This window comes from Xenopus tropicalis, chromosome 1 (assembly GCF_000004195.4).
Source record: "Xenopus tropicalis strain Nigerian chromosome 1, UCB_Xtro_10.0, whole genome shotgun sequence".
NCBI classification, from domain to species: Eukaryota; Metazoa; Chordata; class Amphibia; order Anura; family Pipidae; genus Xenopus; species Xenopus tropicalis.
The window spans coordinates 206563110-206675752 of record NC_030677.2 but is presented as its reverse complement, the minus strand read 5'-3'; the positions used below and the strand labels follow the sequence as shown (position 1 = coordinate 206675752).

General features: G+C 46.8%; 4 protein-coding genes across 6 annotated transcripts; 2 read left to right on the top strand and 2 right to left on the bottom strand.

Moving 5' to 3' along the window:
• Positions 1-8764: 8764 nt before the first annotated feature.
• Positions 8765-56788, top strand: epg5 (ectopic P-granules autophagy protein 5 homolog). The gene is made up of 44 exons (XM_031894932.1): positions 8765-8989; positions 22269-23159; positions 24801-25044; positions 26338-26474; positions 26691-26798; positions 27424-27497; positions 27708-27813; positions 27932-28046; positions 30941-31091; positions 32278-32433; positions 32744-32901; positions 34059-34213; positions 34440-34580; positions 35604-35768; positions 37003-37122; positions 37631-37869; positions 38051-38191; positions 39455-39599; positions 39840-40040; positions 41372-41482; positions 41790-41912; positions 42070-42236; positions 42670-42897; positions 43475-43598; positions 43696-43840; positions 43955-44126; positions 44863-45025; positions 45705-45847; positions 46138-46294; positions 46976-47170; positions 47303-47516; positions 48082-48242; positions 48365-48572; positions 48672-48747; positions 49100-49203; positions 49330-49505; positions 50227-50412; positions 50933-51142; positions 51769-51913; positions 52936-53178; positions 53448-53667; positions 53874-54089; positions 54553-54667; positions 56198-56788. The coding sequence occupies exons 1-44, from the start codon at positions 8936-8938 to the stop codon at positions 56378-56380; spliced, it is 7686 nt and encodes a 2561-aa protein (XP_031750792.1). The 5' UTR covers positions 8765-8935; the 3' UTR covers positions 56381-56788.
• A 3972-nt stretch (positions 56789-60760) lies between these two features.
• On the bottom strand, positions 60761-65427 carry siglec15 (sialic acid binding Ig like lectin 15). Its single transcript, XM_031895128.1, has 5 exons — positions 65316-65427; positions 64333-64719; positions 63143-63514; positions 62823-62853; positions 60761-60841 (listed from the first exon to the last, which is right to left on the bottom strand). The coding sequence occupies exons 1-5, from the start codon at positions 65365-65367 to the stop codon at positions 60793-60795; spliced, it is 891 nt and encodes a 296-aa protein (XP_031750988.1). The 5' UTR covers positions 65368-65427; the 3' UTR covers positions 60761-60792.
• Positions 65428-69991: 4564 nt separating this feature from the next.
• Positions 69992-85135, top strand: eef2.2 (eukaryotic translation elongation factor 2, gene 2). Its single transcript, NM_001015785.1, is given in 15 exon segments — positions 69992-70063; positions 72427-72641; positions 74717-74898; positions 76176-76387; positions 76597-76778; positions 76914-77019; positions 77300-77413; positions 80226-80364; positions 80960-81155; positions 81285-81543; positions 81634-81741; positions 81871-82224; positions 82311-82493; positions 84468-84600; positions 84688-85135. Coding segments are annotated over 15 exon segments (2580 nt in total). The 5' UTR covers positions 69992-70060; the 3' UTR covers positions 84882-85135.
• Positions 85136-86745: 1610 nt separating this feature from the next.
• Positions 86746-110043, bottom strand: pias2 (protein inhibitor of activated STAT 2). Of its 3 annotated transcripts, none has more exons than XM_031901684.1 (14): positions 109936-110043; positions 103323-103794; positions 98607-98691; positions 97563-97613; positions 97377-97467; positions 96140-96274; positions 93965-94070; positions 92869-92942; positions 92560-92720; positions 90979-91112; positions 90017-90188; positions 88768-88907; positions 88612-88649; positions 86746-87255 (listed from the first exon to the last, which is right to left on the bottom strand). In XM_031901684.1, exons 1-14 carry the CDS (start codon positions 109957-109959, stop codon positions 87073-87075), a joined length of 1866 nt encoding a protein of 621 aa, XP_031757544.1. In that variant the 5' UTR covers positions 109960-110043; the 3' UTR covers positions 86746-87072.
• Between the last annotated feature and the right edge of the window lie 2600 nt (positions 110044-112643).

Below are 112643 nucleotides of genomic sequence, written 5' to 3'. Positions count from 1 at the left end.
CAGGCTATGAGCAAACTTAGGGGGCTGTTCCTGCTGAATTGTGCTTAGTACAGGGGAATCCCTATGCTGCCATAGTTTTATGGTATCTCTCTGTACAGGCTATGAGCAAACTTAGGGGGCTGTTCCTGCTGAATTGTGCTTAGTACAGGGGAATCCCTATGCTGCCATAGTTTTATGGTATCTCTCTGTACAGGCTATGAGCAAACTTAGGGGGCTGTTCCTGCTGAATTGTGCTTAGTACAGGGGAATCCCTATGTGCCATAGTTTTATGGTATCTCTCTGTACAGGCTATGAGCAAACTTAGGGGGCTGTTCCTGCTGAATTGTGCTTAGTACAGGGGAATCCCTATGTGCCATAGTTTTATGGTATCTCTCTGTACAGGCTATGAGCAAACTTAGGGGGCTGTTCCTGCTGAATTGTGCTTAGTACAGGGGAATCCCTATGTGCCATAGTTTTATGGTATCTCTCTGTACAGGCTAGGAGCAAACTTAGGGGGCTGTTCCTGCTGAATTGTGCTTAGTACAGGGGAATCCCTATGCTGCTGAATTGGTACAAGGGAATATCTATGCTGCCATGGTGTCTCTCTGTACAGGGTATAAGAAGAGGGGATTGTTCCTGCTAATGCTCCTCCTGTAGTAGCCCATTTGGCTGACTCTATTCCCAGTAATATCAGACCCCATCCTGAGCCTAAAGGTGCCCATACACGTTAAGATTCGTTCACTTGGCGAAATTGACAAGCAAGCGGATCTTCACCTGATATCCCCACCTACGGGGGGCCAAACGATCTAACTATATTGGCGGCAATGGGGCAGTCGGTTCGGGAACCGCATCAACGAGCCGATGCAGTCCCCGATCCGACTAGATTTTCTAACCTGCCCAATCGAGATCTGGTAGCTTTCAGGCCAGATATCGGTCGGGCAGGCCCGTTGGTAGTGCCGATACACAGGCCAATTACCTGCCGAATCGGTCTAAGGGAACCATATCAGCAGCTAGAATTGGCCTGTGTATGGGGACCTTAAGCCTCTCCAGAAGTTGGGGATTATAACACAATAGAAGGGCTATGATAACTAGGCTTGGGGCCAGTCAACCTGAGCAAGTGGCTCTTTAGGCTAAACCTTCACTGTATCAAAAAAATCTGAGAATAATGAGAAATTCTTAATACAAACAGGAAAAATGAAGGTTATTCCACCTGTTTATACAGCAGAGCTGCGAGGCTGGGCGCCGCGGGGCAGTAACACTAGGCTGATGTGAATGTGGGAGGTTATTTGGGTTTGCTGGCAGGAATGGAATGAGGAACTGGTACAGACTCCCCCGGGGGCTAAATCAGTGGGGGAAGCAGTGCAACATGGGATGTTTGTGCAATGGTCAAAGGGCACATACCATGCATACAGGGGGCCGGCTGGGTTAGTCTGTGTGTCAATAGGGGAGATAGTGAGAGACTGTTATGCACATAACCCTCCATATTTAGAGATAACTGGGTATAAAACACAACCCTGAGAGCTCCCTTGACAAAGGCGTTTGAGCCGAAACGTTGGGGTATTCTCTCATCCAGAGTATGTGCCTTCATATCTCTTTTTCCAGTTTTTTAACTGGGTGGTTTGTATTGATTTGTATTTTGATGGATGTACAATGTTTAAAGTTTCTGCATCATGTTTTGATGAATAAAATGCCTTTTTAATTATAAATACCTCCCTGGGGAAGTTTTTTCTGGTGTGCAGGGCTTGTTTGGAGATTTTTATAAAACACAACCCTGTCATATTTCATGATTCTTTTTAGTTGGAGAAGCATAAAGGGCCACAGCAGCTTTGGCCCTTTGCCATATAGGTATATAAATGGAGACAAGATTATACCCTTCTGGCTTTATTTCCCTGAAGATCCTAACCAAGCTGTCAGTTTCAGCTTTGTGTGAGCTTCCATTGTCCTCAAACTGGTTGGCTCCAGCCTTCCTTATCTCCCCCCATAGCAGTAACCTAGAGCATCCAATCAGAGGTTTGCTTTTAGTATGATACCTGCAGTGGACTATTTATAGCTACTTGCTGATTGGGTGCTAGTAATTACTGGGCCCCAGTGTTCCCTTTGTATCTGTTATTTTAGCCACAAGTCACAAAGGCCACACGCTGATTTGCCAAAACCCTGCCCCTTTTCTAGTCCCATTTCCATCTAGCTTTATAGCACAAACTAAAATAAATGTTGCACCCAAATCTGAGTATTATTTAACTTATTATATTTAGGTACAAATCATTTTTGTAGACACTTGAAATGTCAGAATGTATATTTGGCAACAAGTATTTCACATTACTGCCATCTGGTGGTCAACATGATGTAATGCTACAGACTGCAATACAGCAGGAGAATCACCATTTCTTTATTCCATAATCATTCATTTTTTTAAATCATAATAATTAATACGCATTGTTTTTCTGTTATTCCTTTCTCTTTTGCATCATCTATCACTGCCACTGAGACCGGACAGTATCAGGAAGAGATTTTTCAGGCCCCTCTTTGTGACGCAGGGTTTGTTTAGCCCCTCTGCCCTAAATTATGATACTTAAATATAATTTTAATACTATGAAGTTGAGTGCATTGGCTTATTGTAGGTCTCATTCTGCCGAGTCACTGGGCTTTACTGACTCCTGGTTTCCTGTTTCTGTTTTACGATGAGTTGTTGCCTGCGTGACCCATGCCTGCCTAATGCTTCAGCAATTTCAAATCTATCTTCCAGCATCACTGACTAATAAACACACACACTTACTTACTTGTGCTAGGGACCTATAAAGAGGCAAAATTATGTTTTCATCTTTTACCAATACCCCTTTGTGTCCAAGATTTTATTGGCTTGACCGGGGCCGCCATCAGGGGGGACAATCATCCCGGGTCCAAGCGTTTTTAACTTTAAAGGGGGCCCAGCCGTGCTTGAGTTTTCTTAGCTCTGGCCCCCTTTAATCAAGTCTGGGCCCTGCTTCCTCCGGCTCTGGTGGTGTCCTCCGCTATGTGCCGCGGCTCCCCGCTACATCTGCACTTTTATAAGGTTGTGCCCGTGCGTACTGGCGTCACATGTACGGGGCGCAACCTTATAAAAGCGCAGATGTAGCGGGGAGCCGCGGCACATAGCGGAGGACACCACCAGAGCTGGAGGAAGCAGGAGGCCGCTGGGGGAGGGAAGGGGGGAACTGGAAGATGATTGGGGGCCCTGGGGGAAGCTGAAGGATGCTTGGGGGGGCCCTGGGGGAAGATAAAGGATGCTTGTGGGGGCCCTGGGGGAAGCTGAGGGATGCTTGGGGGGGGCCTGGGGGAAGCAGGAGGATGCTGGGGGTGGGGCAGGAGGATGCTTGAGGGGAGCCTGGGGGGAGCCGGAGGATGCTGGGGGTGCCCTGGGGAAGCAGGAGGATGCTGGGGGGGAGCTGGAGGATGCTTGGGGGGCCCTGGAGGAAGCAGCAGGAGGCTGCTTGGGGGGCTTGGAAGGAAGCAGGAGGATGCTGGGGGTGGGGAAGGATGATGCCTGAGGGGGGCCTGGGGGGAGCCGGAGGATGCTGGGGGTGCCCTGGGGAAGCAGGAGGATGCTGGGGGGGGGAGCTGGAGGATGCTTGAGGGGGCCCTGGAGGAAGCAGCAGGAGGATACTTGGGGGGGCCTGGGGGGAACCGGAGGATGCTTGGGGGGCCTGGGAGGAAGCAGGAGGATGCTGGGGGGGAAGCAGGAGGATGCTTGGGTGGCCTTGGAAGAAACAGGAGGATGCTGGGGGGGAGCCAAAGGATGCGGAAGGAAGCAGCGGGGAGCAGGCCATAGTATGAGTAATTTGGGGGAGGACCACCAATGTTTTAGGGGGCCCTGGGCTGGCTAGCAATGATTTAGGGGATACCTGCCCTGGCACCAATGCAAAACGTAACCCCTGGCCACCAATGTTTTAGGGGGGCCCTGGCTACCAAAGTTTTAAGGGGGCCCTGACTACCAATGTCTGTGTGTCCTTTGTATTGATGGGAGGGGTCACTGGAGGAGGGGCCATTGGGGGTGTGGGAGGAGGGGGGCCCAGAAAACTTTGTTGTGAGCATTTATGTAATTTTTGCCCAACTTAATAACATTGCATTTATCAGCGTTGAAGCTTATTTGCCATTTTTTCTGCCCAGCTCTCCAATTTATTTAAACCACCTGTAATGTGGAAATGTCCTGCATGGAACTTATAGTCCTGCCCAAGTTAGTATCATAAGCAAACAAAGAGAGGGCATTTACAATACCGACCCCAAGGTATCCTTGGGCATCCTTCCACCAGGGGGTCTTTCCTGGGTCCTTTGCTTTTTCAGTTGTTCACAATTAGAAAATAATCCATTTGTAAAGAAGATGGGGAGCAACTGGAGTCAGCGATCCATTAGGTTCAAATCATGATCCTACTTGGAAAGAAAGTCGTTTTGGAGTATCCTCATGTGGAACTGCCCCCATCTGAGACAATAGGGCTGATTCACTAAAGTGCGATAAATTTTATTGCACGTTTTTTTGCTTTAAAATAGACACGATAATTAGCGCGCGCTTCACTACAGTATTACCGCGTGCGTTAAGTCGCTATATATGTACAGTAAATGAGCTTTTGGCAATAAAATATGGACTTTGCAGTGTTATTTATTCAGTCTGTGTTTCCCCTAGAGTGACGCAGCCGCCAGTTTGCAGGGAAATGGTCATTTTTAATACAGTAATTTAACGCAAGTATTGGCATGTATGGCTAACATGGCGTGCGTTTATTCACATGACTATTTATATGCGGCTACAAGTGATGAAGTGTTTCGCCAGGCATGGATTCGCAGCAAATTTTTGGACGTGCGGCAAATTTTTCCGCGGCAAATTCTTTCATGTGTTTGGTAAAACGCATGAAAAAATTCACCACGCAAAAATTCACCGCATGTCCAAAAATTGACACAGGCGTCAAAGAATAATAGTCGCGGGCAACAATTTTTTTGCTACCATTTATATGCTACTATTTATATGCTACTATTTATATGCACTATTTATATGCTACTATTTATATGCTACTATTTATATGCTACCATTTATATGCTACTATTTATATGCTACTATTTATATGCTACCATTTATATGCTACTATTTATATGCACTATTTATATGCTACTATTTATATGCTACCATTTATATGCTACTATTTATATGCTACCATTTATATGCTACTATTTATATGCACTATTTATATGCTACTATTTATATGCTACTATTTATATGCTACTATTTATATGCACTATTTATATGCTACTATTTATATGCTACTATTTATATGCACTATTTATATGCTACCATTTATATGCTACCATTTATATCCTACCATTTATATGCACTATTTATATGCTACTATTTATATGCACTATTTATATGCTACTATTTATATGCACTATTTATATGCTACCATTTATATGCTACTATTTATATGCTACTATTTATATGCACTATTTATATGCTACTATTTATATGCACCATTTATATGCTACTATTTATTTGCACTATTTATATGCTACTATTTATATGCACTATTCATATGCACTATTTATATGCTACTATTCATATGTGGCTCCTATTTATATGCGGTGACAATTTATATGCACTATTTATATGCTACCATTTATATGCTACTATTTATATGCTACTATTTATATGCTATTTATATGCGGTGACAATTTATATGCACTATTTATATGCTATTTATATGCGGTGACAATTTATATGCACTATTTATATGCTACCATTTATATGCTACTATTTATATGCACTATTTATATGCTACTATTTATATGCTACCATTTATATGCTACTATTTATATGCTACCATTTATATGCTACTATTTATATGCTACCATTTATATGCTACTATTTATATGCTACCATTTATATCCTACCATTTATATGCTACTATTTATATGCACCATTTATATGCTACTATTTATATGCACTATTCATATGCACTATTTATATGCTACTATTTATATGCTACTATTCATATGTGGCTCCTATTTATATGCGGTGACAATTTATATGCACTATTTATATGCTACTATTTATATGCAGCGACTATACGCGAGCGTTATTTAGCGCATGTACCAGCAAATACCGCACAAAAATAGTCTTCGCGAGTTAAATAACGCATGCAATATCGCGTGTAAAATAGCGCAAGTATGAATCGTGCAATAAGTCGTGAAAATTTAGACGCAATAAAATTTTTAACGCACGCTATAAATAACGCACGTTATTTCGCACTTTAGTGAATCAGCCCTAATGTATTGTAGACACCAACTTACCTAGGACTTGTTGGCAATTCTTTAGTGAGGTCACTGGACGACTGATTATGGAAGTCACACAGGGTTTGACGTCCTGAATTCTCCTGGATGGCAGATTTAAGTTGGACTGGTTGGTGTTTATCATAACCCCCACAAACTCCATGTTTTGAGAAGGAAACTGTGATACTCTTTCTCCAATTGATGACCCAACTCAAATTTTGAAAGTAGGTTGAGACAACTGGGAGATGATCTACCAGAGAACCTCTTGGAGGGGCTTTGATTAGGATGTCATCGAAGTATGCAAACAATTGGATGCCATGGAGCTAGGACCTTCATAAGCACTCTGGGAGCCATCACCAGCCCAAAAGGAAGGGCTCTGTATTGGAAGTGTTGGTTGAGGATTTAGACTCTTAAGAACTTTCTGTGATTCCTACAAATGGTTAGGTAAAGGTAGGCATCCTTGAGGTCTAGTTTTGCAAAGCAATCTTATGGAAGAAGGTTCTAAGATATGAATCTGATAGTTTCCATTTGAACCTATGGAACTTTCAGTAACTGTTGAGAGTGAGAGTTTTTAGCCAAATAGGGGTTACAAGCGCATGCGTCGAAAACTCGCCATTACGACTAACAGTGTAGGCGGCACCATTTGGCCCAAGCTTTAGCAGCTTCTCTATGGACTCGCACAAGGCAAGCCTCAGTCCTAGAGCTCTAGCGGAGAAGAGGAGAATCCATTGGCACGATCGGGTGGGAGTTGACAGAAGAGAAAAAGATAGCGGCCAGGAGGGGCGGAAGAGAGCTTTTATTTGGTATTTCCTGTCCTTTCACATGGCGGGAGGGATTAACCCTTTGCTGCCCACTGCTATGCTGTTGGAGGAAAAGGAAAAATATCTCTGCTATCTCTCCTTGCTGCTTTATTTCTGATTTTTGCAGATCCTTACACGTGTGAACAGTGCAGGGGTTTAAATGTGTGAAGAATACAGGGACTAACAGGTGTGAATAATATAGGGGGATTACAGCCTGAATCTGTGGGGTGAGAAATGCAGGGGGGCAGTTAATCTCAGTACTGATACCATTTACAGTTTACACAAAGATAAGCAGTCACAGCCAGACTGGTGCGGCCACATAGGGGGGCCAAAGGCCACCAGTTGGACAGCTCCCTTCATCACATTTTCCCTAAATTAGGGCCGCCATTGGAAATCATGGGCCCCTCACAACAAAATTTCCTGGGTCCCCCTCCCCCAATGGTCCCTCCTATCAGTACAAAGGACACACAGACATAAAAAGTATCAGGGCCCCCCTTACGCTATGCTGGCAAGGGTCCCAAAGACAGTGCCCCCAATTGCCCCCATACACAATGCCCCCCCATAGACAGTGCCCCCAACAGACTGCCCCCAAACACAGTGCCCCTCATAGACAGTGCCCCCGAAGACAGTGCCCCCTCAATAGACAGTGCCCCCAACTTCCCCCATACACAGTGCCCCCCATAGACAGTGCCCCAACTGCCCCCATACACAGTGCCCCCCATAGCCAGTGCCCCCAACTGCCCCCATACACAGTGCCCCCGAAGACAGTGCCCCCAACTGCCCCGAAACACAGTGTCCCCCATAGACAGTGCCCCCAATTGCCACCATACACAGTGCCCCCCATAGACAGTGCCCCCAATTGCCACCATACACAGTGCCCCCCATAGGCAGTGCCCCCAACTGCCCCCATACACAGTGCCCCCGAAGACAGTGCCCCCCATAGACAGTGCCCCCAATTGCCACCATACACAGTGCCCCCCATAGGCAGTGCCCCCAACTGCCCCCATACACAGTGCCCCCGAAGACAGTGCCCCCCCATATACAGTGCCCCCAACTGCCCCCATACACAGTGTCCCCCAAAGACGGTCTTCTTTGGCTTCTCCTTTGGCGGCGGCTTCTTCTGCAACGGCGGCTCCGGCGACTACGGAGTCCTCGGTGATACAGGCCTTTTATAAGGTCGGGCCCCGTGCATACTGACGTCACACGTATGCACAGGATGCGACCAATCAGATTGGATGACAGGGCCCGTAACAGATTAAAGGGGGCCCAAGCTAGTCAGGAAACTGTAGCACGGTCGGGCCCCCTTTAAAAGTGAAGACTGCCCGGGCCCGGGATGACTGACAGCGGCCCTGCCCTGATTATTCATACTACCAGGTTGCCATGAACCAGCCAGGAGGCAACCATATTACCCGCATCCCAGCACAGTTATCCCTCACTCAACCAAGTTTGTGGGTTTTCTAGTTGTTATGCAGTAAAATGTCACATTGCCAGTAAATGCTTTTGAGCCATCACTTCCCAGTGTGCTTACTCCCAGGCCCACTCAGCAAGCAGCTCTATTCAAAGACAAAGTTCCTTATAACCGCCCTACAAGATCCTATAAGCGCCAATCCCAGGCTTGCTGCATAGTTACGTCACCGCTACGCCTTCTGTTTGTATTGTCCCATCCCCGCAGCCATAGTTTGACAGCCGTCACTGCCTTCCCGGCTGATTGGTCAGATTACCGAGTCACATGACCGCGTCTGACACCCAGTCTCCGCCCCCACTCAGCGTTAAGGATTATGTCCGTGTTTACAGATTCTGTCACGGTAACGCGTTCAGCCTTATTCCCCCGGCACCGAGTGGGCGGGCACTGAGTCCCACCGGCCGCCATGGCCGAGGCGGTAAGGCCCCGAAAGGCGAAGAGCAAGGGGAGGCATGACAAGGTGAGGCAGCTTGGAACCGGTGTTTGTTATTATTATGTATATGGGACGGGGAAGGAACGGAATGCGTGTATTTACTCTGCCCTGCCATGTGGGGGCGCTGTTTAATTGCACAACTGCATGAACAGAATCTCTGTAATACTGGGACCCTGCAACTAGGAACTGGTCAATGGGCAGTGGGGGGATAATAGCCTCTGGGAAGGGACTGGGGCTGTGGGATAGCAGGTATAGTAGGGAGAGATGGTGCCTATAGTAACAGTGGGGGGATAATAGCCTCTGGGAAGGGACTGGGGCTGTGGGATAGCAGGTATAGTAGGGAGAGATGGTGCCTATAGTAGCAGTGGGGGGATAATAGCCTCTGGGAAGGGACTGGGGCTGTGGGATAGCAGGTATAGTAGGGAGAGATGGTGCCTATAGTAACAGTGGGGGGATAATAGCCTCTGGGAAGGGACTGGGGCTGTGGGATAGCAGGTATAGTAGGGAGAGATGGTGCCTATAGTAGCAGTGGGGGGATAATAGCCTCTGGGAAGGGACTGGGGCTGTGGGATAGCAGGTATAGTAGGGAGAGATGGTGCCTATAGTAGCAGTGGGGGGATAATAGCCTCTGGGAAGGGACTGGGGCTGTGGGATAGCAGGTATAGTAGGGAGAGATGGTGCCTATAGTAGCAGTGGGGGGAGAATAGCCTCTGGGAAGGGACTGGGGCTGTGGGATAGCAGGTATAGTAGGGAGAGATGGTGCCTATAGTAGCAGTGGGGGGATAATAGCCTCTGGGAAGGGACTGGGGCTGTGGGATAGCAGGTATAGTAGGGAGAGATGGTGCCTATAGTAGCAGTGGGGGGGAGAATAGCCTCTGGGAAGGGACTGGGGCTGTGGGATAGCAGGTATAGTAGGGAGAGATGGTGCCTATAGTAGCAGTGGGGGGGATAATAGCCTCTGGGAAGGGACTGGGGCTGTGGGATAGCAGGTATAGTAGGGAGAGATGGTGCCTATAGTAGCAGTGGGGGATAATAGCCTCTGGAAGGGACTGGGGCTGTGGGATAGCAGGTATAGTAGGGAGAGATGGTGCCTATAGTAGCAGTGGGGGGATAAAAGCCTCTGGGAAGGGACTGGGGCTGTGGGATAGCAGGTATAGTAGGGAGAGATGGTGCCTATAGTAGCAGTGGGGGGATAATAGCCTCTGGGAAGGGACTGGGGCTGTGGGATAGCAGGTATAGTAGGGAGAGATGGTGCCTATAGTAGCAGTGGGATAATAGCCTCTGGGAAGGGACTGGGGCTGTGGGATAGCAGGTATAGTAGGGAGAGATGGTGCCTATAGTAGCAGTGGGGGGATAATAGCCTCTGGGAAGGGACTGGGGCTGTGGGATAGCAGGTATAGTAGGGAGAGATGGTGCCTATAGTAGCAGTGGGATAATAGCCTCTGGGAAGGGACTGGGGCTGTGGGATAGCAGGTATAGTAACATAGTAACATAGTAACATAGTAAGTTGGGTTGAAAAAAGACATACATCCATCAAGTTCAACCATAATGCCTATATATAACCTGCCTAACTACTAGTTGATCCAGAGGAAGGCAAAAAACCCCATCTGAAGCCTCTCTAATTTGCCACAGAGGGGAAAAAATTCCTTCCTGACTCCAAGATGGCAATCGGACCAGTCCCTGGATCAACTAGTACTAAGAGCTATCTCCCATAACCCTGTATTCCCTCACTTGCTAAGAATCCATCCAGCCCCTTCTTAAAGCTATATAATGTATCAGCCAGCACGACTGATTCGGGGAGGGAATTCCAGAACCTCACAGCTCTCACTGTAAAAAATCCTTTCCGAATGTTTAAATGGAACCTCCCTTCTTCTAAACGGAGTGGGTGCCCTCATGCCCGTTGGAAGGACCTACTGGTAAATAAAACATTAGAAAGGTTATTATATGATCCCTTTATATATTTATACATAGTTATCATGTCACCTCTTAAGCGCCTCTTCTCCAGTGTAAACAAACCCAACTTGGCCAGTCTTTCACCATAACTGAGACTTCCCATACCCTTTACCAGCTTAGTTGCCCTTCTCTGGACCCTCTCTAACTCAGTAATGTCCCGTTTGAGCACTGGAGACCAGAACTGAACAGCATATTCTAGATGGGGCCTTACCAGCGCTCTGTAAAGGGGAAGAATAACCCCCTCCTCCCGTGAATCTATACCCCTTTTAATACAGCTCAAAACCTTGTTTGCCCTTGCAGCTGCTGCCTGGCATTGCTTGCTACAGCCAAGTTTATTATCTACAAGGACTCCAAGGTCCTTCTCCATTATGGATTTGCCTAGTGCAGTCCCATTAAGGGTATACGGGGCTTGCATATTTTTACATCCCAGGTGCATGACCTTACATTTATCCACATTAAATCTCATCTGCCACTTAGCTGCCCAGATTGCCAGTTGGTCAAGATCCTGCTGCAGGGATGTCACATCCTGGATAGAATTGACTGGGCTGCAGAGTTTTGTGTCATCTGCAAACACTGATACATTACCCATAATACCCTCCCCTAAGTCATTTATGAACAAATTAAACAAAAGTGGACCCAGTACAGAACCCTGAGGGACCCCACTGAGGACCTTATTCCAAGTAGAGAATGTACCATTAACAACCCCCCTCTGTACCCGATCCTGTAGCCAGTTTTCTATCCATGTGCAAACGGCTTCACTAAGACCAATAGACCTTAGCTTAGAAAGCAGTCGTTTGTGGGGAACGGTATCAAATGCTTTGGCAAAATCCAAATAGATGATATCTACTGCATCCCCACTGTCCAGCTTCTTACTTACCTCATCATAAAAAGCAATTAAATTGGTCTGACATGACCTGTCCTTCATAAAGCCATGCTGATTACTGCTCATAATGGCATTCTCCACTACATAATTTTGAATGTGATCCCTTAACAAGCCTTCAAATAACTTGCCCACCACGGATGTCAAACTTACAGGCCTATAATTGCCAGGCTGAGATCTTACTCCCTTTTTAAATATGGGAATGACATTCGCCTTCTTCCAATCCCTAGGTACCATACCTGATGAAAGAGAGTCTGAGAATATCAGAAACAAGGGCCACTGCAATTCTGCCCCTAGCTCTCTCAGTACCCGAGGGTGTATTCCATCTGGCCCAGGTGCCTTGTTTACATTTATCGTGTGTAACCCTTTAAGCACCATATCCTGTGCCAACCACTGTGTAGTTGGAGCTGAGGCAACAGTGCAGCTATTGGGTGGGACTTGGCCCACTGGCTCCCCCTACTGTATACACAGAAGAAAAGAACTGGTTAAGCACATCTGCCTTTTCTGTATCCGCTGTAACCATATTGTTATTATAACTCAATGGGGCCACACCCTCAACCTGCATCTTTTTACTATTAATATACTTAAAAAACTTTTTGGGGTTAGTCTTGGCCTCGGCCGCGATGCGCTCCTCATTTTCTATCTTTGCCTTCCGGATTGCTGTTTTACAACACTTGTTATAGTGTTTATAATCATTAAACGCAGCTACTGTCCCCTCTGACTTATATTTCTTAAAAGCTTTCCTTTTTCTCCCTATTAACTTCTTTACCTCAGAGTTAAGCCACATAGGGTGATTCTTAACACTTCTACTTTTTCTTATTAATGGAATAAATTGAGAACAGTAATGATTTAATATCATTTTAAATGACAACCATTTCTGCTCTGTGTTTTTATCAGAAAACATAATGCCCCAATCTATGCCCTGAAGCGCTGCCCTTAAGGAGCTAAAATTTGCCTTCCTAAAATTCATTGTCTTTGTTGCCCCCGTGTAAATTTGTTTCCTGCACCAAACATTAAATGAAATAACATTATGGTCACTATTACCCAGGGGTTCAACCACTTGCACATTTGCTATACGTTCTGGGTCATTAGAGATCACTAGATCTAGTATAGCATGGTTCCTGGTTGGCTCCTCAACAACTTGTGACATAAAGTTGTCATGCAGCAAGTTTATAAACTTGTTCCCATTTACTGTCCTGGCAGTACTATTGCCCCAGTCAATATCAGGGTAATTAAAATCCCCCATTATTATCACTTGCCCCAAACTAGCAGCTATAGTATAGTAGGGAGAGATGGTGCCTATAGTAGCAGTGGGGGATAATAGCCTCTGGGAAGGGACTGGGGCTGTGGGATAGCAGGTATAGTAGGGAGAGATGGTGCCTATAGTATCAGTGGGGGGATAATAGCCTCTGGGAAGGGACTGGGGCTGTGGGATAGCAGGTATAGTAGGGAGAGATGGTGCCTATAGTAGCAGTGGGGGGATAATAGCCTCTGGGAAGGGACTGGGGCTGTGGGATAGCAGGTATAGTAGGGAGAGATGGTGCCTATAGTAGCAGTGGGGGGATAATAGCCTTTGGGAAGGGACTGGGGCTGTGGTATAGCAGGTATAGTAGGGAGAGATGGTGCCTATAGTAGCAGTGGGGGGATAATAGCCTCTGGGAAGGGACTGGGGCTGTGGGATAGCAGGTATAGTAGGGAGAGATGGTGCCTATAGTAGCAGTGGGATAATAGCCTCTGGGAAGGGACTGGGGCTGTGGGATAGCAGGTATAGTAGGGAGAGATGGTGCCTATAGTAGCAGTGGGATAATAGTCTCTGGGAAGGGACTGGGGCTGTGGGATAGCAGGTATAGTAGGGAGAGATGGTGCCTATAGTAGCAGTGGGGGGATAATAGCCTCTGGGAAGGGACTGGGGCTGTGGGATAGCAGGTATAGTAGGGAGAGATGGTGCCTATAGTAGCAGTGGGGGATAATAGCCTCTGGGAAGGGACTGGGGCTGTGGGATAGCAGGTATAGTAGGGAGAGATGGTGCCTATAGTAGCAGTGGGGGATAATAGCCTCTGGGAAGGGACTGGGGCTGTGGGATAGCAGGTATAGTAGGGAGAGATGGTGCCTATAGTAGCAGTGGGGGATAATAGCCTCTGGGAAGGGACTGGGGCTGTGGGATAGCAGGTATAGTAGGGAGAGATGGTGCCTATAGTAGCAGTGGGGGATAATAGCCTCTGGGAAGGGACTGGGGCTGTGGGATAGCAGGTATAGTAGGGAGAGATGGTGCCTATAGTAGCAGTGGGATAATAGCCTCTGGGAAGGGACTGGGGCTGTGGGATAGCAGGTATAGTAGGGAGAGATGGTGCCTATAGTAGCAGTGGGGGGATAATAGCCTCTGGGAAGGGACTGGGGCTGTGGGATAGCAGGTATAGTAGGGAGAGATGGTGCCTATAGTAGCAGTGGGGGGATAATAGCCTCTGGGAAGGGACTGGGGCTGTGGGATAGCAGGTATAGTAGGGAGAGATGGTGCCTATAGTAGCAGTGGGGGATAATAGCCTCTGGGAAGGGACTGGGGCTGTGGGATAGCAGGTATAGTAGGGAGAGATGGTGCCTATAGTAGCAGTGGGGGATAATAGCCTCTGGGAAGGGACTGGGGCTGTGGGATAGCAGGTATAGTAGGGAGAGATGGTGCCTATAGTAGCAGTGGGGGATAATAGCCTCTGGGAAGGGACTGGGGCTGTGGGATAGCAGGTATAGTAGGGAGAGATGGTGCCTATAGTAGCAGTGGGATAATAGCCTCTGGGAAGGGACTGGGGCTGTGGGATAGCAGGTATAGTAGGGAGAGATGGTGCCTATAGTAGCAGTGGGGGATAATAGCCTCTGGGAAGGGACTGGGGCTGTGGGATAGCAGGTATAGTAGGGAGAGATGGTGCCTATAGTATCAGTGGGGGGATAATAGCCTCTGGGAAGGGACTGGGGCTGTGGGATAGCAGGTATAGTAGGGAGAGATGGTGCCTATAGTAGCAGTGGGGGATAATAGCCTCTGGGAAGGGACTGGGGCTGTGGGATAGCAGGTATAGTAGGGAGAGATGGTGCCTATAGTATCAGTGGGGGGATAATAGCCTCTGGGAAGGGACTGGGGCTGTGGGATAGCAGGTATAGTAGGGAGAGATGGTGCCTATAGTAACAGTGGGGGGATAATAGCCTCTGGGAAGGGACTGGGGCTGTGGGATAGCAGGTATAGTAGGGAGAGATGGTGCCTATAGTAGCAGTGGGATAATAGCCTCTGGGAAGGGACTGGGGCTGTGGGATAGCAGGTATAGTAGGGAGAGATGGTGCCTATAGTAGCAGTGGGATAATAGTCTCTGGGAAGGGACTGGGGCTGTGGGATAGCAGGTATAGTAGGGAGAGATGGTGCCTATAGTAACAGTGGGGGGATAATAGCCTCTGGGAAGGGACTGGGGCTGTGGGATAGCAGGTATAGTAGGGAGAGATGGTGCCTATAGTAGCAGTGGGATAATAGCCTCTGGGAAGGGACTGGGGCTGTGGGATAGCAGGTATAGTAGGGAGAGATGGTGCCTATAGTAGCAGTGGGATAATAGTCTCTGGGAAGGGACTGGGGCTGTGGGATAGCAGGTATAGTAGGGAGAGATGGTGCCTATAGTAGCAGTGGGGGGATAATAGCCTCTGGGATGGACTGGGGCTGTGGGATAGCAGGTATAGTAGGGAGAGATGGTGCCTATAGTAGCAGTGGGGGGGGATAATAGCCTCTGGGAAGGGACTGGGGCTGTGGGATAGCAGGTTTAGTAGGGAGAGATGGTGCCTATAGTAGCAGTGGGATTATAGTAGAGACCGTGGGAGGAGACTGGTTACATTGGTAGCTGTGACAGTCACTGTGAGTCAGTAGAGTGCAGGGGAAGGTGCCAATTAGCAGCTGGTTATAGTATAGCAGGGATACGGTGCAGCTGGAGTAGTTGTTGGATAGTCATACAGAACGTGCTGAGTCACAATAAAGAAATGTGACAAAATATTTACAGGGATGTTTGTTCTGTGAGAGCAGAATAGCAGCTCCATCCTAGACACACTCAGTACCATTAAATAAGGGCAGTTTCCACTTGTGTAAATAGACTATTATAGTCCCAGACCCAAAACAAAATGGGGTGTTTGGCCCCACCTTTCCACTGCTCCCCACCCTACTATGGAAGAAACATACACAGATGATTCCGCTGGGGCAGCCCGGGTACAGGCGCACCCCCTAGTATTTATGCCACTGGCAGTTCCACAAGTGTAAATAAATATATTTCTGGATTTGCCGGAAAACCCTGTCTTTTGCAAATAGATAAATATGTATTTTCCCTGGAGCTTAGCCCCCTTACCCACAGCCCCACACTGATTATCATCCTTTAGTGCATTGTTAGTACAAGTTATCATTCTGTAACGGAATCCGGCGTTAAATCCGAATCATGTGAAACGACACACGCCTGGGTCACGTGATGAACAGACAGTTGTTTTGCTCCAGAGAATATGTACTTCTCCCAAACTTCTCTCCGCCTTTATTCTCTTCCCCTATTCTGCAAAAAAATAAAGGGCAGGAAGCATCAGAGAACTTGTGCTTATTGGGTTATGGGAATACATTTCCTGTCAAAGGGAAAGTAAACCCAAAAACAAATAAAAAGAAATGTAGCTTCCCAATATACATTAATTCCACATACTCACTGGTTTTAAAGTTATGTGTAAATGTTAGTGCTGCAGTGTCTCTCCCTTTCTGCACTCCTAGTTCCGTGCCAATAATGACAATATAAATACCCCGCTGTGTAGCCCCGGGGGCAGCCATTCCTGCACTGGTACAGCTGGGGTGTTTGCTACAGAAACCCTACTATAGTTTATATAAATACCCCGACAGCCCCCGGGGGCAGCCGTTCCTGCACTGGTACAGCTGGGGTGTTTGCTACAGAAACCCTACTATAGTTTATATAAATACCCCGCTGTGTAGCCCCGGGGGCAGCCATTCCTGCACTGGTACAGCTGGGGTGTTTGCTACAGAAACCCTACTATAGTTTATATAAATACCCCTAATATAATTTTATATAAACTATAGTAGGGTTTCTGTAGCAAACACCCCAGCTGTACCAGTGCAGGAATGGCTGCCCCCGGGGCTACACAGCGGGGTATTTATATAAACTATAGTAGGGGTTTCTGTAGGCAAACACCCCAGCTGTAACCAGTGGCAGGATGGCTGCCCCCAGGGGCTACACAGCAGGGTAATTATATAAACATATAGTAGGGTTTTCTGTAGCAAACACCCCAGTGTACCAGTGCAGGAATTGGCTGCCCCCGGGGCTACACAGCGGGGTATTTATATAAACTATAGTAGGGTTTCTGTAGCAAAACACCCCAGCTGTACCAGTGCAGGATGGCTGCCCCGGGGCTACACAGCGGGGTATTTATATAACTATAGTAGGGTTTCTGTAGCAAACACCCAGCTGTACCAGTGCAGGAATGGCTGCCCCCGGGGCTACAGAGCGGGGTATTTATATAAACTATAGTAGGGTTTCTGTAGCAAAACACCCAGCTGTACCAGTGCAGGAATGGCTGCCCCCGGGGCTACACAGCGGGGTATTTACATAAACTATAGTAGGGTTTCTGTAGCAAACACCCCAGCTGTACCGGTGCAGGAATGGCTGCCCCCGGGGCTACACAGCGGGGTATTTATATAAACTATAGTAGGGTTTCTGTAGCAAACACCCCAGCTGTACCAGTGCAGGAATGGCTGCCCCCGGGGCTACACAGCGGGGTATTTATATAAACTATAGTAGGGTTTCTGTAGCAAACACCCAGCTGTACCAGTGTAGGAATGGCTGCCCCGGGCTACACAGCGGGGTATTTATATAAACTATAGTAGGGTTTCTGTAGCAAACACCCCAGCTGTACCAGTGCAGGAATGGCTGCCCCCTGGGGCTACACAGCGGGGTATTTATATAAACTATAGTAGGGTTTCTGTAGCAAACACCCCAGCTGTACCGGTGCAGGAATGGCTGCCCCCGGGGCTACACAGCGGGTATTTATATAAACTATAGTAGGGTTTCTGTAGCAAACACCCCAGCTGTACCAGTGCAGGAATGGCTGCCCCCGGGGCTACACAGCGGGGTATTTATATAAACTATAGTAGGGTTTCTGTAGCAAACACCCCAGCTGTACCAGTGCAGGAATGGCTGCCCCCGGGGCTACACAGCGGGGTATTTATATAAACTATAGTAGGGTTTCTGTAGCAAACACCCCAGCTGTACCAGTGCAGGAATGGCTGCCCCCGGGGCTACACAGCGGGGTATTTATATAAACTATAGTAGGGTTTCTGTAGCAAACACCCCAGCTGTACCAGTGCAGGAATGGCTGCCCCCGGGGCTACACAGCGGGGTATTTATATAAACTATAGTAGGGTTTCTGTAGCAAACACCCCAGCTGTACCAGTGCAGGAATGGCTGCCCCCGGGGCTACACAGCGGGGTATTTATATAAACTATAGTAGGGGTTTCTGTAGCAAACACCCCAGCTGTACCAGTGCAGGAATGGCTGCCCCCGGGGCTACACAGCGGGGTATTTATATAAACTATAGTAGGGTTTCTGTAGCAAACACCCAGCTGTACCGGTGCAGGAATGGCTGCCCCCGGGGCTACACAGCGGGGTATTTATATAAACTATAGTAGGGTTTCTGTAGCAAACACCCCAGCTGTACCAGTGCAGGAATGGCTGCCCCCGGGCTACACAGCGGGGTATTATATAAACTATAGTAGGGTTTCTGTAGCAAACACCCAGCTGTACCAGTGCAGGAATGGCTGCCCCCGGGGCTACACAGCGGGGTATTTATATAAACTATAGTAGGGTTTCTGTAGCAAACACCCCAGCTGTACCAGTGCAGGAATGGCTGCCCCCGGGGCTACACAGCGGGGTATTTATATAAACTATAGTAGGGTTCTGTAGCAAACACCCCAGCTGTACCAGTGCAGGAACGGCTGCCCCGGGGCTACACAGCGGGGTATTTATATAAACTATAGTAGGGTTTCTGTAGCAAACACCCCAGCTGTAACCAGTGCAGGAATGGCTGCCCCCGGGGCTACACAGCGGGGTATTTATATAAACTATAGTAGGGTTTCTGTAGCAAACACCCCAGCTGTAACCAGTGGCAGGAATGGCTGCCCCCGGGGCTACACAGCGGGGTATTTATATAAACTATAGTAGGGTTTCTGTAGCAAACACCCCAGCTGTACCAGTGCAGGAATGGCTGCCCCCGGGGCTACACAGCGGGGTATTTATATAAACTATAGTAGGGTTTCTGTAGCAAACACCCCAGCTGTACCCAGTGCAGGAATGGCTGCCCCGGGGCTACACAGCGGGGTATTTATATAAACTATAGTAGGGTTTCTGTAGCAAACACCCCAGCTGTACCAGTGCAGGAAGGCTGCCCCCGGGGCTACACAGCGGGGTATTTATATAAACTATAGTAGGGTTTCTGTAGCAAACACCCCAGCTGTACCAGTGCAGGAATGGCTGCCCCGGGGCTACACAGCGGGGTATTTATATAAACTATAGTAGGGTTTCTGTAGCAAACACCCCAGCTGTACCAGTGCAGGAATGGCTGCCCCGGGGCTACACAGCGGGGTATTTATATAAACTATAGTAGGGTTTCTGTAGCAAACACCCCAGCTGTACCAGTGCAGGAATGGCTGCCCCCGGGCTACACAGCGGGGTATTTATATAAACTATAGTAGGGTTTCTGTAGCAAACACCCCAGCTGTACCAGTGCAGGAATGGCTGCCCCCGGGCTACACAGCGGGGTATTTATATAAACTATAGTAGGGTTTCTGTAGCAAACACCCCAGCAGGAATGGCTGCCCCCGGGGCTACACAGCGGGGTATTTATATAAACTATAGTAGGGTTTCTGTAGCAAACACCCCAGCTGTACCAGTGCAGGAATGGCTGCCCCCGGGGCTACACAGCGGGGTATTTATATAAACTATAGTAGGGATTCTGTAGCAAACACCCCAGCTGTACCAGTGCAGGAATGGCTGCCCCCGGGGCTACACAGCGGGGTATTTATATAAACTATAGTAGGGTTTCTGTAGCAAACACCCCAGCTGTACCGGTGCAGGAATGGCTGCCCCCGGGGCTACACAGCGGGGTATTTATATAAACTATAGTAGGGTTTCTGTAGCAAACACCCCAGTTGTACCAGTGCAGGAATGGCTGCCCCCGGGGCTACACAGCGGGGTATTTATATAAACTATAGTAGGGTTTCTGTAGCAAACACCCCAGCTGTACCGGTGTTACTGTTCCTTTTAACAGGTCTCACAACATGGGCAAAGAATGTCATATTGCGAAATGCCAATTTCTTTCATTTTAGACTTTAGACTTTTAAACAATGAAATGAAAGTGTCATTTCCCAGAGCTGTATATGTGGCCCCGGTTGTGTGGCCCTGGATATTCTAATATTACAGGGTCCTATTTCTTTTCTACAGTGAATCTTTAAATCCAGAAGAGAAATCCTCGTGCAGCAGCAGAAATCATGCAGCCGTTGTGACTAGTAATGATGGTACTTACACCGTTACTATGGGAACAGCTTATAGAAAAATACTGTGAAGAGTTTCCCATGATGCATTCCGTGCTAAATGGCTTGAGCAGGATCGGCCTATTGGCCGGCTATGCTATATCCTTATTTAGGCACAGTCAGTCTGCTCGTTTATCTGGCGAGGGACGTTGCTGTAGGAACCATGAGCCCAGGTGTGCGATGCTGAGCAAAGAACGTTTTGGGTCACAGCTGTCATAAATATTAGGGGTTTATATGAGATCTAGAAGTTTAATTTTGTAGAGAAATGTCCAAGGATGTTTTCTATATATTATGAGAAATACATTATATATTTTCTATAGCTTATTCATCTGACGCCCCCAACACCTCTGCATCCGACATCTATTCTCTGCCAGCCCTACCCTGCCTGTGTGTGCCATACTCTGCCTTCCCTACCCTGCCTGTGTGTGCCATACTCTGCCTTCCCTACCCTGCCTGTGTGTGCCATACTCTGCCTTCCCTACCCTGCCTGTGTGTGCCATACTCTGCCTGCCCTATGCTGCCTGTGTGTGCCATACTCTGCCTTCCCTACCCTGCCTGTGTGTGCCATACTCTGCCTGCCCTATGCTGCCTGTGTGTGCCATACTCTGCCTTCCCTACCCTGCCTGTGTGTGCCATACTCTGCCTGCCCTACCCTGCCTGTGTGTGCCATACTCTGCCTGCCCTACACTGCCTGTGTGTGCCATACTATGCCTGCCGTACCCTGCCTGTGTGTGCCATACTCTGCCTGCCCTACCCTGCCTGTGTGTGCCATACTCTGCCTGCCCTACCCTGCCTGTGTGTGCCATACTCTGCCTGCCCTACCCTGCCTGCGTGTGCCATACTCTGCCTGCCTACTGTATGCCCACCATAGCTTCTCTGAGGGGGGCCCCATTGTCAATCACATATACAATCACTGCTATCTGTACCTCCCATAAAGACAATTTTGTGTTCATTTGAGTCCGGTAGTTACACATTGGCACATTGTACATTGTTTAAGGACTGGCGTTGTTGCTTGTGGCTTTAATGACTACGTAATGGCTTCACACCGGCCTCTCTGAAGCAAAGGGCAAGTTCAGCTAGAAAGGAGCTCAGAATTGGCCAGAAATCTGTATTTGTACAGGGGAACGCCCAGGGTTTACAGAAAGGGAGAGTAAATTATACTTAAAAGCAGGTTGTACTTAACTGGGTGTAACTGAACCAATGAGCTGGGATATTGGCCTCTTTATGTATTAGGTTTTATCAGTTCTTTGAACAGAAAATATATATATATATATATAATAACAAATAGGATTACTACCCTTAACTGTAGTGCCAACTGTCCCGGGTACAGGTAAAGAAAATATATAAAGAGAAAAAGTACAGCACTTACAGGAACTTCTCAAAAATACAAGTGTTATAGTTACAAAATAGATAGATAGATAGATAGATAGATAGATAGATAGATAGAATGGAGGTGGCACTGAGAGCTCAGCTCACTGGTGGCTAAATGGGGCCCATAGTTGGCCTAGGGGTTAGTATTTGAATCATACTAATGACCTATGGGGACCTGTCACATGAGGACAGCATGAACACGCAATGCAGCCCTTGACCAATACATATATATATACTGTATATATATATATGCTAGAGAGGCAGGGGCTGTAGACTGACCATTGTGTTGTGGGGCCCCTTTCGTCAGGTCTAGTGAAATGGAAAAAGAATCTGATCACAGGGCAAAGGTACAGCTGTGCTACAGGGCTTAGGGCTACAGCAGCCGAGGGCATTATTACAACCATTTTCACATGATATTTTACTGGAGTCTTAGTTACCCTTTAGTAATGGTTTTGGAGAAAACCCACAATGGATATATTAGCTCATTCTTTTTTTTCCCTATTTTGTTTTTAAAGGAAAAGAAGAAGCAGCAGGCCATTGGGGATTTGGATAAACATCCAGTTCCAGAGAGGGAAAAAGCACCGAGCAGTAAGATTACAGATCCCAACCCCCCTGCACAGCCCCATATACCAGAAGAGGAGATTCCTGATAATTTTACAGAAATCCAACTGAATGAAGAAGCTGGATGGTTTGATGTAGGAACAGCCAACAGTTTGCCTTTGGACCCTTCCTTGGAAGGAGCGGGACAGGGAGAAAGTGTGGGCTGTAGAGAGGGCCAAGATGGATCCAAAGAGGAAGAAAAGCAGCAGGAGAAAGACACTTCCACCTGTAGAGTGGGCAATGGTGAGATATCTACTGAAGGAAGCCTTGAGCTGCCCAAGGATATAAGTAGGTGCAGTCAAGGGACCCCTGGTCTTTCAAAAGGAAGCATCTCAGATGTACAAGATATCCGGCCGGCAGTCCTTACACCCAAGGAACTTGTCTCTGAGAAGCCTCAGCATTTACTGGAAACCCATGAAGTCCTCAAGCTGCCAAGGGTCAGGTACCCGGAATTACCCGTGGAATGTTTTGATCAGCAAAGAGATGTTGCCACCATCAAGCCTCTGGCACAAAACGAGCGGCTGTACCCCGAGATCCCCCAGCAGCTTCGCCCTCTTGCCTTTACCAAGGACCAGCTGAAAATATTTGAACCCTGCTCGTGGCTGGAGAACGTGGCCGCTTTCACCGAGGAGTTTGAGAGCATCGCTCACCAGGACAGACATGACTTTCACGAGCTGCTAATGAACTACGGGCGGTGCCGGAAGCAGCTAGTCCTGGCCGAAGCCAAGCTCCACATCATGGTATCTGACTGGAAGAATCTGAAATCCAAAGTGTGGGACTTTAAAGAAGAGCACATGACTGTTCAGGTAACTGGCACCTTTGTGCATGTTGTGTGGGGAATTGTCAAAGGGAAGAAGTCAAAGGGGAGGAGGGACAAGAGGAAAGCTGAAGAGGTTGTGGCCTCTTGACTTCAGTGGTTGATCAAGACCATAATGGAATCCAACGTTTTATATCATTCGAGCAGATCTTTTTTGTTTTTTTTGGTAAAATGTTATATTTGATGGGCAGTTAGGTCCAGAACATCACTGGTGTGTGCTCCCAGTGCCTAAATGTATTAGAGCAACTGACGCCGACACAAAACTGCACATAGAGAGTCAGATTGCTGAGATGGGGACAGTGATGAACAATTGGATTATTTCAGAAATGGAAAATAATTTTTAGAAAGTTCCTTATCTCCATTATATTAAATTTTTATTTTTCACAATAATTCCCTTTTAAGCCTTTGCCTTGACTGGAACCCACTATTATCAGCTTCTTGGGGGAGGCAGCATTACAGGGGCGGGGCAAGCAGCCAGTCAGAGGGCAGAGTCGGGGCAGAGTAGGATGGATTTAGGTTTCCAGCGGCACTATAATATTTTTCGGTGTGGGTCTCTTAACACTTTGGGGGTTATGTAATAAAAGGCACTAAGTTTGCCCAGGAGCAGTAACCCATAGCAACCAATCAGTAGGTAGATTTTTCTGGTTACCTGTCTTATTGGTTGCTATGGGTTACTGCTACAGCAAACGTAGTGCCTTTTATTACATATGGGGGTTAGGTATTACTCCTCTTTGTTCGCCCCATGACACTGCGCTTTCATGGCTAATACCCCATATTTTTATCCGTTCTTTAAGCTATTCCTTCAGTGCTTTAGTACCACAATCCTATTAGAACCAAACGTCATTTTGCAAAGAAGGATAAAGTGGGACAATGATGGGGTGCATCTGTAAATTCTGAGTTTGGGGACAGGTCACAAATATGTATCATCATCATTTATTAATGTAGTGCCAGCAAGTTACACACCACTTTACATTAATTTATCCCAGGATCCTACAATATTTTAACAAACAAGGCTTACAGAGTAAGAATAGGATTAGAGGGCCCTACTCACAAGAGCTTACAATCTAAAGGGTTAGGGTACATTTGAAACAAAAAGAATATAGAAACAGATTTGGAGATTTATGCCACATCAAGATACATTGAATATGCTTCCCTAAACAGGGGGGTCTTTAGGGAGCATTTGAAGTTTGGCAGGAAGGGGAGAGTCCGAGAACTCGAGGTAGAGAGTTCCGGAGACGGCAGAAGCCTGGGAGAAGTCTTGCAGTCGGGAATGGGATGAAGTGATGAGAGGAGAAGGGCAGAAGAGAGTGCAGGTTGCAGAAGGATGGTATTTGGGGATATAGGGAACAGCTACATTGTTAGGAGCCTTAAATGAGAGTGTTAGTAATGTGAATTAGATGGGAGAGGAGGTTGGGAGCCAGTGAAGGGATATGAATTTACTAAGGGTCCATTGAACACACTGGGTGGTGCAGCTTTGTTTAGGCAACTGATACAGCGACTTGGTTGAATGCAACAGACCTTGTAACAAACACACCAATAAAATAAGGGCCCATGCTGTAAGGTGCTATAGACAGTCACTATTTAATGGGAAACTGAGAGTGACCACTCTATGGCTTTTCTCTCCTTACAGGGCCTCTGCGAAGATCAAGCGAAAGTGGTCGGGTACCATCACTACCAGAGAGCAGAAGTGGATAGCTCCGCCCTGGCCGACCTCAAGAGGCTTTTTGAACTCAAATCTGACCACCTGCATCAGACGTTTGCCCTGCATTCCTATACCTCCGTACTGTCCCGCCTACAGGTCGACTCCTATATATATGATCTGCTCAACAGCTCGCCCTTCCTGCGCTCTGTGGCCGTCTACCCTCCGGATAACGGTAATGCATTCCCTGTGTGGCCAAGTAGCCGGTTAGTTTGAATATTTCTTTTCATGATGTTAGTGTTCCCCATTGCTTAGACTCCAGTTACAGCCTTGCCTAAGCGGCCATTGTCTCACTGGCTGACCGGCCTCAAGTCTCTTTCCTTACTTTATATGCCACAGGGAACTCTGGAACATTCTACAGGCATTGCTGTTTGTCATGGCCAGAACATCTGATTGGCTAAGTTGCCCTATGGCATCCGTATTTTATGGTTCTTAGGCTTGATAGGTAAAGGGTCACTTCTAGACTTCACTACTGGGCACATATAAATGCACATACTGCACCAGTCATTAGTTTTACTGCTTGAATTTGAACTGATCATCAATAAACCACAAATGTTAATATAATTGCCCCTTTAACTGGGGAATTATAGATATGCATCTTGCCATTTGATTCATCACTTTTACCACCCCAAGACTGTTTTTGTGGTGCGGGAACTAAGGACTGGCAGAAGGAGCCTATGGTGCTTAATTCAAAGAGGAGCAATGTCTTGGGTCTGCCAAGTGATTTAAGCACAAGTTGAGGTTGAGCCCTGCCCGACTCCATTTGGGCAGACCTGTGCCTGACCTGGACCTACTGACTTCTTCCCTGTCCCTGCCCCTACCTGCAGGTTGTTCATTTCTATCCCACCCTGGGACCTTTCTAACCAGAACTGATGTCACTGTTGGCCAGAAGTGACGTCACTGTTGGCCAGAAGCGGCATTACTCTTCTAAATGGGGTAGGCACGGGGATGAGAGGCTGCATTCGGAACAGGTACGCAGGGACTACCTACAAAGTCAGGCAAGTGGGGACCCCACTGATTTGTGGGTACTCCACAGGTACCTGACCCAATGCAGGACTCGAAAATAAAGTTCCTGAAATGAACCCCTCTCTTTCTTAGTAACTTTTGTCTTGTGTGACTTCATGTAAGTTGGTGTTACATTCTCTCTTCATGACAGGCTGGAGGAAAAGTGAGATGCAGTGAAGAGGGGAGAGAGTTATAGTTGTGACTGACAAGGGGCCAGGAGTAAGACAGCTGGGTTAGTTAGGGATAGAATGTCAGGGGCAGGGTAGGAGGGAGAGAGCAGGACTGTAGTTGAGGAAGAGGAGTGAAAGAGAGAACATTACTGAGTATGTATCAATACTAAAAGAATTCCCATATCTTCACTCGTTACAGGATAAATATAGGGAGTGTGTTTGGCTTTACAGAATAACTACATGGACGTTGATGCCAGACTCCTGCTTAATGTTACGTGTGTTTGTATTTTTAGGCTCCAGCAAGCTGGAAGGGTCCCACACAGACGTGGTGCTGCTGAAGGAGTGTATTAGTGTCCTGTTCAGCTTCACCAGGAGAGTCCTCGAAGATGCTCAGTTTCACAATGATATCCAACTGTGGCTCCAGAAGCTGGTAAGGGCCCAGCCCTGCAGCAAATGCAACCCTAGTGTCCCATATCACAGCTGTTTATTTGTGCCTGCACCAATGTGATATATTGTGTATGAAGACCAACTGAAACATTGCTAAGATTAGGCCAAATAGTAACAGACACTTTTGCCTTCTGCTAACACAGTGCTGTTACATCCGCTATTATCTAAATAGATATTTTTTCCCCTACTTTTCTTCCAGGTGTCTGTCTTACTCAAAGTTGCCTCATTGGGAGATCATCTCTTTCTACTGAACCACGTACTGCGCTGCCCTGCGGGTGTCAGTAAATGGGCTGCTCCCTTTGTTCAGGTACAGGTGCATGATGGGTAATCTGGTTATACAGCATTTAGGGGAATTTTCATTTGATATATTTTGTATATTTGATATTTTGTGCTTACTACAGGGGAATCACTATGCTGGTATTAATGTTGTTTCTCTGTACAAGCTGTTATAAAAAATGGTTGTATTTGCTATGAAGAGTGCCACCCAAGGCTCTGTACCACTGGCCATGCCCCCAGGGCTATCTAAGGCAAGGCTAAAACTGTAAACTGCGTAGGTAATACCTTCAAAAAATCACGGGACAAATAAATAACATTTTTTTCATAAAGTTTTAATCAGTTGTAGGCAGCTCACTAGTTAATTCAGGCATATTTTACACTAAGTCAAGTCACAAATTGCTTATTTGTGGCAGTTCCATTGCCTTTCCTGCTGATGTCTGAACTGAGAAAAGCCCGTACTGTATAAATGATGTGTATACATTGCCCCCTGCTGGATTGTTTACAAGACATTGGACAGACACACTTACAGACTATCTAATATCTTGATTATATGCCCTTTATATATATATTTATTGTATACATTATTATATTGGATCTTTTTATCACCCTGCTCACTTTGGTAGCATCGGATCTCAATCTACTCTGTTTCCCTTCAGGTTCGTGTCCAGAACAATCCCGCAGGTGTCTTTCACTTTATGCAACTCCTCGCTGTGCTTATGTACCCAGTCCGGTAAGTGCCAAAATAGCACTGTAACTGGTAATAGAGAAATCATGGACACTTTTCTTATTGACCATTAGAGGGCAGCACATTACAACATCCAAGGGTAATTTCTTTGCTTTTTGGGATGCAGGGGCATTTCAACAGAAATAAGTCTTTGCAAATTAAGAAAAGATAATTTGGTCTGGTTGTGTTTTACCATCCCTTCTCCTTTCCTTCTAGAAACCGTGCCGAATTCCTGTGCCACATTAATCCCTCTGAAAAAAAGGGTTCCTCCTCTGGCAAAGACTCTGGCAGCTGGACTTTGGTGGATGAAGCTGGAGAGGAGGTCAGGCCGTACAATATCCCTAATATCCCCTTAGTCTTTATTTCTTGGTGCCAATAAATCTCCCTTTATTCATTGCTGCAATGGATTTGCCTATAATTCATGCTTGTTTGTGGCACAGGATGAGGATCCGGAGACAAGTTGGACGCTGCTGACTGAGGATGATCTCATTGCCTTTCTGTCCCAGTTCCCCTTCCATGATCTGTTTAAGAATGTGCTGGGCTTTAGCTCCAGAGGTAAATCTCCTTCTTCTTTGTATAATGTCAACTCCATGTATATTAATATGGATTTCTGTCTGCTTTTGGCAACCTGGGACTCTGCAGCTGTCCTGCATCTAAAACTACCTGCACCCTCTGTTAACCATGAACATACGACCTTCAAGGGAAATATCAGACTTCTTATTGCAGTGATATCCAAAATCCCACTATTAATGTCTTCAGAAAGCCACTGTTCTGAACTACAAATCCCAGGGTGAGATTACTGGCATTTGTAGTTCAGAACAGAGGTTTCCTGAGGACAGGGTTAATAATGGGATTTTGGATATTACTGCAACCATAAGAAGTATATAGCAATAGTGCAGTAGGGTAAGAAGGGCCGCCAACAAAAACTTTGGGCCCCCTGACAAGTTATTTATATGGGGCCCCTATGAACACAAGTGCGGTGTACCAAATTTTGGCCACGCCCCTTGTGTGTGCAATATAAATGGCTGATGTTACTCTATAATAAGCAGTTCATATAAAGAGATCTATTAATGCACTGGGGGTCACTGGAGTTTGCCCTAAGTTTAACCCCTTCCCACCTACCTGCCCCTGCTCTGCGCTGTTATTGCTTGATATAGAAGTTTTTGAATAAGTTACCTAAACTGCTTAAGTTTATGGGCCCAGAGATCTTTCTGTAGGGCCCAATAACTAGTCAGTAGTAGATCATATAAAAAGTAAAAATAATTAATCTGCTAATAAATCAGTCTTTAAATGGGCGTCAATGGAGTTTATACGTTACAAAAGTTTCCTTTGAAAGTAACATATGCAAAAAGTAAAGTTACATAAAAGTTACATAGTTCATGTAGGAGTCACTCATATAATTAGTACTGTATATACTCGAGTATAAGCCTAGTTTTTCAGCAGCCAAAATGTGCTGAAAAAGTCACCCTCGGCTTATACTCGAGTCGGGTGCCATGGGTCCCTGTAGACTAGCACCCTCTGTCCTTTGTGTGCTAATTTAGACCACCTGCAACCAGACCCTCCAGTACCCTTGCCTAGGCTCCCACTAGCAATACTTATTTCCCCTTACATCTCCTCCTGGACCGGGTCTGCTGCCAGTTTGCCAATGTTCAATGAGCATGGGGTAGTACTCATATTGGTTTTGTTGACCCTGTTCTCCGCTTACAGAGCTAGTTTACTGTTTTTCTTTGAAATAAATACCGTATTGAAAAACATATACCCCACTGATGCCTCAATTAATGTCATTTTATTGGTATTTATTTTGATTGTTAAAACTCAGCAGTAGCTGCTGCAATTCCTACCCTAGGCTTATACTCGAGTCAATAAGTTTTTCCAGTTTTCTTAGGTAAAATTAGGTACCTCGGTTTATATTCGAATCGGCTTATACTCGAGTATATACGGTATATAGCTCCCAATATAAAAAGCTGATGTGACTCTATAATAAGCAGTCATTCCCCTGCTGGAAAGTTCATGTAGGAGCCGTTCATATTCAGTAAATAGATCCCAATACAAACAGCTGATGTGACTCTATAATAAGCAGTCATTCCCCTGCTGGAAAGTTCATGTAGTAGCCGCTCATATCATTCAGTAAATAGATCCCAATACAAACAGCTGATGTGACTCTATAATAACCAGTCATTCCCCTGCTAGAAAGTTCATGTAGGAGCCGCTCATATCATTCAGTAAATAGATCCCAATACAAACAGCTGATGTGACTCTATAATAACCAGTCATTCCCCTGCTGGAAAGTTCATGTAGGAGCCACTCATATCATTCAGTAAATAGATCCCAATACAAACAGCTGATGTGACTCTATAATAAGCAGTCATTCCCCTGCTGGAAAGTTCATGAAGGAGCCGCTCATATCATTCAGTAAATAGATCCCAATACAAACAGCTGATGTGACTCTATAATAACCACTCATTCCCCTGCTGGAAAGTTAATGTAGGAGCCGCTCATATCATTCAGTAAATAGATCCCAATACAAACAGCTAATGTGACTCTATAATAACCAGTCATTCCCCTGCTGGAAAGTTCATGTAGGAGCCGCTCATATCATTCAGTAAATAGATCCCAATACAAACAGCTGATGTGACTCTATAATAACCACTCATTCCCCTGCTAGAAAGTTCATGTAGGAGCCGCTCATATCATTCAGTAAATAGATCCCAATACAAACAGCTGATGTGACTCTATAATAACCACTCATTCCCCTGCTAGAAAGTTCATGTAGGAGCCGCTCATATCATTCAGTAAATAGATCCCAATACAAACAGCTGATGTGACTCTATAATAACCAGTCATTCCCCTGCTGGAAAGTTCATGTAGGAGCCGCTCATATCATTCAGTAAATAGATCCCAATACAAACAGCTGATGTGACTCTATAATAACCAGTCATTCCCCTGCTGGAAAGTTCATGTAGGAGCCGCTCATATCATTCAGTAAATAGATCCCAATACAAACAGCTGATGTGACTCTATAATAACCACTCATTCCCCTGCTAGAAAGTTCATGTAGGAGCCGCTCATATCATTCAGTAAATAGATCCCAATACAAACAGCTGATGTGACTCTATAATAACCACTCATTCCCCTGCTAGAAAGTTCATGTAGGAGCCGCTCATATCATTCAGTAAATAGATCCCAATACAAACAGCTGATGTGACTCTATAATAACCAGTCATTCCCCTGCTGGAAAGTTCATGTAGGAGCCGCTCATATAATTAGTATATAGCTCCCAATATAAACAGCTGATGTGACTCTATAATAACCAGTTTATATTAATAGTTAATAAAATAATTAATAAAGGAACACTCAGTTCATTGGGGGCAGTGGCATTTACCTTAAGTTTGAATTCATTCCTGTATGTCGGCTGCAAGGGGAACCTACTATTTTATTTTGTGTTCCAGGTGAATATTCCCCTGAGAAATCTACGCCTCAAGAAATGATGAAGATTTTTGCCTTTGCCAATTCTTTAATCGACCTCCTGGCGCTCGGCTTGGAGACCTTCAACAGAGTTCGTTACCGGCAGTTTGTTAAACGCATAGGCCGTATTATCCGGTAACTTTAATTACCCTTGCTTCTTTTATCCAGAAACCCTTTCCTCGGCCTGGGAATATTCTTGATTCCTACAGCGCAAGTGCATTCATAGGAATAAATGTTATTTGCTTAAAGGGGACATGTTACACTTTATTGTGCTGCTATAGGGGTAGATCATTTTACCTAGAGACTGTTCTGCATTTGGCTGAGTACAGAAACGCAGCATGGTGGCTCAGTGGGTAGCCCCTCTGCCTTGCCAGTGCTGGGCAACCTTAGATTTCAAGCTCCTCTGGGACAGGGACTAATGTGAATGATATATAATCTATGTAGAGTGCTGCAGAAATGCGTCAACTCTATATAAATATCAGGAAATAAATAAAATAATGAGAATCCCCTTCAACACTTGATAACTGAATGCAGCTCTGTACAGGTATGGGATCCCTTATCCAGAAACCCGTTATGCAGAAAGTTCTGAATTATGGAAATGCCATCTCCCATAGACTCTATTATAAGCAAATCTAATTTTTAAAAGTTATTTCAGTAATATTAAAACAGTACCTGCACTTGATCCCAACTAAGATATAATTACCCCTTATTGGGGGCAGAACAGCCCTATTGGTTTATTTAATGGTTAAATGATTCCCTTTTCTCTGTAATAATAAAACAGTACCTGTACTTGATCCCAACTAAGATATAATTACCCCTTATTGGGGCAGAACAGCCCTATTGGGTTTATTTCATGGTTAAATGATTCCCTTTTCTCTGTAATAATAAAACAGTACCTTGTACTTGATCCCAACTAAGTTACAATTAATCCTTATTGGAGGCAAAACAATTCTATTGGGTTTATTCAATATTTAAATAATTATTAGTAGACTTAAGTTATGGAGATCTAAATTACAGAAAGATCTCTTATCCAGAAAACCCCAGGTCCCGAGCATTCTCGGTCCCATACCTGTACAATAGAACAATAAATTAATCCAACTAATTGGGTTATTACAATAATAGATAAATAACGTATGAAAATAAATACAAGGTACGGTTGCAATTAGTCCCTGCCCTGTAGAGCTTACAATCTAAATAAAGTATGATATTAGGCTATGCATATTAGCCTGCTGTAAGGATTTGAGGATTGCACAGTATGCAGAACCTTGATGCGTTGCCATGATATTCAGTTTGTAGTAAAACTTGCCCTCTCCTTCTCTAGGATGACTCTGTGCTACGTGAGTGACCACTGGGCTCTGTATCTGAACAACAACATGGAGGCGGACCAGAGCGGTGCACTTTACTCAGTGGAAAAGCTGCAAGCGGAGTATGACGAGCTGTTCCTGCGCGCTGTTCTTCATGTCCTGAAGGCTAAAAGGTACCGTGCCACTGGCGGTTACGTGCTAGCCTCTTGTGGCTTCAGCACCACAGGGGATTTTAGCTCCTGGAGGGGTTCAGGTATTTAGTTAATATTCTGCAGGTAGGAACATTAGTGTTTACTGAATGGTGTCATGGGTAAAAAAACCACTGCAAAGCTTTGGCCTTTAGATCCCATTTATATGATATACATTATTTGCCATATTGTGACTTATTTTGGGGTTCTTAAGACCATGCTTTCATTCTGTAGCAGACCCCACGCAGAAGTTAGTGGGCAGCCATTCCACAATTCATTCTCTGTCACATTGCAGGTTGGGGATCTGGCTGTTCATGTCGGAGATGCCGTATGGGACCCTGTCCAACAGCATGCTCTGGAAGCTCTTCTATCTCATGCACTATGCTGAAAATGACAATGTGGAGATCCTGTACCCCAGTATAGACACGGCAGACTGCAGGTCCAGGCTCACCGGTACTTATCTCTTCAGTCTGGCACACTGGGGAAATGCTTTCTGTTCCTTCTTCTTTTTTACTCTCATAAAAGTATCAGCCTACAGGAATCTTTCATCTCAAAGAATGTATCTTTTGGAAAAAGTATTCCTATAGGTTAATGAGCCAACACTCGTTCTGCTAGGCCCAGAGTTGGCCCCTACCTATTGGCCCCAAGTCAGTTATTGAGGGAATCCAGTGTGAAGTTAGTCTAAAGGTGGCCATACACGGGCCGATTGTAGCTGCCGATATTGGTCCCTTAGACCAATTCAGCAGCTTATCGGCCTGTGTAGGGGCAGCAACGATGGGGCCTGAAATCGGGCAGATATCGATCGGGCGGGTTAAAAAATTCAGTCAAATCGGTGGCCTGATCGGCTCGTTGATGCGGTCCCCGAACTGACTGCCCCATTACTGTCGTTATAATTCGATCGTTTGGCCCCAAACGATCGAATTAGCCTAAATTCCCCCGATATCGCCCACCTGTAGGTGGGAATATCGGGAGAAGATCCGCTCACTTGGTGACCTCGCCAAGCGAGCGGATCTTTATGTGTATTGATGGGTTATTTGTGATGAAGAGGGAGGGGCCCTAATTACTTTTGGCCTTTATAACTGGTCTTGAACCCATAAAACGACATCACTAGGGGTGCTACCCTGCTGCAGTTTTTGTTACCTTAATAACACAGCAGGGGTCATTTATCAACACTGGGTCAATTTGTCTGTGGGTTGTACCCCATGGCAACCAATCAAATTGTGGCATTCTTTGTTCTACTGCAGCTGGCTGAAAAAAGCCAATCACTGATTGGTTGCTATGGGTTATTGCCCATGGGCAAGTTTGCCCAGTGATGATAAATGAGTCCTGGTGTGATATTGGGCATCTGTAGGGGCAGGATTGTGTGTATTTCGCCATGCTGGGAGTTGCCGTGCTGGCTGTACGCTAACAGATCTGCTCCTCTGCAAGGTCACCGAATGAGTGGATCTTTGCCCAATTTGGCCATCCACATTCTGCCCAGATTGGCTGATCTGAACATTTGCCCCCGATAAGCTAATACTGCAGACCGATTGAGAGCTGGCTATTAAATAGCACATGATCTAGGCAAGATTTTTTTGAAATAATAACATTTTTTTATTTGTTTTATTTAGTTTCTGAAAACAGAGACAAATTTGAAGAATATCTCTCGTCCATGAACAACTCTGAAGGGATCTGCCTCCTCACCACGTTTGCCCAGATGGCCCAGACCAAGCAGACTGATGTTGACGAGGATCTCGTTAAAAGCATAGCCCTGGAGATCTATGAGGTACCCCTGTCTATGTTATATGAAAAATCAATTTTAAAGTAAACTTCCCCTTTAAAAACTTCACATGTGTAAAGGATTTGTAGTTTCTCTTTTATTATGAATGTTTGATATTTTCCATCCAGCCATTTGCATGATCTTCTGACCAATGGACATCGTTGGGGTTAATTAATTAATTAATGAATAGCACCCATCACAGTAACAACTCAGGATACAATGATCTCCCTAGGTCTCGTATGTCAGCATGTCTACAAGAGAAACCTTCTCCAAAGTGGGCCGGGAGCTGCTAGCCAGCATCACTATGGTGCACACCAGCATCATCTCTGTGCTTCTGGAACGTGTCCGTGACACTATCGATAAAGTAGGGATGGTAAGTTCACACCTGAGCCGCGTTGTCCTCACCTTCCTTATCTACGTTCTTATTACTGCACTACCAGGGTGCTGCCATGTAAAACCATGGGTGTGCAAATGCCCTTCATCACCTGTGACAATTCAGCAGGAACAGAGAGATACCATAAAACTATGGCAGCATCGGGATTCCCCTGTACTAAGCACAATTCAGCAGGAACAGCCACCTAAGTTTGCTCATAGCCTGTACAGAGAGATACCATAAAACTATGGCAGCATAGGGATTCCCCTGTACTAAGCACAATTCAGCAGGAACAGCCCCCTGAGTTTGCTCATAGCCTGTACAGAGAGATACTATAAAACTATGGCAGCATAGGGATTCCCCTGTACTAAGCACAATTCAGCAGGAACAGCCCCCTAAGTTTGCTTATAGCCTGTACAGAGAGATACCATAAAACTATGGCACATAGGGATTCCCCTGTACTAAGCACAATTCAGCAGGAACAGCCCCCTAAGTTTGCTCATAGCCTGTAGAGAGAGATACCATAAAACTATGGCACATAGGGATTCCCCTGTACTAAGCACAATTCAGCAGGAACAGCCCCCTAGGTTTGCTCATAGCCTGTACAGAGAGATACCATAAAACTATGGCAGCATAGGGATTCCCCTGTACTAAGCACAATTCAGCAGGAACAGCCCCCTAAGTTTGCTCATAGACTGTACAGGGAGATACCATAAAACTATGGCACATAGGGATTCCCCTGTAGGAAAGCGCTAGAATACCCACATTTGCAGTAAAATAATTTCTTCATTTATTAAATACATTACCAAGCACTCAGTGCATTTAGTTTGAAGACAGGCCTGGGGGTATATAGAACATGGAAGCTATGAGTGTGGGTGGGTGTAGAATAGTAATTATATAGTTTGTGCCACTGCTTTGCTTTCTTCTTCCTCTAGAACTCACTGGGTTATCGTTCAGGTGAGGACAAAGCTGATATAGAGACACAATGAATTAATAAGCAGTTTGCTGTTCTCTCTCTGTAAGGTTTCCTTGTACTTGTTTAAAGAATTACCCCTGCATCGTTGGAGCCCAACCTCGTCCGAAATAAGCCTGATTCGTGATTGGCTCCTCAACCACAACCTGTCCGAAGTAGAGAGCAAACTGGCCTGCATTATCCTGGAGGGCCTCAACTGGGGCTGCAATGAGAAAGTATGTCTCCTAGAAACAAAAAAGCATTCAGTGGCCAAGTGACCAGTCCTTCATTTCATCTAATATACCATAAATATATGTAATGTACTATAGAATAATAACACCGAAGGGTTTGATGCATTAATAATACTAGAAAGTATGACCGTCCATTCTCTTGAGAGTTCCAGTTCCTTGGAGCTATGGGCAGTGAGGGGACGTATTGGGCTCAGTACAGTTACACATAATATTTATATCATTATTTATAGCCACAGGGGCTGCCAATGTCCCAATTGTACAGGACTTAGAAAGTCCTCTGGGTTTCTGATGGTTCTGTCACCCGTGCCCAACTTGGTCACTAAAATTCTTTGTGACTTCTATAAGCCTCTTGTTAATTGTAAGGGATAATGTACCCCCTACTGTAAATGATAAGGATATTAGCAGTCACTGAGGGGTTCTGTACCCATATAAAGGCACAAGGCTGCAGGCTGAGTTATACAGGGAACTCTGAGTATCACTCATGTATTATAAGGGATAATGTACCCCCTACTGTAAATGATAAGGATATTAGCAGTCACTGAGGGGTTTTGTGCCCATATAAAGGCACAAGGCTGCAGGCTGAGTTATACAGGGAACTCTGAGTATCACTCATGTATTATAAGGGATAATGTACCCCCTACTGTAAATGATAAGGATATTAGCAGTCACTGAGGGGTTCTGTGCCCATATAAAGGCACAAGGCTGCAGGCTGAGTGATACAGGGAATCTGAGTATCACTCATGTATTATAAGGGATAATGTACCCCCTACTGTAAATGATAAGGATATTAGCAGTCACTGAGGGGTTCTGTGCCCATATAAAGGCACAAGGCTGCAGGCCGAGTTATACAGGGAACTCTGAGTATCACTCATGTATTATAAGGGATAATGTACCCCCTACTGAAAATGATAAGGATATTAGCAGTCACTGAGGGGTTCTGTGCCCCCCATATAAAGGCACAAGGCTGCAGGCTGAGTTATACAGGGAACTCTGAGTATCACTCATGTATTATAAGGGATAATGTACCCCCTACTGTAAATGATAAGGATATTAGCAGTCACTGAGGGGTTCTGTGCCCATATAAAGGCACAAGGCTGCAGGCTGAGTTATACAGGGAACTCTGAGTATCACTCATGTATTATAAGGGACAATGTAAATGATAAGGATATTAAAAGTTACTGAGAAGTCTTGTCCTTTAATCCTATAATATTTTTCCCAGAATGCTCTTCACCTGAATCCAGCCATACATGTGGATGTGGCCCTCATGATTCTGGAAGCTTACCAGAAGTACATCTCTGACAAACCCTATACAGGTCTTATTTCTGAAAGTATAAAACAGGTAAATATTACATTACATTAACATTTATTTATAAAGCGCCAACATATCCCGCAGCGCTGTACAATAAGTGGGTTACATACATTGGACATACAGAGTAACATATAAAGCAACCAGTAACCGATACAGGAGGGGAAGGGAGCCCTGCCCAAAAGAGCTTACACTCTACAAGGAGTAACATATAAAGCAACCATTAACCGATACAAGAGGTGAAGAGAGCCCTGCCCAAAAGAGCTTACAATCTACAAGGAGTAACATATAAAGCAATCAGTAACCGATACAGGAGGGGAAGAGAGCCCTGCCCAAAAGAGCTTACACTCTACAAGGAGTAACATATAAAGCAATCAGTAACCGATACAAGAGGTGAAGAGGGCCCTGCCCAAAAGAGCTTACAATCTACAAGGATATATATATATATAGATTACTTTTATTTATTTATTTTCCTCCCTCTGTACCAGACTAGGTGAATATATATATATATATATTTATTTGCCCCCTGTTCTGTTTGCAGGTGTCTTATTTAGCCAGTATTGTGCGGACAGGACAGTCCCCAGAAGCGTCTTTTATCCAATGGGCTTGGGATTTGATCCTGAGGCTTAAAATGCATCGAAATGACCAGAAGGAACAGCTCTGTGACAAAGTGCCTGACCTGACGGAGGCGTCCGTACTTCATCCGGTGCTGAAGGCCGTTAAAGCAGGTGTCCCTATTGGCTGCTACATTGGTATTGCAGTATCTTCAGTAGGACACAGGTAAATCTGCACTGAGGTTGCCTTCAGGGCCAAAATTTGGTTCTGAAGAATCCAGATATGTGAGACGGTTCTTTGTATCACCCCCGAGAATCGGCACATAGAGAAAGTAGTACTTTGTTATTATCAGGTTAGGAATGCTCATAAGGAAATACACTCCTCATCTCCTTCTCTCTCCCTGTAGTGTGGACAAGTTCTGTGTTGAAGGTGTAAGCTTACTGGGCGAGCTGGTCCAAGCACGGCATCTCCGAGCTGTGGTGCACATTCTGGATAAAGTGCTGCCCATGTTCTATCCGTGCCAGTATTACCTGCTGAAGAATGAACAGTGAGTTTGCCACTGCGCTTTGTATGAATCAAATGAGTTTCTAGGGCCTCACTTACCCTAGCAACCAATTAGGGGTACATATATACAGTATATATATTATATATATCAATCCCAATAATGTCTGCACTCCAGGGCTCAATATTCTGCGGGGTGCACAGCCAAAATTGAAGTATTTAAAAAATAATAATCCGTGGCCGGCACACCCTTCAAATTTTATCAAAAATCACAAGGTGATTAAATGTATTTTATTACTTAATGTTATTATTATGGGAAATAGGACTTCAGCAGCAAGAAGGTCATTCATCAGTGATTGGCAATAATATTGTTCTAATATCCTTTTCCTGCTGCACTCATGCTGGTTGGCTGCTGGGATTTCCTATTCACTTTTATGACTTGGAATCAATTTTAAAGAACAGAGAAATTATTGGTCCTTGTTCTCTAAATTCAACATTGTTATCCCGGTTTAACCAATTTCTTCTGCTATCAGTTTTGCACTAACGACAGGTGGGGGGGAGTTGTAGGATCTGTGCCACTGTGACAGAATGCACTGTTATACAGATAGCTAGAATCTCAGCCATAAAGCAGGGCAGGACTGCTGCTTACAATGGGGGGATCAGATAGGATCTGTGCCACTGTGACAGAATGCTCTGTTATACAGATAGCTAGAATCTTAGCCATAAAGCAGGGCAGGACTGCTGCTTACAATGGGGGGATCAGATAGGATCTGTGCCACTGTGACAGAATGCTCTGTTATACAGATAGCTAGAATCTCAGCCATAAAGCAGGGCAGGACTGCTGCTTACAATGGGGGGATCAGATAGGATCTGTGCCACTGTGACAGAATGCTCTGTTATACAGATAGCTAGAATCTCAGCCATAAAGCAGGGCAGGACTGCTGCTTACAATGGGGGGATCAGATAGGATCTGTGCAACTGTGACAGAATGCTCTGTTATACAGATAGCTAGAATCTTAGCCATAAAGCAGGGCAGGACTGCTGCTTACAATGGGGGGATCAGATAGGATCTGTGCCACTGTGACAGAATGCTCTGTTATACAGATAACTAGAATCTCAGCCATAAAGCAGGGCAGGACTGCTGCTTACAATGGGGGGGGGGGGATCAGATAGGATCTGTGCCACTGTGACAGAATGCTCTGTTATACAGATAGCTAGAATCTCAGCCATAAAGCAGGGCAGGACTGCTGCTTTGTTAATGCAGACAACGCAGTGCCAATCTGTTTCTTACTTTTTTGCCATCCCACAGATTTTTGGGCCACATTCACGTGTTTCTTCAGTTGGACAATGGTGTCCCTCAGGGCATTTCACTGCAAATGACACACAAAGTTACACAGCACTTAAGTGGAATAAACTATGGAGAAAATGTGAAGCTTCTTACAAACATGATCCAGGTAACAAAAAACTGACAGATGTTATTAATTTCTATTTAGAGGTTTTACTTGCTCCTTGTTCAGGCCTCTTTATAATGAATCTATGTAACTGGGAAAAGCCCACATTTTGCCCAGAAATGTCTTTTTGCTCATACTATGAACCCACAATGTTGTTAAGAGCAAAATGTCTCACTGGGTTTCTCTGTTCTGCCACCTGCTGGACATGTGAAATATTACCCGCACTCTGTTGTTCCACCGTAGGCTCATATTGCTGCAAGCAGCAGCAGTCCCAATGAAGTGGGCCCAGCAGCGGTGCTGGAGTTTTGGACTGAAGTCCTGATAAGCCAGCAGCTATGGCACAGAGATAAGGGCACGCTCCTCCTGATGGACCAGATGTGTAAGGCAGCATTCAGATACGTGCAGGAGGATTCTGTGCAGAAACTGCTCTACCAGCAGCACAAGGTAAGCTCCCAGGCTGCACCCTGCTGTACAATTTACGCGCATTTACGTCGGGGAGCATCAGAACTGGTGCTTTAACACAAGGGCACAGCAGGGCTGGCGCATTAACAGAAGGGCACAGCAGGGCTGGCGCATTAACAGAAGGGCACAGCAGGGCTGGCGCATTAACACAAGGGCACAGCAGGGCTGGCGCATTAACACAAGGGCACAGCAGGGCTGGCGCATTAACACAAGGGCACAGCAGGACTGGCGCATTAACACAAGGGCACAGCAGGGCTGGCACATTGACAGAAGGGCACAGCAGGGCTGGCACATTGACACAAGGGCACAGCAGGGCTGGCACATTGACACAAGGGCACAGCAGGGCTGGCACATTGACACAAGGGCACAGCAGGGCTGGCACATTGACACAAGGGCACAGCAGGGCTGGCACATTGACACAAGGGCACAGCAGGGCTGGCACATTGACACAAGGGCACAGCAGGGCTGGCACATTGACACAAGGGCACAGCAGGGCTGGCACATTGACACAAGGGCACAGCAGGGCTGGCACATTGACAGAAGGGCACAGCAGGGCTGGCACATTGACACAAGGGCACAGCAGGGCTGGCGCATTGACACAAGGGCACAGCAGGGCTGGCACATTGACAGAAGGGCACAGCAGGGCTGGCACATTGACAGAAGGGCACAGCAGGGCTGGCACATTGACAGAAGGGCACAGCAGGGCTGGCGCATTGACACAAGGGCACAGCAGGGCTGGCGCATTAACACAAGGGCACAGCAGGGCTGGCGCATTAACACAAGGGCACAGCAGGGCTGGCGCATTAACACAAGGGCACGGAAGGGCTGGCGCATTAACACAAGGGCACGGAAGGGCTGGTGCATTAACACAAGGGCACGGAAGGGCTGGTGCATTAACACAAGGGCACAGCAGGGCTGGCGCATTAACACAAGGGCACAGCAGGGCTGGCGCATTAACACACAAGGGCACAGCAGGGCTGACACATTAACACAAGGGCACAGCAGGGCTGGCGCATTGACACAAGGGCACAGCAGGGCTGGCGCATTAACACAAGGGCACAACAGGGTTTAACCCTTTCCCTGCTGGGCAGCAACACCTCTCTGGGAACTGCACATCACTAAGCAACATGCATTTTCAGTACTAAAGAATAAAACCCAAAAATGTTGCATGGTTTAACTTCCTTCTTGCCAATGGTGTAGCACTGACATTGTTTTCAGGGAAAGGGTTAAAATAATAATGGCAGACCCACTTGGCAGGTCTCTCACCCAGCTTCCTGATTGGCTGAATTCTGAATCTAAACTTGTCCCTACAGGACGCTCTTGGCTTTCACTGTGACCGGGGGCTGCTCTCCTCATTTGTGGGCTGGATCGTGGCTGGAAACGTAACCCCTTCATTCATCGACTCGAGCTATAACCCCTCCCAGGTGAAGAGAGAAAACCATTCAGATTTTTCTAGGGGTAGTAGCAAAAGTCGGTAGAATAGCGATTCATAGAGGCTCAACATTAAAGTAGAACTGACTGAAGCTTATCTGGTCCGGTCAGGGTAACCCAGCTATGAGCCCCAGTGGAACCAGAGTCAGAACCTGCCTATCAAACGCAGTCATTGCCTGAGTGGCGTTACTGCCAGGGAGTACCAGTCTTGCCCGAATTTCGGGTTTCTTAATGCAACATTTTGCCTCCATGAAAGAATTCCCTTTTATTTAAATGCTTTTTATGTTTCCTGTATTGCAGATCTGGTTCTCGTGGGCAGTGCTTAGCACCGAGTCTCTGTTTGAAGAAGATTCCCAGCTGCGCAGAGTGGTGGAGTGGGAACTTGTAAGCAACCCTTCCATGTCTCCAGATCAGGCTTTGAAGGTAGGCACTGCTAGTGGTGGCCTGGTACCAGTACCAGTTCCAGGGTAGGACAATCCCTACTGACCCAGTCCCTATGTCCATGTATTTGTTCATATAAATAGAGCACAATAATTTCTAGTGACTGATTTAAACTCATTCACCAATTCCTTCTTCCCAGAAAGCTCAGCAGCAGCTGAAACTGCCCATTGTGCCTTCCGTACAGAGATTAATGATCTATCGTTGGGCTCATCAGGCTCTGGCTACCCCGGCAGATCACCCCCTTTTGCCTTTCTTTTGGCAAAAGTTTTTCCTTCTTTACCTCAACCGGCCAGGACCTCAGTATGGGTAAGCTTCCTCTCCAGCCCAAATGGCACTTCCTCCTCATTCCTGTCCTAAGGGATTTACTTGCCCTGGATTGGTGGATGGGTGGTCAGGTATAGTCGTTATGGAATCAGCAGAAACCCAGCAGATCATTGGTGAAGTGTAACCATTGGCACTTCTGATTGGCACTGGTGGCGAACGTGCCCCCTTTGCCGATGCCTTTTGTCCTGTGGTTGTACCCAACTTCATTGGCCTGAGTGTAGACAAACGGAGCATTTCATGTTTCTATTTTACTATAATTTGCTTTTTTTATTGTTCCATTGAGTCTTTGACCCTTTTCCATATATTTTCTTGACCTGTATGAGATAGAGAATGGCACAGAGACGATGCTGCATGTAGATATACGACATGTTGTTAGTATGGTTGGTCATGGATGCATCTGACTGTGCTTTTCCAGGCTGCCAGTGAATGGATGCATTGGGAAGAGGTTCTTCAGCAGCCACTCTCACACCCATATGTTGAAGCAAATGAAACGGCGCCTGATTGAAGTGGCTGATTTTCACCATTCAGCCAGCAAAGCCCTGAGAGCGCTGGTCCCCTTGGATGGGTCCCCGGTATTCCCTGACTCATTGGGAGGCTCTCAGGAATGCATGGCCACCCCGGAAGTGCACAAGGAGCTGGTCAGGTAAAATCCACGTGGCCAATGGGGCGAGGAACAGTAGGAACCACCCAGGGCAGTGTATCCAAGGCTTCTTATATTATGTATGGGGGTTATTCTGTTTGTGCCAATAACGGTGTCACCTAAAGGCAAATCAGCCCAGACACATCCACTAGTGAAACCTGGGAGTTACTTCACATCCTTTGTGCCCTGTACTTGGCACCTATACACAGTTTGGGTGCAATACCACCACCTATATTCAGATTTGAGTTAACACCCCCAAAATGCCCTTTTTAAAGCAGTGGTTCACCTTTTGAATGTTCTAAAATGGCCAATGCTAAACACCTTTTCAATTTTTTATAGTTTTTAAATGATTTGCCTTCTTCTTTAAACTCCTTACAGCTTTCAAACAGGGGTCACTCAAACGATTGCTCTGCGAGGCTACAATTGTATTGTTATTGTTACTTTTCATTACTTATTACTATTCTATTCTTATTCCAGTCCCCAGTTGCTAAGGTAACTTGGACCCTAATAACCAGATAGCTGCTGAAACTCCAAACTGGAGAGCTACTGAACAAAAAGTGACAATTTTCTTTCCCTTTAGGTTATTTAATGTGTTTGTCGTTTGGCTGGAGGATGAGAATTTCCAGAAAGGAGACGTTTACCTCCCTTCGCTGCCCAAGCAGTACGACGCCCACCGGCTGGCCAAGATCATGCGAAATGAGCAGGTGAGTTAAACTATTGGCTTTGCTACGGCCGACACAGTGAGCAAGGGAGAATTCCTATTGGCTGATCCGAGTATTATGGTTTCCTCTCCCCCCCCAGGAACTATGGATGGAGTTTATTAATATGGAAAGGATCACTTATGAAATCCAGGAATCCATTAATGCCTGGAACCAAATCAAGGTAGAGATGGACACATGTTTACTGAACCCTGCAGTCAGTATGGAGCCAGCCAGCTCGCACTCAGGTACCTTGGCTCTGTACGTCTGTGCCCAATAGAGGAGAATGATGCCCCAGAGAAAGTAATTACTGCATTTAATGAATGTATCATGACACAATATCTGTTTGCTTCCTTTTCTAGCCAAGGACAGAATCCTGTGTAACCTGAGAAAGCACGGCGCCCCCTGTCCTGCCACCACCCTGCACCTCATGAAGCCTCCCGTGCCCGTCATTCCGCCATCTTGTTACATTAATACGCAGGAATCCATGAAACTGGTTCACAAAGACCTCACCATCCTACAGCAGTATGCCAAGTGAGCCACTCAGATTGCAATACAGGCGGCAGCAGCGCTTGCTTTATATCTACAGCACACTGGTGCATTATGGGTAGATAAACAGACACGACAAGGGTGCACTCTAAATGGGACATGGGAAGTCAGTAAGTGTTTAAAGTGATAGTTCACTTTTAGTATGATATTGAAGGCGCTATTTGGAGACAATTTGCAATTGGTCTTAATTTTTTTATTATTTGCAGTTTTTGAATTATTTGAATAGTTTTTTTGTTCAGCAGCTCCCCAGTTTGGAATTTCAGGAGCTATCTGGTTGCTAGGGTCAAATTTAACCTAGCAACCAGGCAGTGGTTTGAAAGAGATTATCTTTTATGTAAGGTTTTCAAAAAGGGTACGCCAATCAGTTTTAATCTGTGCAAATAAAGTCAACTGCATATAGTCATACAATACATTACATAACACAAAGTTGTGCACAAATAGGCAAAAAGACACACAGGGTGGCAGATACACTTGCCAAAAATGAGAATTACCAAGGGGAATCCTTGAGAAAGGCTTTCTTTGCCGAAACTATAACAAATAAAAATGAAGACCAATTAAAAAGTGGCTTAGAATAGGCCATTCTATAGCATACTAACCTGAAGGAGAACTGCCACTTTTAAATAGAGAACAAATTTTAGCTCAGAAAGCAGAATTAACATTAGGAGGGAATGGCTGAGGCTACAGAAACCCTTGTGAATGATTCTCTGGCTTTGCCTCTCAGGACGGCGTCGATGCGGGAATCCCAGCAAGTTGCGCTGGACGGCGAAATGCTCGAGACCATCCCTAAACTCTATGTCAACCGGGAGGAACAGATTGAGATGAAGATGGAGTGCCGGGGAAATCTGAATAAATCCTGTGCCGGGCCGGCTGTGGTTACAGTCAAGGTTAGGAGCTTCAGGGATCTGCTTCCTTTCAGTTGGTCTATGTTTTTTTTCGGTATTCTCTTTTAATTCAGAGTGATATATTAAAAGGTGTCCGATTGCTACATATTAATTGCAAGAACAATACCTATTAATTATGAACCTATAGCAACCTGTCATAGCTTCCCTAGTGTAATTGCTTGGTTTGTTTTTATTTGAAATATGCCACTGTTTATTTTCTATGTTTTACTAAGCCATAGTACATTATAAAAAATGCCGGCTTAAAAGGGCCATTGAGTAATTACAACACAAATTAAAGGAGAAGCAAACACTTTTAAACATTTTGAACAGAACCCTCCATCACCCAGACTCCTAAAGGGCCCCCCATTTCCCTGTATCTTAGGGCCCAAAGCAGAGTTTGGGTGGTCACATCCATCCCACTGCCCCTGTTGCTCTGATTGCCAAATAATGGGGGCTTCATATAGACAGCATTATCCGTGCATCCGCCAACCCTTAAGGGCAAGTTTAGACCCATCTGCTCCACCAACTGGGCATGTGTTGCAAGTCAAGGGGTTAAATGGCAGGTCCTGCAGCCTCAGTGGGGCAGAGAATTGGATCGGACAAGCTCAGTATAGAATGTAATGGTTGCCATGTTGTTCTGTGCTGACTGTGAGCTCCTGTGTTGTGCCCCCCCCCGGTGCAGTTTGAAGGCATGCAGATGGAGGAAGCAGTAAGCCAGCAGCTCCATATCATGCGCCGAGAGATGAAGCAATTGCAGGCCGAGGCGACCAAGCCCACTCAGCTCAGCATTATAGAAGCTGCTGTCCATCTGGAAAACTTCATCACGTGAGTTGGTGCGCCAAAAGCTTACAGAGTCTGTGTATGGGGGATATGGAACTGGCATAGCCATGAATAACCAGCTGATAAATGGATTTTGGCTCGTATGATGGCAGCCTAAGCCTTTCACTAATGCCAGGGGTCGCTCTGTATCGCTGCTTGGTCTCTTTTATTATCGCCCACTGTGTTACGTTTGTGCCTTATCCTCTTCCGCGCAATAGGAGACTTCCCCCCCCCCGGGCTGTGGGTTTTCCCTTTGATTTCTCAGTGTGGCTGAGTTTCAGCTCTTCTGCCCACAGGGCTCTAGTGAATGCCTATAAAGTGCAGTCCCCTCTGGAGATACCCAAGATCGGCATCGGCACCTTTTTTGCAGTAGTGGAATACGTATGCGACGAGACGCAGCGCCATCCTCCTTCCCGACAGTTTTTTACCTCCTGCATTGAGATTTTGGGCCAGGTTTGAACTTTGCTTTAATTGCTGATCAATTATACCCCCCAGTGATTGTACCTTTACTTCTTATTATTATACTAATCCCATGGCTCAGGACCCCCTAAGGGTCCCATACACTGAGTAATTGCTAGCTTGTATGTTTCAATGACTTACCAGCTACGGGGTCTCCACTCTGTTATACTACAGGTATGGGATCTGTTATCCGGAAACCTCTTCTTCTTCAAGTTTCTGTTTCAGGTCAAGGGGTGCTTTACTTTCAAGTTAACTTTTAGTATATTATAGAATGTCCTATTCCTGAAAACTGGGGTTCTGTTAGGAATGAACCTAACAGGTTTCTGTTAGAAATGAACACAGGTGATTAGCAGGGTCAGACTGGGGTGTAAGAGGCCAACCAGGACTGCTACCCCAGGGGCCCCCCACTGCCAGCCCTCCCTTCCCTGATTGCGGCGAAGTATAAGGTATGCACCTGGGGGAGAAGGGGCTGGCAGTGGGGGGCACCTGACGTGGTGTGGGGCCCCTGATGTGCAGTCCTGGTTGCCCTCTTCCCAGTGGGGGAGCAATGGCAGCAGGGATGGGGTCTGGGTTGGCCGGGGCCCACCTTTCCCGGTGTCCCTCCGGCCCAGTCCAACCCTGGCTATTAGTTATGCTGCTATTAAGAGAATACGTCTCTCCTCTGCTTCCCCACAGGTGTTTATAAGTGGAACCCAGACGGAGTGTCGGCCGGTGCTTCAGACCATTCTGCAGAACAGGAGGCTGTGCAGCCTGCTCTCCCCGTACTTTACCCCCGCCGCCTCGCCCGGAGAGTTTGTGCAGTTGTACGAGAAAGTGGTCGAGGCCGTCAATGACGACAACAGCGATGTGATTTTTATGCTATTGACTAAGGTGCGTTGCGCTTTCCTGCTGCAGAACATCATGGATTTGTCTGGGAAACCATGTGGCCTCTTCTGCAGAAACCTATATGTTCCATTTAACCCAATCAGCCAATAGTACATTTTAACTTTTTCCAATTTGCAGTTTGATCTGAACCATTGGTTGAACTCGGCCAAGCCCTGTATGTCGGAACGCACCAAACTGCTGGAGTGCGTGCACTTAGCCCTGACCCTGTGCGGCCTTGTACCCGAGGAAGAGCTACAGATGCCTTTTAGCATCTTCTGCAAACACTGGAACTCCGTCCTGCGCTACCAGTTCCCCGACCATTACAGCGACTGCCTGAGGCTACTCATGCAAAGTAAGTGGGGCTCATTGTCCTGCTCAGCGTTTTGGGTCTTAAAGGGGAAGTTCACCTTTACATTAACCTTTAGTATTTAGTATTTCAGTGGTTTTTAGTTATTTATCTATTTGTCCATCAGTTTGGTATATCAGCAGCTATCTAGTTGCTAGGGTCATATTTTCCCTAGTAACCAGGCAGAGGTTTGAGTGAGAGACTGGAATAAGTAAAAGGAGGGGCAATATATATGAATATAAGTACATTTTTTGGGTGTCGGGATCAGTAACCCCCATTTGAAAGCTGGAAAGAGATAGAAGAAGAAGGAAAATAATTTGGTGGGATCTGATTGGTTGGCCTTAGAGCCTATCATTGGTTGACACCGTGGCCCTGTGCACATAGAAATACATCCATGGCCCAATCCAGTCCTATCCCAATGGAATTTTTCAGTCTCCCCTGAGCCCTAATCAGATGCCTATTGGGAAGTCAGTTATTTTGGCCCCATACAGGGACAGAACATGACTGCAGTCCATAAAGGTAAAGTAAGTTGTCACGTAGGTAACCTGCCCACATTATCTATTATCTGCAGGTTCTTCTGAGCAGCTGTTGAGTCCTGAGTGCTGGAGGACCTCTCTGAAGGCTGTGGGGTGCTATACGCCGAGGAAAATTCCGAGCACGGTACAAGCCGAGTCCCCGGACCCGCTGGCGTTCCCTAGCTGTTCCAACAAGATGATGCTGTCGGCCGAACAGGTTGGGATTTCATTAGTGTTCCTGCCGCCCCCTACAGCTGCCTGGGTGCAACTGCTGAATAAATAATGTATACGGGGGGGCACAGAGCCTGTGGGATTACATTGGGTGCTTGTCACTTACAGGTACTGGAGACCATCAAATGGCTTTCAGATTTCTTCTACAAGCTCCGCTTCTCCAAATCCGACTTCCAGAGCTTTGGCCTGCTTTCCAAATGGAGCCCGTATATGGCCGAGGTGAAAACTTTCTTTGAGTACCTGGTAAAGAGCCTCATAGACTACGAGCTGGCCGGCCTCAGCCAGGAGACTATGGGAAGCCACAGAATCCAAGCAGGTAATGGCGTCTCCCCTCCCCCACTGTCCAAATAATGCTCCTTACGAATTGCGAATCCATAACTATGGATGTTTATTTGTGTTTCTCCTTTAATTTCAGGGCTAAAATCTCTGCATTCGGCCATCACTGAGCTCTTCAAGCCATGGATTATGGTTCTGGATAAAGAGGACAACAGGTATCATTCCTTATAGTCAGGATTGGACTGGGCCGCCAGGACAGCGGGAAAAAACCCGGTGGGCCCCAGCGGCCCAGACCCTTGCCAGAGGTCCCCCTGTCGACCGTTCCTCCCCTGACATATTAAACTTATGCACTCTAAGCGCCACTTGTGTCCAGGTAGGAAGAGAGGGGGATTTTTTTTACACCCCACGTTTTGTGCCCACCTGTCTCCTAGGTTTTCCCCCGTGACGGAAGGGTCTGCTTCCCCTATAGTTACGCCACTGAGAGAGCCCTAGTTCCGTACATAAGGCTTTTGTCTGGGCTGGCGCTGCCATACTGCTCACTGTGTATCTGTGTGCTTCCCATTTCAGCAGTCAGCGATGTTACCCGTGGTTGGAAAGCGACACGTCTGTCGCTGTCGGGATGGTTCAGTTATTCTCAGACTGCATCCTGACGCTGCATCAGAAATCTCAGGGTGAGTCCAGGGCAAATTCGCCATTATGGGGAATTCTATAATAATAATTATGGAATTTTCCCAGCCGGTGTCCTAGTGATAAGCTCTATTTACTATGAATCCCACGCCTGCTCTCTGTCTCATTAGATCGCTTGCTGCCTGGCCAGAGGGGCGCCTTATGGTTGCACCTGATGCATTACTGTGAGACTTGCACTGCGCCCAAGCTGCCCGAATATATCCTGTATTCCTACCATACTGAGTACAGCAAGTTACCCTGGAAGGATATGTATCCTGATCAGACAGTCATGGAGGAATTCTTTAAAGTAAGTACACACCGTGTGTGGTGAGCCTTAGGCCAACAGGACTGGGATATATTATACAGCATGTTCCAAGGCTTCACTTCATCAGGCCAACACCGCAGCTCAGCCCCTGCTATTGAAAGTCATGGTATCAGCAGTATAAAACTGCTAATATCACGAATACAAAAAATAAATAAACAATGATTGTGAACTGTAAAAGTGCTCAGAGCAGTGTTGCATACATTTTCATTGGAGGGTTTAGTTCTCCTTTGGGATCACATTTTAATTGGGGCAAAAGAAAAATAAAATATCATGTAAGCAGTCATACTGTATATGCCCAGAAATCCTCCTGTTTTAATTGGACGGCCGCAGATATATTTTCCTAACTGCAGATTATTGGGGTACAGCTCACAGATCTTTTATCCTGCTGCAGCCTATTGGGATACAGTGCAAATATCTATTTCCCTGCTGCAGATTATTGGGATCCACCTTCACTGTTTGGGGTGCAGTTGACCTGCAGATTATGGGTGTACATTTCACAGATCTGTTTTTCTACTGCGGATTATTGAGTTGAGCCATTTCCCCTGGGCCCTAGCATTAAAGGGGCCACTGATGGGAAATGACAAAGATATCTGGGTTCAGGGTTTCCCAAGTGCATTCATTCATATGAAATAATCTCTATTTCTCTCTCCGTATATATTATATATTATTTTTTCATCTTTCACCTGTGATTTTTATCTCAAAGGTGGAGAGGGGGAGCCCCAAAAGCTGCTTTTTGTTTTTGGGGTCTGTTTTGTGCGAAGTGAATTGGGTAAGCATCCTTTCCGATGTCTGGGGCCCGGCCCCTCGCCCGGAGACCCACCGCATGTTAGTGTGCCTGCTCTTCATGCTGGTGTTTGTCGCCAAGGAGGAGAAGCTCGTCAACGAGCCGGTACGTTCACTCTGCGCTCGCGGGATATGGGGCGGCAGCTTGAGGGTGTCGGTGGAGTTTCTGCCACTAGTTGGCGCTCGTGGTCTCATTTATATTCCTGCTTAGCCATCAGCCCCCCATACACAGCCCCTTTACTAGCAATACAGCAGGCAGGGTCGGACTGGGCCGCTGGGACACCGGGAAAAATCCCGGTGGGCCCTGGCGGCCCAGACCCGTCCCTTACCTGCGTTCCCCCTGCCCGACCGCTCCTCCCCTGACGCGTTAAATTTACGCGCTCAGGGGAGGATGTTGGGTGGGGGGCCCTGCGAGGGGGGTTAGGGGGCCCCTACAGGGTGGGGGTCGGTGCGGTGCGGGCACCTGCAGGGCCCCTGGGGCGGGAGCCCCGGTGGGCCCTTCACCCCCTGTCCGACCCTGACAGCAGGGTTTTATTTAATAGCACATTGAACTGGGGGGTTAATGTAAGTAGGGGGAATTGATTCAAAATGTCATTTTTTTGGTAATGTTTCCACATTCTTTCAAGGGGTCCCCGCTACTCAGCCTCCTGGGGCAGGCCAGCACCCTGTCATGGCACCTTGTGGACGCAGTGTCCTACCAAAACGTAATGGGCTACTTCAGCAGCCACTACCCTCCCTGTGTGATCCTGAGCAAACACCTCACCGATGAGCTGATCCTCAAGGTGTTGAAAGTCTCCGCCGGGCTGACGACTTTCCCAGAATGCAACATCTACTCTGTAAGTAGCCTATGGCCAAACCGTGATATTAGCAGTTTTATACTGTTGTATTCACATCACAAGGTATTAAATGGAGCGCAAAGGCTTTAAATTCCCAGTGCTCAGTTCTATCCCCCTATCACACTGGGCTGTAGAAATGAGCAGGGAATTAGCAATAGATGCTGCCTGTGTCAGTACATTTGTATTCTACCTGTAACAGCAGGGGGCGCTCCTGAAACACATTCATGTCATATCATATCATGAAATTAAAAAGAAAAAAATTATATAAATTCCAAAATCTCCCATTGAATTCTGCAGAAGGTGTTACCAGGCATGAATAAGCTCTATAGAACTCTGCTCCCGGCTGTGGCTCCCTCTGCTGGTGCCTTTGTGCTATTACAGCTGCATTTTGTTCCCCTTTCCTCTCCTCCTGCTGCTGATTTTGTTTCCGTTTTGCTCCCGTATCATTGGCAGCGCTAGCGAGCAGGGCAGCAGCTAAACATTTTTAAAAAATAAAAATATATATAATTAATAAAATCTTTGCTTGCCCTTTTATGACATTTTTAACTGAATTTATTTCCCTTCTGGGATTTATTTCTATTTATGTTCCCTGTACGTTGGTTTCACCCCTGTTTCTCTGCCTGCAGGATGTGACCCCCAAATGCCGCATCTACATTCAGCAGGTGGTGCAGTTTCTGGGCTCCTTAGAGCAGGACGCTAAAATAACCCTTTCTGCCCTGGAGCAAGAGATGTCAAAACTGCTGGATGACATCGTTATCTTCAACCCCCCAGGTCAGCCCTTCTGTTCTTTTGTAGTTCAGTCTATTGTGCCTCATCCTGTGTGTTTAATAGTGTGTCTGTGTCTTAACAGTTTGCCCATAGCCTGTACAGAGAGATACCATAAAACTATTGCAGCATAGGGATTCCCCTGTACTAAGCACAATTCAGCAGGAACAGCCCCCTAAGTTTGCTCATAGCCTGTACAGAGAGATACCATAAAACTGTTGCAGCATAGGGATTCCCCTGTACTAAGCACAATTCAACAGGAACAGCCCCCTAAGTTTGCCCATAGCCTGTACAGAGAGATACCATAAAACTATGGCACATAGGGATTCCCCTGTACTAAGCACAATTCAGCAGGAACAGCCCCCTAAGTTTGCCCATAGCCTGTACAGAGAGATACCATAAAACTATTGCAGCATAGGGATTCCCTTGTATTAAACCCAATTCAGCAGGAACAGCCCCCTAAATTTGCTCATAGCCTGTACAAAGAGATACCATAAAACTATGGTAGCATAGGGATTCCCCTGTACTAAGCACATTTCAGCAGGAACAGCCCCCTTAGTTGTTTATAGCCTGTACAGAGAGATACCATAAAACTATATCAGCATAGGGATTCCCCTGTACTAAGCACAATTCAGCAGGAACAGCCCCCTAAGTTTGCTCATAGCCTGTACAGAGAGATCCCATAAAACTATGGCAGCATAGGGGTTCCCCTGTACTAAGCACAATTCAGCAGGAACAGCCCCCTAATTTTGCTCATAGCCTGTACAGAGAGATACCATAAAACTATGGCAGCATAGAGATTCCCCTGTACTAAGCACAATTCAGCAGGAACAGCCCCCTAAGTTTGCTCATAGCCTGTACATAGAGATATCATAAAACTATGGCAGCATAGGGATTCCCCTGTACTAAGCACAATTCAGCAGGAACAGCCCCCTAAGTTTGCCAATAGCCATTTCACTATTATTAACCCCCTCAGTTCTGTATGGCTCCCTGTCCTTTGCTGATTCTCAGTGGCTGTTATTTCCCAGACCTGGATGTGCAGAAGCGACACATGGCGCTCAGCAGTCTGTTCATGGAGCTCCTGATGGTTATGAATAATGCCGGCGTGACCACGGCGGAGTCCCTGAGGGGGGCCCTGCTGAGCTGGATAGACACCAACGTGCAAGGCTTGCTGGTGATGCCCCTCCTGACAGCGGCGTGCCAGAGCCTGGCATCCATCAGACACATGGCCGAGGCCACTGAGGCCTGCATCATTGCCTACTTTAGAGACGGTACGGGTGTTTTACTGCATTTCCATTTCCAGCCCCCCCCCAACCCTGCGGCTTTAAAGGGGAAGTTCATAATAGAAGTAAATAATGACAGTAGAAGATTCATGTTATTTGGCTTTTTTATGGTTTTACTCAACCTTCTAAGCACCATTATCCTTATCTCCTCCCAAAGCCTCGCTCTAGTCTGCTAATCAGCTTCAAAGGGTTCCTCAGGGGCGTGGCCTAAATGCCAAGGATTACTGTGACATATTTTTCCATTATCTCTTATACAGAAAACCTCCACGTGCAGAACCCTGGCTGGGGCCCCATCTTGGCTTCTCTACAAGTGCCCGAACTCACCACGGAGGATTTCCTGCAGGAATGCCTGAGCCTGGGCAGCTATTTAACCCTCCATGTGTACGTTCTGCAGTGTTTGAACCAGGAGCAGACGCTGGCCAATGAGCTGAGAGTACTTGTGATGATTTCCAAGTGGCTGGAGCAGGTACAGCCAGGGTAAGAGATTGTTAGTGGATTGAGTTTCATGCTTTTGGCGCTTGTGTATAACCTCCCTGGAATCAGTATGTTCACATCTTTAAATTAAAGGGGAAGTTACCTGAAAATTAACACCAAATTTTCAGATGCATTTACCATAGAGAACTCCAGCAGATGGGTCCTCCCTATCGCTGCTCATGTGCGTCTCTGTTTTATTTCCCCCAAAGCTCAGTGAATGATGAGCCCAAGCTGTTCCTGTGGTGCCACAAGATCCTGCAGCTTTCCCTCATCCAAGTGGAGCAGAGCGACAGCGTCGTGACGGAGAACGTCCTTCGCATTCTGCTCTCTGTCCAAGGCAAACTCACCCTCCTGGGGGAGGAGCGAATGTCCTCTGGCATTCTGGGTGCTATCGGCCTTGGGAGGAAGTCCCCGTTATCATCAAGGTAAGAGAAGTGGCGCCCCCTGCAGGTAGGTACCCCCCGGGTTCTGTGTAACGTCGGGCTCTGATATTGGGCCCCACGCAGTCCCTGTCCCCTCCCCATTCATAGACCGGCGCTAGTAATGATAGTAACGGGACTCTTATATTTATATTGAGGGAAAGCAGCCAACATTGCAGCTCTTGTGCCAAACCAATTAATTGCATGTTACCTGGCCACGCCTCCTGGCCACGCCCCTGGCCTTCCCGCAAAGAAACTGGGAGGTGGAGCAGAGAAAGAGAACCTATTGCAGAGGGTGAGATGGCACAGAGAGGAGCCGCTGTATGGGGTACATCTCTACCCCTGCTGGGTCAGCTCCACTGACTGACTAAAAGACCAATTGCAAATATGCTTAGATTATCAGCCAGTAAAGCCTAACACTGTGTTTCAGAGCCTGAATCATAAACTGGTGTTTTCTACTCATTTTCAGATTTCGGATCATTGCTCGCAGCCTGGCGGCCTTCATTGCAGCCCAGATCCCTGCAGAGAACCAAGTGCGCCTTAAGGCAGGATCTGGGCTGCACCTGTCGCCCAAAGCTCAGCAGGTAGGAGATTTGCATGCGATTGGGCGGAGCTGTGAGTGTATAAGTCAGTGGGTTAGTGATGTGTGGGCCGGCCCGAAACCTATGGGATCCGTGGGTTTACTCATGGGTCCAGGTTTGAGATGAGCTCTTCCTTCTGTGCCCACTTCTGCCTCTGGTAGCCCGTATTTATAGCTGCTTGCCTGCCCCACCCCTTAGTGATGTCAGAGATGGGGCAGGCAGGAGGCTATAAATAGAGGTGGATTGCCAGGTCGGGTTGGGATTGGGTGGGTGCAGGTCATCTGTTTGTTCAACCACAGTGGGCTGGACTAGAATACTTTAATGTCAGCGTAAAGTGGGAGGGGCAGGGAGTCTGTTATGCAGTTAGTGGGAGGGACTAGAACACTAATGGCAACTTACAGGAGTCAGGGCAGGGAGTCTATTACACAATAAGTAGGTGGGACCAGAATACTAATGGCAGTTTACAGGAGGAGGGGCAGTGAGTCTGTTACACAATAAGTGGGTGGGACCAGAATACTAATGGCAGTTTACAGGAGGAGGGGCAGTGAGTCTGTTACACAATAAGTGGGTGGGACCAAAATACTAATGGAAGCTTACAGGAGGAGGGGCAGTGAGTCTGTTACACAATAAGTGGGTGGGACCAGAATACTAATGAAAGCTTACAGGAGGAGGGGCAGGGAGTCTGTTACATAATAAGTGGGTGGGACCAAAATACTAATGGAAGCTTACAGAAGGAGGGGCAGGGAGTCTGTTACACAATAGGTGGGTGGGACCAGAATACTAATGGCAGCTTACAGGAGGAGGGGCAGGGAGTCTGTTACACAATAAGTGGGTGGGACCAGAATACTAATGGCAGCTTACAGGAGGAGGGGCAGGGAGTCTGTTACACAATAGGTGGGTGGGACCAGAATACTAATGGCAGCTTACAGGAGGAGGGGCAGGGAGTCTGTTACACAATAAGTGGGTGGGACCAGAATACTAATGGCAGCGTACAGGAGGAGGGGCAGGGAGTCTGTTACGCAATAAGTGGGTGGGACCAGAATACTAACGGCAGCTTACAGGAGGAGGGGCAGGGAGTCTGTTACACAATAGGTGGGTGGGACCAGAATACTAATGGCAGCTTACAGGAGGAGGGGCAGTGAGTCTGTTACACAATAAGTGGGTGGGACCAGAATACTAATGGCAGCGTACAGGAGGAGGGGCAGGGAGTCTGTTACGCAATAAGTGGGTGGGACCAGAATACTAACGGCAGCTTACAGGAGGAGGGGCAGGGAGTCTGTTACACAATAGGTGGGTGGGACGAGAATACTAATGGCAGCTTACAGGAGGAGGGGCAGTGAGTCTGTTACACAATAAGTGGGTGGGACCAGAATACTAATGGCAGCGTACAGGAGGAGGGGCAGGGAGTCTGTTACGCAATAAGTGGGTGGGACCAGAATACTAATGGCAGCATATACAGGCATAATACAGGCATCCCAGGGGCATATTTGTATTTCCCTCAGTTCCACACACTCCGGCTCTCTATCTCCGCAGGCTCTGACCGCTGTTGAATCCATGACCTCAAGCAAACAATATGCAGAGTTTCAGGAACAAATCTCCCAGGCGACCCAGTTTATCAGATACCCCGGACACTGCCTTCAAGATGGCAACACGCTGCTAGCTCTTCTCATCAACTCCCTGTACCCAGAAGTGCATTATCTCAATATTATACGATAGACCAGGGGACCTCTTTACGCTTCTGATAACTGACTGTGCGCAAATCGTGTTTTTAATGGCGAAAAACCGTATCCGGATGGCGTCAGGCCCGTAACGCCGGGAAGGCGGCGAATCAGGAGGGAAGGAAGTAGGGAGGCGCCGGCAGCAAACAGAGCGGCTGGAACATTACAATAAGGTTTTCTCTGAAGAGTTAATAACTGTGAGTTGGATTCTGAGCCAGGATTCCCAGGCGCCTCTGTGCGCTACTTACCCTTTAATTCTCCCCAGATATTTGCCTCTGTGTTTAGCTTGTGCCTATAGTTTGTGTTGTCTCCGTGCCGAATGTCTGTAGGGGGTTCTGGTACAATGTCGTCTGTGTCTCCCAGTCAGGGTGCAGGTCACTGGCCAATAAAGATTTTGAACCAAGGGCCCCGGGGTTCCGAGTCTCAACACTCCCTGCATCCCAGTAGCACATTGTATATCCCTTGAAGGAGAAGGAAAGGTATAATCACTGGGGGGAGGCAAAGGTTAGGCACCCCCAGTGATTGTAATTGCTTACCTTATACCCCAGAGGGACGGAAAAGGATTGCTTGTTTGCAGTTACCCCGGACTGGTATGGTTTTCTCCTAATAGGAGCCCCAGCCTGGGGTAAAAGGAAAGCGATTACAATCACTGGGGGTGTCTAACATTTGGCTCCCCCCCAGTGATTTTTACTTTTCCTTCTTCTTTAAATAAAATGACTTGGGATCCAGGCCTTGTTTCCACAGGAGCTCCCCTTCTCAGATCCTATCAGGCCATCATCTGAGTGTCAGTGGCACTGCACATGCTCAGTGGGCTCTGGGCAGCTGTTGGGAAGCTGAGCTTAGGGGTCGTCTTAAAACTGTAAACAGAAAATGAGGGTCGTCTGTTATAAAAGCTGATGCTACTGGGCTGATTATTAAATTCTCATGCAGCCTGCACTGATTTCTGAGCTGCCATGTAATGTGAATTAATTACTAATCAGCCTTGTATAGTGACTGTTCTATTGTAATATATACAGTATATAGTAAGTGGGTCCCTAAGCTCAGGTAAGTGCCAGTAGCACTGAGTATGTGTAGCAGAAAAGATGGGGGGCTACTGGGGGCATCTTCAGGCCCTCTGGTGCTTATATATATATATATATATATATATAAAATATACTTAATGGGGGAGTAGTGGTTCTATCTACACAATAGACCTATACATCCCTGCACAGATCTATTCCAGTAAAGCTATTGCCCCGCACCCAGCGAAGTTATTCAGCAACAGTAACCAGTAACAGGATTATTGGGGCGACAGGATTGGTCGTTGGGCTCAGCGAGACTCCGCCTTCCCTGGTTATTGGGAATTTTGTCTTATTCTGACGCTGAGAATCTCAGATGTGACATTTCTATGGGGAAATTTGCCAGATCAGTATTTTTATTTCTATTGTGTAAATACATTTATTTCATTCACTGACGTTTCCGGCCCCCAGAAAGCCGGATATTGGGGGGGTTTGTGTTTTACTGATGAATCTTTTTACAGGCACTTTAGTGTTTTTGCCTTAGTTTGGGGGTCTCGCTGCCGACTCCCCACACGCGGGCAAATGAGAGAGAGAGACTACTAAAGGTTCCTATGGGAACCAGGCGCGGGGGGCGGGGTTACGGCTTGGGGGGGTCGCTGCAATGCAAACAATAAGCTGCTTCTTGTATATTTCATGTTGGATTTTGTGTGATAAATGTGTAAAATTTACTGGCAAATTGTAAAAAAAAATTCAAAAATATACAAAATTGCCTCTTGTAAAATAGAAACATATAGAGAAATAAATAAGATTTAGTTATTGGGGCCTAGAAACCCGTAAGGAACCGCCATTCCCCGGCCAATCAGCACAGAGATTTCTAAACCAACCCAAAAATATCTGCGTTATGGGTTGTGCCTTTGTCCTGTGTGTTTCCTTCTCCCCCTTTCCCCGTGTTTTTGGCAGATAGTGGGCGGGGCCATGACTTCATGGAGATGGGGAAGAGGCGGGGCCATACGGCCCCGCCTCTTCCCCATCTCCATGAAGTCGGCCAATTGCCAAGTCATAGCCCCGCCCAGTAACATCACTGACCCACCTTTTCCCTGCCCCTGTGACATCACGTCACAGGGGCAGGGAAGAGGTGGGTCAGTGATGTTACTGGGCGGGGCTATGACTTGGCAATTGGCCGATCACCACATCAATCTCAGTGAGTCCTGCCCAAACCGGGCAGGAGGTTTTGACCCGGACAGCCCTTCCGAAAACCGGACAGGTGGCCGCCCTATTTAGACGCCATTTTTTTTTACCGCTTATTTGAGTGCTGAGTTCCTGGAGCGGAGCTGCCATGTTGTATTAGTGAGCAATGATCTGTGATGTGAGGTTAGTGTGACGTTGCCGGAACACGCGATACGGATCTCTTTGGTTATCCCTGTTCACCCACCGAGGGGGCCATGATTGTGCAAAAGAGGCGGAGACCCAGTCTGGGAGGGGAGATATTATATGAATTGTTATGTCCAACCTGTAGCTTTGCCACCATTGGCCGGGCCCATCACTGCTGGTAACACAAAGGGTGGGGCAGAGAGGAGGTGGATCAGGTGGTGTTGGAGGAGAAGGTAAGTAGGCGTGGCTACAGAGGGGGGAGGTGATTGGGGCGGGTCAGAGGTGAGTTGGGGGCGGAACAACTAGGGATTACATCAAGTATATTGCTGGTAAATTTTTTAATACCCGCCTTGGCCTTGGTTGGTATTTCCCTGGCTGGGGGCAACCCTACCCCAGGCCCCAGCTGGGGGGGCAACCCTGATACTACATTATACACCCTTCGTACTTCTCTCTGTGCCCTCCCCCTCGTGCCCCATTAAGGTGGGAGCCAATGGCCAATCAGGGCTGCTGGAAACCTTTCATGTCTTGGGTGGCAGTGAGGTGTTCAATATGGCAGCCAGGGATTGGCCCCCGAGACCCCATGTTCTGGTCGTAGTGATCCCGCTTGTGTGTTTGTGCTCTGTGATCCCTCATTTCCACGTGCCAAAGCCCCGTTCTAAAGAATGTTGGGTTTTTTGTTTTATAAAAGAACAGGGTAAGTGGTGTTTGAACTTAAATGTGAGATAAAATGATGTAAAAACAAAAAATGTCAATTTTATGAGAACTGTATGTTTGTGAGACTTGCATGATGGAAATAAAACTGCCTATTGGTTATTTACATTTGTTACCCGAACCCGATTGGTTCTTTTCCTCTTGGTTCTGTGGTTCTTTTTGGGTCCCTATTCATATGTGTCATTTGTGTAACAATCTCATTCCCACGTTCCAAACACTGACTGCAGTTACAAAAACACCCAGAGCCTTCTCTTCTTTAATTTAATTTGCTCCACCTGTATTCTAGATTTCTAATCTATCGTTGCCAAGATCGGCACTTTGGGTTTTTTTTAAAAATGAAACGACCCGTTGCTGAAATATTACAGTTTATTTTCAGTGGAAAGATATGGAACAAATTGTCCTGTTTGTCTCATTGCGTTCAGAATTGGAACTTATATTTCAAATATATTGATAATAAACAGGGGCTGATTTATGGCGGTGAGTGAATCCTCCCGTTTCAAAAACGTGGAAAATGTTGCGCGTCAAAAAAGTATCGTACGAGTCATTTTTTAGAATTTCATACGTAGCTCATAAAAATGCATCAAATAAATACAACTTGATTTTGTCAGATATTTATACTTAAAAAATGTATACATATAAATTCAATCCTGAAAAGACAGACCCCCCAGCATACAGACCCCCCCAGCATACAGACCCCCCAGCATACAGACCCCCCCAGCATACAGACCCCCCAGCATACAGACCCCCCCAGCATACAGACCCCCCCAGCATACAGACCCCCCCAGCATACAGACCCCCCCAGCATACAGACCCCCCCCAGCATACAGACCCCCCCAGCATACAGACCCCCCCCAGCATACAGACCCCCCCAGCATACAGACCCCCCAGCATACAGACCCCCCCCAGCATACAGACCCCCCCCAGCATACAGACCCCCCCAGCATACAGACCCCCCCAGCATACAGACCCCCCAGCATACAGACCCCCCCAGCATACAGACCCCCCCCCAGCATACAGACCCCCCCCCCAGCATACAGACCCCCCCCCCAGCATACAGACCCCCCCCAGCATACAGACCCCCCCAGCATACAGACCCCCCCAGCATACAGACCCCCCCCCAGCATACAGACCCCCCCCAGCATACAGACCCCCCCCAGCATACAGACCCCCCCCCAGCATACAGACCCCCCCAGCATACAGACCCCCCCCAGCATACAGACCCCCCCAGCATACAGACCCCCCCCCAGCATACAGACCCCCCCAGCATACAGACCCCCCCCCCAGGATACAATAAGAGTGTGGGACTGAGCAGAGACCTCTGGGTGTCACGTTAATGACCTCCTGCTTCATAATTTTCATATGTGGATTCCTGCGCTCTCCTGTAGGGGGAGGTAGAGAGGCCAATGAGCACATTTCAGTGTTGGTAACATACAGCCCCCAAATGGTATTTATACTATAAATCTGTCTAATAATGTTCCAGCTGCACCAGAACCCATTTTGGGTGGGTCACCTAGAACCCCCTCCCCCCCCCCATTAGTATAGAACTAATTATTATTATTATGGATTTGTTTGGGGGCAGTAATAGAGCGAGAGCTCAGGGCACCTCCTCCAGCCCCCTGTGATAGACAGGTCTCTAGCCCCCCCTCCTATTAGTCTATATCAGTGCTGTCCAACTGGCGGCCCGCGGGCCGCATGCGGCCCTCGACCCCCCTCTGTGTGGCCCCCCACCTGTCTGGCTGCTTTGATGGCTTAACTTTGTGTTAGCTTTAAATGGTATCAGTACTAACCTTAACTGGCCCCCTGCATGGTTCTCACCTCAGATTCAGGCTGTAATCCCTCTGTATTGTTTAAAAATGTAATCCCCTGTGTTGTTCACACCTTTTAATCTCTGCATTGTTCACCCCCTGCAGTGTTCACACCTCAGGCTCAGGCTGTAATCACTCACATTGTTCACCTATTCACACCTCATACACCTTGTATGTCCTGCCTGGCCTATGCTGCCTGTGTATAGGCAGCATAGGGTAGGCAGAGTATGGCACATAAGCAGCATAGGGCAGCCAGAGTATGGCGCACACACAGGCAGCATAGGAAAGGCAGAATGCTGCCTGTGTGTGCCATATTCTGCCTACACTATGCTGCCTGTGGGAGGTGAACCTGGCAGGGGTTTGGTCTGGGAGTTTGTTAGCAGATGGAAATAGCCATTAAATGGTCCCTAAGGTGTGTAATTATATGCTGGGGGTTGCTGTGCTATCCACAGGGGAGGAGGAGGCGGCATATGGATTTAAGGGTGTGTCTTAATATGACATAATATCATTCTTTAACATATGAATGATGGTTGATATCCCTGCAGCAACCATTGTAATAAAATGGGTGTGGTTTAAAGTGGGTGTAGTTTAAAATGGGGGAGTGGCCAAAACTGGCTTCCATTAGCGGCCCTCCACCATGTATGCGAGAGAAATTCCGGCCCTCGGCACCGCAGAAGTTGGACAGCACTGGTCTATATATTATCCTATCAGATATCAGTCTGTATATTATCCTATCAGATATCAGTCTGTATATTATCCTATCAGATATCAGTCTGTATATTGTCCTATCAGATATCAGTCTGTATATTGTCCTATCAGATATCAGTCTGTATATTATCCTATTAGATATCAGTCTGTATATGATCCTATCAGATATCAGTCTGTATATTATCCTATTAGATATCAGTCTGTATATTGTCCTATCAGATATCAGTCTGTATATTATCCTATCAGATATCAGTCTGTATATTATCCTATCAGATATCAGTCTGTATATTATCCTATCAGATATCAGTCTGTATATTATCCTATCAGATATCAGTCTGTATATTATCCTATTAGATATCAGTCTGTATATGATCCTATCGGATATCAGTCTGTATATGATCCTATCGGATATCAGTCTGTATATGATCCTATCGGATATCAGTCTGTATATGATCCTATCAGATATCAGTCTATATAATAATAATGGGGAAGAGCCCAGGTCTCTCCTTGATACCCTTGAGCCTGAGGAGACAATTCAAACCTGTGCAGAATGTGAATGTCGCTGCGTGGGGGTGGGGGGCCCCTGCAGGTTTGGGGGCTTTGGGTTCCTCGGGGTTCATCCCACCCCGGCTCATTTCATTCCGTAGGGGTCCCCACATGGTGCATTCTGGGAGGTTCCACTCTATGGAGGTGGATCATCTGAGTTCCGCATTGTTCCCTACTCTAATGAGCCATTGGGCACAGGAGCTGGAACATCTAGTGACTCAGTGGAACCTCTAGAACCGACCCTCTCACGTGTGGCTCAGTGCTAATCCCTATTCTCTAACAGACATTGGCCGATACTCACCCGTGTAGCTCCAACCGCTGCTTCTTATTACCTGTTGGGGGAAACCAAAGTATTTATGGGAAACTCGCTACGTAGATCCTATGGGGAGAGTAACGGGCTGCACCCAGGGAAGGGGAGAGAGGGGTTCTGCTCAGGGTGTAAGTTTGGGGGCCCCCTGGTTCCCCCCAGGCCTGGGTGTGACTCTGGGTTGGAGAAGTCGAGGGGCTCCCATTGCTGGGGGGCAAGTTAAGGGCTGTGAGGCCTTCAGTGTAACCCAAAGGGGGGGCCGTATAGGGACAGTCTCTCCCATACACTGACCAATGGAATGAGAGAGGACTTACCGTTCCTATAGCAGGTTGCTACGCACAGCAACCCCAGCAGCAGCATTAGCTTGAGTGCCAGAGCCGCCCACAGCAGCCCCAGGGGCAGATTGTTGTTGCCCCCCGATTTGAACTTGTAGAAATAGACAGAGGCCTCGACTCTCCCGTGGCTGTTTGTGGCCACACACGTGTACTTGCCGTCTCGCGTCAGATAATGTAACTCCGTGGCCACTTGGTGCTTCAACATGGGCCCAGTTAGCCTTGTGTCTTGGTTCCTATCTAATGGGTCGGCCCAGTACAGAGAAGGGACTGGTTCCCCCTCGGCAACACAAACTGCATGGTACCCCCGGGAGCCGTCAAACCCAACTGTCATGTTAAGGATTCTGGGAGGAGCTGGGAAAGGGGCGGAACAAAAACATTTTAGAGATTATATCGTATGGGAATAATAAGTAACAGCTTTCTACAGGGGCTGTAAGAGTTAAATTCTTATGTATGGTTACAATTCAGCAGGAACAGCCCCCTAAATTTGCCCATAGCCTGTACAGAGAGATACCATAAAACTATGGCAGCATAGGGATTCCCCTGTACTAAGCACAATTCAGCAGGAACAGCCCCCTAAGTTTGCCCATAGCCTGTACAGAGAGATACCATAAAACTATGGCAGCATAGGGATTCCCCTGTACTAAGCACAATTCAGCAGGAACAGCCCCCTAAGTTTGCTCATAGCCTGTACAGAGAGATACCATAAAACTATGGCACATAGGGATTCCCCTGTACTAAGCACAATTCAGCAGGAACAGCCCCCTAAGTTTGCTCATAGCCTGTACAGAGAGATACCATAAAACTATGGCAGCATAGGGATTCCCCTGTACTAAGCACAATTCAGCAGGAACAGCCCCCTAAGTTTGCTCATAGCCTGTACAGAGAGATACCATAAAACTATGGCACATAGGGATTCCCCTGTACTAAGCACAATTCAGCAGGAACAGCCCCCTAAGTTTGCTCATAGCCTGTACAGAGAGATACCATAAAACTATGGCACATAGGGATTCCCCTGTACTAAGCACAATTCAGCAGGAACAGCCCCCTAAGTTTGCTCATAGCCTGTACAGAGAGATACCATAAAACTATGGCACATAGGGATTCCCCTGTACTAAGCACAGTTCAGCAGGAACAGCCCCTGAGACCTTGCTCAGTTAGGAAGTACTTACCCGCCAGGTGCAGCTGAGTGCCAGTCTTTGCCTCATACTTATCGTGCCGGTCGGGGGAGAGCTCCACCCGGCAGTAGTACTTGGTACTGTCCCCCCACGTGAGGTTCCCGATGCTGACGGAGAGGTTGTTATGACGAGGGTTTCCCAGCAGGATGAACTTGTTCATGTAATTGGTCGTGGGCCTGCAGGGGGCGCTGCTGTTGGAACTCACACATTTGAACACCACCTCCCCGTCGTACGGCCGACCGACCCTCCAGATGGCAGTTAGTGCCCCGTCGTGACTCCGGCTGTGCGGGGAGCTGAACCAACAGGGCAACGTGGCCGATTTGCCCACTTCCCCTGTGACTTCTTTGGGCACCTGGAACGCCCACTGGTTCCCACCGTTCCCTGAAACGGGGATTCTGTTACTGTGTTATAGACTGGCTCATTCTAAGCAACTTTTCTATTGGTCTTTGTATTTTTTCTTTTTTTATAGTTTTTTAATTATTTGCCGCCTTCTTCGTCTCAGCTTTTCAGATGGGGGTCACTGACTCTTTTTGAGGCTATAATTTTAGTTATTGTTACTTTATTTTACTTATCTTTGTATGTGGGCCCTCCCCTAGCAACCAGATCGCTGCTGAAATGCCAGACTGGAGAGCTGCTACATAAGAAGCTAAATAATTCAAAAACTACAAATAATAAAAAATAAAGACCAATTGCAAATTGTCTCAGGATATCGCTCTCTACATCATACGAAGAGTTAATTTAAGGTGACCAACCCCTTTAATGTTTGAAAGAACCTGAACCCTTATGGTCATGTGATCTTAAAGAGCAACAATTTCTTTTTAAGTTTGCCCAAAATAGATTGGGTCCAGATTGAGTTCAGTTGGGCAAATCTATTATAACCGCAGGGGGGGCAGCGGGGGGAACAGGGTGCTGGGGGGCCCCCGGGTCTGTTTGGTGTCGGTACAACGTGTATTTATGGGAAACCCACTGTAACTCACCGGACTCTGCAGTAAAGATGAGAAACCCAAACAGAGACACGACTCCTCTCATTCTGCCCCCCGGTTACTAACGGCTCCGATTCTCTCACGTTACACTGATGTCTCCCTGAGAGCCGAGTAGGGAATGAGGAACAAATAGTCCCGGGGGGGCGGGGGGTTATTATTAGCTGCTCCCAGTTACTCACACACTTTAGGGGGGGGGTTATTATTAGCTGCTCCCAGTTACTCACACACTTTAGGGAAGAGGCAGTGGAACCAACAACTGTCTCTGAATCATATTTACTCATCATTGTGGGGTCATGCTCAGCGCTCATTTCATTTAATAGCCAGCAGGGGGAGCCAGAGAACCACTGAGAGATGTTCTGCCAAGTGCCCAGCAGAGGGCAGCAGAGAGCAAAACAGCTGCGGATCCTTAAGGGTGAAGGCACACGGAGCTACTTAGTAGCAGCTATACGTCACACCTACTAAACACCAGAAAATCCCCTGCCATAAACAATACTGAGAATTGCCTCTGCTAAAACACACATAGAGACAATTATCCATTAATGATCAGCATTGTCTGTTTTAGTAGCTGTGACAAGTAGCTGCTACTAGTAGCTCCGTGTGTCTTCACCCTAATGCAGTCTGTGAGCCAATTAAGATATATAAGAGATGTTTGGCCCTGATTCTGAGCAAATGTTCCCCATTTGTCATTAACCTCTGGCAGCAGAGGGCGCTGTTGCAGTGGAGGCTGATGGGCAGCCAACATCAAACATGGCAGCTCCTACTCATATAGGAATAAACACAATAAGTAAAGGAATTGGGCTGCAGGTGAGAATAGCCTATAACTAGTGTCATCATCATCCTCATTTCATATGTTTTACTGATTTATAATAAAATGGAAGGAAATTCGGCTTATAAACTGGATATCATTTGCCTAATTGATAGACCTGTCAGCCCTATAGGAATTCTTGGGGGTCACCTGTATTTATACCCCCACTAGGGGCAGAGTAAGGGATGGGGTGGTGTTGCTATGGAGCAAGCTGTGGGCATTCCTAGGAGGTTGCTATCTGTGCGTTGATAAAGGCTGCCATCTGCAGGCTGGAGATGGTATTGAAACTGTCCTCAATTTCTCATTTACAGGACTTTCCAAAAACCTCTTTAATATTGATCTCTTTGCTCCTAAACATTTATTTTTAACCCCCACCCTGCCACGGGTCCAAAGCAGAGACTCCCTTTTTTTTTTTGCATTCAGCTGCACTGTATTTATTTGGGGCAGGAACATTGACATGGAAACCCTGGATTCCCACCATGTTTACGGCATCAGAAGACAGACTTGGATTTGATCAAAGAGACATTGGGGGTCCCTTGGGGGGCAGCAGCCCCAGTGGTCCCTGCACCCCCCCAGTCTGAGCCTGCAATCAGGTATAACCCATAGGAACCAATCAGCTTTGATCAATGAGATGTGCCCTATACTGGCTATTCAGCATGACCACACTGGCATTCAAGCCCAATGTAATATATATATATTTAGTATTTTGTAAGGTTTATGTGTGTAGGACTGGCGCCCCCTGGTGTTACACTCGTAATGTTACTTATCTGCTGGACTGATGGTCCCCATGATATTGTACTGACATGGGGGATGCGCTTTGGGGGGGGGGCATCGTTACTGCTGATTAGAACACTGTGAGGGGCAAAAGCTTTGCCAAGGCCACAGCCATGTAATATGGATCAGCCCAATCCCGCGCCATCTTACCTGTAACTCTCACCAACAAAAGGCAGCAAAAATACTGGTTCAGACCCTGAAGGGCCCAGTAACTGCCACAGACTGTAGAGCAGGGCTGTCAAACTCAATCACATACGGGGGCCGAAATCTAAAACACAGGCTAATTGGCGGGCCAAATATTTTTATTAATATACTTAGTAAGATACTAAGGGGTATATTTATCACAATGTGTAAAAAGTGGAGTAAGACATTACTGGTGATGTTGCTCATAGCAGCCAATAGATGCTTTGCTACTGTTGAAATCTGATTACTGATTGGTTGCCTTGGGCAACATTACCGGTAATGCTTCACTCCACTTTTTACACAGCATGATAAATATACCCCTTAGTCTTAGTTACTATGTGAGGAAAATGGAAATTGATCAGGCTGGATGGTCAGACACACTCACCAAGGGCCACATAAACAGCCAGGTGGGCCAGATTTGTAGATACTGTAGTTCTTGTTCCTCTATCTATTATTATCTCCCCCCTACAGTAGATGCAATGGACCCCCTGAAATGGTTCATGGTTTTCTCAATCAGTTTGGGCAAAGCCTCTAGGGATCTGCCCTGAAGCCGACACCCAGTGCCCAGTTCTTGCCAAGAGGCCACAGTATCCTACAGCCTTCTCCAAGCGAGAGCCAAGGGTAAGTAAGGCAGGAAGGTGCTGGATCCTTGCAGAGATGCAGCGGCAGCCAATGCCCGACAGCCGGACTCCATTCATCCCCTGGAGAGAGACGTCTGTATCTCAGAGCACTCACGGTTTGTGAGACATCAGTGACAGGGCGGTTGCCCAGAAGGTCTCTTTGCCGACTCAGCAATAATGCCACAACCAATTGTTCCCATTGTTGATGGGTTGATGGCTACTGTTGTACTTTTAACACGCAATCACCTGCGTGTGGCGCTACAGGAGCCCTGAACCCCTGCTTATTATGGGGGACAGGTATGATATAAATGAATGGGGTGCCTCCACCCAGGGCAGGTATAGGTAGAACTATATCTCTCCTCCCTGGGAAAACTCTATGAGGTCCTCCTTGGACCCGGACTCCCAGCAACTCCCGGTACCTTGCCCCTCCCTTGGGGGAGCTGCTTACCAGCCAGTTGAGGATCCTCAGTGTATGAACAGCCAGGGTCAGACTGGGGGGTGCAGGGACCACCGGGGCTCCTGCCCCAGGGGCCCTGCAGGTGCCCCAGCCACGTCCCCTAACCCCCCCAGGGGCCCCCCTAACCCCCCGAAGGGCCCCCGCCTGATGTCCTCCCCGAGCGTGTATAAATTGAACGTGTCAGGGGAGGAACAGTCAGTAGGGGGGAGCGCCGGCAAAGGTCGGACTGGGCTGCTGGGGCCCACTAGGGCCGGGGCCCACCGGGATTTTTCCCGGTTTCCCGGTGTCCCGGCGGCCCAGTCCGACCCTGTGAACAGCCAAGACACCGGTTAAAATGGTGAACCAGATGAACTTGTTTATTGTTGATGCAGGCAGAACACTTCAGAGGATGTCACACAGACAGCTCAAGTCACACTCTCTCTCTCTGGGCTACCCCTGGTACTCCCGCCGGGTGATCCCACCTAGGAACTCACCCCGGTCCACGCGTAGGGCCCCTTCACTGGGAACACTCCCAGGTGCTGACTTGGCTCCCCTTACTACACACTACAGGACCTGAACTCCAGCCATGAATGCTGGGGGGTCTTAACCCCTCTCTCTACTGTTGGGGCTGTCTCTGCCCGTTCTCTCTAGCCTGCCTGTCACTCCTAGAGTGAATTATTACAGTACCTCCTGTACTAGAACACAAGCCTGTTGTTCACCTCCTTACAGAGGGGTCCCAGGACTAAGACCTTTACAAAATGGGTGTCATCCCTTATTTTGCAGCACACTGCCACCTAGTGGTTGCTGCTGAATGACAGGCAAACTCCCTTTTCACACATAAACACTCAGGACCACTTTTAGGTGTCCAAATCTCATAAGGCCCCCCTCATGGTGCCTGTCTAAAGGGGAACTTATCCTGAAGGGGCCCAATTCTTTGGGGTCCCTACATTTCTAAATAACTCGGCTCCTACAATAGAATTTCCCCAAACAAACGTTCCCCCCCGACCCTGTCAGAAATGCAGCTCAATGGGGGGATCAGATATTGGCCGGAAACATTCTCCTGGGTAATTCCAGGTACAAACGATGTCTCTCAGTTCAGCTAAGTGGGGGCTAATGTGTTTGGCCACCAAAGTGCCACATTGATTGTACAAGGTTTAAGTCCCGGTAAAGCCGCATGGGGATTGGATTGGCTGGAGGGGAAGTTCAAACTTTACCCATCCAATCCCTGTGCGGCTCATAATACATGAGTGATACTCAGAGTTCCCTGTATAACTCAGCCTGCAGCCTTGTGCCTTTATATGGGGGGCACAGAACCCCTCAGTGACTGCTAATATCCTTATCATTTACAGTAGGGGGTACATTATCCCTTATAATACATGAGTGATACTCAGAGTTCCCTGTATAACTCAGCCTGCAGCCTTGTGCCTTTATATGGGCACAGAACCCCTCAGTGACTGCTAATATCCTTATCATTTACAGTAGGGGGTACATTATCCCTTATAATACATGAGTGATACTCAGCGTTCCCTGTATAACTCAGCCTGCAGCCTTGTGCCTTTATATGGGCACAGAACCCCTCAGTGACTGCTAATATCCTTATCATTTACAGTAGGGGGTACATTAGGCTGTATATAGGGACACACTGGGTGTGAATACAATACACACAATAAGGGTAACTGTATGACACACTGAGCCCAGACAGGGAGACTGACGGTGGAACACTGTGCTACTGTCGCTGCCTGGTCCATACTGCGGCAGGCTGCCTGCATCACGTTGCCATAGTGACCGATCCCGCACCATGTGACCCGCAGGCTTTTGGCTGTCACTGACGTCACCCGCTCCTTCTTCCTCCCGAGTCCCCCATCAGCGAGGCGGCTCCCTGCTCCCGGCCTGCTCGGGGAATCCCGAAACATCCGCCACCATGGTGAGTGTCAGCGGCTCGGGTTAGCGGGATTCGGTGGGGGAAACACCGGGCTGTAAGAGGCAACAGCTATTTATTCCCGGTAACGCCGGCTGGCGGGTACATAAGGGAGGATAATAACCAGTTGGGGTTCCCACAGACACGGACATACCGCTCCGCACTGCGCCGCTTCCTGCCCAGCAGTGACCCCTGCGGCTCCGGCAATGTCAGACTGTACCATGTGTAGGGGAATAGGGGGGGCCTCCCTGGGAATTCACTTTAATAATCTGCTGCGTCACTGTGTCCCCCCCCCCCTGTACCTTACACAGAATTACTGTGTGTTTTATGCCCCCACCTGTGCCCCTTATGCCTTCCGCCTCTCATGGGAACCCCCTCTGGGACTCAGGGTGCTGCACCCTAAATGCGGCTCTGCTTGGACTTACTGTGCCCATATCCTTACTGTGTACTCTCCATATAGTACCCTGTGCCCATATCCTTACTGTGTACTCTCCATATAGTACCCTGTGCCCATATCCTTACTGTGTACTCTCCATATAGTACCCTGTGCCCATATCCTTACTGTGTACTCTCCATATAGTACCCTGTGCCCATATCCTTACTGTGTACTCTCCATATAGTACCCTGTGCCCATATCCTTACTGTGTACTCTCCATATAGTACCCTGTGCCCATATCCTTACTGTGTACTCTCCATATAGTACCCTGTGCCCATATCCTTACTGTGTACTCTCCATATAGTACCCTGTGCCCGTATCCTTACTGTGTACTCTCCATATAGTACCCTGTGCCCGTATCCTTACTGTGTACTCTCCATATAGTACCCTGTGCCCATATCCTTACTGTGTACTCTCCATATAGTACCCTGTGCCTCACCTGCCCCCTGTGCCCCATATCCTTACTGTGTACTCTCCATATAATACCCTGTGCCCCATATCCTTACTGTGAACTCTCCATATAGTACCCTGTGCCTATATCCTTACTGTGAACTCTCCATATAGTACCCTGTGCCCATATCCTTACTGTGAACTCTCCATATAGTACCCTGTGCCTATATCCTTACTGTGAACTCTCCATATAGTACCCTGTGCCCATATCCTTACTGTGTACTCTCCATATAGTACCCTGTGCCTGCCCTGCCCCCCTGTACCCTATATCGTTACTGTGCACTTACCTTGTGCCCCATCTCCTTTCTTTGTACTCCTATAATACACATATATACATACATATAATACCCTGTACCTTCCTTGGACCCCACTGGGCCCCTGTTGGCCCATATCCTTACTGTGCAATGGTGTGCCCTGTACTGCATTGTAGCTGCCCCATGTGAGCAATATACACCCCGGTGCCCCGCTTTGCCCTGTACCCCATTGGTGCTGCAGGTTGCCCAGTAGCCAATCAGAGCGCTGAGTAGGGATGGGAAGATCCCGCAGTAACTGCATTACACTGAGCCTTCTCATTCAGTGCAGGTTACAGTCTCTCTCTATACAGTGTATATATATATATGAATAGGGGGGGGGGGGGTGTAGCTACACTCTGTATCCCCTGCTGTGGCCCCAGCACACACTGTATGCCTTATGGCTGCAGCCTTCCCTGGCTTGTCTGTGTATAGTACCCGCATAGTACCCAGCTGTATCCCTATGTGTAATGTGTGTGTATATATGTGTGTGTGTGTGTGTGTGTGACTGTATATCCCTGCACTCTGTGTATAGTACCCAACTGTATCCCTATGTGTAATGTATATATATGTGTGTGTGCCTGTATATCCCCTGCAATCTGTATATATCGCTCTGTATTGCCAGCAGTGCCTCAGGCCCTGTTCGGGGGCCACAGGGGGAGCAGCCAGAGGGCCGCACTATGTTACAGTATCACCCCCCCCCCCCCCCCCCCCCCAGCTCTCCCTCCCATATATGAGCAGGTCTGGGCCGCCACGTGCTCCCCCAGATACAGTTACCGGCATATCTGTTACTGATATAGCAACCGCTCTCCCTGCCCCGTGCTCATGTGCTGTATTAGCTTACTGCTCTGCATTCTGGGAATTGTAGTTCAATAGCTGGTGGCCCCCTGCCTGTCCAACATCCCATTCCCACACCAAGGGGATTAATAGGGATTAGCCCGTTGCTGCTATAACAGCCCCTAAAGGCGTCCGCCAATCACCAGGCTTGATCATGGATCATGGAGTTTGGCCATCCAATCATTTATATAAATATTGCCTATATCAAGCAAGTCCTATTGACCCTTCCACTTCCTGTGCCAAAAGCCCCCTTCCCTCCACTTGCATCACATGACCCCGTGCCACTTGCCCCGGGCAGGGGTGGCGCCATACTGAGCCCCCCGAATGCTAATGGCAGCCTTTCCTGTCGGCCGCAGGTGAACTTCACCGTAGACCAGATCCGAGCGATCATGGACAAGAAGTCCAACATAAGGAACATGTCGGTGATTGCCCACGTGGATCATGGGAAATCCACCCTGACCGACTCGCTGGTGTGCAAAGCCGGCATCATTGCCTCTGCCAGGGCCGGGGAGACCCGCTTCACCGACACCCGCAAGGATGAGCAAGAGCGCTGCATTACTATCAAATCCACGTAAGTACTGCCCCCCGGTGCCAGCCGGGCATCATAGCTACTGGCATTGCTCCACGGCCAATTCATGTGGCATATTGCTTAACTCTCTCCATGCTGGCCCCCTGCCCCACATCAGTACCAGAGCTTAACTCTCTCCATGCTGGGCCCCTGCCCCACATCAGTACCAGAGCTTAACTCTCTCCATGCTGGGCCCCTGCCCCACATCAGTACCAGAGCTTAACTCTCTCCATGCTGGGCCCCTGCCCCACATCAGTACCAGAGCTTAACTCTCTCCATGCTGGCCCCCTGCCCCACATCAGTACCAGAGCTTAACTCTCTCCATGCTGGGCCCCTGCCCCACATCAGTACCAGAGCTTAACTCTCTCCATGCTGGGCCCCTGCCCCACATCAGTACCAGAGCTTAACTCTCTCCATGCTGGGCCCCTGCCCCACATCAGTACCAGAGCTTAACTCTCTCCATGCTGGGCCCCTGCCCCACATCAGTACCAGAGCTTAACTCTCTCCATGCTGGGCCCCTGCCCTCATCAGTACCAGAGCTTAACTCTCTCCATGCTGGATACCTGTCCCACATCAGTACCAGAGCTTAACTCTCTCCATGCTGGATACCTGCCCCACATCAGTACCAGAGCTTAACTCTCTCCATGCTGGGCCCCTGCCCCACATCAGTACCAGAGCTTAACTCTTTCCATTCCGGGCCCCTGCCCCACATCAGTACCAGAGCTTAACTCTCTCCATGCTGGGCCCCTGCCCCACATCAGCACCAGAGCTTAACTCTCTCCATGCTGGGCCCCTGCCCCACATCAGTACCAGAGCTTAACTCTCTCCATGCTGGGCCCCTGCCCCACATCAGTACCAGAGCTTAACTCTCTCCATGCTGGGCCCCTGCCCCACATCAGTACCAGAGCTTAACTCTCTCCATGCTGGGCCCCTGCCCCACATCAGTACCAGAGCTTAACTCTCTCCATGCTGGATACCTGCTCCACATCAGTACCAGAGCTCAACTCTCTCCATGCTGGGCCCCTGCCCTCATCAGTACCAGAGCTTAACTCTCTCCATGCTGGATACCTGCTCCACATCAGTACCAGAGCTTAACTCTCTCCATGCTGGATACCTGCTCCACATCAGTACCAGAGCTTAACTCTCTCCATGCTGCTCCAGATCAACAACAGTGCTTAACTCTCTCCATGCCGGAATAGGGGTGCCGCCATAGTCCCTAGGCAGGACAGTGTGAGCATTGCGCTTATACTGGGTACAGAACATTATGTTTCTATGTACTCGCGGGTAGGAGCTGACACTCTTTTTCCCTTTAAAAATGATAAAGGTTAGCGGAGAACCTTCCTCCTTTAGACAAAGGGAACACTGTTCAGTGTTGCCATGGGCACCCCATATTATAATATATATATATATATATATAATGCAGCCCCCATTGTGCCAGCAGCTTCCAGGCAGTAAGCTGTCAGCAGCGCATCAGAGCCTCTGAGTCTAACGTAACATCACTACAGGCAGCAGGGAGGGACATTCAGCTGCTTATATTAACCTGTGTGTGTTTGTGTGCAGGGCTATCTCCTTATACTATGAGCTGTCAGAGAATGACCTGTGTGTGTTTGTGTGCAGGGCTATCTCCTTATACTATGAGCTGTCAGAGAATGACCTGTGTGTGTTTGTGTGCAGGGCTATCTCCTTATACTATGAGCTGTCAGAGAATGACCTGTGTGTGTGTTTGTGTGCAGGGCTATCTCCTTATACTATGAGCTGTCAGAGAATGACCTGTGTGTGTGTTTGTGTGCAGGGCTATCTCCTTATACTATGAGCTGTCAGACAGTGCCTGTGTGTGTTTGTGTGCAGGGCTATCTCCTTATACTATGAGCTGTCAGAGAATGACCTGTGTGTGTTTGTGTGCAGGGCTATCTCCTTATACTATGAGCTGTCAGAGAATGACCTGTGTGTGTTTGTGTGCAGGGCTATCTCCTTATACTATGAGCTGTCAGAGAATGACCTGTGTGTGTTTGTGTGCAGGGCTATCTCCTTATACTATGAGCTGTCAGAGAATGACCTGTGTGTGTGTTTGTGTGCAGGGCTATCTCCTTATACTATGAGCTGTCAGAGAATGACCTGGCATTCATCAAACAGTGCAAGGAAGGTTCTGGTTTCCTCATTAACCTCATTGACTCCCCGGGGCACGTGGACTTCTCCTCCGAGGTGACGGCTGCCCTGCGAGTAACAGATGGCGCTCTCGTGGTTGTTGACTGCGTATCAGGTAATTTTAATAAATGACTTATATTGATTGAGGTTCTACTGTATATTGGATCAGAACTAGTGATGGGAACCCTAAGCCACTGCTCTCCATCCTATATCCAATTCAATATATACAGCTTAATAGGGAATGAATGGAAACAATCTCAGTTGGCTTCTCTTAGCGCTTTTACCTTTTTCTATTTTAGTGGTTTCTGTCAGTAAGCAGTTTTATACTGCCAACACCAGGCTTTGGGCTCAGCACTTCTTGCTCCATAGCTGCTGTGTCAGCCATCCACACGTTGGCAGTTAACCCTAGGGTTGCTGATACAGAGTGTGGCTGGTAGGGGGATAGGAAGTGGTGTAACTCCAGGCCCATCTCTCCATAGAGTTCTGGAAGGGAATCGGATCATGGCAGCTGTCCCTGTCATCAGCTTCTCGCTGAGTCACTTTCCCATCAGAGCCACTGCTTCTGTATGTGCCAAACTGTCACCTGGCTCCCAGCGGGGGGGGACTAAGATTCCTTTAGGGCAAGCCTAGGGGGTTGTAGGTTCCACTCTGTTGGGTCATGCTGTGTTTTCTGGTTTACATGTTGTTTTAAGGGAAAGAAAACCTAAAATAAACCAACATAGTTAGAGAGACTAAGGTGGCCATACACGTGCAGATTGCAGCTGCTGGTTTGGACCCGTGTATGGGCACCCCCGGCCGATATCTGGCCTAAAATTGTCCAGATCTCAATCGGGCAGTTTGATTTTATGTCAGATCAGGGACAGATGTGGTCCTCGGTCTGACAGCACCTATACCTGCCATTTTAATTTGATCTTTCGGCTCTGGGAACGAGCAGATCATACCATTTAGGGTGAAGACACACTGAGCTACTTGTTGCAGCTACTTGTTGCGGCTACTAAAACAGACAATGCTGATCATTTACTGATAACTGTCTCTACGTGTGTGTTTAGCAGAGGCAATTCTCAGTATTCTCTATGGCAGGGGATTTTTTGGAGTTTAAAAGCCGTGAAAAAGTAGTTGCTACTAGTAACTCTGTGTGTCTTCACCCTTATGGCCCTATCACATTCACAGGGAAGGGCATTTGCATCAGAAGCCAATTAACCCACCTGTATGTTTTGGGGTGTGGGAGGAAACCCACGCAGACACAGGGGGAACATACAAACTCCATGCAGATTGTGCCCCGGCTGGAATTGAACCAAGGACCCCAGGGCAGTGCAGCAGTGTATGGCTTTGGTTGCCTTTCTCTATTATAGGTTCAGTTTAAAACAGAGTGTGTGTTGGTTTCATTGCAAGGTGTGTGCGTACAGACGGAGACAGTGTTGCGTCAGGCCATCGCCGAGAGGATTAAACCAGTCCTGATGATGAATAAAATGGACCGGGCCCTGCTGGAACTGCAGCTAGAGCCGGAGGAACTGTATCTCACCTTCCAGCGAATTGTAGAGAACGTCAATGTCATCATTTCCACCTATGGAGAGGGAGAATCCGGCCCAATGGGGAATATCATGGTAAGGCGATTCTCTGTGTGTCTGTAATGCCCCGCTGAGGTGGGAGGGATGTACAGCTGGGGGTCCCAGAGGTAGGTTTGCTTGGAACTGCAGTACTCCCTACCCACCCAAGGTGGAGCCCTTGGTCTCCTCGTTCTCTTTATAGGGTGATTTGCTCTATATCTTCACGGCAAACCCCCTGATGCAGTGTTTCATTGTTCCCTACACAGATTGACCCAGTCATCGGCACCGTGGGGTTCGGCTCCGGCCTGCACGGATGGGCTTTCACCCTCAAGCAATTCGCAGAGATGTACGTCGCAAAATTCGCGTCCAAAGGAGAGAAGACGAAACTAAATCCTGCTGATCGCGCGAAGAAAGTAGAAGACATGATGAAGAAATTATGGGGAGACAAGTGAGTGTTAATGGCTGACCCGGCAGTGCCCGCGGTTCCCTCCAGCTTAAAGTTCACCTTCAGTTCTTCATTTTTTCAGACAAATAATTTAGATTTTGTTACAGTTTGATTGCTAATTGTATATTTTGTTTCAAGGTATTTCGACCCGTCCACGGGCAAATTCAGCAAAACCGCCACCAATGCCGAAGGAAAGAAGCTGCCCCGCACATTCAGCCAGCTTATCCTTGACCCCATCTTTAAGGTATGGGGGTGCATAGAGTTTCCCCTGATCACGTGGCTGCTTGCAGTAACCCAATAACTGAATTTATAGGGATTACTAAAATTTAACATATTCTGCCATTCCAGGCAGTTCACCCTGGCTACATTGCCCAGGCCCGGACTAGCAATCCTGTGGATTTGGGCAAATGCCAGAGGGGCTGCTGTAAGATGTGGACTGTTTTAAACACCAGATCTGACCACTAATGGTGTAAATTGAGAGGGACCCCCAAGGAATGTACTGTGTGTTACTCTTGTGCTTCTAGATCTTTGATGCCATTATGAACTTCAAGAAAGAAGAAACAGCCAAACTGATAGAGAAGCTGGATATCAAGCTCGATACTGAGGACAAAGAAAAGGAAGGGAAACCTCTTCTCAAGGTACGTTGGAACACAAGGTGGCAAAGGGCAGTGCCACGGGGAGCTGTGCCAATCCTGTCCTTGTTACAGTCTGTTCTCTTCCAGAATTGAACAATACCCAGCAAAGAAAGGTGGCCATACACGGGCCGATTCTAGCTGCCGATATCGGTCCCTTAGTGCCGTGTATGGGCACTACCGACGGGCCTGCCCGACCGACTGAGATTGGCCAGATCTCGATCGGGCAGGTTTAAAAATTAGTTGGATTGGGGGCCGCATTGGCTTGTTGATGTGGCCCCCAAACCGACGGACGCCTATACCCGTCGTTCTAATTCGATCATTTGGCCCCAGTGCCAAACAGAATTAGCCCAATATCCCCACCTACGGGTGGGCGCTATCGGGAGCAGATCTTAGCGTGTATGGCCACCTAAACACTCCACTGTTCGGAAGCGGCCAGGGTTGTAGCCAGTCAGAGCTTTAGGGTATCTGTAGGGCTAGATTGACCCAGGTTAATAAAACAATTGGTCGCCTCCACAGTCCAATGCAGTCCTCGCTAACAGGATTGCTAAGCCCAGTATCTAGGCAGCCCATGCCCATATATGAGTGGGACAGACTGTTTGGCTCCACAAATGGCACATTAACCTGCTGATTTGGTGCTGAGTGGCCAGCGTCGGGCTGCTAACGGTCAGATTTCCTTTCCACTCTCCTGTATAACACTGGTTGCCGAATGTTTCCCTGGGTCTCCCCTGTAGCACAGGTGCCCTCTGGTGCTGAGCTGCAGTTGGGGCAGGGGGCAGTCTTGGGAACCACTTGATGGGCAGGACAGAAGCCACTGCTTGACCCACCAAATAGATTTGGGACCGGCACATTATTTTGCAAATGAAGCAATAAAGCCCAATTTCCAAAGGGAAGTCCAAGGTGTCTGCCACAGGTTGAGCCCAGCTTATAGTATATACAATATATAACTATATTTTGTCTCTTTTGCAATAAATCCATTTTATCCTTTTAGGCAGACACTGGGCGCACACTGGAGCTGCTGATCATGGCTGCTGATAACTGCTTCGCTGGTTGCTTCTCATATCTCTAACCTGTGCTTTTCTTCCCTGTTTGTTTCTCTCCCCCCAACCCCATCCAGGAAGAGAGCCCTAGTATTTCTGTTAGTGGCAGGCAGGAAGCCATTTTTATTTCAGGCTGACTCACATTTTGCCATCAAGGGACATGGCAGAAAGCCCGACGTAAGCAGACGCCCCATCCCTCAGCCTGCTATTCAGGATCCATGTACTCGGACAGGTGTGACCTCATTCAATAGGTGGGATGGAATGGTGGGAGGGTCCAATCCACTTCTATAGTTATTCACAGCATGACCTATTAAAGCTCTGTATGAATAAGGGCCCATGGGGGGGGGGGGGTCCAATCTTTATTGTATAATGCTGTGAACAACATGGAGAATGGGCCTCTCAGAAGAACTTTGGTGCTGATCAGGTTTGTCAGAATCTGTGGCTGACGAGCATTGATATCCTTACTTTAACCCTAAATCTGCCAATCACCGGTGCGGACGCACTGCACAAAGGGAGAGGGGACTTAAGATATAAGTTGAATATGTTGAGGAGACCATGCTGTACCGCTGTCCCATAAAGATTTATAGGTGGCCATGGTGGGCAACTCCCAGCGCATTGTATCTCTGATCATTTATAGGCTGCAGGGAATACAATAACCTTCTCATTCCTTCCTGTTATGCTGTAATGTAGATATGGAATGTCTCCACGCCTTTACCTATAATAAATATATATATATACACACATATCATACTATTACAGCATGCTCTCTTATATATGTGCAACTTATATTTTACTGCCTCTCAAAGGGAGAGATTCATAGTACAAATGCAAATGGTTTTGGGATAGAAAAAGCATATTTGACCATTCATAGACAAACACTGCCCTTAGTAGCCCTCCAGCCACATGTCTGGCTGTCACTGACCTCCCTGTACAGACGCAGGGCCATTCGATATTTAATTACTTTCCCAATCAGGATTCTGTCCTGTGTAAAGAGCCAATTGTTTGGCTGCTGTTAAATCATAAAAAAGCAAATCTCCAAAGCCTTTTGGGCACTGGATGATGTTATAGAGTCGACCTTTATTGTATATAGATAGGCAAGTGCATGTCTTGGAATGGAATATGCTTTTTCTAATTACTAAAATGGCACACAGTGATTGCCAAGGTTTTTGCCACCTGTGCCAATTCCAGCTGGGGGGCAGTATAACCCCCCTTGTGCAATATGAGTGCAGTAAATAGCAAACATACTGTGGTTTTTATCATGAAACATCTATGGTTTTTGTCATTTCTGGAGCTGAAAAAAAAACTGAAGCACCTCCATGTGTTGTTTCTTGTAAGATAGATTATTAGGTTCCCAGTGCATAATGGACCCTACCTCGCAAGGACCAAACATGGAGTAACTTCAGTTTCCCTGTTTAGAATAGATATTAAGTAGTTAAAACAATAGTATGTTCAGCACAAGTCCTATTCGTTGCTCTCATCTTGCACAAGAGGTTATGCTGCCCCTATAGGTGTGGGCTGAACACTAAATGCCAATATTCTCTTGTGTATAAAAATGGCTGATGTTTAATCTCCAAGGTCATTGAATGGCCATTAATTGCATCGCCGAGGAGTTGCCCACGGGTGCTTATTCACATTTGATCTGCATTCACCAATCAGATTCTTCTTCCCTATGTAACTCTCTTTTCCCACTTCTTTCTTTCTTTTTTCCCCCCAACTTTTAAGCATCACCCGTTGCCATTTTTGGCTACAACGTTCCTAACTATTTTTATGATACACAGGCGGTTATGCGCCGTTGGCTGCCTGCGGGAGACGCCTTGTTACAAATGATCACAATCCACCTGCCATCTCCAGTAACAGCGCAGAAATACCGCTGCGAGCTGCTGTACGAAGGGCCACCTGACGACGAAGCTGCTTTGGGTAGGATCATTTACCTGGGCTGAGCCAATAGAAAAGGAGCACAGACCACTTTCTATTGCTTGTTCTTTTCCATTGCCTTGTTTGCTTTGCTTTGCATTGGGTTCTGACCCAAAGTCTAGGTATTCCTGACCTAAATCGTAATTGCCTAGAAGTGCACATAGGGGTCAGATGATTTCCAACTGGAAGTGCTTAATCACTTGACCCATTTATGGTACCAGCAACCAATCCATAACCATTTAGGTCTGCAAATGGCAAAATGCCTGCACTCTCCCTGTGGCCAATGGATTGTGGGAGAGCAAAACTTTAACCAGAACTCTGTCCCATTGCGTCCATCAGAACTGGGCTAAATGTTGTACATAGTTCAGAGCACCGTAGTAATCTCAGCAGCTATTATTGGTCCGGTGTTGAAGAATAATAAATAAAAACATCCGCATGGTTGCTAAGGGTTACTGGACCGGGCCATTTAAAGGAAGTCGCCATGAAAGAGCAGCATGCATAGGTTTTTGAAGGTTCTGTCCATGAATAAAACTTGGCTTGTGTTTTCCATGAAGAGAGACCCTCACCATTACTGATCTGGTAACTTCCTAATGTTTAGGTGTGAAAAGCTGCGACCCTAAAGGACCCCTGGTGATGTACATCTCTAAGATGGTGCCCACGTCGGACAAGGGCCGTTTCTATGCCTTCGGCCGTGTTTTCTCTGGAATTGTATCAACAGGACAGAAAGTGCGTATCATGGGCCCCAACTACACCCCTGGAAAGAAAGAAGATTTGTACCTAAAGCCCATTCAGCGGTAAGTTCTACCAAGCTGTGCTTGACTTACATTCTTGGTGTTGGGTGGATATCTAATGGAGTGACTAGCTTGGAAGTACACGTGATTGGCTCAGCCTGGCCCAAATAAAACCTATGCATATATTTGCAGCACCATATTGATGATGGGTCGTTACGTGGAGCCCATTGAAGATGTCCCTTGTGGCAACATTGTCGGCCTCGTCGGGGTTGACCAGTTCCTGGTTAAGACCGGCACCATCACTACTTTTGAACATGCCCATAACATGCGAGTGATGAAGTTCAGCGTCAGCCCCGTGGTGCGAGTAGCCGTTGAAGCCAAAAACCCTGCTGACCTCCCCAAACTGGTGGAAGGCTTGAAGCGCCTGGCTAAATCTGATCCTATGGTTCAGGTAGGAGATTTATATGCGTCAGTAAGTGTTCAATAGGGATAGGAACGGTTTGGTAACCAATGAAAAACGTCTTCACTCTCCCCTGTGTAGTGTATTATTGAAGAGTCAGGAGAACATATCATTGCCGGTGCTGGAGAGCTACATCTAGAAATCTGCCTTAAAGACCTTGAAGAGGACCATGCGTGTATTCCTCTCAAGGTAACGACTGGCTCTGGGGCCTGTAAGGGACATGGAGTTGCCTACTAAGTTTAATAATATTGATAGGACCGTTTCCAGTGTCCCTTCCTGTATGTGTGTAACTGTAACATTTGCTCCCCAATTCTCCAGAAATCCGACCCCGTGGTTTCCTACCGCGAGACCGTAAGCGAGGAATCCAGCCAGCTCTGCTTGTCCAAATCTCCAAACAAGCACAATCGTTTATTCATGAAGGCGAGACCCTTCCCAGACGGACTGGCCGAAGACATTGACAAGGGGGACGTAAGCTCCAGGCAGGAATTAAAGCAACGCGCCCGCTACTTGGCAGAGAAGTACGAATGGGACGTGGCAGAGGCCCGAAAGATTTGGTGCTTTGGCCCTGATGGAACAGGACCCAACATCTTAGTGGATGTTACCAAAGGCGTCCAGTATCTAAATGAGATCAAGGACAGCGTTGTGGCTGGATTCCAGTGGGCCACCAAAGAGGTGCGTATTCTGCTGTCGGGCAAACCCCCTCCGAGCCGGTCGTTATGTGAAGGTGCAACAAACTCATGTGTCCTGTTCCTCTGCAGGGTGTGCTGTGTGAGGAGAACTTGAGAGGAGCCAGGTTTGACATTCATGACGTCACACTGCATGCTGATGCCATCCATCGAGGAGGCGGGCAAATAATCCCCACGGCCAGGAGAGTCCTGTATGCCTCCGCCCTCACAGCTCAGCCCCGCCTCATGGAACCCATCTATCTAGTAGAGATTCAGGTAAGATCCAGTGGTCGCCCATAGTGATTACTCCAAGGGACGCAGGAACGACTTCTCCCAATAGCATAGGGTGCAGGTAAGGTCACAGGTTCGCTCTCAGCCCAGATGTGTCAAAATTCCTTTGGTCAGTTTTCAAGTTGAGAACCAGAGCTTGTCAAGCAAAGAAGTATTGGGTCCAGCTCCCAACATGGACACAAAGAGTGGCTACTGTCCACTAGCCAGCTCCACTGCACAGGTCTCACCGTAAGTGGAGGAGCCATCTTTTTCAGCTAGTCATAGTAACATAGTAAGTTAGGTTGAAAAAAGACAGACGCCCATCAAGTTCAACCATAATGCCAATATAAAACCCCATCTGAAGCCTCTCAAATTTGCCTCAGAGGGAAAAAATTCCTTCCTGACTCCAAGATGGCAATCGGACCAGTCCCTGGATCAACTTGTACTAAGAGCTATCTCCCCTACCCCTGTATTCCCTCACTTGTACTGAGAGCTATCTCCCCTACCCCTGTATTCCCTCACTTGTACTGAGAGCTATCCCCCCTACCCCTGTATTCCCTCACTTGTACTGAGAGCTATCCCCCCTACCCCTGTATTCCCTCACTTGTACTGAGAGCTATCCCCCCTACCCCTGTATTCCCTCACTTGTACTGAGAGCTATCTCCCCTACCCCTGTATTCCCTCACTTGTACTGAGAGCTATCCCCCCTACCCCTGTATTCCCTCACTTGTACTGAGAGCTATCTCCCTACCCCTGTATTCCCTCACTTGTACTGAGACCTATCCCCCCTACCCCTGTATTCCCTCACTTGTACTGAGAGCTATCCCCCCTACCCCTGTATTCCCTCACTTGTACTGAGGGCTATCTCCATACCCCTGTATTCCCTCACTTGTACTGAGAGCTATCTCCCCTACCCCTGTATTCCCTCACTTGTACTGAGAGCTATCCCCCCTACCCCTGTATTCCCTCACTTGTACTGAGAGCTATCTCCCCTACCCCTGTATTCCCTCACTTGTACTGAGAGCTATCCCCCCTACCCCTGTATTCCCTCACTTGTACTGAGGGCTATCTCCCATACCCCTGTATTCCCTCACTTGTACTGAGAGCTATCTCCCCTACCCCTGTATTCCCTCACTTGTACTGAGAGCTATCCCCCCTACCCCTGTATTCCCTCACTTGTACTGAGGGCTATCTCCCATACCCCTGTATTCCCTCACTTGTACTGAGAGCTATCTCCCCTACCCCTGTATTCCCTCACTTGTACTGAGAGCTATCCCCCCTACCCCTGTATTCCCTCACTTGTACTGAGAGCTATCCCCCCTACCCCTGTATTCCCTCACTTGTACTGAGAGCTATCCCCCTACCCCTGTATTCCCTCACTTGTACTGAGAGCTATCCCCCCTACCCCTGTATTCCCTCACTTGTACTGAGAGCTATCCCCCCTACCCCTGTATTCCCTCACTTGTACTGAGAGCTATCCCCCCTACCCCTGTATTCCCTCACTTGTACTGAGAGCTATCCCCCCTACCCCTGTATTCCCTCACTTGTACTGAGAGCTATCCCCCTACCCTATCCCCCTTGTACTGAGAGCTATCCCCCTACCCTGTATTCCCTCACTTGTACTGAGAGCTATCCCCCCTACCCCTGTATTCCCTCACTTGTACTGAGAGCTATCTCCCCTACCCCTGTATTCCCTCACTTGTACTGAGAGCTATCTCCCCTACCCTGTATTCCCTCACTTGTACTGAGAGCTATCTCCCCTACCCCTGTATTCCCTCACTTGTACTGAGAGCTATCTCCCCTACCCCTGTATTCCCTCACTTGTACTGAGAGCTATCTCCCATACCCCTGTATTCCCTCACTTGTACTGAGAGCTATCTCCAAGCAGGGAGTTGTGCGCTTTGCAGGACTGCGGCTATGGGCAAGTCTACACTATCTTTCAGTTGTGGTGCAGCTTTAATGGATTCTTCTCTCCTGCAGTGCCCAGAGCAGGTAGTAGGAGGCATCTATGGCGTACTGAACAGGAAGCGCGGCCATGTCTTTGAAGAATCCCAAGTAGCAGGGACACCAATGTTTGTGGTGAAGGCGTATCTTCCCGTAAATGAATCATTTGGTAGGTACTCGGTAACTTGGCTATACATTGTGTATGTGTGAGACATCCTGGTACTAACACTCTAATACCCCCCACGCACTGTTACAGGTTTTACTGCTGATTTACGCTCTAACACCGGCGGCCAGGCTTTCCCCCAGTGCGTGTTCGATCACTGGCAGATCCTGCCCGGAGATCCATTTGACAGCACCTCCCGCCCCAGCCAAGTTGTTGGAGAAACCCGCAAGCGGAAAGGCTTGAAGGAAGGGATCCCACCCCTGGATAACTTCCTCGATAAATTGTAACCCCTCCCCGGTCTCAGACCCTAGGTCCTGTCAGTCTTGTGATTTACAGCAACGCCGCTTTTTCTCATGAACCAGATTCCAATCTCATCACACAGCAGAATCCCAGCACTTACCTCTGACTAGGAGAACACCAGGAGGATCCTTTGCCCTCTAAAAACAAATGACATTAATATGAAAAAAATATAAAAGAACAAAACCATCAGAAAAAGGAAAATCTTCCTCCAAAAATCGTAAATAAACAATGTAAATGTTAAGGCGTTCAGTTTCCTTTTTATTGCGTGTTTATCTCCGGTGCAAGTGGTGGCCCTGACCTACTCACACCACAACTGGAACCAGTATAGTACAAACGCCGCTACCAGTAAGGCCTGGCTGTTAAGTTATCTATGAAATGAGTTGCATTAAGGGCCGTTAACTGTGCAGGGGACTTAATGGTTATCTCCTCAAGCAATCCCCTGTGCCACCCATGCCCACCCTACTGGTGGATGTCCCTTTTCTCTGTAATAATAAAACAGTACCTGTACTTGATCCCAACTAAGATATAATTACCCCTTATTGGGGGCAGAACAGCCCTATTGGGTTTATTTCATGGTTAAATGATTCCCTTTTCTCTGTAATAATAAAACAGTACCTGTACTTGATCCCAACTAAGATATAATTACCCCTTATTGGGGGCAGAACAGCCCTATTGGGTTTATTTCATGGTTAAATGATTCCCTTTTCTCTGTAATAATAAAACAGTACCTGTACTTGATCCCAACTAAGATATAATTACCCCTTATTGGGGGCAGAACAGCCCTATTGGGTTTATTTAATGGTTAAATGATTCCCTTTTCTCTGTAATAATAAAACAGTACCTGTACTTGATCCCAACTAAGATATAATTACCCCTTATTGTTGGCAAAACAATCCTATTGGGTTAATTCAATTTTTAAATGACAAGGTATGGAGATTCAAATTACCGAAAGACCCCTTATCTGGAAAACCCCATGTCCCGAGCATTCTGGATAACAGGTCCCATACCTGTATTATGTTAGCGGCAGTATGTCACTTTCTCTGTTGCCAGGCAGGGGTGTATTTACCATATAGAAACTCATTGGCCCGTGCCTACCTAGTGTTACTTTTTATTACTTATCTTTCTAATCCAGCCCTCTCCTAATCATATTTCGGTCTCTCAATCAACCCACTGCCTGGTTACTAAAGCAAACAAGGCCCTAGCAACCAGATAGCTATTGTAATTGTAACATCTTCCACTTCCTCTGTTGCTAGGCAGGGGCATATTTACCATATAGGGCCCGTGCCTATGGTGGCAGCTATAGGGTTGTGACCCTCGGGTACCTATAGGGTAAGTAAAACGTTTTCTAAAAAAAGAAAAAAAAAAATCTCTTCTACTGCTGCCAAATTATTTCCTATGAAATCCGGCTGTAGAGGGGAGGGGTAAAGGTGATGCTTGTCATTGTTACTGTGCTGATGGGCGTGTAGTGGACCAGTTCCTGGCAGGGATAGGGTTAATATACAGCAGGGATCCCCAACCTTTCTTACTCGTGAGCCACAGTCAAATGTAAAAAGACTTGGGGAGCAACACAAGCACCATAAAAGTTAATGGAGGAGCCAAATAAGGGCTGTGATTGGCTATTAGGGGCCTCTATGCACACTATCAGCTTACAGGGGGCTTTATTTGGTAGGAAATCTTGTTTTTATCCAACCAAAACTTGCCACCAAGTCAGGAATTCAAAAATAACTCCCTGGTTTGGGGGCACTGAGAGCAACATCCAAGGGGTTGGGGAGCAACATGTTACCCCTGAGCCACTGGTTGGGGATCACTGATATACAGGAAGAAAAAAAAAAAACACCCCTTACAAGAAGCTGGGAGCAGGGCATATCTTCTCTTTACATCTCGGGATACCAGAGAAGCCCAGTGTTCAGACCTGGTCTTTATTTATAAAAATACATATATACATTTTTCCTTCTGGGTAGAAGAGCAAAGTATTTACAGACCTGTGCATATGCATCCTGCAAAACATCAAACAAAACTGCAGATCCGGAGGGACCCGGTACTAGTGCCATTTATATTTGCGTGCTTGGTTCAGCAGTTCACCAATAAAAAAAAAAAAAAAAAAAAAAGGTCCTTTTCTCCACCAAGTCTCTCCCAGCACACTGGGGGTCAATGAATAAATAAGGGGGGGCGTTGCTGTCACGAATCTGGAGGCATGTGAATGTGCTGGAACTCTCTAGAAGCGTTCGGACTCGGTGGCAAGTCGTTCTCCTCGCTCGAGTGGCTTTCATGGCGGCTGCTCCAGGTTCGAGGCTTGCCAGTTACGTGGCTTGTTGGCATTGCCGAGGTGAGACTATCCAAAAACATAGGGGGATAGTACTGCTTGAAATAAACAGTCGGCGTGAGAACAGCAACGAAACGCAGCAGTCATGGCCTGAACAATGGCGGTTATAAAGGAGAACTAAAGCCTTTATGGGCTGTATTTTATATCCTACATTTACTGTGCCAGCCCATAGGGTCCACGGACCTGTAATGATCTAGGCCTTTAAAGGGGTGGTTCACCTTTACGTTAACTTTTAATTTGTATATATATTTTTTATAGAATGGGCAATTCTCAGCAACTTTTCAATTGGTCTTCATTTTTTATTTTGTATAGTTGAATGATTTGCCTTTCTCTTCAGCTTTCAAATGGGGGTCACTGACCCAAGAAGCCAAAAACTATTTTTCTAGGAAAGTTGGTTACTTTTTATTACTTACCTTTCTATTCCAGCCCTCTCCTATTCATATTTCAGCTCTCATTCAACCCACTGCCTGGGTGCTAAGGAAAATAAGACCCTAGCAACCAAATATCTGCTGGATCATCACAAATCATTAAAGGCGTGGTTCACCTTATAGAATTGTCTATTCTTAGCAATGTTTCAGTTGGTCTTAATTTTTTTTTTTTTATAGTTTTAGAATTCGTTCCTGATTCTTTCCAACTTTCAAATAGAGTTTACTGACCTCCAGTAGCCAAAAACTATTGCTGTTTTATTGATATTACTTATCTTTCTATTTAGGCCTCTCCTATTCATATTCCTATCTCTGTTGTAAACCACTGCCTGGTTGCTAAGTTAAAATGGACCCTAGCAACCAACAAAAGTTGATGCTACAGATGATCACTGCACTGGTTTCTGAGCTGCCATGTTTATTAGGCTTGTATAGTGACAGTTATATTATATAAACACAGTATATTGTCAGTCAGTCCCTAAGTTCAGTAATGGCAGTGAATCAGCAGAAAAGAAGATGGGGGGCTACTGGGGGCGTTGTTAGAGGCACAGATCTTCCCTGCTAAAGGGCTGTGAGTGCTTTGGGCTGGTACAGAAGCCCAAAACATAATGTGCAACATTTGTAGCCTACTACTTTAATCTTTAGTTCTTCTTTAAGGGTAAGTCCAGTTCTCAAGGGCAGATTCCTGCAGTAGGGGCACAGACTTTTGCCCTGTCTTGTCCTGTGACCCCCTCAACCACAGCCCAATTCCATGCAATTGTCCCGCTTCATTGCTTATACACAGCCCATCCGTCAACTGTGGCTGAAAGACTGCTCTTGTATAGGGGCAGTGATTTGTGGGGGCCTCATATTTCCCCCCCCTATTTCCCAATTACACTTGCGCATGAAAGACCCCACTTTAAATAAATGATTATAGAACTTACAGTTGCAAAGAACTAAGAGAAAGGGGGGTTCTTAGCAAACAGAACTTACCTGAGGATCCATTGAAACAAGAGAGAGGAAATCCAGACCTATAAAGAGCAGCAACACAGCAATGTAAGGAGAAGCCATTGATGCCAGGGTGCTGCTGTACAACATGCACGCACACCAGCTTGGCTTCTATATCCAGATAACGGCAGAGAGCTGTACCTGGTAACTCTGCGGATATTCCAGCGATGGCCGGGTGATGGAAATGGTCCGCGTACCCTGCCATGGAGGGATGCATGGGCTCCGACTCAATGCCAGCGACTTTTCCGACTCTTATTGATGACGGCTGATATGACAAGACCCTTTTGCAAGACAAATAATAAACATAATTACCAGCACAGGAGGATAACAAAACAGGACACAGCAGTTTGCAGGGTGGTGGTTTTTTATATTCTGTTGGCTTATAGGAATAATGAAGATGGTAACATTTCATCACAGAAACAACTTTTTGGGCATTTAGCCCAGGTCTAAGTCTTATTTGTCCTGAGGTGTAAAGGAACAGTTCAGTGTTAAAATGAAAATGGGCAAAATGAATAGACTGCGTAAAATAAAAAATATTTCTAATATAGTTAGGCAAAAATGTCATCTATAAAGGCTTGGAGTGAGTATATGTCTAACATAATAGCCAGAACTCTACTTCCTGCAGGGGTGGCCAGACCTGGGGGATGCGGATGCGCTGCGTGAATGCGTACGTACACTGCGTTGCATACATAAGCATTCACGCAGCACTTCCGCATCCCCGGCTTCATCGCGCTCCACCAGAAATCCACGGGGGATCGACTGGTGGACCGCAATGTATTGACCACCCCTGCTCTACTGTAATACCCAATCACCCTTAACTAGAAACTGCTGCCTGCAAGAATATTCACTGCCAGCAGAGGGAGCCTCTCTCCCCACCTAAATGACCCGCACAGAGCAGAATTTATTTTGCAGAAGGCTCATTTTGCTGGAGGTAATTTTGAATTTTCACTCTCCAGCCAATCAGAGGCTTGTTTCTTTTTTTAATTAGGGTTTACTCTACCCAAGCTGCCAGTGCTTCCAGGACCTACACAAATCTACCATTGTTTGACCAGCAACTCTATAAATTCACTCATATGTGTTAATGTGTGGGAGAGCTGGCACCCAGGAGGCTAGATTTGTTAGGAAGAAGCTAGCATCTGTAGGGGCCTAGGTTCCATATATGTTGGATACAAGGGGTGGGAGTGGTAATATATTCTGCTTTACTGCCCAGGGTCCCATTGGGAGAATTGGAGAAGTGATAGATACAATCATCCCTTTTGGCTTCCACTAGCTCAGGGTAATCCAATGCTAATATTATATCACCTAGAAATTGCAGGTCATGTGATCAGTGATAGTACCCAGTTCCCTGAATGGCAACAGATATAACATAAAAGCCCAATAAATAGCTAACCCTTTCATGGCCGCCTCCTGTGATTCTGTCAGGTACACGCACTCCTTCTTGGCCGGCGGCTCGTCGTCATCCGATGAACTTTCAAGCGTCAGATCTATGACTTCTGCTTTGTTCTTTCTGGTCGTCTCGCCACCTTCTACTGCAGAGCAGATTTTGCTGATTACGCCTGCCCCTGCACAGGGTACATAGAAATAGAAATGGAAACACTACTGTATAAAACTTATAAATCTCCTAGACAAGTGCCCATATACTATATTTGGTCAGGCCTACAAGAACATATAACAGGGTAACTTTTTCCTAGGAACTACCACCAATGATCTACCCCCTAATGTATGCTCATTCGGACTTAGTTCGGCCAGGACCATGGATTCGGCTGAAACCAACCCTGCCAAATACCGAACCAACTCCTGGATACAGTGCATCCCTCGTAAAAACTAAGAAAGCTTTATCAGAAAGGTCTTTGTAGATACAGCTATAAGCACTCATTAATGCTGCACTGAGTCCTCTATCAAAGGAAACACAGGATTTCTATTATTCTTTTTTTGTATACATGTTCTTCTGTGTCAGACTTCCTGCTCTCAGAAAAATCCTTTCAGGGCACAGGCACGAGTCTGCTCAGTTTGCTCCTCTCTTCCTCCCTTCTTCTACTACCCCTTCCAACTCTGTGTAATCTGAGCTACCAGCAGCTAGAGCTGCAGCATGGAAGCTACTAAGACCAAGCTAAAATGGCAGCTGCTATCTTAAACTTCTAGGGCTGTTACTCAGATATGGTAAAGCTTTCTGCAGAATAAATATAGCGTTCTAGCTTGCACTAATGTGGCGAATCTACTGCCATTAAAATGCCAAAATGACTTTCCTTCTCCTTTAAGACCACAGAGTCTTCACGGAATGTTGTTTCATGAGGGGGTTCATTGCTGGTAGTTCTAACGGAAGGAATACCCATGGATCACAGTGCACCATACCTTCAATGTGGGGATATTGTGTGCTTGGAGAGGTCATTGGCTCCTTCTTGGGCCTCATGGGACACCAAGAGCCGTCCTGTTGGAACTTGATCTCATCCACATCTGAGCACTGGTTAAGGATCTCCATAAAGAGCCTATAAAAACATAAGACAGCTCAGTGAGGGATTGAGGGCTCGGGGGAAGAAGCCTATCAACAGGAATCCATTCAGGTGTATTCTCTTTCCACAACACTCACAAAGCAGAGAACTGGACCTGACAGACATGGGGGTTATTATTATTCAATGGCACAGTGTGATGTCATCCCCTGGTCACACTTGAGGGTGTTTGCCTTGGACGGCCATTTCATTTTGTCCAGCGTGGGGGTTAGCTACCTTCCTGCCTGTTGTATAGTGTGTGTGTGGCAGTGTAAGACTTATACATACCATCTAGGGGGATTTGCACCAACACTGCAGAAGTGTGTGGATTGTAGGTTATGCAGCCGCATATACTTGCTGGCTGTTTAAACAGAATGACAGGTCAATAGTGATAAGCGAATCTGCCCCATTTCGCTTTTCTGAAGAAATTCACGAAATGCTTTGAAATCAATGGGCTTTTTTTTTTTGTGATGAAACCTGGTGAAAAATTTCGCTCATCACTAGGCATAACTTATTGTCAATACAAGCCCTATTTATTTGGCTTAAGTTAGACAGTGGTGCGTATTGTCCCTCGCCAGTTAATGAATAATGGCATCACTTCTGTTGATATTCGAAATAGGGATACTCTCATGATTTTTATTGTATACTTTTTTTTGTATTTCAACACAATCTTTATTATTGTAAAGGTTGAGCTTTCAGAAGGAGCCAGCGCTACACATTAGAACTGCTTTCAGCTAACCTATTGTTTCTCCTACTCCCATGTAACTGGAGGAGTCCCAAGCCAGACTTGGATTTCTTACTATTGAGTGCTATTCTGATACCTACTGGGAGCTGCTATCTTGCTCCCTTCCCATTGTTCTGCTGATCGGCTGCTGGAAGGGGAGGTGAATATCATTCCAACTTGCAGCGCAGCAGTAAAGTGTGAGTGAAGTTTATCAGAGCACAGGTCACATGGCTGTGGCACCCTGGGAAATAAAGAATATGGCTAGCCTCATATGAAATTTCAAAATCAAAAATAAATAAATCTGTTTCCTCTTTTGAAAAATGGATTTCAATGCAGGATTCTGCTGGAGAAGCTCTATTAACTGATGTGTTTTGAGAAAAAAAACATATTTTCCCATGACAACATTCCGTTAAATACCTTATAGCAGTGGCTCAGGGGCAACATGTTGCTCACCACCCCCTAATTTTCTATTTCATTTACCATTGGAGACAGGTTTTAGAAGCACAGAGACACAGTTTTACTCCAAGCAGAACCTCCTGCAGGCCAGCAGTACACACGGGGCTACCAAACAACCAATCACAGCCCTTATCTGACATCCCCAAAGAACTTTTTTTATGCTGGTGTGGCTCACCAACACTTTTTGTGTGTGGGTCATGGGTAAAAAAGGTTGGAAATCCCTGCACTTTGAAAAAAGGACAACCTGGCAGCGAATATCACACTTACCCATCTATAATAAGGCTTTCATAGCTGGCCTTTTTGTCACACACGGGACAAATCCATGTCGGCTTCTTCTCGTTCATTTGCAGATACAGAGCAGCGTCGAAGCATTGCAAGTGAGAGCAGGTCACAGCTCGGCAGGGAATGGTCAGCCTCATTTTCCCAAGCTGAAGGGTACAATATTTACAGAAAGCATTATGGCTAAAGAGCTGTACCACTAGAGTTCTGCTGGGGAAACAGTATGATCCGGAACTTCAGCTTTTGTGCAGTTGGCCGATAGAGAAATAAAGGGACTCATGAAGGCGTTGTACTTACAGGGCACATCAGCGACACCCGCAGGCTGGTGGTAGCAATTTCACTGTCTGGATCTGCAGTGAGTTTCTCTTTAACTGTTAAGTAAATATAACCAAACTAATGTCAAGGGGCAGTTCATCTTTAAGTTACCTTTTAGGATGTTATACAATGTCCTACTCTTAGCAAATTTTTAATAATCTGGACATATGGGGCAATTTGGTAGTATTCAACCAAACTGCCAATACATTTGTCAGACCCTAAGCAGTCGATTTCAAACTTTTAAATGCAATTTATTTGATTAAAGGAACAGTAAAGGTGGCAACACACGGCAGATTCTAGCTGCCGATATCGGCCCCTTAGACAGTTTCGGCAGCTTATCGGCCCATGTATGGGCCCGACCAACATGTGGCCTGAAATCGGACAGGGCAGGTTTGGAAATTAATCCAGCTTGAAAAAAATACAACTTTTACCAGTGCCGGGCAACAGTACATTATATCCAGCGCCGGATTTCTAAATGACGCGCCCCGAGGCCGCCCCCTACCGCCCCCACCCGCCGTGTGAGCGCGCATGCGCAAACCACCTCCTCCTCCCCTGCCGCCGCGCTAACGCGCATGCGCCAAAGTTAAAACTCCCATACGGAGCAGTGGGAAGAGGTCCCCATTGCTCCGTATGGGAGCAAAAGTTTAAAATTTGCGTGCGGCGGGGCGGCATGCCGCCCCTATGTATATGCCGCCCTAGGCCCGGGCCTTTGTGGCCTCGCCACAAATCCGGGCCTGATTATATCCTTATTAGTTTCAAAAGATAAGTAATTTTTTGTGTTTACTGTTCCTTTAATGACTGCTACAGTTGGGCTCCTCCAGGACTTTATTGTCATTCAGTGTCATTGGCCAATAGGAAAGTAGCAAAGTCCTTAATTTGCCATATGGTCTAAGTATTTCCAAGTATTTGATTCTGTGTATATATGAAGGTAAGGGCCTAACTGTTAACACTTTGTTTCTGTAATGGTTACTAGATAAATTAAAAATAATTCCAATATTGCTTAATAATGATACCTTTAACTGTATATGGTGTTTTTTTTTTTTTTAATTAATATTCCTAAATTCAGTGCTGTACTTACTGAGTGCCCTGGAATGGTCTGGATTCCTAATTCCTTTCATTTTCAGCTTCTGGAGCAGCACCGCCGATGTCAACTGGCGCACAAGGTAGACAGACATGGAGTAATTCTACGAGGCAAAGAATGAAATGTTATGTACAGAATAGAAGACGGTCTAACCTAAACCTGAGAAAGACAATGTGCAGCTTTGTTAATCGGCACTGCTGCTACAGGCTCCCCCGCCTGTCTATGGCCATGGCAACTACACCGATTCCCAGCAATGTTAATAAGGGGGAGCCCCTAGCAGCAGCATCATTACATTTCCCTGATCTAAAATAATCATTTCTAAATGAAAATTTACATTTGCCATAAGAATGGGAACCTTTGCTAAAAGGGAAAGTGTACCCTGCTTTTTGACATGAACTTATTCGGTTGTAGAAAAGCTGCATAAACACTATGTGAACTTCCAACAATAAATATAAATGCACATTTTCTATACATACCTACCTGATTCCACAGATTCAAAGAAGACCATGACTCATACAAGTAACTTCCCAACATCTCCAGTGAACCCTAACTAGTGGGCCAGGAGCAACATGTCAACCTTGAATGTGGCCTCAAAGTAGGTGCTTATTTTTGAACTCCTGGCTTGGAAGCAAGTTTGTAGGCTGTCAGTACACATAGGGGCTAGGTTGCTTCCCAACTCTATTTACAAATGAATGTGGCTCATTGGTAAATAAGGTTGGGGACCCCTGCCTAAGCAACCCCATTTGTATTATGTTCTATTATATAGTGATGGGTTCTGGGACTCTGTGACTTGAAATGCCTCTGCTTTGCAGAGAATCTGTGCACCACCCACTATGAAAAGCAAATGGCTGAATCCGTTACTGCACAATGGAACAAGGCAAGGGTGGGGTTGCATTACTATGTAAGTGCGAAGACAGACGGGACAATTAGTCGCCACCTTATTTTTTTTTTTTTAAATCTGATTACCGTGGCTTACAAAAGCAGTTTGTCCTGTACAGCATATTTCAAATGTGGCAACTTGTATGATAGTGTATGAAATTTAAAAAATTCAAGAGATAGACTACAGCTGGCCATACATATTTGGCAATTTTATTGACTGATATGCCCACCTTGAGGCAGGCAATATAGGCTGATCCAATCCTCTGAAGCATCAAAATGCAGTGCAAGCAGGCAATCGTAACGAGGACCGGTCTGTCAGCAGTTTTTATTGGCCTGTATATGGCCACCTTAACATGGTTCACTTTCAATCTGTCTAATCAAGTATTGTTTGTGTAGGAAAAAACAAACATTTGAATTTATTCCAGGTCAGACACTTGTTATTCATCTTTTTTATAAAAACCCAAGTGAATGAGCCAAAAGGGTTGTATATGTTCTCTTTAATTACAGACACTGATTTAGCCCAAAATCAACCCCAGTGTTCTCCGTGCCATGGCTTACTAGCTACAACCCTTCAAATCATTTCAATGATAATGCTACTGCTGCTGGGATCTTAAAATTTTAGTTTAGCCGCAAAGTGATAGGCTGAAGTTAGTGTGGATAAAGGGCAGCTGTGCCTTTAGGCAATGGAGTAAATTGCCCACTGGGACTGAATTGCGTATTAGTCCAGTGGGCCCCACAGAAGACTCAGGATCTGCTTCCTCCACAGAGTAACATAGTAAGTTGGGTTGAAAAAAGACATCCATAATGCCTATATATAACCTGCCTAACTTCTAGTTGATCCAGAGGAAGGCAAAAAACCCCATCTGAAGCCTCTCTAATTTGCCTCAGAGGGAAAAAATTCCTTCCTGACTCCAAGATGGCAATCGGACCAGTCCCTGGATCAACTTGTACTGAGAGCTATCTCCCACAGTTAAGCCCCTGCCTTTGGGAAGACCCTAACAGGAGTGGCATGTCTTTTAAAGAAGTAGAACATTAAATTGCACGTTCTTTCATTTCTGTGCTTCAGCTTTTAGAAGTGTATATTTTAGGATATTTAACACTGATCTCCTTTACAATATTGCAACTTCTGTAATGTTACATACAGTACATAATAATCACAATAAAGAAATTCTCCAGGCAGAATAAGCCCCTGCCTGTACAGCTTCTACAGCTGGAATGGAGGATAGCTACCAGCAGCTAGTGTTATTATTTCACAACAAAATCGGGTAGAGGCGGTGCTAAGAACTCACCCACCTTCCCGATTTCAGAAGCCCACGAAATGGAAACCTGGTTTGGAACAGCAGATGACAGCCGAACTAGTGAGGTAATGTTGAGGGGGCGACCGGGTCGTTTCTGCTCAACGCCATTTTTCGGTGGCACAGCACATCCCTGGAAAATAGGAATTGAAAAAATAGTTAAAAACTTACTGTTCATTGCAATGGAATATACACGGCAGTTCTGAGTGCTGATGCTTTTCAGCTCAAAAACGAGTTTGTAGCCATTTCTTGCAGCTTGCCCCATCACGTATCACAGACAATTCAAATCTCTTCCTAAAGCCTGGACAAACTGAAGTCTTCACCCATTCCTAACTGAGATCCTATACAAATTAAATGGGCAGCTTCATGATGGGGCGCATATAGAACCTATCCCCACTTCCTGGGGTTTTTGTTCCACAAACCACTCCATCAATTTCTTGGGTTTAAGGAAAACTATACCCAGAATGAATACTTAACCAACAGATAGTTTATATTATGTTACGTGACCAAATAGGAATATATATCAGTAACTATTGCCCTTTTTCATCCTTTCCCTTGAGCTGCCATTTAGTGATGGGCTGTGTGCTCCCTCAGAGATCAGCTGACAGGAAGTGATGCAGCTCTAACTGTAACAGGAAGTAGTGTGGGAGCAAAAGGCAGAACTCTGCCCATTCATTGGCTGATTGGGCCTAGCATGTATGTGTGCCTTGGCTTGTTTGTGTGCACTGTGACTCCTATGATCCCAGGGGGCGGCCCTTAGTACTTAAAATGGCAGTTTTCAATTTAGGATTACCCAATGGCACATACTACTAAAAAAGTATATTTTTATTAAAATGGTTTATTTAGATGAAGCAGGGTTTTACATATGAGCTGTTTATGCAATATATTTTTAGAGAGGCCTACATTGTTTGGGGTATAGTTTTCCTTTAAGGTGAAATTAGCCTTCATATCTGCTGCATCTTGGCATTGTACATGACGTCCATGTGTCCAGAGCACCAGAAGCCCAAAAACTTTCACTCCCTACTATACACATCATATATATAAATATTTATATATATATATTTATATGTATTTATTATATATTCTAGATGGGCATTTACACACACACACTGGTTTGTGAATACTACAATTAGCACCTTACTTTTATTATTCTTAGGTTCCTTAATTTTGTATCGGTATATATAAAGCCTACAGGGAAAAAACAGTTGTACTTGCGGTTCAGTCTATTAACTCACCGGCAAAGGAAACAGCTTCCCATTAACTTTAATGCACAGGCTGCTCGGATAGTTATCCTCTTGAGGACAGCTAGTCTCTGCTAAACATAACCTATTTAAAATAGAAACAAATGGCTCTGTAGGCGGGCATAAAGAACTGCAGATGACTCTAATAAGGCAAATGTGGTATAGCGGCGTGAACATTACCTTAGCTGGACCTGGACTGAGTAATCTCTTCTGCCACCTGGCATGTAATCTCTATTGGAAGAAACAAACAGGGTCTTGAGAGAAATAGGGTAATGACAAATATGAAATAAATGGAAATCTTTCTAAAATATTGCTATCTAAAGGTGGCCATACATACATGGGCCGAATCCAACTGCCAATATTGGTCCTTTAGACTGATTCAGCAGCTTATCTGCCCGTGTTTGGGCATGAACAACGGGCCTACCCGACCAAAATCTGGCCTGAAATCAGCCAGATCTGGATTGGGCAGGTTTGATTTTTCTGTCGGATCGGGGACCACATCAGCTTGTTGATGCAATCCCTGAACCGACGGCCCTACACCCACCGTTCTAATCCGATGGTTTGGCCCTGAATTAGCCCGATATTGGCCACCTGTAGGTGGGGATATCGTGAGAAGATCCGCTCGCATGGCGACCTCGCCAAACAAATGGATCTTATTGTGTATGGCCACCTTTAAAGGAGAAAGAAAGGTAAAAACTCAGTAAGCTTTATCAGAAAGGTCTGTGTAAATACAGCCATAAGCACTCACAGAAACGCTGCACTGACTTCTCTGTCAAAAGATTTGTTGTGTCTGTAATTCATGTGTCACAGACACGCAGCTCTCTGCTTTCTCTCCTCTCCTGCTCCCCCATCCCTCAAGAATGCTAAGAACTCACTCCCCCCTTAGAAATGTGGATCTGAGCAAATCAGCAGGAAGCTTCCACATAGTCTTACTAACTGAGCATGTTCACTTGGTCTCGGTGCAGGAGTGCGGCATTATGGGAACTTTCTTTATACAGTTCAGCGTTTTTCTTCCTGTTTGGCTCTGAACGGGAGAAATATGGGGAGACTTAAGGACACTACTGAGACAACTGAAGGTATGCCTGCAGCTTGAGATTAACTTTTTATTAGCCTTTCCTTCTCCTTTAATAAAGGATAATGATGAGCTGGTAGCGACAGACAATGTGGGGGGAGAGGAGTGACAGACCCCAATAGATTCCAATAAGCAGCATGGCAATAACTTACCTGGAGATGACAACTTCTCGCACCTGTTGAGGGGTCAATGCGAAGATGAAAAATTTCTCTTGAAATCTTTGAAGAGTGTTCTGCACTGAAGAGAATCAGTCAAGAGCAATTGTGAGCACGAACATATTGCAAAATGCTAAATACAAATGTTTTCTAAAATATCCTTTAAAAAAAAAAAGGAAAACATCTCGCTAAAAGAAAATAACTGCAGTCTGTCTACGAGGCATAGGCAATAACATATTTTAGGCGCTTGTGTTTGTGGCTCTGGAGCTCAAAACTTTAGAAAAATTAGACTGCTAGATCCACACTAACTCTCAATAAATGCCTATTTTAACTCAGTCCCTACCATTCTTCTCCTTAGCCTTCCTGATGGAATTCTACTAGGGACAAATTTTATCTGTAGCCATCAGTAACTGTGGGTTCCCTAATCCAATACAAGTAAGCAGGACCCTTCCTTCCATGGGTAATCAATTATTAGCTCACCAGTCACCTGGTCCGCTGGGTTGTGAGCCGTGCCAACAAGTAGAACAGGGCCCCAGTGGAAAAGAAATGCCCATGCATACATGGTAATGCTCCTCATCCACCCCATTATGATAACCCCCCCACCCATTAACGCCACCCTCTCCTTGCAAGCCCTGCCCCCCTTTGCAAATCACGATTTTCCACCTTCCTCTCTTGGTGCCCCTGATTAGAGTGTCCCTGTACCCCACTGATGGTGGCCCTGGCCATGGCACATGGTAAATGCACTGAAATTCATGGGACTGTGAAAAATCAGGGTTAGAAACCCTTGATTTCGGTATGCAGCCAAATCCCTGAAACTGAATTTGCTTAAATACTGAACCAATTATGGGATTCAGTGCATCCATAGAAACGAACTATTTCATTAAAATTCTAGGCTCTTAAAAAAAAAAAAACAAACAAGAGTGTAAAACAACATACTTCAACTTTAATACAACAGATATATAAGACTATCAAGAATTACCAGAACCATGTCGGTTGAATGCTGACATGGTTTTGGTAATACTGCCAGGAAGAAGATCTTCCAAGCGAGCCACTGAAGTGAAACCGAAGTTTTGTGTTTGAAAGGTGCAGCATCAGAGAACCCCTTGTGGCCTTAGGATCCTGGTTTCAAGAGCCACGCCATTAAACTGAGGCTGGCTGGATTGGGGTGCTTTATCGGACCTTGGGAGAGAAGATCTGGTAGGAGAGGAAGAGGCCAAGGATTGGTTTAGAAGATCCAAGAACCAGGTGCTAAGAGGCTATGAGAATGAGATTGGCCAGTTCCCGTCAGAACTTCTTGACTGTCCTGGTAAGGAGATGAAGTGGAGAGAAGGCATAGGCAAGGAGAAAGTTCCAGAAGGCTGTGAAAGCATCTGTCCACTGGCCTTGTGCTGAATGGCCCTCCAGGACCACTCCACAACCAAAAAGGCTAGCATCCACTGTCAGAAGTCACCACAGGGGGTCCCCGAAGGGTCGGCCTGTGGAGAGGTGATTGGTTTGGAGCCACCAGGAGAGAGATGCTCCTGTTAACGGGACAGTCAAATTTCCTGGGATAGGGCCTGTCCAGGCCAAGAGAATGTTCCTTTGAAGTTCCCTAGGACTTTCATGCAGAACCTGGCTGAGTGTGCTGATTTCGTCAGGCTGGTCTTTACCAGTGACAGGTGGTGGAGAATCTTTCTTGTGGTACGGATAACCTCTTGGCCCGTGTATTAAACTGCATCCCTAGGAACATTAAGGACTGAGTGGGAATCAAGGAGAATTTGTCAAGTATTGAAGCACCAACCAAGTTCCTGCAGTGTGTTCATGGTAGAGAGGAGTGAATGCTGGGTCTCTGAGAGGCAAGGTGACTTGATTTGTAAGTTGTCCAAATGAGGGGTTATGGATATCCCCGTGCTCTGCATCACCACTGTGGCCACTGCCATAGTCTTGGTAAACACATGAGGAGCTGAGGTCACAAACGAAAGGGCTATAAACTGGTAGTGGTGGTTTTGGAAGGCAAAACGCAAGTACCTCTGATGGGGAGGAAAAATAAGAACATGAAGGTATGACACTTTATGTCGAGTGAAACCTCCGTGGTCAGATGAATTATTTGAGTTCTTTGAAGTCCAAGAGTGGGCAAAAGATCTGTCCTTATATTCACATTTAGCTCACAATAATTTCACCAAGCGCTCCGGACAGAGAAGTCTCACTAAAAGCAGGTCTTTATTAGTCCATTTAAAAACAAAGCGTCTAACGCGTTTCGTGCACGTGCGCACTTAATCATAGGCATAAACACATAATGATAGGAAGGTTTAAATAGTGTTTCACATTGATTGACATACAAAGTAAAACAGACACGCACCCACCCTCATGATTGGAACAATGATGGAAAAAGACCTTCAACAACATAATATGTACAATCAGCAAGACTTCATATAACGATCACTTTCACACATTTTTCATATGATACATATTGAGCCATAATAAATAAAAAGATAATAATTTGTAATAAATAGTGATTGATAATAAATTAGTAATCCACTTAAAATGAGAGAATACAGAACAGATAGTATTCATGAGGCTAGAAAAATGGAATTGAGGCCACTGGGATGCTGTGTATCGAGAATAAATATCCATTTGACCTCAGAACGCAGAAGCCTCTCATACATGTCTGTACGTCTTTCATCTGGAAAAATCCTATCAATTACTTGAATCTGTAAAAGCGATACATCAGATCCGCAACAATGTGTAAAGTGTCTGGCCACAGGACTACTACTATCACTCGCAACAATGTGCCTAATGTGTTGCCTGCTAACCCAGGCTGTAGCCACAACAGGGCAAAGAGAAATGCCTGAGGCCATGAACAAGAAACGCAGTAAGCCTTCCAGCATCTTGTGCATAGAGTCATTGAAGGATAAGGCATCTGGTGTTCTTAGAAAGCAGAAATACAGCAGCACCCACTGAAGATGGTGAAGACCATTTCTCGGTGAGTTCTGGTGAGAATGAATACAATCTTAAGAAGCTGTGACTATCTTCAAAACGTCTTGTTTGTCCCATTCCTGTTGATTAATCTGGTCAAGCTGGGCGTGAAAAGGGAACAAAGGTGAGGACTTGTTGTGAAGAGCCTTGGAGTCTTGGAAGAGCCCGAAGGGACCTCTGAAGTGTTTCCAGAACAGACACTATGAGAATATGATCATCCAATGATCTGAACTGTGAGAGGCTAGATTCCTAGGGGAGAAGGATTTCTGGAATGTCCTTTGTTTTTATCCTTGGAAAGGGAAGTAGCTCTGCGTTTGGCTTTTGGATTGTTGAGCAAGGTCAAAAGCTAGTGAGTAAGCAAATTTTGGTATCCCCATGGCCAGCTGGGATGCCCATTCAGTGATAGGCTAAAATGGGACAGAGGGTGGTGGGATTTCCCTATGGGGAACCAAGCATTCCCCTGCCACCTCATACTGCCACTATTCACCTTGAATGGTGGCAGTATGAGGTTTAAGAGCAAAATAATTCCAATAGGGGAAAGTTTAAAGGGGTTGTTCACCTTCAATGTCCAATTCATTTTAAACCACCAACAATGCTCTCAGCGTGTTAGAAAATCTATTTTTCATAAAAAAGTAAAAGCCACTGTAAAAGCTACTTTTTATTCCTGTTAAATCAGTCCTTCTGTCTCTCTGATCTGTTTTTTAAGGGATGGGAGTGGCCTCTTTTTAACCTGACACACTGAGAACTTCCAGTTCCAGTTTCAGTTCCATTATCACTGCCAGGCTTTGCCCTTACTTGTTTCCTATTGGACCAATTTATTGGTTGCTTGTGCGCTCTAACCAGTTGCATAAATTGACAGGTCATTGGTTAATTTCTCCCTAGCAATGGCATAGGCACACAGACCGAGCATATCACTAATCTAACATATATCTGCAGCAGTCTGTCACAGACACAGGAAGCAGTGTCAGATTGACAGGAGACACAGCCAATAGGAGTTAAGTGTGCTGTAGCCACTGTAGTGTTTATAGGGGTCACTAACAACCCCCCCCCAGAAGTGAAGGATAAAACTCAGCAGAAGAAACCTGAGACAATCCCATGATGGGAGATGCCTGAGGTTGACACCCTACTCTGTGTAGGAGTCTTTTGCATCTCCTGGTGTCAGAATAAACTGACTGTATAAAGAGAAAATAATAAAATCCAGTAGACAACAAAAAAACAAACTGGGCTTGCTGGGGGGGGGGGGGGGTATAGAGGAGCAGGAGCTAGTTCTTGTTTTATTGTTGTGTCCTGCCTCCTAGTGGTACAAGCTACACCATGCTATTCCTCGTTCCCCATGTCCCCCAAGCTGACAATGGAGAAAGTCTAACTACCCCTTTAGGACAAGGAAAGTCATATTAATTAGGAAGCACCCTCCCGATAAATAAAATTGATTCAGTTTTACCTTGGGATTCTTTGTACCAGCCTATTACATTGCAAAAAAATTCCCTGGGAGACTGGGTCAACTTGGCAGCATAGTGCTCCCATAGAAAGTACCCTGGAAAGACAATAACGCAAGGGCTTTATCTGTCACACAATAGATAGAACTGCCGGGGTAGAGCAGCACACTTGTACTAGAACAGATAGTGACTGGCAGTGGGTACTTACGTTGGCATGTTAGCAATTACAGGTGAATATTTTTAGAACACTGCTGGTCACCCCTCCTGAGAGGGGAACAAATCCATTAATCACTGCACAAAGCTTATACACTTCGGATCTTACCTAAGCTTGTGGGTTTAATCAGAACATCGAGCACATCGTAGAACGGAAGACTCTTAAGGTGGACATCTGGGTGCACAGGAGGAATCGAGGGGGACAGCTGCTGAATCTCAAATGGAGCTTTGGTGTCCTGCAGCAGTACAGACCCCAGAGGGGATGCGGGGGAACAAGGTGAAACGGAGGTGGAAGGCAGGGAGTGCATCCCACTAACTGCCAAGTCCGGATCCACCGGGGCACTGCTGTCCAGATTGAAAACATTGGACCTGATGGGCGCTAATCCCGTCACTCCGTCGAGGGTCCTCGGAAAGCGTCGTCGGTAGAGTTCCTTGATTTTAATTTGGACAGCAGGGCTGCAGCCATTCTTTAATAAATGGAGGGCCCGCATAAGAAGGTCGTGCTTGCGCCCGCTTTTGTTTCGCCCGGCGAAGCCCAAAAGCACTTGAAGCTCTGAGACCCGAAAGCTTGACACCATATTCTGAAATGCAAAAAGACAAAAGTTCTTTTTTTGTTTTTCTTTTAAGTTTTAATGACATTAGCAGTTTTAAACTGCCTACTAATACATTTATTCAGGAGCGCGTCTTGCTGCTTTGTTCAGCCAGACAGCTAGACAGAATGGCAAAAGCTTAAGTTAATGATACAGGAGGAATCTACTGGTGCTTCTCTGCTCAGTTCAATTGGTCAGTTGGATAGGAACAGTAAAAGAGCGCCTCCCTATCCAAAAACCCTCACCTTGTCCAATATTAGTGCTCCCTTGCTAAACGCTAGGTTTGTTTTGCAGTAAAAGTATTCCTTAACAGCAACTTATAGCTGCCATCTTGGATCCTCTGACGTCAATGGCCCACATGATAATCATGTCAACAACAACTTGAAATCTTTATACAGATTAGGGATGCACCGAATCCAGGATTTGGTTCGGTATTCGGCCTTTTTCGTCAGGGTTCGGATTCGGCCAAATCCACGGTCCAGGCCCAACCGAATCCTAAGTAGTATATGCTTCTCATTAACTGGAATAAACAACATGGCTTGCCTGGGAAAAATAAAAGGAGTTGTTCAACTTTAAATTAACTTTTAGTATGCTATTGAGAGCACCTTTGTTTTTTTAATTATGTGTGGTTTTTCAATTATTTCGCTTTTTGTTCATCAACTCTTCAGTATGGAATTTTAGCAGCTATGTGGTTGCTAGGGTCCAAATTACCCTAGCAACCAGGCAGCAGTGTAAATGAGAAACTGGAATAAGAGAGGGCCTGAACAGAAAGATAAGTAGTAAAAAAAGTAATAACAATAAAATTGTAGCCTCAAAGAGCAATAGATTTTTGGCTTCGGGGTCAGTGACCCCCTTTTGAAAGCTGAATATTGTCACAATACGGGCAGCAGCAACGTTTCGAGCCTAATTGGTCCACACAGGGGCTACCAAATAACCAGTCAGCCCTTATTTGGCACCCAAGGTCATTTTTCATGCTTGTGTTGCTCCCCAAGTTGTGACTCACAGGTAAAAAAAGTTTGGAGACCCCTGATATAGAGTAGAGTACCCCTGTAGAGTAGAGTACTATTTCGAGACAATCTGCAATTGCCCTTCATTTTTTTTAATTATTTGTGGTTTTTGATCAGCTCTCCAGTTTAGAATATCAGCAACTATCTGGTTGCTAGGGTCCAAACTATCCTACCAACCATGCAGCGGTATGAAAGAGAGACTGGAATATGAATAGGAAAAGCCTGAAAAGAAAGATAAGGAATACAAAGGAACATAAACAATACGATTGTAGCCTCACAGAGCAGAGGTTTTGCTCGGGTCAGAGTCAGTGCCGGGGTCAGTGACCCCCATTTGAAAGCTGAAGATAAATGAAGACCAATTAAACCGTTGCTAAGGACCAACCATTCTATAACTAAAAACTAAATACTAAAAGTTACTCTAAAGGTGACCTATACCTAATAATATTAGGGAGCACATGACCTAGAGGTGTGTCTAATAACAAACAGGCCCCAGTGGTGACCTTTAATGACAGCATAAACACTATACATAATAGCAGCTAGCAATACTGGGGGGGGGGGGGGGGGGGCGAGAGGGGAAGCTGGCTACCCCCACGGGGGTAGGTTTGGGAAGCTGGCGATGGCAGGAGTGAAAACTTCCAATTGGTGGGGAGCAAGAACAGGGTCAGCAAATGTGTACATGTAATTGCCCTAGCTAAGGTTGCCACCTCACTCAGGGTTGGACTAGGGGGTGCAGGGCCCACCTAGGCTTCCGCCCCAGGTGCCCCCGCCGGGCGCGTCCCCCACACCCCCTCCCCCGACGTCCTCCCCTGAGCGCGCGTAAGTTTAACACATCATGGGTCGGGTCTGGGTCGCAGGGGCCCACCGGGTTTTTTCCCCATGTCCCGGCGGCCCAGTCCAACCCTGACCTCACCCCTTTAATACCAGGCACATATTGAATCCACATTCTGCATGGTTATTTAGCAAGTAATTTAGATGCCTGTACAGCCATGGAGATTGCATCTAAATTAACTGCTAACTAGCCATGGGTTCAATATGTGGCCGGTATTAAAGGAGGGAGGTGGCACCCTAGTGCCAACTGGAGACTTACTGGCAACCTGCTAGTGGAACTGCTCTTTGGCTCAATGTGCCGGCGTGTAGCCAAATTTCTAGTGGGCGGGGACAGAACCAACTTGCCAGGAGTGCAACGCTGCCTACAAAACAAACGTCATCCTTGTAAGGCGTTGCTATTGGTCCATCATTCTAGCCCACAGGTGGGAGCTGAACAGGTGCAGCCCTGCATTTATTGTCTCCGGGTAAATACTTCCCCTTTATGGAAACTTCCAGAACGAAATGATAAATATATCAACTTCCTGTCGGTACCAGGAGTCTGCAAATCACCAACTTTGTACCACACCCCTGTGCCCTACTGTCCCCAAACCACTAACAGGAAACACAATCACATCCAAATGCTTAAAGCTATAGTCCCTCATTTCCTGCAGGAGGGCACCAATGTGCTGGTAACACTGTCATATTGTGCCATTCCCATCCTTGGCTTTCTCTTGGCTATATTACCCAGCATGCCTCACTGTCATAGTGTAACTGTGCCATTCCCACCCTTGGCTTTCTCTTGGCTATATTACCCAGCATGCCTCACTGTCATAGTGTAACTGTGCCATTCCCATCCTTGGCTTTCTCTTGGCTATATTACCCAGCATGCCTCACTGTCATAGTGTAACTGTGCCATTCCCATCCTTGGCTTTCTCTTGGCTCTATTACCCAGCATGCCTCACTGTCATAGTGTAACTGTGCCATTCCCACCCTTGGCTTTCTCTTGGCTCTATTACCCAGCATGCCTCACTGTCATAGTGTAACTGTGCCATTCCCACCCTTGGCTTTCTCTTGGCTATATTACCCAGCATGCCTCACTGTCACAGTGTAACTGTGCCATTCCCATCCTTGGCTTTCTCTTGGCTATATTACCCAGCATGCCTCACTGTCACAGTGTAACTGCGCCATTCCCACCCTTGGCTCTCCTCTTGGCTATATTACCCAGCATGCCTCACTGTCACAGTGTAACTGTGCCATTCCCACCCTAGGCTCTCCTCTTGGCTATATTACCCAGCATGCCTCACTGTCACAGTGTAACTGTGCCATTCCCACCCTTGGCTCTCCTCTTGGCTCTATTACCCAGCATGCCTCACTGTCACAGTGTAACTGTGCCATTCCCACCCTTGGCTCTCCTCTTGGCTATATTGCCCAGCATGCCTCACTGTCACAGTGTAACTGTGCCATTCCCACCCTTGGCTCTCCTCTTGGCTCTATTACCCAGCATGCCTCACTGTCACAGTGTAACTGTGCCATTCCCACCCTTGGCTCTCCTCTTGGCTCTATTACCCAGCATGCCTCACTGTCACAGTGTAACTGTGCCATTCCCACCCTTGGCTCTCCTCATAGCTATATTACCCAGCATGCCTCACTGTCACAGTGTAACTGTGCCATTCCCACCCTTGGCTCTCCTCTTGGCTATATTACCCAGCATGCCTCACTGTCATAGTGTAACTGCGCCATTCCCACCCTTGGCTCTCCTCTTGGCTATATTACCCAGCATGCCTCACTGTCACAGTGTAACTGTGCCATTCCCACCCTTGGCTCTCCTCTTGGCTATATTACCCAGCATGCCTCACTGTCACAGTGTAACTGTGCCATTCCCACCCTTGGCTTTCTCTTGGCTATATTACCCAGCATGCCTCACTGTCACAGTGTAACTGTGCCATTCCCACCCTTGGCTCTCCTCTTGGCTCTATTACCCAGCATGCCTCACTGTCACAGTGTAACTGTGCCATTCCCACCCTTGGCTCTCCTCTTGGCTATATTACCCAGCATGCCTCACTGTCACAGTGTAACTGTGCCATTCCCACCCTTGGCTCTCCTCTTGGCTCTATTACCCAGCATGCCTCACTGTCACAGTGTAACTGTGCCATTCCCACCCTTGGCTCTCCTCTTGGCTATATTACCCAGCATGCCTCACTGTCACAGTGTAACTGTGCCATTCCCACCCTTGGCTCTCCTCTTGGCTCTATTACCCAGCATGCCTCACTGTCACAGTGTAACTGCGCCATTCCCACCCTTGGCTCTCCTCTTGGCTATATTACCCAGCATGCCTCACTGTCACAGTGTAACTGTGCCATTCCCACCCTTGGCTTTCTCTTGGCTATATTACCCAGCATGCCTCACTGTCACAGTGTAACTGCGCCATTCCCACCCTTGGCTTTCTCTTGGCTATATTACCCAGCATGCCTCACTGTCACAGTGTAACTGTGCCATTCCCACCCTTGGCTCTCCTCTTGGCTATATTACCCAGCATGCCTCACTGTCACAGTGTAACTGTGCCATTCCCACCCTTGGCTTTCTCTTGGCTATATTACCCAGCATGCCTCACTGTCACAGTGTAACTGCGCCATTCCCACCCTTGGCTTTCTCTTGGCTATATTACCCAGCATGCCTCACTGTCACAGTGTAACTGTGCCATTCCCACCCTTGGCTTTCTCTTGGCTATATTACCCAGCATGCCTCACTGTCACAGTGTAACTGTGCCATTCCCACCCTTGGCTTTCTCTTGGCTATATTACCCAGCATGCCTCACTGTCACAGTGTAACTGTGCCATTCCCACCCTTGGCTCTCCTCTTGGCTCTATTACCCAGCATGCCTCACTGTCACAGTGTAACTGTGCCATTCCCACCCTTGGCTCTCCTCTTGGCTATATTACCCAGCATGCCTCACTGTCACAGTGTAACTGTGCCATTCCCACCCTTGGCTCTCCTCTTGGCTCTATTACCCAGCATGCCTCACTGTCACAGTGTAACTGTGCCATTCCCACCCTTGGCTCTCCTCTTGGCTATATTACCCAGCATGCCTCACTGTCACAGTGTAACTGTGCCATTCCCACCCTTGGCTCTCCTCTTGGCTATATTACCCAGCATGCCTCACTGTCACAGTGTAACTGCGCCATTCCCACCCTTGGCTCTCCTCTTGGCTATATTACCCAGCATGCCTCACTGTCACAGTGTAACTGCGCCATTCCCACCCTTGGCTCTCCTCTTGGCTATATTACCCAGCATGCCTCACTGTCACAGTGTAACTGTGCCATTCCCACCCTTGGCTTTCTCTTGGCTATATTACCCAGCATGCCTCACTGTCACAGTGTAACTGTGCCATTCCCACCCTTGGCTTTCTCTTGGCTATATTACCCAGCATGCCTCACTGTCATAGTGTAACTGCGCCATTCCCACCCTTGGCTCTCCTCTTGGCTATATTACCCAGCATGCCTCACTGTCACAGTGTAACTGTGCCATTCCCACCCTTGGCTCTCCTCTTGGCTCTATTACCCAGCATGCCTCACTGTCACAGTGTAACTGTGCCATTCCCACCCTTGGCTCTCCTCTTGGCTCTATTACCCAGCATGCCTCACTGTCACAGTGTAACTGTGCCATTCCCACCCTTGGCTCTCCTCTTGGCTATATTACCCAGCATGCCTCACTGTCACAGTGTAACTGCGCCATTCCCACCCTTGGCTCTCCTCTTGGCTATATTACCCAGCATGCCTCACTGTCACAGTGTAACTGCGCCATTCCCACCCTTGGCTCTCCTCTTGGCTATATTACCCAGCATGCCTCACTGTCACAGTGTAACTGTGCCATTCCCACCCTTGGCTTTCTCTTGGCTATATTACCCAGCATGCCTCACTGTCACAGTGTAACTGTGCCATTCCCACCCTTGGCTTTCTCTTGGCTATATTACCCAGCATGCCTCACTGTCATAGTGTAACTGCGCCATTCCCACCCTTGGCTCTCCTCTTGGCTATATTACCCAGCATGCCTCACTGTCACAGTGTAACTGTGCCATTCCCACCCTTGGCTCTCCTCTTGGCTCTATTACCCAGCATGCCTCAGTGCATGTCTATATGCTAGAGGCTGGGAGACAGTGTGCCAAGCCCATGCCAAGGCTCAGTGCCCAGGGAGGGGACACACATGATGCATAATGGCAGCACTCATTTAGTCTGTGCCAGCTACAGTCCCTGTTTATCCCCTTCCCTCTGCCTCCTCTCACACTGACAGCCACCTGCCCCCCCCCCCTTGCTCTCCTCACCCGCAGCTCCTCGGTGTCCGCCATCTTCTCCAGGCACCATCCTGCGGCCAGCGGGCTAGAGTGGGGGAAGGGAACGGGAGAGGTGGGGGGATGGTCAGTTTATGGGAGGAGCCATCGGGGGCGCGCAAAGCGTGTGCAGGAGATCTCTGAGGGAAAACGGGGAAGCGCGGGAATGAGGGTCCGTCCATGTGCGGGGGCTGCTCATGAATGGGTTATGGAGGCACAGAGGGATAGATACAGAGACTGTTACATAGTTGTCAGATAGATACAGGCATGAATAGGTAACAGGTGACTGATAAATCCACACAGATAATATGTGTCACCACACACTGATATGTGTCACCACACACTGATATGTGTCACTACACACAGATTATAGTTTGGTTGCCACCCCTGATGGAAATATCCTATTCTCCCCCCTCCCCTGAATTTGTATAAACCTCCCCGCCCCCACAATAGTGACATAAATAAAGGGGTGAAGGTTCATCTCCACTGTGAGGTTCCACCAGATAAGGTCTGCTTCCATGTGGCCAGAAATTCCAGCGTCCCATAAATCCCAAAGTAATACTAGGCTGAAAGCAGGAATGGGGGCCAAGGCCCTGGTGATATGGTGGGGTTGCACCGGTGCCCAAATACTCTTAGTTCTGCCACTGGGTCTAAAGCTGGCCATACGCGCACCAGTATTATCATACGAAACCTCGTTTCATACGCTATTCGGTGCGTGTATGGCGGCTCGAAGAGGCGGCCGATATCACAGAAGGCTGCGGATATCGGTCGATTGCCCAGGTTCAAGCAAAATCTACATTCAGGGCTGAATTGCCAGGTGGAGGTAGAATTTCTATTGTTTCTGGGAACGATCTTTAAAGATCGGAATTGCTACGTGTATGGCCACAGTAGTAACATCAAAAAATGTAAGTGTTTTAAAGTAATTTAATGTGCTGTTGCTCTGCAAAAAACTGGTGTTTTTTGCTACACAAAAGCTACTATATAAATAAGCTGCTGTGTAGCCATGGGGGCAGCCATTCAAGCTGGAAAAAAGGAGAAAAGGCACAGGTTACATAGCAGATAACTAGTAGATAAGCCCCATATAATGTGGGTTTATCTGTTATCTGCTAAGTAACCTGTGCCTTTTCTCCTTTGAATGGCTGCCCCCATGGCTACACAGCAGATTACTTATATAAACTATAGTAGTCTTTCTGAGGCAAACACACCAGTTGTAGCAATGCAGGGCAACAGTACATTATATTGTAATTACTTTTATACACTTTCATTTTTTGGTGTTACTGTTCCTTTAAGACCAACTCCATAATTCCTCAGATATGTTTTAAAGCTTTATTTTGCACATTTTTCTCCCATTCTACTTTTTTGGCCTTTCTCGCACCCTTCTAACAGGCCCGGACTGGCAAATGCCAGAGGGGCTGCTGTAAAATTCCATAGACAGCAGGCCAGATTTGTGGGAAGGCCACTAAGGCCTGGGCTTAGGGCGACATGTTTTTCAGAGTGGCATGCTGCCCAGCCACATGTGTAATTTTTCATCCCTACATACACCCAGAGCACTGGTGCTGCAGGTATCTGTAGGAACTAGTGAGCAACCATGTGCATAGGCATTGAAGGCGACTGGAATGAGTGCATAATGTGTATGTGTGCACGTGCATGTTGCGTGGGGGGCAGGCTAAAGGGATGCAGAAGGTGGATGGCCTAGGGGCGCAAGATTTAGAAATTTGGTGCTGATAGCCAGTCACTATTTAATGGGCTGGTGGCAGCTGTTTGGACCTCTATGCACTTAAAATGCCAGGACCTATTTTAAATCCCAGTCCATACCTGACCTCTCATCTTCTGTTTTGACCCCCATGCATTCTGCAGTCTTCAATTGCGCCACTCTTCTCAGTCTTCAATTGTGCCAGGCAAAAGGAGAAGGTGATTGATTTCCGGAACCGATATAGCAATCAAAACACTTTTTAACAGCAGCAATTTTGGATCATGCACTTCTTTATGTATATTGATGACAACAGTGGCAGGACTGAACGGTCTGCATGAGATATTCAACTTTTAATGCTTTGCAGACAGTGCGGACAATCCAATCCTGCCACACTTCTCAAAGCTATACATTTAGAAGTTGAGGTGAAGGATTTGTAGGGGACATTTCATGGGACAGTTTTCCCTGGAGACCAAGGCCCATCCTCTGGAAAATGGGAACAGATGCAGGGCTGTATTTATAATGGGGCACCCTGGGGGGGGGGGGGTGGACTTTTTATTTAAAAAAAATTCATATACCCTCTACCATGGATTTCCCCAGGAGCTGGGGGGATAGGGGGATCGGAGCACTCGTCACGCGCATGACGCAGGAGCTGGGGTTCAAAAGAGGCCCTGGCATTTCAAGTACACATTTTCAAGACCCAAACAGACCCCCACCAGCCCACTAAATAGTGACTGTCTCTGGCATCTTAGGCCTGCCTTGCTCTGAGTGACTGAATATTTTGCCAACAGTAAGAGCTAGAAAGGGTTAAACTAGCAGAATAACTAGAAAGTGTGGGTCGCGGTGAGCACAGTACCTCTTGAGGGCAACCCCTGCCCCCTATTGCCAAGCTCTGAGCTGATTCGGGGTCACTACTATACTACTATATACTACTATACTACACATGATTGTGGGGCCTGCTGTATTTAATTACACAACTGGGTTAAACAATGGTTGTAACATATACAGTAAA

What these genes read in the sequence shown, in the direction of transcription:
- epg5 (XM_031894932.1), top strand. Translation starts at nt 8,936, where the DNA reads ATGGCCGAGGCGGTAAGGCCCCGAAAGGCGAAGAGCAAGGGGAGGCAT. An exon ending in CGAGCTATAACCCCTCCCAG is followed by an intron (nt 41,483 to 41,789) that starts GTGAAGAGAGAA and finishes CCTGTATTGCAG; the next exon opens with ATCTGGTTCTCGTGGGCAGT. An exon ending in TTTTTATGCTATTGACTAAG is followed by an intron (nt 47,171 to 47,302) that starts GTGCGTTGCGCT and finishes TCCAATTTGCAG; the next exon opens with TTTGATCTGAACCATTGGTT.
- siglec15 (XM_031895128.1), bottom strand. Translation starts at nt 65,367, where the DNA reads ATGAGAGGAGTCGTGTCTCTGTTTGGGTTTCTCATCTTTACTGCAGAG. An exon ending in CATCTTTACTGCAGAGTCCG is followed by an intron (nt 64,720 to 65,315) that starts GTGAGTTACAGT and finishes TCCCCGTTTCAG; the next exon opens with GGAACGGTGGGAACCAGTGG. An exon ending in CAGCGGTTGGAGCTACACGG is followed by an intron (nt 60,842 to 62,822) that starts GTGAGTATCGGC and finishes CTCCCCCTACAG; the next exon opens with GAGAGCGCAGGAATCCACAT.
- pias2 (XM_031901684.1), bottom strand. Translation starts at nt 109,959, where the DNA reads ATGGCGGACACCGAGGAGCTGCGG. An exon ending in AGACCATTCCAGGGCACTCA is followed by an intron (nt 92,943 to 93,964) that starts GTAAGTACAGCA and finishes TTTACTTAACAG; the next exon opens with TTAAAGAGAAACTCACTGCA. An exon ending in CAGGAGGCGGCCATGAAAGG is followed by an intron (nt 88,908 to 90,016) that starts GTTAGCTATTTA and finishes GTCTTGCAAAAG; the next exon opens with GGTCTTGTCATATCAGCCGT.